General features: G+C 39.8%; 3 protein-coding genes across 3 annotated transcripts; 2 read left to right on the top strand and 1 right to left on the bottom strand.

The window, feature by feature from the left end:
• Window positions 1–31,394: 31,394 nt before the first annotated feature.
• FSTL1 (follistatin like 1) lies at window positions 31,395–86,444 on the top strand. The gene is made up of 11 exons (XM_081301750.1): window positions 31,395–31,527; window positions 31,672–31,728; window positions 65,019–65,123; window positions 67,741–67,870; window positions 68,677–68,709; window positions 70,280–70,410; window positions 74,464–74,582; window positions 75,860–75,972; window positions 76,278–76,388; window positions 79,641–79,717; window positions 83,822–86,444. Exons 1-11 carry the CDS (start codon window positions 31,525–31,527, stop codon window positions 83,864–83,866), a joined length of 924 nt encoding a protein of 307 aa, XP_081157876.1. The 5' UTR covers window positions 31,395–31,524; the 3' UTR covers window positions 83,867–86,444.
• A 6,986-nt stretch (window positions 86,445–93,430) lies between these two features.
• LOC308653976 (V-set domain-containing T-cell activation inhibitor 1-like) lies at window positions 93,431–113,665 on the bottom strand. The gene is made up of 6 exons (XM_081302757.1): window positions 113,626–113,665; window positions 109,311–109,408; window positions 106,526–106,578; window positions 101,049–101,453; window positions 99,879–100,163; window positions 93,431–93,537 (listed from the first exon to the last, which is right to left on the bottom strand). Exons 3-6 carry the CDS (start codon window positions 106,575–106,577, stop codon window positions 93,503–93,505), a joined length of 777 nt encoding a protein of 258 aa, XP_081158883.1. The 5' UTR covers window position 106,578; window positions 109,311–109,408; window positions 113,626–113,665; the 3' UTR covers window positions 93,431–93,502.
• Window positions 113,666–116,549: 2,884 nt separating this feature from the next.
• On the top strand, window positions 116,550–135,805 carry LRRC58 (leucine rich repeat containing 58). The gene is made up of 4 exons (XM_081302804.1): window positions 116,550–117,520; window positions 130,391–130,519; window positions 131,194–131,471; window positions 134,445–135,805. The coding sequence occupies exons 1-4, from the start codon at window positions 117,021–117,023 to the stop codon at window positions 134,651–134,653; spliced, it is 1,116 nt and encodes a 371-aa protein (XP_081158930.1). The 5' UTR covers window positions 116,550–117,020; the 3' UTR covers window positions 134,654–135,805.
• Window positions 135,806–144,179: the final 8,374 nt, after the last annotated feature.

The raw sequence follows: 144,179 nt of genomic DNA, 5'->3' as shown, positions 1-144,179 counted from the left end.
ATGGTGCACAATTTTTTTGATGTGCCTTTGTATCTGATTCGCCAGAATTTTATTGAGGATTTTTGCATCTAGGTTCATCAGAGATATTGGTCTGTAGTTTTCTTTCTTTGAGGTGTCTTTGTCTGGTTTCAGAATCAGGGTGATGTTGGCCTCATAGAATGAATTTGGAAGGGCTCCCTCTTTTTCTATTTCCTGAAATAACTTGAAAAGTATTGGTATTAATTCTTCTTTAAAGGTTTTGTAAAACTCCGCTGTATACCCATCCGGTACTGGGCTTTTCTTGGTTGGTAGTCTTTTGATGGCTTCTTCAATTTCATCCATTGATATTGGTCTGTTCATATTGTGTGTATCCTCCTGACTCAGTCTGGGCAAATCATATGACTTAAGAAATTTATCGATGTCTTCACTATCTTCTATTTTATTGGAATATAGGTTTTCAAAATAATCTCTAATTGTCTTCTGTATTTCTGTAGTATCTGTTGTGATATTGCCTTTTTCATCCCGTATGTTAGTAATTTGAGTTCTCTCTCTTCTTCTCTTCGTTAGCATGGCTAAGGGTCTGTCGATCTTATTTATTTTTTCGAAGAACCAACTTTTAGTTTTGTTAATTTTTTCAATAGTTTCTTTTGTTTCAATTTCGTTGATTTCTGCTCTGATTTTAATTATTTCTTGCCTTCTGCTACATTTGCTGTTGTTTTGCTCTTCCTTTTCTAGGGCTTTGAGATGAAGTGTGAGCTCATTTATTTGTTGGTTTTTCCTTTTTTTGAGGAATGACCTCCAGGCGATGAATTTCCCTCTTAAAACTGCTTTCATTGTGTCCCATAGATTCCTATATGTTGTGTCTGTATTTTCATTTATCTCTAAGAATTTTTTGATTTCCTCCTTTATGTCTTCTGTAACCCATTGATCATTCAGTAACATATTGTTCATTTTCCATGTGGTGTAGGATTTTTCCTTCCTTCTTTTATCATTGATTTTCACTTTCATTCCATTATGATCAGATAAAATGCATGGTATTATCTCCACCCCTTTATATTTACTGAGGGTTGCCCTATGGCATAATATATGGTCTATTTTTGAGAAGGATCCATGTGCTGCTGAGAAAAAAGTATATCCACTTGATGATGGTTGATATATTCTATATATGTCAGTTAAGTCTAGGTTATTGATTGTGATATTGAGTTCTATAGTTTCTTTATTCAACTTTTGTTTGGAGGATCTGTCCAATGGTGAGAGAGGTGTGTTGAAGTCACCCATGATTATTGTGTTGTGATCTATTTGATTCTTGAACTCGAGGAGAATTTGTTTTATGAACATCGCAGCACCATTATTTGGTGCATAAATATTGATAATTGTTATGTCTTGTTGGTGAATGGTTCCTTTTAACAGTATATATTGTCCTTCCTTACCCCTTTTGATTAACTTAGTCTTGAAGTCGATTTTATTTGATATGAGGATGGCCACCCCTGCCTGCTTACAAGGACCATGTGCGTGGTATATTTTTTCCCAACCTTTCACCTTCAGCCTGTGTATGTCTTTTCCAATCAGATGTGTCTCCTGGAGGCAACATATTGTTGGATTTGTTTTTTTAATCCATGTTACCAGCCTATGTTGCTTTATTGGAGAGTTTAAGCCATTAACGTTTAGAGTTACTATTGATATATGGTTTGTACTTCCAGCCATGTTTGATTATTTATTTATTTATTTTTTAATTTAGTTTGTTTCTCCATGATTAGCTTTCCCCCCTGCCCTCTGTCATTACTGAGGCACTTCCCACTGATGGTTTTGGTTGTTGTTTTTCATTTCTTCCTCGTGTAGTGTTTTGCTGAAGATGCTTTGCAATGCTGGTTTTCTGGCTGCAAATTCTTTTAGCTTTTGTTTACCATGAAAGATTTTTATTTCATTGTCGTACCTGAAGCTTAATTTTGCTGGATACAGAATTCCTGGTTGGCATCCATTGTCTTTCAGTGTTTGAAATATGTTGTTCCAGGATCTTCTCGCTTTCAGTGTCTATGATGAAAAATCCATTGTTAACCTTATTGGTTTACCCCTGAATGTAATCTGCCTCCTTTCTCTTGTAGCTTTTAATATTTTCTCTTTGTTCTGTATATTGGCTATCTTCATAACAATGTGTCTTGGCATTGGTCTACTGTGATTTTGTGTACTCGGTGTCCTCTATGCATCTACAATTTGTATATCTGTTTTCTTTTTTATTTCTGGAAAGTTTTCTGTAATTATTTCATTCAGTAGGTTACTCATTCCCTTGGTTTGAATCTCTGTACCTTCCTCTATCCCGATGACTCGTAAGTTTGGTTTTTTTATGTTATCCCATATCTCTTGGATGTTTTTCTCGTGATTTTTTACCAGCCTTTCTGAGTTGGCTAGACTCTTTTCAAGATGATATATTTTGTCTTCATTATCTAACGTTCTGGTTTCTACTTGCTCCATTCTGTGCAACACCACTCCTTGGCCTGACTACAGCTGATGTTATACACTTAGTTCAACTCAAATTTTCCAAGCATGAAAGAGAAAAGTTGATGTGAGGAGCCTCAGAAGTAATGTCTTATGTGTGGCACCTGTGACAGCAACTTCCTCAGAACCTCCCCAGCCCCAGGCAGACCTGCTCTCTCTGAAGAGTCTCAGCTCATCTCCAGGTCCTAGAAGCTTAGAGTATTTATGTAGCCCCACAGAGAGCAGCTCCCACTCAGAAAGAAGGCATTCCTCTTGCATGGGAATAAGGCCAGGGAAAAAAGCCCTGCTTATAAGACTAAGAGAGTGTAAGATTTTTTTCTAAGCAGCATAGACATAATCATTGCTTCTGAAGAAGCCTCATTGCTACTTCCAACATCCAAGTGTGAATCTGAGATGGAGAAAGAAGATGGAAAGTAGGTGAGGTCATGAGGCAATGAGGAATAACCTGAAGTTGGACTCGGCGGAGCCCAGCGCATCTAACTTGTTGGTGTCCTTGTGCTGCCCTTCCAGTGCCTCTTGTCTCTGAGCCAGTGGTTCTCCACTGGGAGTGATCTTGGCTCCAGGAAACACAGGACAATATCTCAAGACAATTTTGGTTGTTACAACTCGGGAAGCACTATGGGCATCTAGTGATTAGAGTTCAGGCTATTAAGAGGCTTAAAAATGTGGCTGGGATTGTGGCTCAGTGATAGAGCGGTCGCCTCGTACGTGAGAGGCCCTGGGTTCGATCCTCAGCACCACATAAAAATGAATAAAGGTATTGTGTCCAACTACAACTAAAAAGTAAATATTTTTAAAAAATGCTTAAAAAGGAGAATCTAACTCAGGCCTGGGGTTAGGGAAGGCTTCCTGGAAGAAGTATCTCTAAGGTATGCGCTGAAATAACAGCGAATATGAATAAGATAAAGGCTGCAGTGGTTCATGGCTTCCCTGGAGACTTTCTCCTTTTTCTATAACATTGATTTCAGCCCAACACAAGTGTGAATTCTGCAAATTTCTCTGGATGACAAAAATGAGTTAGTAGCCACACTCTTCCTAAGTGATTCTAATATGCAGTTTTTTAAAATAATTTTATATTTCCCTTTACTAGTTCTTGATATTCTATAAAAACAGTAGTTATAGCACATATTACTGTCAAACAATTTATGTAAACAGTAATATAATAATTGTTTAATATTTTTTTAAAGAGAGAGCAATAGAGGGAGAGAGAGAGAGAGAGAGAATTTTTTAATATTTATTTTTTTAGTTATCGGCGGACACAACATGGCCGTTTGTATGTGGTGCTGAGGATCGAACCCGGGCCGCACACATGCCAGGTGAGCGTGCTACCGCTTGAGCCACATCCCCAGCCCAATAATTGTTTAATATTAAAAAAACATTAGGATATGTTTTGACATAATCCCAAAAGTGAGGAAGACAATTTGCTCCAATTTAGTTCCAAGCACTTCCTCCTTCTCTGTCCTTCCCTCTGCTCCCCTCCTCTCCTCTTTCTGTAATTATTTATAGTTGCTTTTTAAAATCAGCATCTTGTGGATACACTTGATGTTGGGATTTGCTGTGCTATATTCATGTATGTACACACAAAAATTCAGTCAAATCCATTCTACTATTCAATCCCTTTCATTTACTCCACTGATCTTTCCTCTATATTGATGAGATTACACTCTTTTATTTCCTATCTCTCTCCCCAACCTCCTTATTTTAAATTAGCTTCTGCATATGAGAGAAAAAATTAGCCTTTGATTTTTTTGAGTCTGGCTTATTTCACTTAACATGATAGTTTCCAATTCTATTCATCTACTCATGAATACCATAAAGTCATACTTCTTTATGGCTGAGTAATACTCAATTATGTATATATACCACATTTTCTTTATCTATCATTCATCTGTTGAAGGGCATATAGGTTTATATAGCATGGCTATTGTGAATTGTGCTACGATAAACATGGATGTGGCTGCATCACTACAGCATGTTGATTTTAAATCTTTTGGATAAATACCAAGTAGTGGAATAGCAGGGTCATATGGTGGTTCCATTCCTAGTTTTTGGAGGAATCTCCATACTGCTTTTACAGAATGGTTGCACTAACTTGCAGTCCCACAAGCAATTCTTGATAATTGCCATTCTGACTGGAATGAGATGAAATCTCAGTGTAGTTTTGATTTTGCATTTCCCTTATTGCTAGAGATGTTGAAAATTTTTTCAAATATTTGTTGACAATTTGTATTTCATTATTTGAGAAGTATTTGCCCATTTATTGATTGGGTTACTTGGGGATTTTTTTTTATATTAAGTTTTTTGAGCTCTTTGTACATTTTAGATATTAATGCCCTATCTGAGGAGCAGATGGTAAAGATCTTCTACTCTGTAGGCTCTCTCTTCATGTTCTTAATTGTCTCCTTTGCTGTGCAGAAGCTTTTTAGTTTAATGACATCCCACTTAGTGGTTTCTTATTTTATTTCTTATACTCCAGGAATCTTATTAAAGAAGTCAGTTCCTGTGCTGACACATTGGAGTGTTGGGCCTACATTTCCTTCTAGCAGTTGCAGGGTTTTTGATCTAATTCTTAAGTCTTTGGTCCACTTTGAGTTGATTTTTGTGCAGGGTGATAAATAGGGGTGAAATTTCATTCTTCTTCATATAGATTTCCAGTTTTCCCAGCACCATTTGTTTAAAAGGCTATCTCTTCTCCAATGTATGTTTTGGGTACATTTGTTTAATGTCAGATAACTATTTATATGGGTTTGTCTTTCTATCTTCTATTCTGTTCCATGGGTTTTCATGACTGTTTTGGTGGCAATGCCATGATGTTTTTGTTTCTATAGCCCTATAGTATAATTTGAAGTTCAATATTGTGATGCCTCCCACTTTGCTCTTCTCACTAAGAGTTGCTTTAGCTTAGTTTTCCAAATAAATTTCAGCACTACTTTTTGTAGTTCTGTGTCAGAATGTCTATGGAGAGTGGTGACAGAGAATGGGAGAGCAAAGCCTGGGGGTCTCTGATGATCCCATGGCTGTGGCATGCCTGGAGCCTGGGAAAGTTTTTGTGCAAGGGTATAGGATGCCTAGCTGCTATGGTAACACCCTGCCTGAGGAGGTTTTGTACAATAGTCTTATCAGTTTCCACCTTGATCTCAGGCTCATAGCTCCCAGGGACAAAGAAATTCTCATGCTAGACAACCACAATGTTTCACCAACTCTGCTACTTCTGATCCTGTTCCTTAACAGTAACTTTAAACAATGGATCTTCTTGAGTATTACAAAAAGCTTCTAACATTGCACACTGCAACTGTGGAATGCAATTGTGGACTGCAATTGCAGAAAAGCTGCATAGATGTCTCTAGTTCTGTAACTTTCTTGAATACATAGTTTTTAACCTGATAATGAGACACATATAAAATAGATTGCCAGCATAACTCTTTAGATCTGCTTCTTCATTAGAGAGCAGTACTCCACCTGATCCCAGCTCTTTAACTTCAAAATTTGCGTGTGTGAGTCTTTATTTTTCTAATTCCTCTACCACCCCTCATTGGAACCGTGAGTTTGGCCACACTGGTTGCGGCAAATGTTGTCAGTATTTTGATGAGGATTGCACTGAATTGCTTTTGGTAGTATGGCCATTTGGACAAAATTAACTCTACCTATCCAAGACATAAGACATCTTTCCATTTTCTAAGGTCTTCTTCAATTTCTTTCTTTAGTATTCTATAGTTTCTATTGTAGAGGTCATTCACTTCTTTTGTTAGATTGATTCCCAACTTTGTTTGTTTGAGGTTATTGGAAATGAGATAGTTTTCCTAAAAAAGAAAAACATTTCTTTTTTAGCAGATTCATTATTGGAGTATAGGAACATGATTGATATATGAGTGTTGATCTCATATTCTGCTACTTTGCTGAATTCATTTATCAGCTCTAGAAGTCTTCTGGAGAATTTCTGGATCTTCTAAATATAGGAACATGTTGTCAGCAAACAGATAATTTGAGCTCCTTTTTCTATTTATATCCCTTTAATTTCCTTCTCTTGTCTGATTGCTCTGGTTAGAGTTTCAAGGACTACATTAAATAGCAGTGGTGAAAGTGGACATCCTTGACATGTTCCTGTTTTTAGAGGAAATGCTTTCAGTTTTTCTCCTTATGGCATAATATTGGCCTGAGTTTGTCATACATAGCCTTTACAATGTTGAGATAAATTCCCTCTATCCCTATTTTTTTAGAGTTTTAAACATGAATGGCTACTGTATTTTGTCAATTTTTTTCTTCATCTACTGAGATGATTATGTGATTTCACATAACTCTATTAATGTGGTAAATTACACATAATTCTGTTTATTTCTGTATGTTAAACCAAACTTGCATCCCTGGGACGAGACCTACTTGATCATGGTGCACTATTTAATGTGTTTTTGTATGCAGTTCACCAGTATTTTATTACAAATTTTTTCATCTATGTTAATCAAGAATATTGGCCTGAAGTTTTTTTTTCCTTAATGTGTCTTTGTCTGGTTTTGGTATCAGAGTGATACTAGTTTTAAACTTGGCAGTGTTCCCTCCTTTTCTATTTCAAGGAAATAGTTTGAGGAGGATTAGGACTAGAATGTCCAGTCCAAGCATGATAGCCCCACAAGGCAGAAGCAGTGAGCTGATGCTACACAATATGCACTAATGCCTTCCTCCCTGACCTGTCAGGTGCCCACCTTGACCATCTGCTCCCACTTGTCCTGCCTTGACATTCACAGAATCATCCACCTTCATTACTCCTCATTGGAACAATGTTATTAGTTCTTTCTCTTAAATCAGAATCTATTCATGTTCCTTAACCACCTTCCCATCTACTCCATCCTACCCAAAAGGAACCTAGTTTCTGCTTCCCCCATAATAGAGGACTATTAATCTGCTTATGTTTTCCTGTCTGTGTTTATTGCAACTTATTACTACAAAATTATTGGCTTAAAAATGCACAAATTTATTATCTTAAAATTCTGAAGTTCAAAAATCTGAAATTGATTTTTTATTTCTTTCAGATCAATATATAAACATGGATGTTTTCCTGTTGAAGATTCTACTCAGATTCTACTCTCTGCCTTTTTTCAGCTTCAAGAACTGCCTGCATTCCTTGACTTGTGGCCCCTTCTGCCATCTCAACAGTCAACAGTATAGTGTTTTCTGTTCTGTCTCTCTCATCTCTCTCCCCCTATCCTTTCCAACCTCTGCTTTCAGTGTCACATCTTCTACACTAATTTGGACACTACTGCCTTCCTCTTATAAGGACCTCTTGATTACACTAGGCTGATTGAGTAAAAACAGAATAATTTCATTTCAAGGTCCTTAATTTAATTATATCTGAAAAATCCTTTTTTGCCATGTAACTTAACATACTCACAGGTGCTATAGTTTGAATATGGATAATGTCCCCCATAGGTCTGTCTATGTGTTAAGGGTTTGGTCAGGTAACACTGTTGGGATGTGCTGTGGACCTAGAAGGTGGATCCTTATAAAAGGTGTGGGCTATGCTCTTGAAGGGGATTGTGGGATCCTAGTCACTCTGCTTCCTTGTTATGATGTAAGCTATATAATCTGCCATCTTCTCCTATCAGGATGTGCCACCATTATCAGAGGCCCAAAGAATGGGCCACCCAGTGTATTAAGAATTGTAATGCAAAATAATAATAATGTTACCTTATATTAGGCAGTGGGAAGTGAAAGGAGAGGAAGGCAGGGGATGTGAGGATAAGAAAAATAGTAGAATGAAACAGACATTATTACTGTATGTATGTATGTGGCTGTATGACCAATGTAATTCTACAATATGTACACTCAGAAAAATGAGAAATTATATCCCATCTATGTATGATACATCAAAGTATATAAATGCATTCTATTGACATGTATAACTAATTAAAATAAATTAAAAAGAAAAAAATAAAAAGTGTAAAAAAAACAAGAATGGGCCACCCAATCTTGGACTGTAAACACAGAACTAGAGGTTAAAATAACCCTTTTATCTTTCTAAGTTAATTGTCCTGGGTATTTCATCATGCAAAGCAGACTAATACAACAGGTTTGGGGAGTTAGGACATGGACATCTTTGGCAGAATATTATTTAGTCTACCAACCCAACTTTGTCATCTATCAGTATTAAAATATCTAGAGGTTCTGAGATGCCTAGAAGATGGGGACATTGTAATACTGGACTTTCTGGACTTCCATTTCCAATAAAATGAGGTTGGTTTAGGCCACCACAGTAGGTAACAATGGTGATGATAGTGTGACTCTATATGACCACCCCTCCCCCAGTATATTTGACAATGTCTAGAGACATATTAGTTGTCCCAGGTGGTAGTAATGATAGAGTACTACTGGCACCAGTGGGCAGAGGCCAGCGATGCTATCAAATATCTGAAAATGCACAGAACAATCCCTTGCACACACACAACAAAGTATTATCTGGCCCAAAATGTCACTAGTACCTAGGCTGAGAAGCACTGAAGCAGACTGACAGGTGTTCAACAGACATGAGCAATAGGAATATGAGATTGGGGGGATAGTTACGTAGACTGGGCCTATTGTGATGCAATCCTGAAATCAGCCAAAAGTCAAGAGGAAGACTTGGGTGGGACTCTCTAGAAACTTCCTTTGGATCCCCAATAAAACGAGTGGACAGGTGGAGCATGCTCTCTAAGAGGACCTATTCTCTCTCTCTTTTTTGTGAGTGTTCCCTTTTTCCTTTTCTTATCCTTCCTAATAAACTCATGCCTAGTTATGTAGACTGGGCCTACTGTGTTGATCCCCACATGCTTTCTTTTGAAGGGCAATTTGCCTGAGGCTGCTCTAGCCATGCCTGACTTAAGTCAATAGGATATGCTACATTCCTCAGCAGAAGGAATCAGGCCCAAAAGGCTACTCCTTACTGATCAGAAGAGAATAAGTGACCCTAAAGAGGGGGACTTTATTAGCTTTACACAGACCAGATTCCAGTGCTCAGGGAGACAGGATAGAAGCAAAGTCTCCCAACCATAAAATCTGTTAAGGACAAGTTCCAATCAGAACTGGTCAGTGTGGGTCAAGGTGACTCAGAGTTGCCTTGAATCTTTAGCATGTAATTATAATAGTAAAATTTTCCTTCCATAAAATAAGACCACCACGTGCAGAGGGGTCTTGAAAGTCTGATGCAATCCTGAAATCAGTCAAAAGTCAAGAGGAAGACTTGGGTGGGACTCTCTAGAAACTTCCTTTGGATACCCAATAAAACAAGTGGACAGATGGAGCATGTTGTCCCTTTCCTCTCTGAGAGGACCTATTCTCTCTCTCTTTTTTTGTGAGTGTTCCCTTTTTCCTTTTCTTATCCTTCCTAATAAACTCATGCCTACTACTCTAAGCAACTTACTCGAAATCCTTTCAGTGTGATTGAAAAGAACTGGTGACTGAGTCACTTTGGTTCTGTGGATGGCCTTGCTCTGCAACAAGACCAACCCTACTCAAAGTGTGGCCCATCAAACAGCAGCCATGGCATGACCCAGAAGCAATTTACAGATTCAGAATCTCAGACTGCAGCCCAGAGCTACCGATAAGAGGATGCATTTTAACAAGATCCCCAGGCAATTCACATACATATTAATGTTTAAAATGAACCAGAGCAATGATTTTCAACCCAGGCCGCACCTTAGAATCACCTGGGGTGCTTTAAAAAAGACAGTAATGCCTGAGTTCTACCATAGACCAATTAAATCAGAACCTTGAGTGTTGGAAACTAGGCATTAACATCTGTTAAAAGCTTTCCAGATGATTCTATTATGCAGCCAGGATTGAGAATCTCTGCCCTGTGATCTCCAAAGCTTTTCTATTCGAAATGTGGTTGATGGACAGACATATCAGAATCACCTAAAGATTTTTTAGAACTGCAGAATCAATCTTAAGTCTCACCCAAAACCCCCTGAACCAGAATCTGCATTTAACAAGATCCCCAGGTGATTCTTATTTATATTAAAGTTCAAGAAGCACTGCAGCTGAAAGTTATATTCATGCTTTTAAAAAAAATCCCATTTCTTTTCAAAATATAAATGCAGGTTTTACTGAGGTCATTCACCATACCGTACATGGTGTAAACTATTCAAAACCTTTTCAAACAATGATCTTCTGTTCCTAAATACTGCATATTGCATGACTATATTTAGTAGTGGTTCTCATCGGTCAACCATTATACTCTAAGCCTCTCACAGCTTGTCAGATTCCAAGAACAAGGCTTTCTAAACAAAATAGTGTGGAAAATCACTCTCTCCTGAAAGGCAGGAGTATGGTTAGCAGTTAGAAATTCGTCCAAGACTTGCTTGGAGAAGTGGGTTCTGCCAAAGGGAAGGAGAAATAAGTTACTGAACAAAGAGGCACATCAGGAGGAAGCCTCAGTGGTACTATTTGAGGTAGGCTGTGTTAACCCACCCTGGTCTTGTACAGCCTGGATGGTCTAGCTTAACTTTTACCCTACCCTACCTTGCTTATCTTTGAGGAACTGATGCCTATAGGACAGGAGTGCTCTTCTGGTGGGCTGGTAGAAACTGGTTGTATCTAAGATGGTTTCCAGAATGACCAGACAACCTACCTCTAACTTCACTGTAATGATGAATACTTGAATATTCCTCCTGGTATTAGCCTATCCTTCCACCTTCCTTTTTTAACCCTATATCTAGAACCTCCTGACTCCCAGTGGGTGGTAAGTTAGTTGTGAGTTTATCTCCCACTTCTCCTATACTTGGCCAAGAATAAAAAGTTTCTGCTGCTCAATCTGTGCTGGGTCTTGTTATTGATTCCACAATTCTGCAGAACCAATAACCAGCTTTGGGGGTCAAACCCCCAGCATTGGGGAGTCAAAACTGGTAAAGGTTGCAGAAAGCTTGGAATGGAGGTATGGATTTCCAGTTGATCATCAATAAAACCCTTGTCAGTTAAGTCTCAGAGCATTGTAAGCAAACTCCATCCTTTAATCTAAAACAGAGTAAGGAAAATAGAATGAACCAGGGGAAAAGGAGGAAATCCTGGTTCTATCTTCTCCTAAGAAATTTTTTTAAAAAGAGAGAGAAACAGAGAATTGGGATTTCTATATATTATCTAATTTAATATATGAAGTAATTTAATTACTATCAGCATTTTGTAGTATGAGGCTAAAAATTGAGGTTTTGAGAGATAAGCTACTTACTCAAGGAAACAGAACTAGAAGTGGGTGACTAAAATTTAGTTTAATGTGTATTCATGATGGGTTGAATTATGTCCTACCACCACCAGTCCTCCCCCCCACACCACCACCACCACCAGGGTTTATGTTGAAGTCCTAAGCTCTTGCATCTCAGAATGTGACTTTATTTGGAGATAGGGTCTTTACAGAATCAATCAAGTTAAAGTGAGATTGTTAGGGTGAGTGCTGTCCTGTGATCTCCGGAAGATTTTCTATTCAAAATGTGGTTGATGGACAGACATATCAGAATCACCTAAAAATTTTTTAGAACTGCAGAATCAATCTTATGAAAAGGGGAAATTCGTAGAGAGACAGGTATAAAGGGAAGATAGCCTGAAGAGACGAAGGGAGAAGACAGCCATTTACAAGACCCTCCCTCACAGCCCTCAGAAGGAGCCAACCCTGTGGACACCTTCATTTCAGACTTCTGGCCTCCAGAAACACCAGACAACAAATGTCTGTCCAGGTAAAAGTGGAGGACTGAGGTAACACACCAAAGCAGCTGCCATCCCCAGAGCTAGGGAAGCCAAGAGAAGAGACCAGGCTTGTCAGTATCTGGGGGCTTAAAGGAGAGGCCCCTGCTGAGCAGGCACCCAGACTGGAGGGCTGCCTCTCTCCAAAGGGACACTCTGAGGTTGGCTCAGAGACGTGAAAAAAATGGAAACCAGAACCACTTGTCATCACCGGAAGCTTTACTGGATAACACTGAGAGGAACGGAATGCAAAACAGTCCCCAAATCTCCTGCAGCCTTCCTGTTTCCTTTTCACATCCCCCATGGTCACAGTATCGCAGGGAAGCAGCTGGCCAAGGAGAAATGAGGTTTGGTGCAATCCCTTTCTATAAAGGCCTAGGTGGTCTTCCTTTGAGAAGACCCTGTACAAAACTCCTTCAGCTCCACTGCCAGTAGCCCTAGCATCTGACAAAGCTTACTTGAACCATCAGGTGTATTATTATTTCTTAAAATCTCACCACATTACTCTTCTTCTGAAAACCTTTAGTAACTCACAGTTATCCACTTATCCCCATTTTCTCTCACCCTTGGCCAGGCCCTCAGCCCTGACCAGCCAGGATTCATGCCCTTCTCACTCTCCATGTTAGCAGCTCCACATACCTTTCTTAAGTCCTTTCTTCTGCCTGTCCCTTAATCTCAGCAGTTCAGATCATTTCCCCCAAGAAAACAGTCAGAATCCATCATCTCCTCTCCCCTCTTCTTCTAAATTTACCTCCATGACCCTAACTCTCTGCCTGCCCTGGGAAATAGTTTTCAGTCCTCTTGGTCAAGGCTAACTTCCCCCCGTGTGTGCCTCAAACCTTATCCCTCCTGCTTCTACTCAGGCCTTAGGAGAGCTACAGCCACAGCCTACAGGGTCGTCGGAGGATGGGAGAGGGTAGCAGATGTCAACTGAGCCACGCTAGATGCGGGGTTGGACGGTCCGGGATCAGGGGTGGCCGCTTGCACCTGTTGGAGGAGACCTCACCCCATCCCACAGCCAGAACAGAGCCATCGGATGAGCGAAGTCCAGAGGACGGTGGCCATTAGCGCTGGCCCAAAAGGGGCGGCTGGTCTTGTTCTACCAGAGAAACTATAGAGGAGCACCCATTGGGCCAGCCCGCGGTGCCCACCAACCTTTAGGAAGAAGGCCTGTGTATATGAGATGAAAAAGCTGCTCTCAACTTTTCCAACAACCTTTTAAAAGAAGATTTTTCTACATCTAGATATTCTAGATTACTGTAAAGAGAGAATCACACATCTGATAAATGCCCTTTAGTTTTAAAAATCAGGGAAGAAACATCTTCTGGAAATGACTTGTGAAGTGAAATGGAGCTGTTAGACCACCTCTAGAGGCCCACATTCATACTTGTCACCTGCCTATTATGTGTGCCAGGCCTATGCTAAGTACTTTACACATTTAACCTGACTGTAAATTTTTTTTTTTTTTTTTTTTGGCGGGGAGGATGTGTGCCAGGATGGAACTAGGTACCTCTGAGGCTTAGCTTAACCACTGAACTACACCCCCAGCCATTTTCTAGTTTTTATTTTAAGACAGGGTCTTACAAAGATGATTAGGCCTTTGCTAAGTTGCTTAGGCCCTGGCTTTGCTGAGGCTGGCTTTGAATTTGGGATCCTCCTGCCTCAGCCTCCTGAGTTGTGGGGATAGAGGCAAGTGCCACTGGGCCACTGAGATCGTGATTTTTAATTAGTCAAATGTAATGCCCCAAAAGACTCAAGGCAAAAAATCAGATCATACCATTATCATTATTAAGTCATAGTATTAAATTATTAGTCTCATATTTCCTAAATCGATTAGATTCCTCTAAATTCCCTATGAGCTCTAAGAAACTGTGATCATTGCCAGACCTGCATATAGGAACAAGTGAGAAATTTAAGCCACATTCTATGTATGCTAAAGTCTCTAAGCAGCATTGATGCTTTAAAAGTTTGTACTTGGGTTGGGGGCATAGCTCAGTTGGTAGAGTGCTTGCCTTGCATGCACAAGGCCCTGGGTTCAATCCCCAGCACCACAAAAACATAAAAATAAAAAGTAAATAAGTAAAAGTTTGCACTTGATTTTTGTTATATTTCTGATTCCTTCGTTGCAAGCATGTGATCAGCAGTTTTTCTTTTTGCAATATGCAGCCAGATTCTTTTGTCACTAACTCCACACTAAACCCAAAATTGAACATTGAGGTGTTTTGTAAATAAATACAAACAGGCTTTATTCGAAAACTCAAAGGGCTCGCCTATGAATGAACTTTTGGTGTATGGTCTTTGCCATATCTGTTTTAGTGGCTTGTAGATATCACTTGTTACCTCTTTTTGTACTTGGATTTTGAGATTGGTCCACCCAGTAGTTTCAAATAGATGAGATGTTACTATCCAGTAGTATCTTGGCAAGGGAAAACCTCCTACCTTTCCATGCCATGGGAAATTCTGGGATCTCTTTAAATCCCCCAATTAATGAACAACTCACTGACATATGTTGACCTCCATAGCTGTGGGTTCCACATACATGGATTCAACCAAAATTAGAACAAAAATCTAATTAGGGCTAAGCAGGAAGATCACATGTTCAAAGCCAGCCTGAGCAAATTAGTCCCAAAAATAAAGTAAAAAGAGCTGGGAATGTAGCTCAGTGGTAGAGTGCTTGCTTAGCACTGGTTCAATCCCCGGTACTACAAAAAAGAAAAAAAAATGTAATTAGGCCTGTGATGGCTGTGTCTGTCCTGAACATATACAAACACTTTATTATCATTATTTCCTAAATAATAAAGCACAACTATTTACCTGGCAGTTACATTGCATTAGATATTGCTAAGTCTTCTAGAATGTTTTAAAGTATACAGGAGGGCGTATGTAGGATATAATACAACTACTGTGCCTTTTTATCTAAAGGACTGGAGCAGCCACAGATTTTGGTGTCCGTGGGAGTCCTGGAACTGATCTCCTGAGGATATGGAGGAACAACCTTGGAGTGGGAAAATATCCTCCATTGTGTTCTCCCCCTGCCCACCCTCTAGAACCGTATTTCCTTTTACCATTCGATTAATCTCTGACCTAGACCTGAGGTTATCATTGCCTCAGGATAGTTCTTTTACAACAAAATGCAGATAAAAAAGAAGTTAGCTCTTTGCTTTTGGATTTCAAGATAAGCTTTGCAAGAAATAAAAGGATTTTGATACCCAAAAGCTGGCTTTGGATATCAAAGGCTAATAATCAAAAAAAGACTCAGGGCATAAAATCATGCTGTACTATACATTATTAAATTGTGAATCCTATGTTTCTAAAAAGGCCATATAGAAAGTCTCTTTTGTCGGGGTTTTTAGTCCTCTTCCCTCCCAACCTGCAGGAGAGATAGGGAGAACATGCCCGGGCCAGGACCAGCCAAGAAAGGAGAGGGCCGACTGACCGCCAGCACCCAGCCCTCCCTCACCCAGCCCTCCCTCACTGGAAGACAATCAGACATGTCAGGGAGACCAGTCAAGGCTGGAGCTCTTTATTGAGGAAGCACACACAGCTAATATAAGGCACAGGAGCCAATCAGGATAAAGGTCAGCAGGGTGAGGAGAGTTCATGTGCACACTCATTCTACAAGGCAGTAAGGGGAGACATGAGCTGTCCACGAGGGCGGAAGGGTTCTGAGCGTATCCTAGAGGTGGTCCGATTTTTCATCACAACCCACTCTAACGCCTTCTGGCTGATCGCCAGGCGCCATCTTAGCCATGTGTGGCCCCAAGACCAGGAAATGAGCATCTGCAAATTAGGTTTCCTTTTCTCCATCATAGGTTTCTATTTCTCTGATGTGACGTGCCCTACATCTTTGCTGGTTCTGGTTATTTTGTAATTTAAAAAAAAAAAGATGGGGCTGGGGTTGTGGCTCAGCAGTAGAGCACTTGCCTAGCACATTTGGGGCCCTGGGTTCGATCCTCAGCACCACATAAAAATAAAATAAAGGTATGTGTCCAACTACAACTAAAACAAAATATTTTTTTAAAAAAGATGCTATTTATGGGCAGGTACTCTAATAAGTTTAAAAAGCTGTTTTTAAAATAACTGCTACAAATAGTAATTGAAAATTCTAAAAGATCTGTGATTCTAGGGCTGTGCAGGAGGAAAAGAAAAAATAGTCACATGGGTCACTTGTGAAAGATCTTTGGCCCCTTTCTCCTCAAGCTGAGTTCAGCAAAGAGAGTGAATAGAAGCACTCTTAGAATTGTGTTGGGGAAATCTGAGCTCAGAGAGTGATAAGACTCCACTGCTATTGAATGACCTGGCCCAGAGGAGGTATGGGCAGGGAGGCCAGAGGCTGCCTCAGAACTTCCTGAATGCCTGCGCAGGTGGGCCAGGAGACGCTCATGTTGAGAGCGAGAAGGACCAAAATGTGAGAGAGACATCTCTGCAGAGTCTAAATATATTCACTGATGACTATCCAGGATTAGAGCTCATCCTCTCCATGGTCCCCACTGAACCTTACCTCCAAAGGCAGGAAAACACTGAAGCCAGCAAGCAAACCTGAATTCTGTTAGCAGAAGGAAAGAATGCTGTGCCCCCACCCAACCCTCACTCCTCACCCCCCACCCTGTCCTGAACACAAGTCTATGGCCTGAGGAATATGTTCCCATGCTCCTAAGGTTGACCCCTTGAAAGCTATAAAATAAATTAAAAGTGATTCTTTCAGTTCACCTGTACTTCGTGTTGCATACACACCAGTGATCAGTAGACGCCCACACTCTCTAGATAAGTCATTCATCCAATGTTATGGTTGGGCTCTAGAAGTGTTCCCTGAAAAGCTCATGTTTGGGGAGCATCATCCCTAATACAGCAAGATTCAGGGGTAAAGATTTTGGATAATAGTAAGAGCTGAAATGTCATCAGTGGATTAATCCATTTGAAGGATTACTAACTGCAGGTAGGTAGTTTGTGGCTGAAGGAAGTAGGTTACTGGGGGTGTACCCTTGCTCCTGGATCCTCGAAATTTCTGTTTCCTGGCTGCCATGGGCTGAACAACTTTCATCTGCCATTTTCTTCTGCTATGATGTTCTGCCTTACTCAGGCCCAGAGCAATTGAGTCCACCAATCATGAACCGAAGCTGTGAACCAAAATAATGTTGTTATTGTCAAGTATTTTGGTTACAGTGATGAAAAGCAGACTAATGCATCTACCACCCATACTTCAACTGAGGGGAAGGGTCCACTGTGTGCCTCAGTGCACGTGTAACAACAGGTTGGCAAGAGTGTCCTCAGAGCCCACTAGTTCCCAACGACCTGAACTTGAGTGCAAGCTATCTTACGCAAAAATAATAATAATTAAAGAATGCATTAGAAGGATATCAGGGTATCTGATGGAACTCAAAAGTAGAAAGATGATTAAGAATCAACCCTGCTCTTCTCCCCAGGGGTCTTCAGCTCCCTCTCCTCTGCTGGTCTCTGTAGGGCTGCTTCTCCTTTATGTGTATTTGGCTAGTCCCACCACAGATTCACATATGGTTTCTCAGCTCAAAGTTGAGATGACTAGTGGCTGTGGAGCAAATTTCTAACTCAAAACAAACAAACAAACAAACTATTTTTAAAAGGATATTTCATTTTCCATTAAAAACTTTTTTCCCAACTTTAAAGTGTGTAAGCCAAAGAAAAGCTAAAAACCAGTTCAATGGCTGGGAGTATTGACACACGCCTGTAATCCCAGTGTCTTGGGAGGATTGCAAGTTCATTGCCAGCCTCAGCAAAAGCGAGGCACTAAGCAACTCATCGAGACTCTGTCTCTAAATAAAATACAAAATAGGGCTGGGGATGTGGCTTAATGGCTGTGTGCTCCTGAGTTCAATCCCCTGTACTCCCTCCGCAACACACACACACACACACACACACACAAAAAAAAAAAAACAATACAATGAACATTTGTACATCCTTTAGTTAGATTTATCAGTTAACACTCTTACGTTTCCTTTGTCTCTCTCTCTCTAACCTCTCTCTCCTTCTCTATATACTATATGGAGAGACAGAGACATTTTTTCTAAACCATTTTAAAATAAAGTATAGATATTATGATACGTTATCTCCAATTTCTTCTTCCTATATCTCCTGAAAGCAAGAAAAATCCAGGAGAGAAAATTGGGCTGCCTCAAATACCAAAATGACTCTCTCTGGTTCAGGTATCTCTGGTCCAATGAGGGTGGTCAATCTCTCTGAGCAGAGGGCAGTTTTCAGAGAATAGCATGGCCTCCCAGGTTCTTGAAATGATGCTACTACTCCCTGAATATTTTTTATCCCTTTTAGATTAAAAAGATATATATTGTACCATGTCAGGGACACTTGAGGTTGTCTATGAATAACTAAAATTGCAAAATTGAAACCCACCAATGTCAAAAGCTTACTATATTTTTAAAATGACCCAAATCTATTTCTGCTGAACATTTATAAAGCTTTCTGCTCTTGACCACTTTGAGTGGTGGTGTTCTGATCTTGGAAAGTTCAGGAATAAAATAAGCACATGAATAATTCAATACCCTTAAACAACTAAAATAATTAAATAGATAGTAGTAATTGAGTATTCAGTCTATGCTGAGCACTATACTAATTATTTTCATACATTATCCAATTCTCACAAAAACTCCCGTGTGATATTATTATTCTTGTTGTTTACATTTTGCAGAAGAAACTAAGGAGCAAAGAGCTGAAGTTGATGACCTAAGCACTTAGCACATTGCAAGACTCTAGCAGTCTTAAGCAAGATCCAGTATTCAAAAGCATAAACATGCCCGGATACGTAAGGAAGGTTTGCTTTCCTTTGCGGCTACACTAGGGAAGAAAACCTGAGCTCAGAACAACAAAGGATGGAATACTATAACTGAATAGTCTTAGAAAACCCTTATCTCTTACCACAGGAAGCTTACTGGAGACTAATCATCACAGAGTAAGTACTCTTGTGCCATTGAGCACTATCTCTAAACAGTCCCAAGATACTGCAGGTTCAACTAAAAGGTCACAGGCCAGATTAAAAAAAAAAAAAAAAAAAAAAAAGCTCTCCTTTCCTGTGGGTGTCAGAGTCCAAGAGGGATGTTCTCACACACCCATTGTGTGTCCTGAGGGTCCTTTTACAGTGACACCCTGAGCTAAGCAGGACCCATCAAATACACTTTTAATTATCCTCACCCCTGCAGAATCACAGAATATTGGCTCTTGAGTTATATTTGATCTTTTACTCTATAAATTTATATATAGCCAAACTCAGATTTTGCTTTGTGTTCTCGCACAGAGACAGGATTTGAATCTTGGTTCCCAACGAGCCCTGCAGGATACTTCTGCTCAGTGCTTGAGTCCGCTTCAGAGCTTTTGGGATTCAAATTCTCAAAGGGTCTCTCAATTTCACAGTCCCTTCTGGCAGCTTCTTTAAGAGGAATCCTTGTTCCAGACCATGCTGGGTTCATCCCTCCTCAGGGTTGTATATGGAAAGGATGCGGGAGCCACATGGGAGGAGAGCATTACTCTTTTTTTCTGATATCCACTTCATAGGAAGGGAAATGGTTCCAACATATTGAGCTTTTCCCATTGCCACTCCTAACATCCAATCACACATCTGTGTGATTTTTAAGGCTTTTCTTATACCTGCTTATGTTTTCTATTTCTTATAGGAGAGAATGTGTTCCAAATTTTCTTTTTTCAGTGTAAGATGTCACTTCCTCTGATCCATCTCAACTATGTTCTTTCAAGTTGTCCTCTAGTACAACTATTCTCATTTTGGTTGCCAAGTCTCTTTGTGAAGGGAACATCTACCCCTATATTAGAAGGCTCTTTCAGGCTACTTGGAAAATACACTCCCATATTAGTGCAGGAAATGCATTCATTTCAAGGAATCCTGAAAATGTGAACCAGGTGGCATCATTTCTGTCTTAACCATAGCCTTCCAAGATTAAAGCTCACAATGGTTTTCACAGGGACAATGATGAAATACTGTTCTCATTCAGCCTATCTCTGGGCTTCAACTTTAATTTTATTATATTGCAGTTTATTCTTCCAAAACAGTGGAAGGGGTCAGCTTATCACCATCTTGTGGCACTCCCCTTATTGGTCTGACTTGGTGACTCTTGGTCTCCATCTCCTATACCTATCAGTTTTTGACTCAAGAAGAAATTCCTTGGTCCTCACCTATGGCAGGATAAGCACCCAGTATATGAATTCCACTCAGAAGACAGCTGGAGGCACAATAGACGTTTAAGTCTTCAGAGTCTATCTCCTAATTAATATGTTGTAAATTCTGTCCTAAAATTTCAGAGTTTCTGTTAAAAAGAATGCTATGGCCACTGGTAAATTGTGAAGATAAAAATTCGAAAAGTTCCACTGTCACAGTGTGCAGAAAAGAGTTGACATAGCAGGCTCAAGACTGCTATGCTTAGAAAGCCCTGATTGCATTGTTAGCTTATGGTTAGGCTCAGGAAAATTGGATTTCAAGAGGGTTCCCATAATCCCAAGAACTGTTTGTGCAAATGCTATAGTTATGCTAACACTTGCTTTGCCTTGGGGAGTCTGGAATTTCTGGTCCATGGTGAAGGTGCCTTGAGCCCTGAGTCTCTCACAAGCTTTTCAGATAGTTGACACTTCATACGTAGCCAACTTGTTGTTAGAGGAGTGAAGTTAGAGCCTGCAACAGGAGAAGAACCCAGAAGCTTGCATTTGGTTTCCTCTGGTCTTCCTCCCACTGCTTTTATCCCTCACAGATTTTGCTTTGTGTTCTTGCACTATAATAAGTTATAGCCAAGAGCACACCTATATTCTGAATCCTATGAATCCTGCTAGTGAACCACTTGTAGAAGTGGTCTGGGGGACCCCCAACACAGAGCCTATCAGATCCATAGATTTTTCATTCACATTAGGGTAGCATATTTCCTCAAATTAAAAAGCTATGGGTCTCTCTCCTGCAGAGATATTACCCCACCTTTTGCATACATTTTTTATAGCTATACATCTTTATAGCTATTTAAGTCAGTAAGGTGAAAGATCCAGCTTTCGTTGATAGTAGCTATAAGTGACTAAAAATGTAATGAGAACAAAGAAGAGACAGGGGAGAGGGCAGAGCCAGGGGGAGGAGGCTGCCCTCTGAAGGGCTTACTCTGAGTGGTGATTCAGCAGCTTAGTGGCAGGCTTTCTATATATCATGAAAAGCCAGTAAAAATGAGCCTTTTCTGCCACATCCACACATTTAATGAACCAAATCCTCCTACTGTATGACCTTTGTGTGCAGGTCAGTTCCTTGAAGCAGCTGCATTTATTCTCATCCATTTTTAGGTTTCACTGATGAATTAAAAATAATACCTGAGGATTTGAAAGAAGCCCTGTCATTGCTCAAAAGTGCCTGATTTACTCCCAGGGAGTTATCTCAGACCCCGAAAGAATCTCAGCCAGTGAGGATTTATGATAAATGTCAGCGATTATACTGATAATGGAGAGTTCCCCCGAAAGTAGGCAAGGGAAAGCATGTTCTTTTCAGTGGAGAAAAAGAGCATCAACTGCTTTCGACAAAGCCCAATGCTGTTGCATCAGCGTCCTGCTGCTTCTCTGCAGAGTAGGAGTCGGGCAAAAGAAGAAAGGTTTTGGAGGGAGGGAGACTACATGGGGGAAAGAGAGGGAAACAAAACTGCCAGAGAATGAGGCAAAGGCTCCCTTCAGCTGTGGGCCTCTGACCATGGAAACCCTGTCCCCAGGGGTCTTCTCAAGAGCCACGACCTAATGCTGCCAGTTATACTTCAGGGTGCCACTGAGGCCACCCTCTCAGCTGACCTGGGCCAAGCCCACTCCGGCAGGAACTTATAGAAGCTCCATCCTTGTGATCAAACAAGCAGCTTTTGCAACCCCCACATAAATTCCAAAGGCAGTTGTTTACTCTTACATCTGAGTCTAGAGGAGGCAATAGTCAATGTCCTGTGCTCAGGGACAAGTCTGTTATTCTTTTGCCCACAATCTTACATGTTCTCATGGTGTTCCAAATCTGGAAAAAAGCCCAAGACTCTGGCCTACTGCCTTGCTGTGGACATTGGTAGTGTCCGTCTGCCCAGTATCCCTTCTTGGAGAATTTCAAAACTACTGATGAGTATGCAGCCTGCTATGGGATGGTGTTATGACCCAAACACAGCTAACCACAGGACAATATGCTTTGTCCAAGGGTGGGCACACAACACAAGCAGGACCAATTAGAACCCTTCCCTGGAATGGATCCATGGGCCTCAGGAGAATAGAATCTCTCTTCTTGCTGGAGTTCCCAAGTCTAGAGGATGTAATTTGAGACTTGCACCAGTCATCTTCTCAGTCATATGGAGAAACAAAACAGCAGAATAAGCTTGAGAGTTGTGTGTGTGTGTGTGTGTGTGTCTGTGTGTGCACGCGCACGTGAAAGAGACACTGACAGACTGACAAACAGACAGACAGCATTACCCTGCATTAGTTTCCTAGGGTTGCCACGACCTTGAGGGCTTAAAACAACAGAAATTAATTTTCTCATTGTGCTGGAGGCCAGAAGCCAGATACCAAGGTTTCAGCAGGGCAGCACTCCCTCTGGAAGCTCCAGGGAGAATTCCTTCCTTGTCTGTTCCAGTTTCTGGTAGCTGCCCAAATTCCAGAGCTTTCCTTGGCTTGTGGCTGCGTCATCAAATCTCCAACTCCATCTTCACAGCCCCTTCTCCTCTGGGTGTCTCCTCTCCAGTTCTGTCTGCATATAACCCCACTCTGCCTCTATTGCTCTTAGGGCCCACCTGGATAATCCACGAGAAGGTCCTCCACTCAAGAATCTTTAATTTATTCACACCTTGGCTGTATTTACTCTTTTGCCATATAAGTTGATATTTATAAGCTCCAGGAAGTGAGTATATCTTGGTGGGCGGTTTGGGGGGTTTGTTTGTTTGTTGTTTGGTTTTGGTATCAGGGATTGAACTCATCCCTAGCCATATTTCTTTATATATTTTATTTAGAGACAGGGTCTCACTGGGTTGCTGAGGGCCTCACTAAGTTGTTGAGGCTGGCTTTGAACTTGCAGTCCTCCTCCTTAGCCTCCCAAGCCAGTGGATTACAGGTGTGTGCCACCATGCCTGGCTTGGTGGACATTTTTTTAAGTCTGCTCCTGCAGCTCCTCCTTCAGCCCCAGGAGCTGCCCCAGTCTTCTCACTAGTCAATAAATTTCCTCCTGGCATAGGCTAGCATACATTGATTCAGGGATGCATATTAAAGATGTCTTAAATATTACATGTTCCCGTGTCTGCGGCAGGCTGGGCAATGGAAGAAGGAACATGGACAGAACATCTGCTCTTCTGCAACTGTTTGAGAAAATCACTTCCCTTTTCCAGCTCTGCTTTTTCAGAACCTTTACAATATTTTTAAAATATGTATTTATTTATTTATTTTAGGTGTAGATGGACACAACACAATGCCTTTTATTTTTATGTGATGCTGAGGATCGAACCCGGGTCCCACCCGTGCTAGGCAAGTGCCCTACTGCTGAGCCACAATCCCAGCCCCACCTTTACAAATATTAAGCTTAAGGGATTAGTGCATTTGTTTATACTTCTTGTTTTAAACACTATATAACAATATTTATAGCCTGATGATCCATTGAGATTGTGTCAAAAAAAAAATACTAAGAGAACTAAAAAACTAGGGCTAGATCAGGTTCAGCATGAGTTGAGGCTCTAATAATAATCCTGGTCTCCATCTTCTGGTTCTGCCTCTTCCAGTGTGGCATAATTCAGTCCCTAGGAGGAGGCCCCTTGCAGCTTCAGATTTATGTCATCTAGCACCCAGTAGCAGAGAGGGTCAGCTTCCCTGATGGGTAGGACAAAAGTCTTGGAAGTGTATTTTATTAGCCCTTTTGGGCTGACTTCAATCAAATGCCTCCTCTGAACTAAGAATCACTGTGCCAAGGGATGAAATGCACTGATCGATTTGTCCCAAGTCACTTCTTTACCTCTAGAATAGGGTAGAATACATGGACAAAGAGTAGAAGAGGAATGGTATTCTCGAAGGAAACTAGTGTCATTACCTGAAATGCAGGAAAGAATGCTGGACGAAAAAGGAATCGGTGTACTGAATATCATGATATTAAAAAATGCTGTGAAGTCCGGGCTGGGAGTGTTATCAGTCAATGGCAAAGTGCATGCTTTGCATGTGCAAAGCCCTGGGTTCAATTCCAACACAAAAACAACAATAACAACAACAAACCTATAAAGTCCTTTTTCTATCAAGCACATGATAAGTAGAGAGAATAACATAAATCATAGTGTATGAATATAATGTGAAAATTTATACTATCAATTTACAGAATTTTCTAAAATTAACTTTTAGGAGATTGTGTGGGTCTAGGACCTTTAGCTAACAGAATAGGTTACATTAAGTTGCTCTAGCTACATCAATCAATTAATACATATTTAGTAAATACTTTATTTCCCCAAGTTGCTGATGAAAGCATCTTGCCACAGGTCTTCCCAATGATTAGTCACTATGTCATAATGAATGATTAATTAGCCATAATAAATATTGTAGACATCGTTTTCTTCTACAGTAATTTTCACAGTAACTTCCACTAAGAACAATAGACTAATATATCCATTACAAAACATACAAAAACATGAAATAAACAGGATGTGGTGCCTCATGCCTGTAATTCCAGTGACTATGAAGGCTGAGGCAGGAGGATCACAAGTTTAAGACTAGCCTGGACAACTTAGCAAGATCCTGCTCAAAATAAAAACTAAAAAGCACTGGGAATGTAACTCAGTGGTAGAATGCCTCCAGAGGCATTCAATCCCCAGGATGTAAAATTTTTAAAATTACAAAATTTTTAAAAAAGAAAATGAGGGCTGGGGTATGGCTCAGTTGGTAGAGTGCTTGCCTCACATGCACAAGGCCCTGGGATCAAGCCCCAGCACCCCTGCCCGCCCCCTACAAAAGATGAATTAAAGATAAAATAATCAATGTTTTTAAAATACTTCTTTATTTTACTTATTAATGGTCCAAAAACTTTTTTATCTCATAGGAAAGATAAGTTTAGTGAGTGTGATGGCATTACTTCATTTGGAAATTATTTGCTTAAAATTTGTGATAGAATATTGAGAGTCTGATTCTAGGTCCAGTTTATTTTGATATTTGGTTTTATATCTTTAAGAGCTTAATAAAAATAACTAATTGTTAGAGACTGCATTGCATGCCTCAAAAATTCGATCTTTGAAGCCCTAACTCCCAATGTGACTGTATTTGAGGACAGGAGGTAATTAAAGCTAAATTAAGTTGTAAGGATAGGGTCCTTATCAGGAAAGACCTGTGTTCTTATAAGAAGAGGAAGAGACAGTCAAGAAAAAGCCACATAATGACCCAGGAGAGAGTCATGTGAGCCGAGGAGAGAGGTCTCAAGAAACTTACTCTCTTACTGGCACCTTGGTCTCCAGAAATGTGAACTAATAAATATGTTGTTTAAACCACCAGTCTAGGGTATTCTGTTAAGGCATCTCTAGAAGATGAATGCACTCACAGGTCTTGCTGGAAGATGTGTGCTATGGGTTCACTCAGAAAATTATGACCTCATTTTTCAGTCTCATTTTTTGGTCCTAGAAACCAGTTTTGCAAAGGTTTTGTTGAAATCTGACTAGTAAATTTACATCTGCCTTGTAAATCACTTATTCATCAATTTAAAGTTGTTGCATTTTTATATTTTAAAAAATGAGTAAATAAACCATTAGAACCCTTAGTTGGAAGATTTTTAAACAGGTTAGAATATTGTGCTGTTTTTCAATGCACATAAATGAAAGGTTTATAGGTGCTACGTTTTTATTATTTTGAATAATAAAATCACTTAATGATAAAACAGTCCAAATTATCCAATTTCAAAATACTTTATCCACAACATTCTTGACTTAACGAGCAATTATTTTATTACTCCTTAGTTTCATCACATTTCATCTTGAAGTGACAGATTATGTGTGAATTTATTTTAATCTGATAGGAAACATTCTGCTTGTTGTCACATAAAAAAGATAACAAATTGGGAACAGCTGTCTTTAGGTCAAACAATGATGCATATTTTCAAGTTTAGCAACATTTAAGACCTCTGTCTCAAAATCATCTTTGAGTCTTAATGAAATATAAAATATTTTGATTGTCATGCCCACATCATTAAGTATTACAAATATTCTGCTATATTTTAATTTATAAAACTTATTAACCACATCAATGACTTTCTGTAACATTATGTGCCCTCTGATCCCAGTGATTTTGCTGCAGTAGTTCCTCCATGGATGGTGCAGGGAAGATTTCACATGTGAGCCTCACTGTGGAACCTTGCCCAAATCCTTCTACTCCTACGTGGCTTTACTTGCACCGTTCTTCCAGAAAATATTGTTTCATTAAAGATGCAATGTATTATTAAGAATGTTTCTCTCTCAGTATACCCTTCCTAGGTTGCACACACACATACACACAAAAAGCAATTCTTTGTGCATTTCATTATTGAAACAGAATTTAGCCAATATAATAATCTAAGGAACATTTGAGATATCTATATATTTATTCTCTATACAGAAATCTCCCACATGGTGTCATTTGCTCTGTTACTTGTTTTAATTTCATCTTCTGATAATCTACAGCAATATATATAGTCATCCCTTGAAATCCTCAGTGATCATTTCCAGGACACCCCTGAAGGTAACACAATCCAAGGATGCTCAACTCCCATGTGTAAAATAGTGCAATATTTGCATATAACCTATTGTTATTGTATTCCCCCCAAACACTTCAAATTATATCTAGATTACTTATAATACCCAATACAATGCAAATGCTATGTAAATAGTTGTTATGCTGTATTACTTAGGGAACAACGGCAAGGGGAAAAGTCTGTACATGCTTATAAAACACACAATTTTTTCCTGAATATTTTCTATTTGTGCTTAGCTGAATCCATGGATACAAAACACAAAATGTGTACCCACATTTTACCATCATATTGTTCTTCATGTACTATTTATACTATTCCCTATTAAGCAGGAAAACAAATATTTCCTCAACAGTATGTCTTTTGTCATTAAGAAACCTAAAATAAAGTCTCTAAACATTTAATATTAAACTAAGTGAAATTTTCTAAAGTACTAAAGTGAGTATTACATACACTCACCAAAAAAGAAAAAAAAAAAGCAGGATTTGTCTTTATGTTCAGATACCTGGTTTTTAAAGGTTGTGGTTTTAACCAGTATTTCAAGGCATACAAGGGATTAAGCCACAACAATGACTGTGAATCTATGTTTTAAATAGTCATAATGTTACTTTTGAATTTTTTAATTGACTATGGTTAGATTTAATTGTCAATTGCTTTTATAATGTTAATGGAGCAGATGGTAAACTCTTTTCTGAAGTAGGAAATGTGTTAGTTAGCCCTTTCCTTACTATTAGAAAAAAGCTTTATCCTCAATTATGGTTTTATATCTGAACTATTTTAAATCTAGTTTAAAATAGATAGTATCATGTGTAAATCCACTGAAATGGGCACACTACAGCACACCACACCACAGTCTGTTAAAAGGACTAGCTGCTGTCATTCACTTTGGAAGAATACCCACTCGCTCCTCATGGTGTTAGGTGAATGAGGTTTAACTCATGGCTGACATAGAAACCAAATATGAACACCGGAGTCAACTCATATTTGCAAAGCCAATTTCTATTTTTAGATAGGAAATAAGTAAAAATAGAAGTTCTAACTTTCTTTTCCCATGCCTTCTGGGGGCCCTTTACCCTTCTTTGGAGAAGAATGAATTCACAGTAGAGGTTGTAGTGGACATTGGCTTCTTTTAGCATCCATTCCCTGCTTCTCCTGACAACATCAGACTGAACTTCTTTTGGGTGTTCCAAGGGTGGGTCCTCATTGGCTTAAGCCAGCCAATTGCTCCACCACAGTGATCAGTTTGGAGATGTCAAGAAACTCAATTTGGCCTTTTAAAATGCATACCATGGCTAAGTGCACTGACTCATGCTTGGAATCCCAGGGACTCAGAGGTTGAAACAGGAGGATAGCTCGTTGGAGGCCAGTCTGGGCAATTTATTCAGACCCTGTTTCAAAATACAAAATAAAAAGGGTTAGGGATATAGCTCAATGGGGTTCAGTCCCCAATAGGGCAAAAGGAAAAAAAAGTATGTCTTATGACATTTGTAGCAGCTCCAGAAAAAGGCTCTTTCTCTCACCCAGATGAGACTAGTCTTGCTGTCAGTTACCACAATGAGAGAATAGACTTGGGATTGCAGGAACCACCCTGTAGAACTCAGGAATGCAATAACACTGCTGAAAGGTGGAAGCAAGAGATGGCAAGAAAGTGATCTCTGGTGACCTTACTTGAACTCCCAGATAAAGGCTTACCTAAATCCAGTCTTATCTCTGGACTGCTTAGCTGCATGGGTCAATAAATTCTATTTGATCTCAGAGCCATTTATTGAAATTGGCTTCTCTGTCTGTCACTTGCAACCAAAGCTTCCCACTGATAACCATACTCTGAATCAAGGACTATGTAAACAAGTGTTAAACATTGTACAACAGTATGCAATAAAAATGCCAAGCTGAAAAGCTGTATAACTAACTGTATAACCTTGCAAAAGTATCTAAATTTTTCTGAGCTTCAGTTCTCTTATTTGAAAATGGAACTAATAAAAAAACCTTTTAGTTTATTGTGACAAATAAAATAAGACATGTTGAATGATTCTCAAGTACCTGGCACATATACAAACTGCTATTTAGATGCAAAAGAACAATGAAAAAATAATGGTCATCATTTACAGAGGCCTGCTACCTGCCTGGCATTTTTTATAATGTGTCTATTTAAATTTCACAATCCCTGAAGGGCGTTATCACTGCCATTTGTCACATGCAGAAAGCTAGATTCTTTAGTAATTTGATGAAGGTCACCCAGCTAGCAAATGGCAGTGACAGGACTGAAAGGTAAGTTTGACTTCAAACCTTACATACTTTACACTTTGCCAAGTTTTGTCGAAAAAGTTGCTAGAGAGCAAAGAATTTGACTTGGGCTCTGAAAATAACAATAACAAAAGATAATTTTAATAGACAGAAGGAAGAATGCCAGTTTTTTTCTTAAATTTTTTAGTTATAGATGAACACAATACTTTTATTTTATTTTAATGTGGTACTGAGGATTGAATCCAGTGCCTCATACATTCTAGGCAAGTACTCTACCACTGAGCTACAACCCCAAACCAAGAATGCCAGTTTTGAGGGGGAACAGTGCTATATGAAGGGTACAAAGTATTGTGATTGATAGAGGACAGAAACAAGACTTTGTATACCATACTTCCCTCCTTTGATCCTAGCACAACGATTAGGACAGTATATCTAGTGGGGCTACATCTATTTCTTGCTCCTCTTATTTTCATGAGGAGTGAGCAGGAGGAAGTTTTCTGACTGGTGAAATCCAAAGTAGTCATGCATCCTCTATACTCTAAGTTTAGGAAGCAGGCCTGCCCCAGGAAGCAGTGTTTTCTGGGTTTTTTTTTTTTTTTTTTTTCATGCAGTGGGTTTAATACAAGTAGGCTTTCCAACTCTGCTTGTAACTCTGGGATGAAGTACTAGTAGGCCTGTTGTCCCTGAAGCTCTAAAGCCACCATTCCAGCTTTCACCAGGAACAAAGCTGATATTTTCTCTCCAGTCAGTGTGACTCCTATAGCCATTGATGGATTTTAAATTTGCACGAGGAATCTGGGCATTATTTTGAAGGCCCCTAAATCCTCAACAGTAGGTACTGGGTCAAGAATTTAAGTTCAGAGGACAATGTAAAGACTAGACTAATTTGAGAAGAGGGAACATGTTGAAGTAGATGAAGAGAGGGTTAGGGTATACCAGGTAATGGGGGGTTCACAAGGAAAGAAGAAGTTTGGATCTGATATAGGGTAAGAATGCTGTAGGTTCTTAGTAAAGGAAAAACATGAGAAAGAGAATTTAAGCCAAATAGTGAGAAACTATGGCAATGTGTTGCAGTGGAACTAGAAGAGTGGGTTGTTGGGGGGCAGCTGGAGCCAGAGGGTAACCAGAGGTGGTTTCTAGAATTTCTTAATGAGGGAAGATGAAGGTCTGGCATAGGAAAGTGGGCATGTGGAAACAGGGAGTGGAGGGATGCATATGCCATCTCAATGGGAAAACTGACAGGCTATGGTGACAACCAAGCTATGGAATAAGGAGATATGTTTAGAAGGCAACCACTGAAGGAGGTAGATGAGCAGGCTCCAGAGCTGGTGGGAAGGGGGATTCAGCCTTGGGCAAATTAAATCTGAGATGCCAAGTAGATTAGTTCTCCGCACTAGCCACTATGGCAGGAAAAGAAGCAGATTTAAGCGAGTGGGGAGCACCTTCAAAGAGTTAAGACACCTTTGCAGGCTGCTAGGAAGAAATTGGTGGATATCCAAGGCATGAGCAGGACAGTTACCTGTAATGATAGAAGGACAGGGACACAGGTGAGGCATGGGCTGAGAAGAGGAAGCAGACACAGCTCTTGGACCTGAGGGAAGGGCAGGAAAAGGCTACCAGTATATGCTGGACTCAGGATCTTCTCAGCAAAGCAGGGGACTGCACCCTCACCCTGTGATTGAACCCAGACCAGCCTTCCCTGCGCCTGCCGGTCTTTGGCCACTGCACCCACTTCCTGATGCTCTGGCTACAGCGGCACCCTAGTCCCTGGGCTGAGGGGGCTCATTTGTACACCAATCCTCTCCCTTTCAGCAGTAGGGAGACTCAGACTGCCTAGGCTGCAGGGCATCTTCTCGGGGGGTGGGGGGGGGGTGTCCAGTCCCGGCCTAGACCCGGGCCTCCAGCGGTACCGCCCACCTGGCCACCTCGGCAGCTCACGCCGCGGGCTGCAGCAGGCCAGCCGCCCCTCCCGGGGGAGGGGTTTTGGCTCTCCTCGCTCCCCCTCCACCCCGCACCCTCTTCCCCTCTCGGCCTTTATTGCAGCGTCCCTCGGGACAGCCCCCAGTGCCTTCGCTTCAGCGTCCTGGGGGTCGGAGGGATGCCCGGCGAAGGGCCGTGCGGTGAGAGGGGTTTAGGCTGAGCCAGGACGCACGAGGGCTCCCCGCAGCCGGGGACGAGGGAAGGGAGGGGAGCTGGAGCCGCGGGGCCCGCTGCTGCAGAAGTGGGAGGAGAATGGGAGGAGCTGGGGGGCAGGCAGTCGGGGAAGGAGGGGTCTTAAGGGGCGGCGAGCCCAGGTCGAATTTCCTCGGAGGCTGCTGATCCGCGAAGCTCCCACCTTCGCTTTGAGCTCGTTGCTGCCGTTCTGTCCCGCGCCCTCCGGAGCCCCGGACCGGACCATGGTGAGCACGGAGTGCGGTGGCTCGACCCCTCCGGGCGGCCTGGGGTGCCCGGGCGGAGGGGACGAGCCTGCGGGACCTGAAGAAGTTTCCCGGGTCGGCGCGGGGCCCGGCCCCTTCAGTCTCGCTCTCTTCTCTCTTCCTCAGATGTGGAAACACTGGCTTGCGCTCGCGTTCGTGGCCGTCGCCTGGGTCCACGCCGAGGTAGGTGAGGGGTCCAGGAGGTCGGAACGCGGGCCCCAGGCCACGGGGCTCTGCGCGCCTGGCGGCCGGCGTGCGTCCTGGGATGCTCGCGGGGTGGGACTGGGAGTTTCCACACTTGCGGTGGAGTGGGGTGGGGTGAGGCTCCGGGGGCGCTCGGAGCAGAAATGCTACTCGCCAAACTTCAGTCTTAAAATCAGGATAAGTTTGGGCCATAAGCGAGAACCCCACCGTGCCTAATATGGAGGGAGGGTGGGGTGGGGGAGAGAGCACGACTGGGCGGACTGGGACCTACACGGCGACAGCAGCAGTCGAGTTCAAAAAGGCGCCCTGAGTTCTTCCCTTCACTTTAGAGGAAATTAAGAATAGTTCAGGACTTTTCCTTTCCAAGTCTGTCTTCCCCGGGGGTGGGGGTCGGGGAATCAAAAGATTCCTCTTTGGGGGCAAAATAAATTTCTCTTTCTTCTTTATAAAGTGAGATTATAATTCCCTGAAAATTTATTATTTTCTTTTCAAAGTGCCCTGGGATTTTTTTGTTATTATCTAGGCCATATAAGGGCATTTAAAAAATCTGAATAATTCCTTAAACTCACATTGCGCAAGGGTGAGAGATCCATGGCTCTGCCCTTTGGGGGCTCTGCGTTTCCAGTTAAGGCATTTCAGCTTTTTTTTTTTTTTCCTGGTAATGTTTTCTTTTCAACTCCAGTGACCTTCCTGAGACACTACAAACAAACCAACAACCCTTCGCTCACAAGCCCCTCCATTAACTCAAAGGTTTATGGACAGAAAATAAACAATTCTAAATTCCTTGGGCTCTAGTCTCCAGAAAAGTGAGGTCAGAAACTAAACATTTGATAATTATGGCAGGAAATGTGGAAGGAATTAAAAAGCATGAGGGAGAAGAAATGGAATGCACATTACAAAAGAAATAGCTCCCTGGTGGGTGGTTTATACTCCCTTTTAGTTTTTTTTCTTCATATTACAGTTTAGCCCCACCCTTAGCATCACAGCCTGACTCTACCGCAGAATTCACAAATGCATACAAAGTCTTCACGATTTAAAAAAAATACACATTACACTGAAGTCTCACTTAATTCACTACATTATTGGTTGATGTAGAAATACAAGCTGTTTTTACTCCCAATGAAACAAGAATAGCTAATAATTATTAGATACCTACTATGAGCTGTAATAAAATTCCATTTTCATGGTATAGGAAGTGATTCAGGGAAGTTTACCTAATGCATCAGATGCCCTTGACTATTAATGCTAGCAATAGGATTTGAACCCAAGCTCCAGACCCACTTCCAAACATGAAGTCTTAGCATTTCCCAAGTATTTTGTATACCAGACATTGGCTGTGTGTATTACTGCATCATTTCTTTTAGTTCCCCAAACCCTGTAAGATAGGTTTTGTTATTCCCATTTTACAGAGGAGGGAACATATTTAAGGAGACTTGCCCAAGGTCATATAACTGAGTAGTAAAGAAGAAGGATCTGAACCCAGTTCCCTCTGCCTCTAGAGCCCACCTTCAACTCCTGGCCTGCTTCTCTTCCGTTTCATTTTCCAGAGTTTAAATTTGAGGAATTATCCCTCTTCACTGGTAGATTTAGTCCTGATTAAAAAACACTCCTCCATCCCTTGCTGTAGCCCTCAAAGGACAGCCATAGTTCCGTGATGGATGAGGTGAATCCTGGGTTAGTTTTCCAGCAGGCTTAAGAACTGCCAGCTAGTGTGTGAAATGGCTCTGTGAACTGGAATGCAAATACGAGATGTGAGGAAGCTCTGAGTTCAGTCACCACAAGGCTGTGAGGCCCAAGGTCTGGGATCTATTCTAGGCAGCCTGTACTGTACACCCGCCTCCCCACCCCTCTGCAATGCAGAGAAAAGCTTAGCCCTGGGAGGAAGTTCCCCCAGCAGCAATTTCCTGCTGGAAGTAGAAGAGCATCCAGTATTCTCAGAATTCCTGGGCAAAATCTACAGGGAAAGAGGCAAAAGGAGAAGTGCTGAGGCATGGAAATCGAAGGAGTTGGTACAGAAAGTTACAGTGAAGAATGAGGGGTTACATTTCATGACTCCAGTTTTTTAAGGATCATTACCTTTTAATCGAGTCAACCTTTGGTGTCTGGCCCTAAAAGCTATATACGGCAAATTTTTAATCCATGTGTTCATAATGTACCTTTAATTATTAATGAAAAGGTAAATTAACCCTCTCCATAGGAGACTTTTACCTCAAATATATTTTAAGAATTATGTCTTGTAGTGAATGTGCTTACAGTAGAATTTTTTTTCCCTTTAAGGACATTCAGCAAACACACTCAGGTATGGGATTTATAGACTTATTGGCAAGAATCCATTTTGGTAAACTTTAGATTAGTTAAAATTGGGCAAATGTTGTACAACTTTTTAAAAATGAAATTTAGAAAATAAAGTGAGGGTTCTCATTGCTTTTTGCACCAAGATTTAATGCAAAGATTTAATTCAGCCTTTGAAAAAATAATATATTTATCTACAAATAATGTTTCTATTTGAAGAAGCCAAAGTTGTTGGAGTAATCCTTCAAAATTGGAGGTGTTCAAAGCTTGGGGAAAGGTGACTGACATCGTTGTTAACATCTGGCTATGTAAATTCCATTTGGTTAGATTTGAGAAACTATTAACAAATCACATTAAGAGTTACATTCTTCCCTGTGTTTTCCATTGTCTTTTAAAAATTATTTATTTATTTATTTATTTATTTTAGTTGTAGTTGGACACAATACCTTTATTCCATTTATTATTTATTTTTATGTGGTACTGAGGATTGAACCCAGGGGTGTGCACGCTAGGCAAGCGCTCTACCACTGAGCCACAATTCCAGCCCCTTCCATCGTCTCTTACTTGGCATTTCAAGTTGCTTTTTGATTGCTTCCTTTCTTACCTACTCTATCGCCAGCATATTCCTTCAGCCAGCTGCCATCTGAATTCTGCCCCATTCACATGAGCAAACACCAATGTACTCTATAGAGTCCCTGCAAAAAAGACAGTGTTGAGTATGGCACATATCTCTAGATGTATATAATATTGCCATCTGGCCAGGGCAGGACATGGGGTGGAGGCCATGGCAGAGTGAGGGCTTCTATTAGCAACTACACAAAGCCTGTTCATTTTCTCTCTTCTATTTCCTTCCACTGGGTGTGACTACAGTTCCTTGAGAAGTGTTGGAGATGCAGGCATGGAGGGGAGAACCCGGATATTGGTTTGCCTGCTCCATGAGTTGATGATCTCTGTCACTCTAGCAAGGCAAGCTGAAGGAGACTCTGTGGCCCAACAAGACCATGAGGAGGACAGCCTTGGCAAGTGCCCAGGTGTTCCCCCACTTGCTGTTAGGGGTGGCCTCTGCTAGCATTGATTCCCAACATTTCAGGTCTAGAAATTCTTTATTGTGAACCATGCATCAAGGGAATAGATTTGCAAATCAGATTGCCAATTCCAGTGAGAGATCCACATTTGACCTGGGAACTGTGAGTATATTACCTAAGAGAACAGTAAGGAGATGCAATAACAATTCTACAGGCAGATTAACTTCACTTAGTTCTTGACTGACCCCACTACAATACCATCAGGGTTCTGTCCCTCAGAAGCCACACTTAACTTTCATTTATACCCTATTTGCATATAACTAACCACTAGGGTTTTTGTTGCTTGATGTGGGAGCTCCTCTACATTCTTAGACTCAGGTAGACCTAGAGTGTAACCTCCATCTACTGACTGCTACTTCTTGAAGCTTCAGCCAGTGTATTTGCTACTAAAATGATCTCTTATTTACCTTTGGCAAATAAAGTTGTTGTAATGCTGAAGACCATCATTGGAAATTGGAATGTTAAAAACAGAGAAGGTATACAACTAAAAAGCAAAAACAGAAGGGCAAGTGCCCAGCAAATCAAGGCCCTGGCTATTGAGAATGTCTTTAGAAGGTGGACATATTGCCAGGCATGGTGGCGCAGGTCTGTAATCCCAGTGACTCAAGAGCTGAGGCAGGATTGCAAGTTTGAGGCTAGCCTCAGCAATTTAGTGAAACCCTAGCTCAAATTTTTGAAAAAGGCTGGGGATGTAGCTCAATGGTAAAGCACCCCTGGGTTAAATCCCCAGTACCTCCACCCTCCAAAAGTGGACATGTTATAATTCCTGTAAACATTTCTGGATTTGGTAACAGAAAGCAGGCTCCAGTTCCCAGTCTCCCAGGAGCAAGTTGGGGAAGAATTGTAAGGGGGAGAAATTAGAGGGTATGGGCTGCGGTGGACATAATGACTCCAGAGGAAATGTCCCAAAGAAGTCTGTTAGGCAGAACAACACATACTTGCACAAGAACAAAAAGTAAAGGATGAATAACAGTGGTCACATATGAGAATGGTTTCTTTTTCTTAATCGTCTTCAAATAACTGGACATCCAACAGAACATTCCTAGCAGGCATAGTAACACTCCTGTACTCCCAGCTACTTAGGAGACTGAGGCGGGAGGATCATTTGAGCGATACCAACCTGGACAACACAATTAGCTTGTGTCTCAAACTAATACCAGATATTATAAGACTTAAAAAAATAAAATTAGGGGCTGGGGATGTGGCTCAAGCGGTAGCGCGCTCGCCTTGCATGCGTGCGGCCCGGGTTCGATCCTCAGCACCACATACCAACAAAGATGTTGTGTCCGCCGAGAACTAAAAAAAAATAAATATTAAAAATTCTCTCTCTCTCTCTCTCTCTCTCTCTCTCTCTCTCTCTCTCTCTCTCTCTCCCCTCTCTCACTCTCTAAAAAAATAAAAAATAAAAATAAATAAATAAAATTAATATAGCTCATTTTGTAAGCCAGATGATTATTGTCCTTGGAGGTCAAATACGTACTTTTTCCCAGTGTACATGTTTCTGACCCTGGCTTTGGGAACTGTGCCTTTTCCAAGAGTGAGCCATGAACAGCACCCGTCTTCCCTTCACTTTGCTCATCAGTTAGCGTTTACTGCCACAGGCTGAGAATGCTATACATACATGTTGCTTACAGTCTAGCAGTGGGCCAGGTTCTTTAAATGGTGGCAGCTACTGTGTCTGTTACAAGGATATGGTGAATAAATATCCTTGTAATTCTTGTTGTTACATTAATGTAGAACTTCCCTTGATATTGGAAATTCCTTTACAGATGTAAAATGGACACAAATCTTTAGGGTGTTGTTTGATGAACTTCTACATCTGCATATACCCAGGTGGTAGCCATCACCCAATCAAGACAGAGGTAGTATTATCTTTATCAGCCCAGTCTCTTGATGTCTCAACACTTAGTCACACTTGGCAAGTTTTTAATCCATGCTTTAGCAATAGTGATCCTTTAATAATTGATGAAAAGGTAACTTAACCCTCTCTATGTGACTTGCAATTTGCATTTTATTTTAAGCATTTAACTTGTAGTTAACCGTGCTTATAGTAGAAAATTGTTTTCTTTGTTAGGTACCAGGACAGACAGCAAATAGTTAAATGCAGTCTTCATTGATGCGAATTTGATTCAGTAAACCTTAGGTCAGCTCTGGGGGAGCTCACTTGACTGTTTTGTGAATGGATATGCTAGGGCTACTATAATCTACACTGAGAAACTAAGTTAAGGAAAGAAAGTCAAATCTTTCTATTTGACCGGTTTGCCCTGGTCATTATTACATTTAAGGAGACTGTACATAAGATACTAGTCATGTGATGTATGACAGCAAAAAACTTAGTACTGACTAAATATCCAGTGGGAGAGGGTGAAATAAATCATGGCATAGCCATGCGTGCCACTAAAAGTTGTGTTTACAAAATACTATCTGTAGGGTTGGGATTATTCTTTGCTCTCATCTTTTCTATGTTCTCTTTTTATGGGTATACTTTATTTTCATGTTTTATCAGAAAATAACAACTTTTTATTTAAATAAAAGATTAGAGGGATAAATTCCTCTTAAAAAGAAAGGGATTCACAGAAATTCCCGTATTGTCAAGACACTGAATGAAATATCCAAAGAATAAAACTTCTAAGGATCGTTTTAGGAGAAGGGAGGGAGTGAGGTTTCATAATTAGCCACTATTGGTTCATCCCCCTTCTAGAGAAATGGATCAAGTCCATCAACAGAAGTATTCAATGAACTTAATGGATACTGTAGAAAATAAAAATAAATATCTCCCAATTCTATGACATGGCATAAACATAGCATACACATCAACATTACCTCTCCCTTATCCATGACAGACAGTTCTAATCAATCATGAAGTTCTTTCCTACTGAACCTGGAACAGGTTTGAAAATCATACTCAGTAATGTTCGAGGTAGTTATAAGCAATCAATCAGAGTCTGTCTGTGAAATAAAAGTTTTTTTGCCATTCCTGCTGGAAAAAATCAATCCAGTTGGACAAACATTGACAAATGTTTAGCCAAAATTAGGATAATTAGAAGGCAGAATTCAGGTCTGTGTGAAACTGACAAAGACAACATGGGGTAATAGGTGATAGAATGCAGATTGGAAATGGATGAAAATCCCAGGAAAACTCTGCTTGCCAGTTTCTGGTCCAAGCTCCTGAGTTCTTTAGATGAATGTGAACACTTTGAATTAAGCCAAAACTTCTAATATTGGCCATCAACAAAAATAGGATAATGAGAATTTTCTTGGCCGTTCCAGTGAAGGTTTGAACAGTAGCTGTTGCTAAGGCTGTAAGAGCTGCTGCTGTCATAGATAACAGCTCTGCATTAGCAGAGTCTGGCAATAACTTGCTAATAGGATGCTTTTTGGGTTAGTTGGAATACAAAATATATCCCATAAATTTGTATTATTTTGCTGTGGTTGAAGGATTTTCATGTAATTTCTAATAGACTTTCTATATCCTCATTTGGAAGTCATCACCATTAAGCTATTCCCAGGATTATGTCTAAATTTATGACCCCTAATGTGTCCCCTGAATAATCCCAGACACTATTTGTGACCAGTCAAGCTGTTGCCAGACAAGTCATAGATACATGAAAGAAGCTGTGGTCTGTTTCAGGCCCAGATGTGTGTGTGTGTTTTCACGGGTTATTGGCTTGAGTTGATGTAGGGAGAGAGTCTGTCTTTCTCTACTCCTTGTTGTTTTCCAGATTTAAATCCTGTGTCTGAAGCAATATCTGTCTTTTCCCCAGTCTTTTATTCTACCCACAACAGTCGTTATTAAGTATAATTTATTAATCTCCTACAGAAGCATCTGACGTTATGCAAGTCACTTTTCACGTGTCCTACCACTGGAATATTATGGGGTTAAAGGGCAATAACTTATGGTCCCTGTACTGCAGGAGCTACCACCACTATAGCTACTGTACAGCTCAAATGGTTCCAGCCATTAAGGAACCAAATCTATGGCTTTGGTAGAAATTACTACTCCATTTTCCTCCTCTGTCTACTGGTTCAGGAAATCCTGAAATGCAGAGGTGGGATGGGTGATCCCTGACTTCTCAAAATTTCTGAGGCTCCACTTGGGCAGCTGGGGCCATTTTCAACCTCCACTTTGTTCACCCCATCAGTATATCCAGTAGGTGGCAGCTTTTTGCATGGGACTTTACCTGAAATTTTATCTGTCCCTAGGCTCTGGTATTTTTCCCTTACTTCCCATTTTCATGACACGCAAACCTTCCTCTGAGTTCCTTTCTTCATTATCTCGTTCTCACATCTGGATGTCTCAAAAAAAAAAATTTTTTTTCTGTGCCAGTGTTTGAACCCAGGGTTTTGCACATGCTAGACAAGTACTCTACCACTGAGCTAAATCCCAGCCCCAAGTCTGTCTTTTATATGAACTCTGTTACTGAACATTTTTATTATTAACTGCAATTAATTGTAAAGAATGAAAAAGTTCTTGACTTAGAAGTTCTGCTCTTACCCTTTCTGATGTCACCATTTTAAAATCGCCTGACGTCTCAGACTTGTCCAGACGTGAGACCTTGTGCAAAGTGACTTATCTTCCATGAGCTCACATTCCTCATCTATAAAATGGGAATGATGCTGTTCTCTGCCTGTCTGTTCAGTTGGGTAATGGAAAGGGCTCCTTGACTGATGGTACATAAATCAACACCAAAAACAAAGTCCTGCTAGAGAGATAAAGTGCCTATTGCCATTCCCTACAAGGCATCAAGGAAGAGTGTTTTTTGGCTCTATAATGTCAACAAGAAAATTCTTACTTTACACAGAAATACCCATGAGTCATGGCCTCTTATTGTACAGAGTATGCACTGGCTCAGGTTATTACTCCATTTACCTACTTATCCTTGAGAAGATGTAACATGTAATGGTTCAGCACTCTGACCTTGAAGCTAGAGAATCCTTGGGTTTAAATCCTAGTGCTGCCCGCACTGTCCATGCAGTCTTGGGGAAGTTACTTAAAATCTCTGGCCTGTTTCACAATCTATAAAATGGGATTAATACAAAGTATATACCCCACAGATTAGTCATGAGAATCAAATAAGCTGCTTCATGTAAAGCAGTTAAAAGTGAGTTTGGCCCATAGCCTGTTAGCTACTCCCATTCTGTAGCATCTCTACTAATAAGAACTCCAAAAGCCATTGGATGTGGGTGTATGAGAGAGCGAGCCATAGTATATGGAATTCTCCTGCCTCTTTGATTTGCTCTCTCCAGGAGTTTAAGTATCTGTCTCCTTCTTTGTTAATCAAAGTTTTCAACTCTCCAGATATAATTATGTCAAACTTACCATAAGTGGCATATTTGTTGCTCAGTTTAAGTTTTGTAGGTTTTCCACATCTGGAACAATGGGACAAAATGGGTTAAAAAGAAAACTGGCATGGTGGCACATAACTGTAATCCCAGCAACTCACAAATTTAAGGCAGGAGGATCACAAGTTCAAAGCTAGCCCAGGTAATTTAGTAGCCCCTGTCTCAAAATAAGATTTAAAAATACTGATCTTGTTGTTCATGGTAGAGTGCTTGCTTAGCATGGTCCAGGCCCTGGGTGTGATCCCTAGCACCACAAAAAATAAATAAATAGAAAATGGGATATTTATCTCAGGGGACATTTTGATGTTCAATATTTATATAAGAAATGTTTCTTCAACTGAGCCAGTCTTTTACTGAAACTTCTATGTAGTGTTTCCTCTGTAAGACCACAACTCTGTCCTTCCTCTAGGGAGAGGATTTCACCTCCATTGAGCATCTCCTATAGACCATGGGACAAAAGCCAGCATAGGTTCTCCCTGAGGCAGTAAATGAAGGGAAGAAACCAGAATGAAAAGAGGGAGAAAGACAAAAGGAGAGGCATAAAACTTCTCTGGGGTTTTTCCACATAGAATTCTCTCTCCTGGGTTTCTCCTTACGTGTGGAGGTGACCACCAGATGTGATAGATGGCCATTTTCATATAGTCTTGCTGTAATCCCCACAGCCTGTTAGCTGGTAATACGTCTTCAATTTTGATTTTGGAAAATAAAGAAACAGGGCCCCTTGTTTTAACTGTCTCAAAATAAATACCAGCTACTCTTAAAGACAGAGTAGAAAGTATTCTGGAGCAGGCGGGGATATGTCCCTTCAAGAACCAAGACTATACCTTCTAGTGCTTTGTATACAAACCTGGAGTCTTAATGGAAAGGCCCTGCCAGGGTGCAGCCAGTCCTGCCTCCAGCCTCCGGTGCCCACACCTCTCATCCCCAGGCCCTGGGTGATTCTCTTTGTTCTCCTCTTCATCTTTCTCCTCTTCCTTGGCTGCCCTTTTCTTTCTCATCTTCCTCTTCCTGCCTTTATAGAGAGGTCATCCTGCAGTGTCTGGGCTGCATTAGGAGCTGCCAAAATACCTGTGAACCACCATGTTCACATTTATATAGAGATAGAATTGCACAAAACCTTGACACTCTAGTTTGCATTAATCATCTGGGACAAAGTATATTTTCTCGAGATCCGCTCAGAAGAGCAAAGTGGAAGGTCTCACAGATCTGTTCTCGATCACTGAATTTATGCCAGTGATTAAGTCCTGAGCCTGTCCCCAAGGAGCTTTCAATTCAGTAGGATGCCAGATAGGGACACAGGCTCAGAGTGGTCTAAGTGAACAGTGTGTGAGCACAGAGCTGAGCATAGGAAGTCCTCCCAGAGGAATTGGCTGTCAAACTGAGCTCTGAAAAATGACTAGTACTTAGCCAGACAGCAGGTAGAGAGAAAAAGCCATATCTTATTTAATTCTTACAACCCGTTAAGTAGTTATTGCAATCTTAATTTTATCCATGAGGAAATAAATCGTGGCTCAGAGAATTCAATTAGTTACCCCAAATCAACTGCCTAGTAAGTGGCCTACTTAAAATTCCAAGATAAAAGCTCAGTGATTTAGGGCCACTGTACCTTATTTCTGAAAGTGACTTTGAAAATAAACCAAAAACTCTTGCTAGTAACATGGACTCAGGACTGTACTGGCCTTCAGGTTACATCAGTTGTTAAATGGCTTGAGTGCCGTGATTGAGAGTCAGGCCTGGTCATTCTGGCCGCATGGATGTTGGTCCTCTCCATTTGGACTCACCTTTAGCTACTTCTCTAATGTATACTGGAGAGTAGTTGTTATGTCAGAGCATTTGCAACTAATGGTCAGTGACTCAGTGGATGTTTTAAGGCAGTTTCTTTGTTCTTCAGATGTATCCACAACTGTTTCACATTAAATAAGGCCAAATTGCAAAATGGCTCTAAAACTCCAGCCTAATTATTGAAAGTGTGATTGTAGACATTGTTTACTGCACATGTGTACAGTCAGCCCCACTCACCAGTGGAGGGGGTGAGTGGGGCTGACTCTGTCCTGCACTGGGCTCAGCAAGCCACATGCCCGAGTACAGGGCTTATCTGTCCAATCAGAGGAAAGGAGCCCCTTTTTCGAACCGATGTGCATAGCTCCTCAAACATTGAGTCATGTGATGCTTGCTGGACTCTAATGACCCTTTCTACAACTGTGTATTTTATAAACTGATATCATTCATAGTGTTGGGGCTTCCATCAAAAGTCTGTTCTTGGGGCTTGGGTTGTGGCTCAGTGGTAGAGCGCTTGCCTAGCCTGTGTGAGGCGCTAGGTTCGATTCTCAGCACCACATATAAATAAATAAGATAAATCCATTGATAACTAAAAAATATTTTTAAAAAAAAGAAAGAAAAAAGAAAAAGCCTGCTCTTGGTATTTGTGACTCTTCTTTGTGGATAAGCCAAGATGATACAAATGGAAATTTTAAAATTGTGTTCTTTTGGCCCCACAGTGTGCTACTCTTGGCTGTTGCTCAGCTCAGTCTAGTTTGAGAACTGTGATTCCCCAGGAATGAAGAAAAGAGTTTCCAGCTCCCCTCTGATTTCTGGATTAGCAGAACTTCCCTTAGCACATAACTGAATTCCAGCCCCTGGGAAGAAATGTCTTAGACAGAGTGAACCCCCAGCCTGGAGCCTGCCGGAGGTTGTGTCATGTGTTTGCATTAGTTGAACAAAAAGTGAGCAAGCTTTCCGGCCTGGCCTCCCCTCCTCCCTGCTAGCCTTTCTGCTGGGAGAGGCCGGTTAACGTCTAGACAGTGTCTACTTGGCACTGTGCCTTTCTAGCACAATCTGCACAGAGCTGCTGCTCTGACTTTGCCTCTGCTGCTCTGACTTTGATTGCTTCTCCTCACTCATTTTCCTAGTTTTCTTGGTCAACCTTCAACTGTCTCAGAGGACTGGCATGAGGAAGTAGGAGAGGGAATTGATGAGCCTGCCAGGATTCAGCTGCCTTGAGATGTTCAGAGTCAAGAAGCAAGAGCAGTGTTGGCTGATGCCAGGGCTGAGATTAGATCCCTGATGGGAGCTGGCTTAAAACCGTTACTACTTATTGGCCAGAGAAGGACTGGGGCAAATAGCCCAGGGCAGGAGCAGCACCCCCAGCTACAAGCCTCATGTCATGCCGACTTGGGCAAGTCACCTGATCCCCTGTCTCAAAATAAAGGGTTAGAGTGGGTCTGAAACACAGCTTAGAAATCCTGCCCATCTGAAAGAAGGCAGACATTCTAGGCTATTTTGTCAGAATATATTACTTAATGGAATTAGGATATTTGATTAGCTCTTGTTTTAAATTACAGCCTAGGATGTAATAGTTGGAAAGAGAGGCTGGCCCAGGAATGAGAAAACAGAATGAATGAAAGCAGGTGGCCCTTGGGGTCCCTTACTTCCTCTGCGTGTACTGAGTGCAGTATAAACAGTACAGCATGTGGCACCTGAACACCAGGAATCCCAAATGCTGTTTACACTACAGAAGGAATCACTTGATTTTCCACTTCAAAAGCCAGCTGCACAACACTGGGCAAGACGTGAGGGATGCTGGGTCCCCCTGGGTTGAGTGAAGAGTCTTTAAAAAATAAAAAAGACAACCCAAAATCCAAAGTGTGCAATTCAAGATTTATTGAGCTTATTCAAAAAACAAAAGTTCCTTCCAACTTCAAATGTTCATGTTTTGTTTTAAAAATAATGATGCATTATTGCAAACACCTTACAAAAATAGCTGTCTGAAAGTACTGGGTGAACTGTAATTTTGTTTTCTGGAATCCTCCTGGCTTCTTACCATGTTGCCTGACCAGGGTCTCCTACATGGTCTTCTGAACAGGTATTAATAAAGTTCCTGTCTTGGTCCTCCCCTGGCCCTGATTTCCAAATCAGTTATAAGCTCTAATTACTATGCATGAGAACTGGTCTTGGCTTCTGATATCCACAGTTTAAATCAAGTAACTTGCTGGGGTGAACTCAGTAAGGAAGCAGAAACCAATACAGATGTTTTAGTCTTGTTGAACTGTTTGGTAGTTGCCTATGCTCCTGTTCCCAAATTCCACTAGATAATCCCAGGGTGCTAAATTGTGCCAACCATTGTTCCTGAATGGGAGTGGGGGGAACCCAGTGTTGCATTTGTCTTTCCTAATAAGGGTATTTGTACAGATTAGAATTGATTCAAATTGGCTGTGTCCCAGAGTAGACTCTACCTGTGTGTGCATGTGTACAAGAGAACGTACACACGCACTCACCCACACTGACTTAATCTTCACTGCTTGGAGAACTGGGCCATCTACCTATCTCTTCTCTAGTGGGATGTCCTTCAAGACAAATTCCTAAGGACACTAGTGAGGAGAAGCACATGTATTATTAAATTTCTTTTAACTGTTCTATTTTAATTTAGTTTTGTTTATGTGTGATTTCTGTTAGACTTCCTGGATATCTTCCTAAGTGTAGACACACAGACCAGTACTTATTTTTATGATTTTTAAGTTTGACTGTTAGTGAACTTAAAATGTATATTATTCATTTATTTATTTCTACCTCATTTTAAAAATAAAAACTATGTTTTCCCTCTTAAATCCCATGGTCAGACTCTCTTATTAGTCCTGTAAGGATCAGGCTAATTAAGTATATTTTCAGGAAGAAGGACCAAAGTTTGTGGCATAACATTTGTGACAGAGAAAAAGGAAATGGATGGGGAACTCCAAGACAGTCCTAAGGAATTCCTGATTGCTCTCACAGGGTACTTGGCTCATTGAAACTTTAGTGTGAAATTGGTACATATGGAACTTCTATAGGAGCAGAAATAATCTAATCTAATCTAATCTAATAAAACAGAAATACAGATAGATGCCCCTCAGAGCACAGCACAGACTCAGACATACCCAAGTGCACTTTACTGCCAGAGTCCCAGTCTGCAGGGCCTAGGGTAGCTTCCTGTGGCTTCTTGGTAGCTCAGCCCAATTCACAAAAGCTACTTTGAGATAGAGGCAAGTGTATGAATACCATTCATTCACAAATGGTCAGAATACTGGCTCTCTTCTCTGAGGGCATCTTCACCCTGAATCTTTGCTATATGCTATAATTATGATATTCTAATTGGTGGGATGTTGGCTGCAAACAGAAGCAGAAAATTTGCCTGGTTCTAAGAACCTTTCAGGAATGTGTCCATTTGTGCTTGCTCCTCTCTCCTCTAGTCTTTCCCCCTTGGTGTTTTCTGTTTTCTTTCCTTTTTTATCCTGTGTGGCCACGGCCTTGACCTTGCCCACAGCTGCATACAGAAAAGCAGATTTCCTGGTTTAGGTATTTAAGGGTAAAGCCTTCATTTTGTGCATTACTTGGTGTCTGCAAGAAGAGTAATTTTCTGAGTATTAAACAGAAGAGTAATTTTCTACTTGGCATCAAAAACTGGATAATGATCAAAGAAAACCCGAGCATGAGGAACACTCCAGGTGTGAGCTCGCTTTGGGTTTCTCAGTTTCCTTTCTTGGAGGATAGGCCTAGGAGAGGAGTGAGACTGGGAAGTGTTGAATAGAGGCCAGTCAAGCCTTTGCTAAAGGTTGAGTATAATACATCCAGTAGTCACTGCAGACTTGTTTCTTAATAAAATTCCCTAAACTACTCATGGGCCATGTTGTTTAAAGGACAGTAACAAAGTTAGCAGCTTTCTCAGAACAGAACAATTGAAAAAGTTTTCATGTTCATTTTCTACCAAGGGATGTGTATAACTTAATCTGGATAAGATATACAAAAGTTGAATTACCATACCACCTATAGGCTCTTGGGTATCAAACTCAAGTATCCAAAGTTGAGGGTTGTTGTTCTGTTTATGCCCCATTTTAGGTGCTTTTCCCCCATTATCTCAATTACATTTTCCCCCCATTTTTGCTGGTACATTATAGTTGTACATACTGACAGGATTTGTTGTTCCATACTTGTACATCTACACGATACATAACATAACTTTATAATTTGGTTTTGGTAATTTTTTAAAATACAAAAATAAAGAAACCATGATGTGATATAAAATCCTCTAGGAACAACCAATGCTTAAGGTTCTTAACCCTACTGTGTTGGTCATTTTACAGCTTAGAACATCTCATTTTCCCTTGAAATTCCCCTTAGACATTTGATCAAACAGAAAGCTCTTTATTTCCTGCCTACTGAATTACAGTGTGGCTTAGAGAGAAGCCAGCTTCCTCCCCAGTGGCTGTGTCAGTTGGCTGATTGGGTTATTTTTCCAGGTAACGCTATCATTTTGCCCAGTATACATGACATTGTCATTGACCATAATTACTCATGTTACACTGTCCAAGGATGTAAAGACCTTCTCATTCCCTGGTGACTTGTTTAACCCCAGGAAAAAGTCTTCTCTCTGCCTGTGCTAGTAAGAGTGGTGAAATGAGTGTGTCTGTGCCTCTGTGTGTATGTGCATGTGTGTTTGGCTGTTAGCTAGCTGAGTGCTGTTTTAGGCTCTAGACGGCCAGTCTATGGGTTCAGATGCGAAAGTAGCCACATTCAGAACATCATGCTGTTCTCTTTAAAGGAAAAGCATAAATTAGGGATTTCTAAGGCTGAGAGTATTCAAAACATGAGTGATCACAAAGTGGTTCTTGCCCTAGAAATGGGTGAAATTAATAGGAGGCAGGAAAATAGCACTGATGAGGACTGGTAGGAGGGAGGCCCTAATGCAGGTAGGAAACTCACTGTTAATTGTAGCAAGTTAAGCAAATGCAGATGAGATGGTAAAGTTAAGAACGATTGATCTTTATCTTAAATGCTTCTTGAGAAAATACTCGAGTGAACACTGCTGAAGGGTATGAGCTGAAAAGATATATAACTGTTTGCAAAGTGAATACTATATGATTTATAAGTAAACTCACAAGAGAAATGATAATGTAAAGGCTGTAAATTAGAATAGCACCAATATATAGTCTGTCACCAGGAAGATGATGTATACAAAGAGCTCAGTTAATGGTAGTTACCATTCTTCTTGTTATTGCTTGAGTTCCAGGCAACAGTAGAACTACAGGAGAGAATAAAGAACCTGGACTGGTGTTGTGTATTGAGTGGTATTCATGTACATGCTGGGTTAAATGTTTTTTTCTGCAGGACTTTTCAGAGCCTTATAATATTCATGTGCATTATTTTTGACTCTCTGGGAGGAAAGTTCAGTAAGCAATGTTTCCCAACCATTTCACCATGGAACACGTTTAAAAATATAAATATTTCAATTCTGATCTTCTGTGTACCAGTAAGGACAGATTCCATAAGCAGAGTCTATTTACATCTGATCCTAGGCCTTGCTGAGCTCACTTCCTGAACTAATCCCATTTCATCATTTCATCAGGCATGTGGTTCATCCAGAGCCCAAGGCCATCCTGAGAGGAGAGACTTCTGGGCCTGACTTCAGTTTAGGCCATCAGCATGACTCTGTCCATACCTGCCTACAGACTGTTGGGTATCAAACTCAAGTATCCAGGATTTCTTCTTTGACATTTCACTTTCCCTTCCCATACCCCAGTCCCTCAGCAAGTCTTGTGGGCATTAGTCTTAGCTATGTCATCTCTCCATTGACTGCTGTCTGTCTCCATTACCAATACTCTAGTCCAAGCCACCATCGTGTCAGGCTGTTGCAGTAGCACCCTAGCTGTGTTTCCTTTTTCCCTCTTGTCTGTCTGCTGTCTGTTTCTCTACACAATGGCCTGGGTAGTCTTGTAAAACACATCTGTTCCCTGGGTAAAACCCTCCCATGTTCCCTGTTGCACTAAGGATGAAGTACCACCTTCTCGGTACCTATGAGGCCCTGCATGCTCTGGTCCTTGTCAGCTTCTCCCAGCTAACCCCACACGTCTCTCCCCAGCAGACCTCAAGCCACAGCCACACTGGTGTTTTCTCTTTTCTTGGAACATAACAAATTCTACCCTGCTTCGGAATCTTTGCACTTTTCTTCTCTCTGTGACTGCTGTCATGCTTCGGGGTTCAGCTCAAGAGCATTCCCTGACTACTCAACCTATAAAGATGCCTTGCTCCAAGATTTCTTCCATTTGTACTGTTTCCCTCCAAACTTTGCATAGTTTGCAGTGAACTTGGTTTTTTGTTTGTTTTTCACTGTTTTCTCTCTAGAATATATACTCCTTCAAAACAAAGGCCTTGTCTGTCTTCTTCACCCATAGGTCCCCAGCACCCAGAACCTAGAACTGTGCGTAGTAAATATCTGTTGAATCAATTCACAGGCTAAATGGATTAATAATGAAGTCAGATGTCTCATATGAGAAGATGTGTAGTGTCCTATGCTTGCAGTCCATGTATCCTAGTCATCAATCTGTATGCCGGATTCTGCAGTTATAATGTATACTTGGGAAGATGGGTGACAACACTAGACTGTCAACATTTTGTTTAACCTTGGATATGGTAGTAATGCTGGGCTTACTTAATCAGATACCTGAATCTTAATTCTTTCAGGTCTAGGTGAAATTGAATTTAAGATGGGGTTAATGGAGCCAGGCACAATGGTGCATGCTTGTAATCCCAGTGACTTGGGAAGCTGGAGGATAGCAAGTTCAAGGCCAGCCTCAGCAACTTAACAAGGCCCTCAGCAATTTAGTGAGACTTGCCTCAAAATAAAAAGGACTGGGGTTATAGTTCAGTGGTAAAACACTCCTGGGTCATATCCCCCATACAGAGAGAGAGAGAGAGAGAGACAGACAGACAGACAGAAAAGGCAAGTTGAATGGTAAATATTTTTATTCTTCCCTTCCATGATCAGCAATTCTGATAAAACTGGGCACCATTCCCAGAGGGAAAATGTCCTAAGGAATACAAAGTAAAGCATTAAATTTTGTCGATGGTGATTCTTTGCCCAGAGCCACAACTCACTTTGTCTAATGACCTTTCCATTTGCTGAGAACTTTATTTTTTTGAATCCTTTCTGTTCTTGCTGTCTTTCCCGTGTCATTTTAATAGCAACTATGGTGTCTCCAATGTGGGTAAGGAAAAAAAAAAAGACATTTAATGTTGCTGAATTCATTCAATCAAATCTCAGAGAAATAACTTATTCCTGGGTAAGTTCCACAGTATAAAACAGTGATCAGTTTGGGGTAGAGTCCCTGGGAGCATACCACCCCACTCACCTGCCACATTAACTCTCCAAACTTTCTCACACTTCACCCATAGACCAAGTTCCCTGATTTACTTACTACAGCACATTGCTCCACTTTTCAGTGGAGTTGGGGGTCTCCATGGATAACCAAAAGTAATTAAATATGTGGCATTTCTCCAGTATTTAGTTAGTTTAAAAAAAAGGATAGCAGTTTGAGAACTCTGTCACATAGTACTTGGGAGTAATTTTTCCACAAATGATAATCTGTTCATAGCAATTAAACTAGTAGATTTGGGTATAGAGTTTTCTGTTGCCCTTTTGAACAGAAAAGGAGGCCTTTGTGCATTGTTGGTACAGCTTGAGGGTCTCATGTGATTTTAATCTCTTCAAAAATAGGGGGTTTTGCTGCAGTGGAACAGAATACTTGGCAGTTGCTTATTGGTGGGCTTCCTGTCAGCTAAAGCCTGATTGGCCTGTACAACTAGGTCTTGTAGCTTCTTCCCCAACACCCCCGCCCCCAGCTATAACATAACATCCCAAGGGCTCCAAGCAAAGAATGCATGGCAGGAATGTCTCAGGAAGAATAGAATGTGCATGTTTTCATTGACTTGAATCTCAAGGCACTAAATGTGAATGTGTAATGTTGAAAGCTGGCAGCAAGAGAGTTAAAGCAGCCGAACCAAGAAAATGGGGGGAAAAAAACCAAGTTTTTGAGAAAATACAGCCACCTCATTGCCAAATTAATCCATGGATATTTCTGCCAATAAATAAATAAATAAATAAAGTTAAGAGGTAGCTCAAATATGTTCGGTTTAATTAACCCTTTGTCCTAGTTTCTAAGTTAACCCATGAAAAGTCGTAAAGGCAGGAAATGGAAAACACTTTTATCTTATAGAGACCAGAAGGTTGAAGTGTCTTGTCTGTATAGTTTCTGATAATGCCTGTTCCTTCAGTTATGTACACCACTTCTATGTCATTCCAAGTGAAAGAAAGTCTTACTCTTTCTACGCAAACTCTCCTTCTCTGATTCAGATCAGAACAGGACTCACTGTTTAGAGCTGTTGAGCAGTCCAATTAAGATGTGCCCTAAGTGTAATTGGATTCCAAAGACTAGGTATGAAAAAATGTATAAACTCTATCAATAATACTGATTGCATGTTGAATAGTAATATTTTGGACATATTTGCTTAAATTATTAAAATTAACCTATTTATTTTTATTTTTAAAAACGTGGCTACTAGGAAATTTTAACTTCTTTATGAGACTGACATTCTGTTCCTGATGGATTGAGCAGTGCTAGACTGTTGTCATTTAACCATGCATTGCTGTTAGCCACACTTTGTCTTGCATTGTCTCTGTTAGATCATGGTGTTCTGTTACTTGAAAATTCATGTCTTTACATCCCCATCTCCTCACCTAAACTATAAGCTGTTAGAGACACAGACAGGGTTTTATTTGTCCTTGAGCCCCCAGCTTATGGCATGTTTGGTATTTTATTGTTTGATTGTTCTGTCTATTGCTTACTTGTTCAAAAGTGAGTTTAAGTGATAAGGAAATGTAGATTAATCTCTGTTTGGAGTGTTGCTTTTTTCCAAAGGAACTGATTTTGTTTAGTTCCTAATTTGTTCCGGAAGATTACTGTTTCTCTAATTGGGCTATTAACATCCAGGGGGCTTGCAGAGGGTGCCAGAACTTCCTGACAACCAGCAAAGAGCCCAGCAAAGAGCACAGGTCTTAAAATTGATGCCTACAGATCTCAAGGAACTTCTTTCTGTTCCCCTAGAAAGCTTGGGGAAGTTCCAAATTCAGTGAAAATTTGCACCCCCCTTTCCAGGACCCATGTGGATATAGGTGAGGTAAATAAGTCATGTTGCTCAGTGGCTTCCAACCGTAAACCAAGGCACAGAAGCGGCCACCACCAGCCATGGCTGCCAGTAGTAACTGTCAGGAACTCCCACTTGATGACTGGATTCCCGAAGTCTCCAAGAAAACACTAGAAGATGCACCCTGGGTGGGCCTGGCCCTTTAAACATCCTACAATTTTGTGGCTGAACCGTATGCTCATAATATCTAGGCTGGCTCTATTATGCCTAAAATACAGTCATTTCTGCTGGTCTCCTGGGAGTGTCTGACCTTCCTCTGCCTTTCCTGACCACAGGATCCCTGATCCACTGGTTTTGGTTCCTTTGTTAAGGAATGTGCAAAAATGGCACCTCTGTATTCAGAGGCAGATTTATTAAGTGTCACTGCTCAGAATGAGCTCACTCCACTGACCACTTTACCACCATAAATGACTCACAGAGAACCATGTCCCTTTGGTGACAATGTGTGAAATGAATGTTTTTCTCTTTAGAGGAATAATCAAAAGGATTTATGATGATCAAAATCTAGATGCAAAGGTGCTCCCGTGTGCCCAGATTCCCTAGCTTCCCAGCAGCAGATGCCCTGAAAATTCTCATGTGACTGTTGAATCAAAAGAGATTAAGGTTATAGGAGGTAGCCCATGCTGCATTGGGTTTCTAATTTCTAGCATTTTGGTTTGGGGTTTTGGTTTGTGGGTATCTAAACATGTATTTCCCACTGAAAAATCAGTCCCAAAATCTATGGCTGGGTTTCTGGGAACCCATATTCATTAGGTTAGAATTCTACTCTATAAAATAAAAATAACAAAATAACAATTATTCCTAATTAATAAGGTGACCAGGTGTCCGTTTATGCCTTTTTTCCAAGTGTATCTATTTAAAAGTTTCCCTTTTACTTCCAAATGCCCAAGTTTGGATGATAAAATATATGGCTGAAGGCAACAATCACACATCTCTACCTCCTCTGTAGTACCATCCTTGCAGAAGAGCTGGGCTCCATGGTGATACAGAAATAATGCTTGCAGCCTCCCAAACCTTCAGACTCAGATTCAGAAAGCCCCTGGAAGCAGGAATTGCCCAGATAATGAGATCATCTGCACAAACTCTCCTCCCAAGAGTTCCTGAATTCCTTCCTCTGGATGCTGCAGAAGGGAGCCCTTGATTTGCATTTGGAATTGCTCCAGGTGTAGAATGCGGAATGAGGAGGAACTAGACAGAGAGGGTCCGGGAGAGCCTGGAAATGGGCAATCTGGAGGAACCAGCCATGAAGCCTGAGTGTGAGGGGTACCACCTGCCGCTGGCGTTTCCTTGGAGGACTGTTCCTGGGGCTGCAGGTTTCCTCCCCTCTTTTCTCCTGGCCAGCTGTTGCCATGGCAACACAGTGTCTGAGAACTTCTAATTACATCTGTCTGCTTCTCCTAGAACCCTACGGAGCCACACATATGGAGACTTCATTTAGCCTGTAGTTTCTTGCTGAATTTTAACCCCTTCTGCATCCTTGGGCTAGAGAATAATTGCCGGGATTCTGGAAACTTGACAGCTGCTTTGCAGCCATATTGCCCCCAAAGATTCGAACTTTGGAGAGTCGCTCTGCTCTACTGGGTCTCCCAGCTCCATTTTGTTCCAGTAATCCTGACTACACCCCCACACCCCCTGCTAAGCTCCTGACATTCTGTCAGAGGGCCTCAATCCTGTTTGGGCATCACAGTTCCTTGAATGTGCGGATCCCTGGGGAAATACCTTACCTAGGCACAGCTAAGGCCTTGCCTTGCCCTCACAATCCACTTTTCAGTGTATTCCAGCTCCTCGAAAGGTCAGCCTAATGGATAGGGAAGGGCTTGGCCCAGAAGGTTCTGGGAGTGGAGGTGGGTGGAGCAAGGCAAGAAGCTTCTTTTCTGGTCGGAGGAGACTGACCAACCTGCCACCCTCAATCTCATAGGACAATGTAGGCTCTGAGTCCGGAGTAGAGTTCACAGAAAATAGCTGCCTTGGATAATAACCCCATTTTCACTGTTTCTCTTGCCCTTTTCTCACTTCTCTTCATCTCTGCTTTCCCCATGTGTAGGTCACCAAGGAGTCAGGCTGCTCTTTGGCTTTCCAGCCCTATACCCTAAAAGTCCCACCCAGTTTTTGTCTTATTCTGAGTTACCTCACATCCCACATTACCCTATCTTTTTCACTTTCTTTCCTTCCATCGAATTCACATTCTTTCAACATGTCTCAGCTAGGTTATATATTAACTGGACAAAGAAAATGCTTGAAAGCCATTTCAGTCCCCTATTGGCCCCTGTTCACCTCATCAACATCCCCCCCCACACACCCCCAATATATCTTTCTGTGGGTCTAAGACAGTCTCAAATTAGTGAATTCCAGGCTGAATAGTTATGATCTGGCAGGGAAGGGTGGGGTCCTTAAGTTCTTCAGAAAGGCCCGTACTGGGAGGGAGCAGCCTTAGGAGAAAAGCAGACAGGGGCATCTTGCCTTCCTGTCCCCACCCCAATTCCCAGGGAAGTGTGGCTCAGTTGGCTCTTTTGTGCTTTCAACAAAGGCTGATTGAGTGGCACAGGATGCTGTACTAGGACCTACAGAAGGACTCTTAAAATAATAGTCTTTGTCCTTATAGGTTAGCTGGAAAGACAGAATGTGACAATCAATTCAATTTTTTAAGTGATCAAAATGAGTTCATATAAAGAAAATCAAAGGTCAGAAAACAAAGGAGGAGTTCATACCAACCTAAAAAAAATAGCCAGGATGGAATGGTGTAACTATAACCTTGAAGGACAGGGAGAATTCAGGCAAGCCAGACTATAAATCAGACTTCCCAGATGGTAACATTAGTTTTTTTTATTTGATCTTGTGGGACATTCTCTGCCCATGTGAAGGTTAAAGAAGCATCTAACAATACCTCATAGTGGTGACATTTTCAAAGGGTAATGAGTTCTCATTTCCAGATCTAGAAACTCAGGAGCCCTATACCCTTTACTTATTTTCTGCTTGCAACTTAAGTCTGCAGTGGCTACCTGCTCAGCTTGCAGACACCTCCCACAGTTCTCCATAGCCAGAGGCCCTGAGAAGTAGAGAGTTTTTGAAGATGAGGCCAAGGACTTTGAGGTCACATAAACAATGAAGTCACCCAGGAGAGAGGCAAAAGACTCAAGGAGCCATATGTTGAACAACTTGTTGAATGCACCCAAGGAGATGCTGGTAGATAACAGTGTCAGGAAGCCAACTCAGTGCTAGGTCAATGGAGGACAGTAGCTTTGCTTTCAAGGTAGGAGCCATGTGCAAATTGCAGTAATGGAAAGGAGCCACAGATGTGGTGGAGGGGAAGCTGCCTAAGTTCTCTGAAACAGTGGACTCCTTTCCTAGCAGGGCAAAATGGATGGAACAGAGAACTAGATTCCTCTGAGATCTGTCCATTTCTCATCTGCCTTCCACCACATAAAGGCCCTAATTCCTGCATTCCACTCAGAATTCTAAAGAATGAATCCTAATTGTTTCTCGGCATGGGAAGCACGGGGAGGTGGAGGGTTGACTTGCATGGGATGGAGTGCTTGGAACATGCAGGGATGTTGGTCCAGATGTGTCAGGCTGCAGGGGGCACTTCTAAAACTGGCTGTCTGGAATTCTCCCATAGCTGCCCTAGAGCCTTCTCCCCCTCTGAGTTGAGAGTATTGGGATGTAGGTGTTGGGATTTTTTTTTTTTAACTTTTGATCAGCCATTTTCCTTGAACTACATGTGGAAATAATTAGAGCATGAATGCTGAGTAAATGTGAGCTCTGGCAGCCCCAGACATACTTCAGTGACAGGTTCTTGGCAGGAATGGAGACTTGTGAATCTCCTGTGAATTTCCTTTAGGGATTCTCTCCTTTCTTTTCTTCCCTTTTTTCATGCAAGGCAAACACAAGTCAAATAAAACTTTAGCTCACCACGAGTGAAATCAGACCACTCAATTGGGGTCCAGTTACTGCTTCCCTGATTTCCTCTGCCGGAATCCAGGAGGGAATAAAAAGGCATTGTTTATGAATGTCCGTGGACTATAAGAACCAACTTTAATTCCCCCAGCAAAGCCCTTGAAACACCATCAAGAGCTCTGTAGGTAACCAGTCTTTGTTTTTGCAGCGCTGGGGATTGAACACAAGAGTCTCGCTTATGCTAGGCAAGCAACTATCACTGAACTACATCTCCTGCCCCATGAATTCAAAGCAGTGTGAGGAACTTAGTTAACATCTACAAACTCTGCATTTTAGAGATGGGAAAACTGAGGCTCCAGCTTTCCATAAGTCACACTTCAGTGGAGGTTTAAGAGCTTTCTTTCTTTCTTTCTTTTTTTCTAACTATCTTTTTTTTTTTTTGGCTGTTTCATCCCAATGTTCACCAGTTTATTTCTCATGCAGTAGTGCAATGGTATTCATCATCCAGTCATTCATTCCTTGGAGCTCTCTAGACTAACTAGTCTTCTAGGTTTCTGAGTGTTCCTCCTCTTCTTTCTTGGCTTCTGTGCCTTGAGCCCTCATTCAGTTGTACAAGCTGTTAACTGCCCAAGGAGGTAAGTGCCTGAAATCCAACCGGCACTCTGCTTACCAAACCTTCTAACTTCGCCTGGTGCCCCATTTTTTTCTGGTTTGTACGGAGAACCCCTGTGAACTACAGGCAGTCTGTTCTCCTGCGCACACACACACACACACACACACACACACACACACACATACACATTCATTCTCTCTCTCTCTCTATTTGGGGGGGGGGGTATTTTTAACTTGGAATTGAACCCAGTGGTGCTCTATCACTGAGCTACATCCCCAGCCCTTTTTATTTTTTATTTTGGGACAGGATCTTATTAAGTTGCTGAGTCTCACTAAATTGACCAGGCTGACCTTGAACTTGTGATCCTCCTACCACAGCCTCCTAAGTTGCTGGGTATACAGGGGTAAATGCCCAATTCCTGCTCTCTCTGTGCTGTCTGCTCATCCTTTCCCTTCCTCTGCCCAGCTGCCCTCAGCCTTCTATCCACCATTTGCTTCTAAGCTCATTTGTTCCTTCGTCCCCATTTCTCATTCCTATACAGATGATATCTGGATGTGCATCTTTGGCCTTTATTTTCAACTGTCGTTGGGATGTGTCCCCATAGACTCATTCATACCTGACTCATTCCCGCCTGCCCCTCCCTCACTTGACCCTTTCCAAGACTCCATCTCTTACAGACACTCCTCTAAACCTCTAGGGAAGGAGTCAAAGATCTTGAGCCAATTTGGATTTTTCAGTCTGAAAAGGCAAACACAGAGTCCATGTGACAGATTCTGTAAAATAAGAAGATAGTTAAGGTAAACAGCATTGTCCCTTTTGAAATTTGAACACAGCAATCTGTAGTAGGCACATAGTACATTATCATATAATGAGTAGATAATGTCAGGAGCATGTCGTATCCCATAAGATGTGATAGAGCTGGACCTGGAAATTAATACAAAGGAGAATTTTTATAAATTTTCTTTTGAGACAGGGCCTTGTTAAGTTGTGCAGACTGTCCCCAAATTTGCCATCCTCCTGCCTCAGCCTCCTAAATTGCTGGGATTACAGAGACATGCACCATTACACGAAGCAGACTTAAATAATTCTTAGTTGGCAAGTCCACAATGGGTGATTTGTACCTCAAAGTTAATCCTTCTGGTGTGATGCATCCCTTATTTTGATGTTGTGGAGCCTAGCCATGCTTTCCCAGAAGCACCATGAGTGTTGCTGTCACTGGCCACTGACAGACTAACTTGAATGGACCCCAAGTGACATTTTTAATTTTTAAATGTTTTCGCTTAGGTTAACTTCAGTTACTTTACATAAACAAACAAGAGTCCAAATTTATATGGCTAAGTTGCCAAATCAAGAACCCTGTGCATGCCAGGCTAAAATGACACTTTAATGTGTGGAGACCACCGGAAGCTGCTGAAATATTTTAAGCCAGTGTGTGACCTCACAGAATCAGCAAGGAGGACAAACGGAGGAAGGCAAAACTGATGCAAAGAGTCTGGTTTTAAAATGCTTTTTAAATATCCAATTGAGAGAAAGATTTAGGCAAGCTTCTTCATGTTTTTCTCTGTACTTGCTGATTAGGTCAGATCTGCCCGAGTTTTGATCTATTCATTCATTTATACAAAGAAGAAAGAAAGGCATAGCTGATTCCTGCAGGGGCTACAGACTCATGCCACTACCCTTACTTCTCTGCCATGCATTCTATTCAAAATTGTAACTGCTGCCATTAACTCCCCAACACTCCAGACCATCCTCTCCTGTTTTATTGTTCTCCATATCACATATCACCACCTCGCATAGCTGTTTCTCTCACTAAAATTGAAGTTTTTCGAGGATGGGTATGTCTGTCTGTTTTATTTACTGCTGTCTCCTCTGGGTTCAAGTAGCACCTGGCAGTCAGAGAATCCTTAAGAAATACACAGGGCTGCTGGGTTTGATGAATACCTCTGTTATCCCAGAGATTTAGGAGACTGAGGCAGGAGGATTACAAGTTCAAGGCTAGCCTGGGTAACTTAGTGACAGGTAACTTCACTTGTCTCAAAACTAACTAACTAAATAAATACGAGCCATGGCTGTGGCTCATTGTTAGAGGAGATTGCTTAGCATGCAAGAGGCCTTGAGTTCGATCCCCAACACTACAAAACAAAACTCTTCACTGGCTTACTAGTACTTCACTTCTGTCAACAAGTACAGATTCTTAGCATGTTATTCCAGGTGAGCCCTTTACAACAGTCTTTGTCCCACCCTTTCCCCAATGTTCTTCAAATCTGAGCCATCCTTGGCTCCTTGAGCAAGACCTGGGCTTTCCTGGTTCTGGGCCTCTGCATCCACATTACCGCACTCTGGCCCTGCTCCTGCGGCTCCATCTGGTAAACCGCTCAGCCTGTAGAGGCTTCCTTCCCACAGCACCAGCACCTCATCACTCAACTCTGTGGTGCCACAGATTATTTGGGCTTGTGCCTGCAGTGTCCCAGTGAGCTACAAACCTGACTGACCGTCAGAACCACCCCACAGTTTGTTTTCTTGCTAGAATCCAGGGCCCCACCCTAGACCTACAAAATCAGTCTCTGGAGGAGGAACCAGGGAATCTGTATTTTATAAAATTACTGGAGTAGATCAGACAGGGTTTAGGGGTGGGAATGAGGTCTTTGGCAGCTCAAAGACCACATCTTTCTGAAGCCTTCCAAGCCAGCCTCTAGTTTCTTTTTATTTTTAGACAGATTTATTAAAAATATCGTTATCAATGAAATTTTAATACATTGAAAATATACAACTTGATGTTTTGGTATTTGTGTCCATTGTGAAACTATCACTCTAATCGAACTAATTGACACAATTTATTACCTCTACATACTTACCATTGTATGTGTAGAAGATGTAACTATTCTCTTAGCAGATTAGAAGTACCCATGTTAACTGTACTATCATAGATACTTCTGGTTTGCTAAGAAAATAGAATTTCTTATTTTGCATAATTGAAACTTTGTATCCCCAAATGACATTTAATGTAAAAACTGTTAATTGAGCATTTTCTCAGACAGGACCCATAGTGGGTCTGTGGGAAAGCCAAGGATGGAAGGCCTTTAGAATCTACTTAAGGTAAACTATCTGTGCATAAAATATTCAATAAGGCTGAAACACACTGAAGGCCCAAAAGCCATTGTTAGAAAGATATTGTTTATGAATAAAATAATAGGGCAAGTGGAGACTTGGATTTACCATGAAGCTAATTAAGCATCAGTTTTAGTTCTTTTACTTGCAAGGCCTCTTGCAGGGCCTTGTGCCCAATTTTGCATTCAAAGTTATGTGCTTTTTTTTTTTTCCTTACAGAGGGCCCCCAAATTGTTTAAGCTTCAGGCCTCACAAAACCTGGACCTTGAGTTGAGGGATTGGTTGTGAATACATTTAAGGGAGGGGCCCTTATGGTAGGGTTGGCACAAATGCAGTGTCTACTGCCAAGTGCATCAGAACTACTGCTAAAATCATTACACCTCTTTCCGCCTCTTTCCCTAGCTTATGCAGGATGCACGAACACATTCCTTTTTCAAGAAAAAGAGAGAAATTGAGCAAGTCACGTGGCGCTCCAGCTAGATTCCCAGGGTCTGAAGCAATTTTACTCTTTCTTCTTGGCTTTCTCTGGCTTTATTACAGAGTTCCACTCCAGACCAGCTCTCTGGAAGCAGCCAGCATCCCACCCTAAGCACCACACCCCAGGGCCCCTGCCCCCACTCTCTCCAGTTCTGTGAATTCCTTTGTCCCCAGCTCCATAGTACTCTGTGTTTCTGAGGGGCCCTGATGTTCCTGTGAAGTTTCCATGACGAATTCTGGCAAAGCAAGGGGAGCTTTTCTCACGGCAACAAAGCCGCTCTGTCACAGTATAGTGGCAAGTGGAGCCAGAATTCCACCATTCCACCTTGGCAAAGTCAGGGCCTCTTTTTTTTTTTTCCTTTTAAATAAAGTGGAAAGGAGGAAGAGGTTGGAGGGGGCAGAGCCGACCCAGTTCATGTTAGTGAAATGACGGTATATTAAACTGACAGTTTTATGGCTTTGCTTTTATAAGCTTCCTCTCCTGCCAAAACATACTGTTCTTCTAGAAATTGTTTGACTTCAGAATACTTTCTTTTGAACATTCAAAGTATATTTTATGCTCAGACCTAATGCTGGTTGGTCCAGAGACTCAGACACATGATCACCTCCACTGGTGATTTTGAAAATAATTTGCTTTTCCATTTGCTTGCAAAAATAATTACCTTTTTGTAAGACTTTGGATTCAAGATGATACCTTTCCTGGTTTTGAATCAAGAGCAGTTTAGTGGAAAGAAACTGGTGTTAAAGTCTGGAGGCCTAGGACTAGGACCTGGCTCTGCACTCTGCAGCTGTGAGATCTTGGACCAGTCACTTATGACTGTGAACCTCAGCTTTGTTTACATCACAGGATCTTAAATCTGGAAGAGCCTCCTGCCTGCCTATATTAAAAGGGCTTGAGAGTCAAAAATGGTAGTAACAAACACATATTCATCAAAATTGCTGAATAATTATAAAGTATTATTATTTCCATGTAATAGCTGACAGTTGCTCAGAGAGAGTATTTTTCTGGTAAAAGAAATATTCCTGATCAATCTTTTACCAAAGGGAATCTGCAATGTGAAATTAACCTTAACCAAATCCTCAGAGCCCTGTTTTAACACATACCATGAAAACAACAGGGATGCAAGTCAGAAATGAAAGCATAAAGCTAGAACAACCTGAGAGTTCTCTGTTTGGGAGGCAAATATTTTGTTGATTTTTATCACTATATCTGGGTGCCCACACTTACAGAATATAACCCCTGCCCCCATGTAACCCATTGAATTCATGGATAAATTCAGACTTAGGTGCCTGTTAATGCTGTTATATAAATGGATCTGCCTGTAGCCTCATGCCCTAGAGAACATGCATGTGCCCAAGTGATTATCTATACATAGGTGATATTCTTCTCCAGTATTGGGACCCAATTCCAAAAATTATTATGGCGGTAAACCAAATAGTTCTGTTTCATTCATAAGAAGTGCATTGCACCCTGTGCCAGCCTTTGTAGCTGTCCCCTCCCCCCATGGTTCCCTGCCTCAACCATACTTCATACAGGAACTTCGAGGTTTAGGTCAGGTCAACCTGTGTTCTGTTTCTGATCTCTTTCACTAGTTATGTGGCCTCCATATGTCACAGATTTTCTGCATCTGTTACATGGGATTAAGGTGGTAAGGACAGAATACCGCTCAGTTGTAGGTGCTGTGGTTAACATCAGGTGGGGTCTTATGAGTTTGTCATTCCTGACTAGACTGCTGCCTTAGACCTACCAGGTTGCTCTGATTCTCTCCATCCAGGCTGCCTTGCCCTTTAAACTAGAATTTCAGAATCGGAAAGACTCGATACAAATTCACATTCCAAAACGTCACATTCATCATGTCATCTACTAGACCCAAACCTTCTGAAGGCCATTGCATGGGATCCACAGAAAGATCCTCAGATCAGCTGTTGAAACCCACACCACTCACCACCTCCCCTGCTGCCCCGCTTCATCATTGCTGTCTTCCTCACTTCTTTTCTGTCTCTCTCACCGTGACACTCCTCACCATGCAGCCATCACTGCCCATGAGCCTTTTCATTCAGTTTTTTTCCCAACTCAGGGTGTTTTTCTCTCTGACTCAGAATTGGTCACTCAACAGATTAGTAAGGCCACCTTCCACCTTAAGAAACATTCTGGGAGCCTTAGGGATGCACCTGACACTTTTGCTCCCATAGAAGATGGTGCTTGCAGAAGGGTTTTCAGTGGCACAAAGATGTGACCACTCTGGAGAAAAATTTCTTCGTTCTTGATTTTTTTTTTTTCTGCATTGAAGCCTGCCTGTGAACTGTGGAGGGCTTTGAGGGCTGCAGGGAAGACATTCCTTCCTAAATTGGCAGATTCTCCTGCCTACTCTTGTAGGGTGTCTATCCTGTTTCCTCATCTCCTGCACCACTTTTCACTGGGAAAACAGCTGGGCAGAGCTGCAGGAGCCAAGACTACTTCTGCATTGCGGCTCTGGGCTGTGGAAGACAAAGAGAGAGATTGCCACCTATTGACAGACGTGTCACCTGCAAAGAGGAATGGTTGTATAACTGGTGGCCTCCCTCATTGCTGCAAACAGGACTCCGGGGTTGTTAGGCCCATTGCTTTTTTCCATTCCATCAGCCCTCCTTCTTTCAGTATTACTATTCCACTGTAAGCAAGGACAAGTAAGAATGGGGTCATGACAGCTGAAGGTGACAATGACAGCATCTCAGTGGGAAAACTGAAAATAAATTACCCATTGTAGTAGAAGCCATTTTCTGTTGTGCAGCAGACACTCTGCAGCATGCAATATGTCTTATTCAGTCCTCACAACAACCCTCTAAGAATCTGTATTTCCATTTTATACATGAGGAAACTGAGGTTTAAAGAGAGTACCTTGCCCATGACCATGGCAAGAAAGGAACAGAGGTGGGATGTCGAGCTCCTCGACACTTTCTCCTTATGCCTATTAATTACACAGTTTATATGCCCATTTAGTTTCCTTAACCTTAAGTCATCTGGACATGAAATAAGTCTAATATATACTAAATCATTTAGCAGGTATTTTATAAAGAGAAGGTATGTATAAATAGAAGCTTGGTTATCTATTATCTGGAGATCTGGTTTGAATCCTAGCTCCTCTCATTTCTAACTTTGGGACTTTGGGCAAGTTATTTGACCATTCTGATCTTCAATGTCCTCATGTATAAAATGGATAATAATAATATACATGTTCTTGCAGGGTTGTCCACACAGTAAGATGAAGTTTTATAAAAAAAATTCTTTGTAAATTTTAACTGTACTATTCAAGGGTGAGTCAAAGATATTGTCTCCGAATGGATTTTTGAAACTATTTTTGAAAAATGACTTGTACTGAATTCAATTTATAAGGATAAACTTTTGTTTTTAATCCTCACTAAAAACAACATATGATAAAAGGAGGCCCTGTAAGGGTCATCTGCTATTCTGCAGTCCTCTGTAAGATATTCCCATTAATCACACTTTGCATGGGCAGCTAGCTTTACTGTGATGCACTTCCAAATATATTATCTCATTTCATCTTCATAGTATTTACTCCTATTTTACACATGAAGCTCAAAAAATTAAAGTGGCTAGTTAGGGATGTGCAACAAGCCAGAAGAGGTTTGTGGGTGTTTGCTTGTGGAACTATGTGCAGGTGTGTCCTTGAGTGCAGGCAATGTGTCTGAGCATGCTTTTTGTGTGTCTGAAGCACATGGGACACACCCACAGGGATTGGTACATCTAATGAAAGGGAGGGGGTGGGGAGAAGGGTATCCTGAGATTGTTTTTTTGTTGATGGTGGTTTTTTAACACTGATCAACAATAGCTTTTTCCTATTCCTTTTCAATATTGCATTACATTCCCAGGCAGAGTTCTCAGAAGAGGGCCCTGTCTGGAGAATAGGCTTGATTTTATCAGCATTCCATGTTTAGAAACAACAGCTCCCTGGTCCACCTACTCCTCTGGGAATTACTTCCTCTTTTCTTCCTTGCTTGCCAGCTTTATTGGATTTGCCTTAGCAACATCCAAAAAAGAATTGGTTTAGCAACAGCATGTGAACCAATGAAATGTGAGCATGCAAATTACTTCTAGACCAATAGGAGACCTCTCCAAGACTGTCAAGCCCCCAAGGTGGGGGGGGTGCTGGGGGGGGGGCGCGGAGAACAACCAGGAGTTTGCAGAGCAGCCTCAGGGTGGCAGCAAACCAACTGGATTGGCCATGGGTCCCCAGCTTTCAAGCCTCTACTTTGTTTTCTTGCTTTTTTTTAATTCATAAATATAACATATTTACCAGCTATAAAAGCCTTACTGTGGCCTGCAATATGGACTCTTGCCTTTACCACAGCTAGCCCTGTGACCCCAGCATGCCACCTGCCATCTTTATTGTCACAATCAGTGCCAACCCATTGGCCTTTGGTGACTGCCAGCCTAGCCAGTCAGGAAGAAGGGCTGAAGAAATTTCATTCTCTTTAGTTTAATCACCTCTACTGCTGAGCTGAGTAGTGAGTGAGGTGGAGTTGGCTTTCTGCCACCAATGAATGGGAGGGAAGGAATGTGCCACCAACAGATTAGCTCCTGTCAGTACCCATATTTCCAGGTGGCATAGACTGAGGCTGTTCCCTGCTTTGTCAGTTCTACCATATACATCTGATTGGGACTCCTGACCAGCAAGGGGCTTGAGGGGAGTTCTCTCTTTTGGGTGATTTGGCCCTCATATTCCTGAAGCCAAAGCAGACACTTATAGGGGACAAATATCAAATAACTCCATATTTCCATGGTTTAGCCATCTTTCTTTGTCTTTGAGATGATGTTGTATTTGACACCACCTGATGAGGTTTTAGACTATGAGATGTTCATATTTCTTTCCAGTGTTCCTATCACTACCTGGCATAGTCTTTTCATCCTTTAAGAATCACTTGAGATGTCAAATCTTCAGAAAGTCCTATTTGATTCTTGCATTCCTCTGCTACCCTCCAGCTCCATGGGACCCCTATTATTGTACTTTCATTAATATATATATATGAATATATATATATATATATATATATATATATATATATATTCATTTCTAAATGTCTCTCCATGAGAGTCATAGAGCTTCTTGAGAAAAAGGATTGTCCTTTGTATCTCCAGCCCTAAATGTAGTGTTGACATATAATAGGTGCTGGATAATCATTTTCTAAAGAAAGAAAGCATGAAAGAAAGTAATTCTTACTCTTGGAGAAATAATCTTAGGGACTCAGAGATACCTGAGCCTAGGCCCAAGCAGTGCCAGGGAGTATGGTGCTGACTGTGGAGGATCAACTTTTGGCTGATCAAAACCCTTTAGCACCATGAGTTGCAATAACAGACCAAAGTCCGAGCTTGAAAGATAATCACCACCATTGGCTGATCCTGTGATAGGCTTATCTCAGTAACATGGTTTCCTTTATTTGTCTTCTAGGAAGAACTAAGAAGCAAATCCAAAATCTGTGCCAATGTGTTCTGTGGAGCCGGCAGGGAATGTGCCGTCACAGAGAAGGGAGAGCCCACATGCCTCTGCATTGAGGTAGGTGCTTATGTCAGGAGCAGAATGACGGTGGCCAAGACCCGTGTGGCTGCCTTGCTGGAGCTGCCAATAAGCAGAGCAGTGCCAACAATTTCATTATCTTTATAAAAGTACACCTTGTCTACGTAAAAGGCATGTAGTATTTTTCCCCAGGGTTGAAAATCTGATGCATAGTTTTTAATATAGAAGTTTTTCTTATAAAAATATGTTTAGTTACATAAGAGCTTTTTAATTAAAAAATTGGCAATTGCTGGGTCCAATGGCACATACCTGTAATCCCAGCAGCTGGGGAAGCTGAGGCAGGAGTCTTGCAAGTTCAAAGCCAGCCTCAGTAACTTAGCCAATCCCTGAGCAACTTAGGGAGACCCTGTCTCAAAACAAACAATAAAGAAAACAAGCTAGGAATGTGTCTTAGGGCTTAGTGGTTAAGCAACTCTGGGTTCAACCCTGGAAACAAACAAACAAAAAGCAATTATTTTATTTAAGCCAAATAGTATAAACATTTATTCAGACATAAAATTAATAATCTTTCCTCAAAACTGTCCAATCCCATTAGTCTGAGATAACTGCTATTATCAGTTTTGTATTTATTGTTCCAGGGGTTTTTTTTTTGTGTGTGTGCTAATATAAACCTGTGTTTCCCCCTATTTTATGCAAAAATGAAATTACAATCCTTATAGATAAAAAGATATGTAATTTATATCTTGCACTCATCAATATATCATGGACAGCATTTCAGAACAGAACATTTTTAACTCCTTTTAAAACTGATGCATAATATTTATTAATATAAAAGAACTAGGTTTATTAAATTATTTTTTCACAGATGGCCACGTAAGTGGTTCTTTGAGTTGCTTATCACCACAAACAAAAACATTCCTGTACAAATTTCCTTTCATGCTTCTCCCTTTGTTTCTGTAGGATCAAGCCACCAAGGCTCTAGGTCAAAAGATGTGCCAAGGTTTTTAAAATAGTGAACAGAAATGCGGGTTTTGCAATTTTGTTTTTAGATGACATCTAAAAAGCAAAGTGAGCCTTTGAAAGATAGTCAAGATTCTAGTAAATTCTCACTTCCAAGGTAGACATAAATACCTTGGATATGTGCTTTTTTTTCCTTCCTCTGTCAAACCAACCTAAAACCTGGCAACACAAATAACTATATCAAATAACTATATCAACTTAGTCCCCAGATTCAGGACCCTGATCCATTGCTGCAGAAAAACAAGTTTCCCAACTTGGAAACCTAAAAACCTGATCCTACTGAGGATCCTTTTGCTGTGAGAGGTCATCAATAGAAGTATACTGACTACAAAGTGATGGCATAAGCCCTGACTTAGGATCTGGAAGCCTCACATCTAGTCTCAGCTCAGCCACATATAGTTGTGTGGTTTTGAGTGAGTGAACTAATTCCCACCGGATGCCATAAAGATAGTTTATATGTTTGTTTTCATCGACTCTTTCTTGTTATGGTCCCTTTATCAGGTCTAGGCTGAATTTGCTTTCCCCTTCTTCCTTTCTCCCTTCAAGAAACACAAAAGTCTGAAGAAACCAAGCTTGACTGTGGTCTTGGCAAACCTTGATGGTGATCTTTGTCAGCTGGCAAAGCTGAACCTCGTTGCCAGATGAACCTTATTCCATATTCCTGTCCATAAGGATTTACTGTAGTCCCAACCCCAGCCTCACAACAGAGGTTGTGAAACTAGGAGGAAAACAAAGTGGTCCCCAAATACTAACAAAACAAGAGATCCCTATGATTAGTCTCTAAAAGAACTGAAATGTATGTGTGTGTGTGTGTGTGTGTGTGTGTGTGTGTGTGTGTGTGTTTCCCTACCCATCAATCTCCATATTCCCAGCTCTGGCTGTTTTGGGTCATAAATTTTTGGAATTTTGAAAGATCTTAGATCTTCCAAAGATATTGAATGACTTTTTCCAAAGTAACAAAAAAATCCAGATTCCTGACTCCCAATAAAATGTCCTTTCTGTTAATTCATTAATTAATCTGAGACTGGGTAATTTATAAATAATAGGAATTTAATTCTCACAGTTCTTGAGGCTGTGAAGTCCAGGATCAAATCATAAGTTGGTTTGAAGTCAGTGAGGACCTGGTCTCTACTTCCAAGGTGGCACTTTGAACATCCTCATCTTGAACATCCTCACCTAGCAAAAGGCAGAAGGGCAAAAGGGCCTAATGCTGTGTGAAATCTCTTTTTATTAGGGCTTTAATCTCATTCATGAGGAAAGACCCATGACCTAATCACCTCCTGAAGGCCTTGCCTTTAATACTGTGGTTGCATTGGGGATTATGTTTCAACATGAATTTTGGAGAGGACACAAATATTTGAGCCATAGCAGCACATCCATTTCTTCACTGAATAGAAGAGATGACTCTGGATCAGGATGGACACAGAGGGTCATGAGGGACTGAGCATTGGAGTGCCTCCAGCATCAAGTGGGGTAGGGTCACTGATGGCCATGCCTGAGGCTCTCTGTCCTATGGCGGCATCGAGGTTCCATCTATGCTGGTGGGGAGTTCCCTCACAAGATGACTTTGTGTGTGTGTGTAAGTGCATGTTAGTGCCCATAACCACACAAGCATCCTCCCGCGGGTCTATTTCAGCAATGCAAACCTCACAAGAGGCCTGTGTGTGGCAGTAACGGCAAGACCTACCTCAACCACTGTGAGCTGCATCGCGATGCCTGCCTCACTGGATCCAAAATCCAGGTTGATTATGATGGACACTGCAAAGGTAAGCATGCTATCACCACTGCATGGTAACTCTACCTGTGGAGAGATAGGGAAGGGTGGTGTATGGCCTGGCTGGCCATATGACCTTTCTACCAAGGTCACTGCCACCCAAAGCTGAGAAGACCATCCAATTGGTTGGAGATGCACCCTCCTGACATTCAGGAGCCTGCTGGATTTTATGGATTAGGCCCCAGGGGCCTTCCAGCACCTACCTGCAGCTAGAGAGTAGTTAAGGTGATCACATAAATATAATAATAAGAAGAAAGTCCTTAAAGGAATTCCACAACTTTTCAGAATGTATAAATTAAATTTAGGCACTTCCCAGCCCTGGTACTATTATGTTTCTTCTTTTTTGCACTCAAACCATTACCATTAGAGTAAAAGGGAAGGCATCCTGTGGTTGTTGCTAATTAGACACCAGCCCCCTGCCAAGCTATCGCCCTGCCCAGCCCTCCCAGTCTTGACCTCCCCTGGAGTAACAAGAAACTGTTTCTCAGGTGTTAAGTCCCCAATGTAGTCCCTGACCAGAATGTTTCTCCACGTGAATTCTCAAAATCCCAGGAAGCCTTCAACCCAACAGGAGGAGGTGTGAGATCAGGAGGGCAATCCAGTGGACACAAAATGTCAAACAAAGCAGAAAAGAAAAGATCCCATCCTTGGACCCTGGAAGAAGAAAAAGATAATAATTTAAGACAAACTGATGGAAAGGCTACAAACAGCCCTCCTTGAGTGGGGCAGTTTTAATCCTAGAAATATGCAGAAATTTTCTTCACTTTATGTTAATATATTTTTCCCTTTGTCTTGCAGAGAAGAAATCTGTAAGTCCATCTGCCAGCCCAGGTGAGTGCCTGCTTTTTTCCTGCCGTGTGCAGGCATCTCTGAGGAAATCTTGTGTTGCCTGATCCTGCTGAGCACACAAGCTCTTCTATTTTTCAGAACCTGTGACCCAGAACACAGCTCACAAAAGCTGCAAAACACTGCATTTTTAGGGGGTGCTTGCCGATTAAAGCAGCTGTTGGAGGTGGGGGGTGTTAGCTGTTTTCCATTTTCACTGCATAGTGACACTGCGTGGACAGGAAGGCCACTAAGTCCTCTTTCCAACACTCTGTAAGCATGCTCATGTCACAGTCCTTTTGAGGGACAACCCCTTCGAAAGTTGATAACTGAAAATGCCAGTAAGACTTCTGTGGTTTTTTCTGTCTATACAGATTAAAATCTTATCTTGAATTGTAGTTCCAGACCGCTTTAGCCCGTGCTTTATCCAGGTCCTCATAATGTCCTTGAGAGGTAGATCTTACTGTAATGACCTCACAAAAGAAGAAATTGAGGCTGAGAGATTGAGTTTCTGCATATCACACAGAATATGAAGGGCATAGGAAGGGCAGGGTGAAGAAGAATGCCCACTTGTTCACATCCTTGGCTCCATGCCCCCTTCACATCCCAACATATGTTGTCTTCCAGGAATTTCCTTCTGCCAAGGCTTTCTGTACTTTGTTTCCTCATCTACCCAACTCTGGATCCCACCTGTTGCTTCCACATGGCTTACAACAGCTGTCCAGAGCAGAGTTTTGACATGGCCCTTCCTTGGCCCTAGTTTTCTGTTGTTCATAAAAGAGGATGATACAGATGGTGTGGTGTGTGCCTGTGTGTGTGCCTCTGTGTGTGTGTGTGTGTGTGTGAGTGTGTGTGTGTGTGTGTGTGTGTGTGTGTTACTGGGAATTGAACCCAGGACCTAGAGCTTGGCACATGCTTGCCACATGGTAGCCACATGCTAGGCAAGCACTCTACCTCTGAGCTAATCCCCTGCCCTTTTTATTTTGAGATAAGGTTAGCTCAGGCTAACCTTGAATTTACGATCCTCCTGACTCAGCTTCCTGAGTCACTGGGATTACAGGTTATGTACCACTGCACTCAGCAAGGTGGTGTAAAATTTTAAATGGGAGAAAGTTTTGATAGACCTGGTTGATAAAAACAGAGAAAAACCAGAAAAAAAAAGGAAAAGAAAATCAGAAAACTTGTAGCATAACAAATGATAATGCTTTCATGTATTCTGTGTTACTTTAGCTTATCTTGAGCCAAAAGAGCTGCTCTGCTCATTGATTTTCCCCCTTTTTCTTCCTAAAGTTAATGAAAATGTTCTGTATTTTTCTGCTCTATTTTTCCTCACTTAAGCAGCTCTGTTTCAGCATTTTCAATCTCAATCTTAATAAATGTTTTAGTGAGATTAGCTTGACTCCTGGTTAGACACTTTCTGGTTGTGAACCCTTGTGTGATAATCCTGTCCCACCAGGTGCTGTGGGGATTGGATGGGATGACTCAGCCTGGGCATTGTGCTCCCCAGGGAGTGGGTGCCAGATGACCCTGGGGTCCTCCCTCACCACCTGGCTTATCTCTCTCCTCTTTCCTGCAGTCGTTTGCTATCAGGCCAATCGAGATGAGCTTCGGCGTCGCATTATCCAGTGGCTGGAAGCTGAGATCATTCCAGACGGCTGGTTCTCTAAAGGCAGCAACTACAGTGAAATCCTAGACAAGTACTTTAAGGTAATCAGTGTTGTAGTCAAGACTGTTCAGGCCCAGAGAAGGGGAAGCTTCCTTCTCTCAGTGCCTGCAGGAGGAAATATGCAGCTGCTTAGAGTTCCTGGGTGTTTTCATGTTGTTGACCATCCCACAAAGCCGTGGAGTTGCCCTGTGACCCCCTGGATAAATGGGAGTCCAGCAGTCAACCTTCAGGATCAAGCACTCACGTGCCGCCCTCTTGGGCAGTTAAACCAAAGTTCTTAGAGAGGCTGTCAATGAGAAATATGCCCAAGCTCTGTCCCCTACCCTGCAAGACACCCACAGAGCTAGCTGCTGATACATGGTACCTTCTGATCTTGCCCAGACCTGAACCACTTCAACCTTTTACCTGCCCAAATTAACATTTCTCTGTCACTGACTTCATCATCCATAGTCCTGAGTTTCCTCATCTAAGAAGAGTTAATGGACTGGCATCTCCTGGGTCAGAGATTCCTCATGAACCTCGGAAGTAACATTGCCCATCAGATTTACCTGAAGCAACTGAATTCTAATTAGGGTTGGGAAAGATGCTGGTTTCAAAGGGGAAAATGAAGGAGGAAATAGTATTTGGCAACATGTTGGACTACCTGAGCTCTCTCAGAGAGCCTGAAGGTTGATAGAAAGCAGTAAAGGGCACTCTTCCAGGTGATTGACAGGAACACAGACACACATAAGAGCATCACACTTAGAAGCACAGACACATACACACATGTGCAACAATAGGCCAGGTACACATACCACCCACAGAAATACACACATCACAGTGACAGGTACACACAGACACACACATTCCAGTACCCACATTCTCACAGAAGCACCAAGGCCCCCTTCACTTTATGACACAGATCTCTAGGTGGGTGCTTCACTTGCTTCCCAAGCCTGCTGTTCCTGAAGCTAATAAGCCATGACTTAGGAGAAGATTCAGATGCTCTGAGGGCACCCAGCACGCTCAACACCAGTCTAGTCTATGGATTCTTATTTTTTAACTATTATTTTGGAGCCTATAGATGGAGAAATTTTGAGTTGAGTTAAAAGAGGTGTTTGATCATTTAAGACTTCTCTTGTGTTACTGTTTTTAGATAGAAGCTTCTCTATGGCAGAGATTAAATCTCTCTGGATTCCAGGTTTTGGAGATCACACCAAGATGAAAAAGCTTAGCTCTTCTCACTTTGTCCTCTCTCTCAGCTACTCCCACAGGACAGAACCCTTGGCAGGCGTGTTTCCCCTCCCATAGACAAACATGTCACATTGCTGAGCAGGAGAGTTGGACAGGAGCAAAAAGTAACTAAAAGAAAATGCTTTTTCCAAAGCCGAGGGAGTGGTTCCTGCAGGGCCTGTTGTGTATAGTGTCTTTGCCCTGTGATTGCAGCTGGAGCTGTGGGGCCCAGCAAGCTCCTTCCAGGGGGCCTCCTGGGACCTTGTAACTGTTTGTAGTTGCCCTTTTGTGGCACCCTGCCTCAGGCATCTCTGACATCTGCTATTCGATTTGATTCCCAAGAATCCAGGCCACACTGCCCCTTGACACATCTCCACCTCCTCCCATCCCCAGCAGTAATACTCTTGCAGGCTCCCAGCTGAAAACCGCAGGGCCCCTTGAGAAAGCAGCTTTTCTCTAGGGTGTTCTCCCAACCGAGTTTGACTGCTGCTGCCAAACACAACTTTCCTCTTCCCAGACACACTGGCAGAGTTGGGTTGTTGTTGTTTTTTAATGATTATCAGAGGCCTATGTGGTCTCTTCTCAGGGAGACTCCCTCCTTTACTAGGTCAACAGCTGCTTGCTGGGACAGATCTGACACCTCCCAGAGACTGAATTGCTCTCAAGTCTCACTGGTATCCCTTACATCAGAATAGTGGAAAAGCAAATATAATTAGAACTTGAATAAGGCTAATATCTGCCTTTCACCTCAACCAGTGGTTCACTCATTGTTTCTTAGGTGAAAGACTTACAGAATGGAGAAGGGAAGACCAGCGGGAAGTATCTTTCTTGCCCATGTCACCCATACCCTGTGACTCCAGATTGACTCCTGGAGGCCAAGGCTGAAACTAGAGCCAGGCTTCTTGTGTACCTTACCCTGGGTTCATGTACCCCATTCGCCCCAGCTGCTGTGAGTGAGTCAACATCTGCCTCAACCCATCTGCTCTGAATAGTCTCCAAACTTAAAACTATGAGCCCCAATCATGAGTCTCCAAACATTCATCTTCCTGCCTTTCTACAATCCAGCAGTCCCACAGAGGGAAAGTGTTGTTGTCTCGAATATAGAGCCATGAAGTACAGGCATACAGAGGGTCTGTGTCTTTGTAACTGGTTGACTGAACAGAGGCCAAGTGAATTATGTTGGATTGTGGTTCCAGATCAAGACCCCACAGGCCTTTCATGCTATTTCTGGGGCAGATACTAGACCTGTGTTCCTATGGACTCCACATACTGAACTGGCCTGTGGAGGCCCATTAGGGCCCTTATTAAGACTACAGACAGAATGGAATGTCCTCTCAGTCTCAAGCCTGCCTCCTGATCCCAGTGATACTGAAATGTGTGTATACAGCACTGCCTTTTGAGAGCCTCTGGCCTACAGTTGCCAGGTTCAAGGTGTCCACTGGGTCCCTCTGATAGTGAGTGTGCAGCCAGTGTGGGATTTTTCCCCTCCTACACATATTCTCTGACTACCAGAAAGTCCTTTGCTCTTAAGAATATTCCTGGCCAAGCTTATTCAATTATGCTCCCTTAGTTAATCAAGACCTCACAGGTGAACTGCAGGGAAATTTCCTCAGGGAGACCATATAGTGAATAAGAGTATCTGAGATCTGCTCCTGGAAATCAGGACAAGAGTGATAACGAGGTCTAAGCAAGGGCCTCATAGTTGTTTTATATACACCTGTCATCACACATGCCATGGATAGATTTATAACTTTAGAGTGGTGCACATGTGGCACATGGCATTCATACAGACAGCCAGTAGCTACATTTGTCCCTTCTGCCTGGAAACCTGGACAAACTTTCCTTCCAGAATTCCTTGCACCATCTGAGGAGCCACCTTGAAAGTAACATGGGATGCTGATTATTTCCCAGGGTAGCAGTATGAGGCAGCCCAGGGAAAGAATTTGAGAGTTAGGAAGGGAATGACATTGGAACTAGTTAGAAGAGCAGCAGCATCCATTGTGGAATTTGATCAGAACCTTGAAATAGACTCCTTCATGCAGCTATGGCCTGGGCCTCTTGAATGGTCCCAGATGTCTGAGGTCTCAGTTTAGCATTTTAACATGAAGGGACAATGCCTGAGCTCACTACACCCTCCCCTTGCACTCATGGGATGTCATCTGGGTGGTTTGGACAGCCTGCGTGGAGTAGTCTCTGGACCTGTGCATACATCTGCAATGGGCCCTCAGGGATTGGGGTCTTTGCACCACCCCTGCCTGCAGCTTACTGATTTGCCTTGACTTATCACTGCTGTGGTCAGTTATAGGTCTGAATGTGAAAGTTAGACCCTGAGATCATGGCAGGGAGGCTAGAATCATACAGCAAGACAGAGTTGTGTGATTCTCAAGGGAACTTGGAGGGTTACTTGCATTGCTGCTCCAGAGCAGTGAGTTAAAAGCACTGAGGTGTCACAGCTGCTGATTCATCACATGCGACTTCACACCCTGCTGTTTTGTGTGCATCCAGGTTTGAGAATGTGGTGTGGTGGCTGGTCTGTCCCCAAGTTGAGAATGTCTGCAGGATAGGTAGTGTTAGGGCTGGCACAGAGCACACTCAGGCACCCCAGGCTTTGGGGGCAGCTCAGGACTTCTGTCCAGTCTGCCTTCCTGAGGAGGGTCTGGAGTGAAAGGCCTCCTGGTAGCTTTTATCCAGGTCTGTCACTTGCTTCCTTCTCTGGGTATACAGTGATCCAGCCTTTATTGCCATAGCTCTTCGTGACCAGGCCAGGACAGGACTGAAAGATGTCAAGAATGACATGAACCTGAGATGAGTCAGTCCTGGAGAGGCAACGATGGGATTGGGGCTCTACAATCCTTCCTGAAAATCTCTTCATACCCTTCTAGAATTTTGATAATGGTGACTCTCGCCTGGACTCCAGTGAGTTCCTGAAATTTGTGGAACAGAATGAAACTGCCATTAACATCACCACCTATGCAGACCAGGAGAACAACAAGCTGCTCAGGTGAGATGAAGCAACGCTGCCTACAAGAGGGGACTCGAGCCCCTTCCTACCTGGAAAGAGCCACCCATGCCAACATGAAGAAAAAATAGGAACTCTCTCCTGTTCTACTCTGTGAACTTTATGAACTAATATATTAAGAACTAATATACTGATCAGATATGTTGATATTTGATCAAATAGTTAGTTTTAGGCCAGAACTTACAAGGAAAAAAGACTGGAATTTTAAATTATCAAGGTCTCATCAGAGCACAGTTGTTTCTGAATGATTTAGGTGATACTATATTGGTTAATTTTCTGAAGGAATTACATTGATTCAGTCTAAAATAGCTTCACTGCTGATTAGACAGTCAGTGCTGTTTCACATGATTGCTCTAATTGTTATAAATGTATATCCCTCTCATTTTCTGGTATTATCCTAAAATAAATATTAAGAAAAATCAACCTCCACGAAACTTCTAATGTGGTTCCAGTACATCAGTAAGAATTAAAAATAGTAAAAGCTCCTCTCTTGTGTTCAAAAGAAGTGCAAAGCCCATCTTCTAAAAGGATTCTTCCTAAAAGTAGTCTATGACCTTAAGGTATAGAATCTGCAAATCCTTCATATTTTGGTAACCTGAAGTCAGATAAGGTTTTATAGTTTCAATGTCTGAAACTTAAAACATCCCAGCAAGAGAGTTGTCTTTCCTTTTTAGGTGAGAAACCAGGTTCAGAAATGTTGAATAGCTAGCTCTAGACCATTTGGGTAGTAAATTAAGTCAGTGCTCAAATCCAAGCCAGGGGTGGTGTGAATGAACTGCAGTTCTATAAAACTCTTCTGAAAGATCTATTTCTAGAATAGTGATAGTGTGATTCTTGCTTGAATGCCATATTCTTTCAAATCCCATATTCTTCTCATGTCATCTGTCATCTCTTCTGTTTTGATTTTTTTGGTCCAATTGACTTGACAGTTATACCAGTGGGAAGGCAGTTGCTGGTGGAGGGTGTGCAGGTAGGGAAAACACCAATCAAAGTAGACAAAACCATTCACAAAACTTGAGTCATCTTGGGAGAACATTAGAACAAGTTTGAGTGATCCGGCATCCAGTTTAATAAACTGAAGGTTAGGTGCTTATAGGAGTCAGGCTGGGTGGTGCTTGAGACAGGTCAGTGTAGAAAATCAATGAACACTCCTCTCCCTGGCCTCCTGGAGGCCCCAGTTGTGTGTGAGCCTGGTTCTTCACTGTCTTGGGTGTGAGGCTGAAGCCTTGCTGATGTGTTTCTCCTGTGTTTTGTTGCAGAGGACTCTGTGTCGATGCGCTCATTGAACTGTCTGATGAAAATGCCGACTGGAAACTCAGCTTCCAAGAGTTCCTCAAATGCCTCAACCCGTCTTTCAACCCTCCTGAGAAGAGTATGCCTAACATAGAAATTGAGAGCTACTAGGCATGGAGGCATTTGGTGGGAGCTAAGATAGAGAGGGTCGGTGGAATTCTCTAGAGTTGGCTGAGAAAATCCCTTTCCACAGTTCTAGTCTGGGCCCCAGCCCATCATCTCCATGGTACTGTAAAGGTCCAAAAGGGTCTCTGTTGAGTGAGGGTGTCTGCTCAGCCATGGTGCCTCCGAGGGACAGGCAGGCCTTGTCAGGGAAAAGGGCAAGGTGCAGACTACCGCAAGAACCTTCACAACCAAACTATTGTCTTATTTCTGGTCCAACAGAGTGCGCCCTGGAGGATGAAAGGTATGCAGATGGAGCCGAGACCGAGGTGGATTGTAACCGCTGTGTCTGTGCCTGTGGGAACTGGGTCTGCACAGCCATGACCTGTGATGGTGAGCTGTGCCCCTGGCAGAAATAAGGAGCAGCTGGGGGCATGGGAAAGAGGACAGTGACTGGGAACAAGGAGCCCAAGCAGCGAGTAACAGACCCAAACTTGTAATGTCGGGGCTCCCAGGGGCAGCACTATAGGTGAAGTACTTGGCCCAGATGCATTAAGTCTGAAAATCACAGCTGAGCCTACAAACAAGAGATGACTGAGACCAAAACCACGTGTGAATGTTGATATGAGCTGGAATGATCATAATGAAAGCAAATGCCAATTTAGGACTATGTGCCAGGCATTCTTCTAAGCACTTAATCCTTGTGACACTTTAGGGAATACTATATATGAAAGACTGAGGTGATTGGAAGTCAAAATAACTCCTCATTTTAACTCCTAGTATTGCAAATACCTAGCAGGGGGGAAAAAAAGGAAAATATCTGTAGACCCTCATTGAACTATAGAATTAGGTAATCTAAAAAAAATTTTTTGAAATAATGTTGAAGTAGTTGAGACATGGGCAGGGAGGGATGGGGAGATAAAGATGTCAGAAAAAATTAGGGGGACAGAGCAGAGAGTAAAGGATGTGTTAGAACCAGTAGGGTCCCATCACAGTCCTGGGCTACAGTGATGGCAGAAATCAAGCCCTAGCAAAGAACCTAGCAAAGACTATTCAGTTTGGAGGCAAGGCAGAGAAGGGTGTTGAAGCCAGGTCTGGAATGGAATTGAATCACCTTAAGTTTGAGTAGAAAGATCAGTTGGAACCAGACCCAAAAGTTACACCGGAGGAGGTGAACCTAAAATTATATTTTAAAAAGTTAGCTGAGGCAAGAAGAAATGGACTGGTGCCTAAAATTGTATCAGGAAGATTAGGTAAAATGGTGACTGGGAGGAGGAGCCCAAGGAGCTAGGAAGAGCTTCTCCTGGACGAGGAGCTGAGGAGCACCAACAGTATAATAAACAGAGGCTCATGCTGTCCATGGGATCACTAGCCTACCACTGCCCAGGACCAAGTCCATTTTCACTGTGGGCAGGAGACCAGCCTAATTCTAGATAGGATCAGAGAGCAGGGAGAATACAGATATTAGCAATTTCTAGAAGTTGCTGGAAGTCAAGACCAAGCTGCAATAGCCAGAATACACACACAGTAGCTACTAAAGCCAGCAGAGAACATCTTAAAACAGCAGCTGGGCCTGCCTCAACCAGAAAGCACCCTTTGCTTGTCTTCCCCCAACACCTTCAGTACATAACTGCTTTCATTCTGGATTTTGAAAGTTAGTCTTCCATTTCTAAGATGCAGGAGTCAGCATGCAGCTGGTTTATAGAACCCTAAGCATCATTGTCTGGATAAGCCCCATCACGTGTATAAGATAAAATTCAAATCATCCCCTCCATCATTTGCTTATTTCCATAGGCACACAGCTCTAGACTGCTTGTTCTCCTTCCATAGGCACACAGCTCTAGACTGCTTGTTCTCCTTCCCAGGAAGGCCCAATTCAGATCTCTGTTTGGGTATAAAAATACAATTCAGGGATTGGGAGTGTAATTCCATGGTAGGGCTTTTGCCTAGCATGTTTGAGGCCCAGCACATGTTCACTCCCCAGCACCACAGAAACTAAAGAGCAATCCCAATGGTGGTACCGCAGGGATCTTAGCATGTCTTGATATGGAGGCCTGGGATCTAAGAGGAAATTATAGAGGCAGTGTTCAGAGGCATTTCTGGGGTAGTGCCTGTAAGTTAGCAAACTGGTATTAGGTCACAAATCCCAAAGGGAAAGCAAGCAGGGACATCAAGATGTTGTAGACCCATGAAGCTAGGGCCAAGTGAAACTGCTGGGAGGGTCAGGTCAATGCCACTGCCTGGTGTTTCCTGATGGTAAACATTGTGATTGATACCCAGAAATTCCTGAGTCCCATCCCAAATGTACTGAATTAGAATCTGCAAAAAGAAGAGCTTGGGAACCTATGTAGTTTTTTGTTTGTTTGTTTTTTGTTTGTTCCTACACAAAATTGGGAAACATTACTAAATGTAGTGTTTATAACCCTGTCTGCACACCACAAGAGCCTCTTTAAAAAAATACTGGTGCAAAGGTCCAACCTTACATAAATTAAATTTGAATCTCTGAAGATGAAAGCTAGGCTTTTTTTTTTTCCTTTTGTGGTGCTAGGGATCAAAAGCAAATGTGGGTCCTTGCTCGTACTAGGTAAGTGCTCTACCAATGAGCTCTCCCTCACCCAGCAATGATATATGTAAGTGTTCATCGGGGCATTTTGAGGATATATAAGTGATTAAGAATCACTGCCCCAGAGGAATTTCCTGAGCCAGGACCCAGGTTCTCGACATAGCTTTTCTGCTAGGCCAGCTCCTGGCATGATGTGCCATCAGTTGAAAGACGCTGGGAACAGAGGCCAGAGAATAGTTGGTAGATTTCTTGTTGGTAGTGTGTTACCTTGGAGATGTCAGTTGTATGAGACCCTGCATGGCTTCATACTCAAGAAAAAGAACGAATAAAAAAAGTGGGGAAAAAAATAAATAAATAAATAAAAATTTACATCTGTAATAGAGTGCACATCACCAGTTTTAAAATGCAAAATCTTGTCAGGCACACTTGTAATCCCAGCAGCTCAGGAGTCTGAGGCAAAAGAATTCCAAGTTCAAAGCCAGCCTCAGCAACTTTGTAAACCTTTAAACAACTCAGCTGGACCCTGTCTCAAAATAACATTTTTTTTAAAGGGCTGGAGTTGTAGCTCAGTGAACCCTGCCTGGATTCAATCCCTAGTACAAAAAAAAAAAAAAAAAAAATCTAAAATGTTTCAAAATCTGAAACTTGTTGAGCAGTACTCTGACATCTCAAATTAAAAATGTCAAAGCTGAATTCAAGTGAATTGAAACACAGGCACATTAAAACTTATATATTACCTTCAGACTATGCATATAAATTATAATATGAAACACAAAATGAATTTTGTTTAGACTTAGCTCCCATCCCAAGATTGTTCATTATATGTACACAAATATTCCAAAATACTTTTGGTCCAAGCATTTCAGATAAGGGACACTCTATATTTAGTAAGAAAAAATATAGAGGTCCTATAATTAGATAATGGTATTCAGTACACACACACACACAAAAAAAAAGAAATGTGAGCAATCTACTCTCCCTCCATAGGTTAAATGGTGGATGAGTTGAGAACCCATAAGGTTAGTGAATTCCTCACAGGCTTACCACAGCTGCCAATGTCTGAGCTTTGGTTCTTTTTGCAGGAAAGAATCAGAAGGGGACCCAGACCCAGACAGAGGAGGAGGTGACTAGATATGTCCAGGAGTTCCAAAAGCACCAGGTGAGTGGTGGCCACTGTGTTGGTTCAGGTATTGCTGCTGCCTCCAGGCCCTTCTCTCAGTCACTGCCCACTGCTCCCAGGAGACCAAGGAGACACACTTTGTTCAATACAGTAGATCCTGCATGATATCATTTCACATGCATTATCAAACTGGGATACAGTTTTTGATGAAGTCCTCTAAGAGCCCAGCAAGATCCAATAGATGTAAGTTACAACTTGGTGAGTGACTGTGTAAGTAAGAATTGGCAAGGTGGCTATTAGCAAGTGAGCATGGTCTGAAGCAGTATTAGTGTTTCCTATCATGGCGTGCCCAGACCCAGTTTGAAAACTGCTTTTGGAGAGCAGGCTCCATAACTTGCTCATCGTTGTGCCCTTACATCTGTCACTGGGCCTGGTATGCAGTAGACACTCAGTGAGAAATGAGTGGATTCATACCTCAATAGAAAGGATCTAAGTTCAATACCATATGGTCAGAGAAGAACCTGTGATTGACAAAAATTCTCCTTCCTGGAGATTCAAAAGGTAGTAAATCAGAGTTCTGTTCAGAGTATATGTCAGTGTGTTGAAAGCCTCTTTAAGGAAAGCGCTCTTAGCAGAGTAGAGGTCCACTGAGGCACTGTGGGAATATTGGGTCCTGGGCCTGTCCTTCTACCACTCTGCTGTGTAGTCTTAACAGGATACTGCTCCTTGCATTATCTATCTGTTGACGAGATCTAATAATAGAAGCCTTCTCCTTGATGTTTGAGTTTTTAAGGAATATCACAGTCACAAAAGCTGCTAAACCACTGAGATGAAATATTTAACATGAGTTAAAAAAATTACTATTGATAGTAATTGTTCATATTTATTGATCATACTTTTTAAAATATTTTTTCAAATATACATGGACACAATATCTTTATTTTGCTTATTTATTTTTATGTGGTGCTGAAGATCAAACCCAGGGTCTCTCACATGCGAGGCAAGCGCTCTACCACTGAGCCACAACCCCAGCCCCTTATTGATCATTCTTTACGTGCATTTTGACATTATTATCACCGATTGTGTCAAAATCTCTTGTCCTTTGTTTAAGCAGAAGCTTCTAGTCTTGCTTTTCCTAATTTCACAAGTCTTGAGTGAGTACGTGAGTTCAACCAATTAAAAGGGAAGGAAAAACTTCACAGGAATTCCTTTCATCTAGTGTGGAGAAGTTACAGTGGAGTAACAGATGGTGGGGAGTGAATTACAGTAGCTAACATTTTTAATTTTCTCTGTCTTATGGGAATTTCTTCAGAAGCAGACACTGAGACAAGGACTCAAGTAGAGCATTTATGTGGGAGGCAATCCCATAAAACAGCAGAAGATGTGTAGGGAAATGCACTCAGGAAGGAAGCAATAAAGAGTGTATTCAGATCAGGCATGAAGACGCTCACCTATAATCCCTGCTACTTGGCAGGAGGACTGCAAGTTTGAGGCCAGCCTGAACAACTTAGGGAGACCAAAATAATAATAATAAAAAGAAGAATATCCAGGCAAGGCACTACAGGGGCACTCGGAACTTAATCCTATTGGGGAACTCTGGGAACTGAGTTACTGTGCCTGAGATGGGAGGAACTGGAGTATTTCTACAAAACTAACATCAGCCATTGGCTGAGGGCTACCTGGGTTCATTAATTCCCTGGCATTTCTGGCTACAGCACATGCAGGCAGTATAGGCTTCCAAAGCTAGAGAAAGCCTCAGGCAGAGGTGCTGGTGTGCCAGTAAGAAGCCATACCAGTTTCCACCAAAACAATTGAAGCAAGGGGCTGGGGATGGAAACTGACTGTGGCCAGTCACTGTGGCCAATGGTTTTTTCCTAATTTTTTTTTTAAATTGAGGTATAATTCACATGTCATAAAATTCAGTGCTAAAAAATATGCAATTTAGTGGGTTTTAGTCTATTCAATTCTCACCACTAATTCTAGGAAGTTTTCAGTATCCAAAAAGAAATCCTATAACTATTAGAAGTCATTCCACATTCTCTTCTCCCTCTGCCCTTGGCAACCACGAATCTACTTTCTGACTCTATAGATTTGATTTGCCTATTCTAGATATTTCATAAAAATAAAATCATACACTACATGGTCTTTTACTTATTTATTTTGTGGGGGGTCTAATTCTTTAATTTGGGATAGTGTTTTCAAAGTTCATCCTTACAACATGAATCAGTCCTTCATTCCTCTTTGTGGCTGAATACCATTGCACATATACCACATTTTGTATATCCATTCATCAGTTGATGGACGTTTAAGTCATTTTAATTTTGAGCCCTGATGAATGATGTTGCTGTGAATATTAATTGTACAAGCTTTTGTGTCGGTATGTTTTCAAATTTTTTTATGAACATGTATGTTTTAGTCCGTTTTTTCACTTCTATGATCTGATCAGAACAACTATAGAAGAGGAAAAGTTTATTTGAGGGCTCATAGTTTCAGAGGTCATACTCTCTAAAAGGCTGGTTCCATTTCTTGGGATGTGTGGCAGAGGGAAGCAGCTCACATCATGGTGATCAAGAAGCAGAGAGAGAGACTCCACTTTTCAGATACAAATATATACACCAAAGCCACGCCCTAATTTCCACTGCCTCCAGCCACACCCCACCACTCAGTGAATCCCTATCAGGGGATTAATTCACTGATTGGGTTAAGACTCTCACAACCCAATCATCTTTCTTCTGAACTGTCTTGCATTGTCTCACATGTGAGGTTTTTTTCCTTGGCTGCTGCTTTTGGAGACTTCCCCAATCAAATAAATGAAGGCATTTGCCATCATCAGGATACCCAACAACTCACATCCAAACCATAATAATATTTTTTAATTCTCTTATATACCTGAAAGTGCAATTGTTGAGTCATATGGTAACTCCATATTCAGGACTATTTTCCAAAGTGGCCACACCTCTGTACATTCTCATCAACAGTGTCCTCACATCCTTGTCAGTATTTTCTGAGTTTTTTTTTCTTGTTTGTTTAATTTGGTTGTTTTTTGTGGAGTTTTTTTGTTTGTTTGTTTTGTTTTGTTTTATTGTTACTAGGGATCAAACCCAAGCCCTTGGACACACTAAACAAGTTCTCTACCACTAAGCTATATCCCCAGTCTTTTTCTTTTATTTTGAGACAGGGTCTTACTAAATTGTCCAGGCTGGTCTCACACTTGTACTCCTCCTGTCTCAGCCTCCTGAGCCGCTGTGGATAGAGATGTGCACCACCACACATAGCTGTTATTGTTTTTATTTTAGCTTCGCTAGTGGAAGTGAAGTGGTATCTCATTGTGATTCTGATTTGTATTTCCCTAATGACTAGTGATGTTGGACATCTTCTTAAGTCCTCATTAACTATGTGTATCTTCTTTGAGAAAAATGCCAGGCAGTGTTGTAAAAGCCAGTACTTTCTTATTCTCATTTTACTGTTGGAAGACATTGAGATACAGGTTTCACAGTATGCCCAAGGTCACCAAGAAAGTAGCACAGTTGAATTCAAGTTCAAACTGTCTACTTCCAGAAACTGTTGTTGCTCTTAACACGTCTCTGGGACTTGTGGGATTCAGAATATCAGTATCCTTTTATTTATCCTTAAAATGGAAATAATAAGGTCTGATCTTGTTTCGTAGGAATGCAGATGGAGTCAACTCTGAATGCAGTAAAGAACTCCTACTTACCAGAATTCAGATTCAGCATAAGAATGTATCTGTTGGGGGCTAAGGTTGTGGCTCAGTGGTAGCGTGCTTGCTTAGCCTGTGTGAGGCACTGGGTTCGATTCTCAGAACCACATATAAATAAATAAAGTAAAGGTCCACTGACAATTAAAAACATTTTAAAAAAAGAATGTATCTGTTGGGCTGGGGTTGTGGCTCAGTGGTAGAGTGCTTGCCTCACATGCATGGGGCACTGGGTTCAATCCTCAGGACTACATAAATAAATAAAATAAAGGTATTGTGTCCACCTACAATTAAAAATTTAGAAAAAAATTTTTTTTAAAAAAAAGAATGCATCTGTCAATGACAGCTGTATAAAGTCTTGAGACCCAGATAAATGCCAGTTATTTTTTAATATTTCCCTGATGATTATTTTCTCTTACATCTCAAAGGAAACAGCTGAAAAGACCAAGAAGGTGAGCACTAAAGAGATCTAAGAAGAGGCACTTAGACACAGTGTCTGGAACCCAGCACCTTCTCTTCCACTCCAGCGCTGAGTCCAGTATACGCAAGTGTCTGCTACAATCGCCAAATCACCAGTATTTGCTTATATAGCAATGAATTTTATTTTGTTTATTTGTTTTGCAATAAAGGAAGTGGGGGTGGCTGGCTAGTAGGGGAAGGGCCATAGCCTTCATTTCTAGGAGTACTTCCAGAGAAACTGTGCTCTGGGGCTAGAGGCAAGTAAAGAAACTGCATCAGGGTGGGGAGGGAGCAGACCCAGATCTGAAGCCTTTCTGAGTCCACCACAGCTGTGTGCAGACTGCAGGGAGAGACACGCAGTGCCAGAGAAGACTGAGCAGGCCGTCCCTGCAGGAGGACAGTGGAGAGGAACTCATTCTGCTTTCAGCCCATGCTGTTGCTACTGTCAGCATGACAGACCTCCAGCATCTCTGCTTCTCCACTGCCTTTAGATACACAACCACCCTGTTAGTTACCTGTGTCCCGCAGGCTTGGATGGAGTTTCTGGGAGGGTATGCCCAAATGATGCAGATACTTGTGTACTTCAAGCCCCATAGAGACTTAACCAAATTTTTTAAATACTTTTTACCAAAGGTGCTATATCTCTGTCAAACACTTTTTTTTTGGCAAGTTGACTTCATTCTTCAATTATTATCATTATATTATTGTTGTTGTTTTATAATATTTTATTTTCTTGACTAGATATTAAGCTTTTGTAATTATTTTCCAGTACTACCATTTCAGAGGTGGAAGGAGTTTGGGATTCTTCCTGGTACAGGAACTTTTGTAACCCAGAACCCCCCACCCCACCACATACTAGAGTAGATATACCCTACAATGTCAGCACCTCTGGCTTCTAGAAGATCAGCTGTGTACCACAAGGGGCAGAAGTTTCCTCAGACAGAAGCCAGGGGATGAAGCGTCTTCATATAAAGCTTTCAAAATCCAAAAAGTTAATTTGTTTTCATTTATTCTGAGAAGTTTAGGCAAATCACTGTTTGAAAGGCTAGAGGCTTACAGTGCCTCCAACATGCTCATTGATCTACCATTAGCTAGCACAGTGATATGGCCCCTATCTCCTGTTACTGGGCCTCAGTTTCCTCAGTGAGCTGATAAGAATGCATTAACCTTTTGATCTGACAGATTTTGTGGTTCTGGTAATTAGTCCGGAGCCAGGTAGGTTCCTGTGATTTTCCTTCTTGTGATAAACCTTATCAACAAGAAGAGTCAGATAGCCAAAAATAAGATGTCCAAGTTTGACCTCAGCCTGAATGACCCTTGCCAGCCCTCCATGGGAAAGTGTGCCCAGGAGGAGAGTGCAAGAGAGAGAACCACCCCTCTTCTCTGCATGGCATGGGCAATCTCTTGTTGGAGTCAGAAAGAGCTTTCCCTTTAGAGAAGAGAACAAAAGAAAGTTTGACATTTTAGGGGGTGAGAAACAGAGACAGAATTTTCAAACTGAACCTTGGGGAGAAGTCAGTTGTTCACAGTCAGTCCTGTGTCTGTGGCCTTGGATTATTATACCCGCTCATTACCCTGTTTTAGATGTGTTTGTCATAACAAGGGTCAAACATTTGAAGAATTCATTTGCAAAAATTAAATTACATATTATGTAGTTTGTATGCATAGGCAATTGTGAGAAAGTCTGCCAGAATTCCTTCTAAGTAGTTTTCCTTGTTCTATTTGAAAGGGGAAAATTCCACTTCACTTCTAATTCTGCAAAAAAATTCTTTCATGTACCATCCCATTTAAAAAATACTTTGAACCTCCCCACCCCCTTGTGTAGTCTGAAATGCAGCTCCCTGTCCAAGTGCCTTGGAGAACTCACAGCAGCATGCCTTAATTAAAAGAAGTTTTGCCAGTTCTTGGACACAATGAGAGAGGGCAGGAGTCCTAGTTGGTTTAAAGCAAGAAGCCACAGTGTCTGTTCACTGGTCACATTTAGAACAATGATTACTATCCAAGACTCTACCCAACCCTGCAACATTGAATTCCCAAGAGCAAATCCACATTCCTCTTGAGTTCTGCTGCTTCTGTGTAAATAGGGCAGCTGTTGTCTGCACCATGAGATCACATGATCTGAGGACCATTCATGGAAAAGCTGCTAAATAGCCTAGTTTGGGGAGTCTCACATAGAGCTTTGCATGGAACGAACATGCAGGATCAAATCAGGTTCAGTTCTTTCAGCCCTCTGAAAGCATGTAAGGCATAGCTGCAAGCTTTTTGGGCTTTCTGTGTGTGTGTGGTTTTATAAGTAGTGTCTGCTAAGATCCAGTGTCCATGGAAACCTTCCCACATGCCGTGACTCTGGACTATCACTGTTTTGGGAAAGCAGGGCTCTTCCACCAGCTAATAAGCCCATGTGAACCAGTCTGAATGTCTTTCCTTTAGCCTATGATTTAAATAGTCAAACTTCAGGAAACAATTAACAGGTTTGTTGCCTGTGTGTTTGTGAAAATGTACTTGTATTTAGTATGCTTCCATATTGCATTTAACTTGTTTTTGTAACTCCTGATTTTTTTTTTGGTTACTATTGATAAATAAAAAATAAAATAATAGTTTTATTGGTTTCCTTCCCTTCAGTCAAGGCCAAATAAAATTGTGCAAACAAACAATAACCACTTTCCTCAAAAAAGTAAACTTGAGTTTCAGGAACCTTTTTTAAAAAAGGTACTAAAGAGTCTGTCCTAAAGGCATCTTGGGTGTTTAGTGAAATAAGCCATACTCGAAAATCAAGGGTCAAATATTTTCTATTATTCAGAAGCTAGAGAGAAAAAAGGAATTAAAAGGCGGATCTCAGAAAAAGAGGGGGGAAATCAGTAGAATAGAAGCGTAGGACCAAGGGTAAGGACAAAGGGGGAAGAAAGAGGAAAAATTGGGGAATTAAGTTGACCAAATTATGCTGTGTGCATGTATGAATATATCACAATTTATTCCAATTTTATATATAACTATGATGTGCCAATTAAATAAATAAATTGAGAAAAGACATTTTGGGAATGCAGCTGGGAGGGAAAGTTTACTTGGGGTAGTAGGATGGTGGATGTGGATAGAGTGATGAGAAGTCAGGGAGTGACTTGGTCCATTCAGACTGCTATAACAAAATAGCTTAGACTGGGTAATATGTAAACAATTCATTGTTCAGTCTGGAGGCTGATAAGTCTAAAGGCACAGCAGTTTAGGTGTCTGATGATAGCTTGTTCTCTGCTTTAGACGGGACCTTCTTGTTGCACATGGCAGAAGAGGTGAGCAAGCTCTTTTGAGCAAACTATTCAGCCCCTTTTTATAAGGGCATTAATCCCATTCCTGATGGTGGAGCTCCTATGACCTAATCAGTTCCCAAAGATCCCGTCTCCTAATGCTATTGTATTGGGCATTAGTTTGCCACCTGTGAAAGTTGGTGGTGGGGACACAAACATTCAGAACATGGCAGGAAACATTCCTATATTGGGAAGAGGTTAAACTAAAATGACTCTTAAAGGCCCTAGTGAGTCTTCTGAGACTGGATGGCATCTAATGAGTCTGACTACAGATAAAACTGTATGAGAAACCAAGAAAACTTGGGAAGGTGAAACAAGGAATTATTGCTGGAAACGGGTTGCAATACTTTAATGACTTCCTTTATGCATACTCCCTTTGGGATCAATATTTCCAAGTGGACCAAATGCTGGTTGGTTAAATCATAAGCGATTAAGACTTCTTTCTGCTCCTCCTTCAAGATACATGAGCAATACTTGCTTTCCAACTTCCCATTTTCATAACTATGATGCACTCCCCAGAACCACTAATTCTATCTTTCTAAAAGAACACATTTGATAAGTTTTAAAGTTTCTTAGTATCACTTATATCTGTATAAATCTTGCTTCCCTAAAATTATAGCCAGGTAACCTTGATTGGATTTTGGAATTGTTCAAATGAGTGGGTGCCACCATGCCTGGTCATAATCATGTTAAATCCTGGCTGTCTTCGCCCAACCTCCCATCAGGATCTGGAACATTTTTCCTACTGTTACAGCATATGTAGGTTGAGAAAGTAAAAAGTTATTAAAGTAGAACAACATACTTCAGAAGATAAGTTTCCTATAATTAAAATTTAATATTATGAATTAGACAAGCATAAATAATATATAAGCATAAATTAGTTTGATAAGCGTTAGTTTTTTGAGTAGCTGTATCAAGTTCTATAAGTCCTCCGATTATTTCTAAAATGAGGGGGAGGGGAGAGAAAAATAGAATATGAATGAGTGGATAAGATGTAAGCAGATGCTCTCAGTCCTGAAGCACATCTAACATGGATGTAGGATATGAAGACATTCATGGGCTACTGCTGCTGGGCTGGGGATTGTTTAATGGCATGGGATAGGAAGAAAATGAGGCCGTGTAGTCTTCCTGTCAATTAGAAGGAATTTTTTTCTAATTATTTAATATTTTATACTTGAAAAAGTAATATGCACACCTAGAAATAAAAAATCCCAAGTTGTATTGAAGAAAATATAACAAAATCATCTTCTTAGGGGACATATACATTCATAAATATACTTATAATTGCCAGTTGTCCTTCAAAGAGGTTGTATCAATAGACAGTTCCACCAAAAGGACATACATTAAGTGTTTCTATTTCCCTACATTTTTTGCAAACTTTTTTTTGGCTACTAATAGAAGAAAAATGAAATTCCTCATTGCTTTATTTTTAATTGGTTGATTATATTATTTATTTTGTAAGACTGAGCATCCTTCCATTAATTATTTCATTTCCTTTGCTCTGTTTGTTGTTGGCCTTTATTTTATTGATTTATGATTCATGTCAGTAGCCTTTTGTTATAAATGTGGCAATTATTTTCCCCCTTTTGAGTTTATTTATAGTATTCTTTGTCTTGTTGAAAGCTTCACTATTTATATAAACTAATTCATCCATCTTTTCCTCTCTATTTTTAAGACAAAAGAACTTTAAACTCTGTGCCATTATTGAAGCCTAAGGACAGAAAACAGCCAGAGCAGAACTTTGAAGTCCTCAAAAAGAACAGAAAATGTCCACTTACGGGGATAAGAGTGGCATGATGTAGTCATTGCCAGCGTTAGGGAGTGTATAAACTAAATCTACCATTACAACCCAGGGAATATTCCAGAACAGAGTATTCCAACTGGAATAAGCACAGTACAGAGGTGGATCCAAACTGAACTACAATTATTCTATTATCTATTAAGGGTGATTTCTATTTCTACGGTAAAGGCAAAATGGAGACTGAAATCAACACCATTTATGTTCATTTAGCAAATTATTTTGTGTCTCTACTATTTTCCAGGCATTTTATTTCATTTTAAATTTTTTTTTAGTTGTAGATAGACACAATACCTTTATTTTATAATTTATTTATTTTTATGTGGTGCTGAGGATCAAACCCAGTGCCTCACATGTGCTAGGCAAGCTCTGTACTACTGAGCCACAACCCCAGCCCTGTTCCAAGTATTTTCTAAGAGTTTATTGTGAGTGCTTGGACTCATCAGTGACCAGTGAAAAGAGATGATGATTTCTGCCTTGTGGAGTTTATGTGCTAGCAGGGACAGATAGATAATAGACATAATAAGTAGGTAAAATTTATGGTGGTATGTTAGAAGGTGATAAGGAGCACATTCAGCAGATAAGGGAGATTGAGAGAGTGCAGATGAGAAAGTGCCTCAGTTTGCAATTTTAAAAAGGGTGGTCAGGGGCTGGGGTTGTGGCTCAGCGGTAGAGCGCTCACCTAGCATATTCGAGGCCCTGGGTTCAATCCTCAGCACCACCTAAAAATAAATAAATAAATGTATTGTGTCCAATACAACTAAAAAATATTTTTTCAAAAATGGTGGTCAGGACAGGCCCCATTGAAAAGGTCAACAGAGACTTTAAGCAGAAGGAATTAGCTAGGTGATGTGGTGCCGGAATGTCACTTGGGGGCTGAAGTGAAGATGGTGAGAGGTAGAAATAAGGACAAAGAAGTGGAGGACAAAGGACAAAGTTGGAGCATGGTTAAGGATTTCGAGGAGAGGTCCTAAAAGGCTATGTAGGGACTCTGGCTTTTACTGAGTGAAATAAAAGACTTTATGGGTTATTATATGAGAATAAGTGGGGTAAACCATCGGTGGTTCTATTCTGCATGTGTGCCTAAACATTCTCAAACACTGATACCTTATGAAAACCTGATTATACCATTTCTTGTGTGATAGCTCACTTAGCTACCTACCAGGTGGATCCTATCAAGATTCTGATTCATAATGAGCAAAACCAAGCATTATTTAATTTATATTGTAGAGAGCTTTGGGTATGTAAATAACTTCTCTATTTTGTCAAGTAATTTTATATCTGTTAAAAAGAAATATGGATGCATACACTGTTAACAGGTGAAACTTGGGAAGCCTAAATAGATGAAGGGAACATGTAGGATTGAACAGATTTGTATGTGTGTGTGTTCTATGTGCCAGGCCCTGGGAAGGGGACTAGGATTACAACTGTAGTCAAACTCAATATCTTCTCTTAGGGAAATAGGTCAGTAGTCTATGTGGGAGCTTGTAATCATATTATAAGAACAAAGCACATATTATGAGAAAAGACCAGTACTCTGGAATCAGAAACCATGGGAGAAATTTCTAACCTGAAATCTGAACAAGTAGAATTTCCCTAAAGTCTATTTAGTAGGAGCAGCAAATGCAGCGATCCAAAGATGCAGAAAAGTAAATAAGAGCTTGAGATCCAGACCTCGGTCTGAATCCCACTCTGTTATTTACGGTTGTACCACTTTGGGAAAATTAGATTCTCTGTGATTGTTTCCTCATTTATAAAAATGGAGATGATAGTAATTTGGAACCAGGTACTGCAGCACATGCCTGTTGTCCCAGCTACTTGAGAGACTGAGAGGAAGATTACTTGAGCCTAGGGGTTCAAGGCCAGCCTAGGCAACATAGACAAACCCCCATCTCAAAACACAGAAAGTATTTCAGAAGGCTATTATGAGAATTAAATGAAATAAATATATAAATTGGATTAAATAAAGTATTTCAAAAGTTTTCAAAGTGCCTGATAGGCTAAGCACTAAGCCTTTGTTTTTGTTGCTATCCTTTTCTACAAACTGAAGATAACAATAATGCATCATGACGCTGCCATACATGTTAAATAAAATGAATATGTAATGGCCCTAGCTGCTGATGAAAGCTTCATTATTTATATAAACTAACATATCCAGTGATTTCTCAAGTAATTTTTATATCTTTATATATTCTTTGTCTTTCATAAATGCCAGTCATTCTGAATTTCATGTTTCAACATCTTCATAATGGATCTACATTAGAACATAGTTCTAATTGTGATTGTTACTTCACTGAGGGGCAATATAATGTAGTACTTAACAACCTGGCTTCCTGGGCTTAAACCCTGGCTCTTCTCTTACCTTTTATGTTTCTCCAAGTAATTTAGCCTCCCTATGCTTCAGTTTCTTCTTCAAAATGGCATAATAGTAACTACCTCATTTGTTTCTTTTTCTGAGGATGAAATAAGCTAATGTGTGTTAATTTTTAAGTAGTTTCTGACACATGGAAAATACTACGTAAGTGTCAAATATCATTATGTTTACCAATTGTTTTCACTGATTATGTATTCTATGAATTCTCACAATGACCCTGTGAAAAGATACTTTACAGATAAGGAACATGCAGTCCATAAAGTTTAGGAACTTGTCCAAGGCTTCACAACTAGCAAAGAACAAAGGTTTCAATTCCAAGTATGCCCATTCTACCTTATCACAATATTTTCCTTTAAAGATTGACACATTAACATGAACTCTTAATTTCTAATCACTGTTCTTCATAATGTAATTGCTTAGCATATATAATTAATTTACACATTTCTTCATGTAGTTCTAACAACTGCCCCTCCTCTCACTTTGGTTTAAGCAGATATGTGAGTGGAACTCAGGCCAGGACTCTGAAGTCCCCTACAAAGGGATCCCCAACTCAACTTGGTCTCCCCAGTGATGCTGTATGTGGGAGTCATACCAGCTGGTGTGGATTCCCCTGTGATCTTTGGTGCATACCTCAAAGGTTTCTCGTTGTGAAAATTTACCTTCAGAATGTAGACATCAGATATGTACAGCTACACAGATCTCTCTGGTGTGCCTCCTTCCTGTGGCATCCTATGTGAAGGTTTTAGAAGCAGACGTATGCTTTGCCCTGGTGAAATTATTTCATCACTGAATCCAAAGTTTCAAAAATCTTGAGTTTTAAGCCAATTAAAACTTCTGGTTCTGGGGCTGAGGTTGTGGCTCAGTGGTAGAGTGCTCACCTAGTATGCCCGAGGCATTGGGTTCAATCCTCAGCACCACATAATGTAAAACAAAAATATTGTGTCCACCTAAAACTAAAAAATAATTAAAAAACAAAACTTCTGGTTCCTAGATAGTTTTCATTTCCCTTATTATCCCATGACCTTTTTCTCCTCTTTTCCATAACCCAAGCTCGATTCCTACATGCCAAACCATTGGAAAGACATCCCAACCCCTTACCCCAAAAAATGAACAAAGCAGGATGCCCTAGCCTGTTTGTGCTGCTGTAATAAAATGCCATAGACTAGGTGGCTTATAAATAGCAGAAATGTATTGCTTACAGTTCTGGAGGACAGAAAGTCCAGGATTAAGATGCTGATGAACTTGGTATCTGGTAAGAGCCCCACTTCTGGTTTATAGATGCATCTTCTCATTGCATCTTCACATAGTGGAAGGGAAGAGGGATCTTCCTTGAGCCTCTTTTATGAGAGTATTAATTTCATTCACAAGAACTCTAACCTAATGACCTAATCACCTCCCAAAGCTCCACCTCCTAATACCATCAATGTGAAGGATAGGATTTCAACAAATGAATTTGGAGGGACACAAAATAGGTGGATACAAGGCATAGAGATAGGAACAATGTGGAAGATGAGATATAAGAATAATATAGACTCTAAAGTCAACTGGACAAATCAGAAAATTCCAAAGGCTACTTTCATCTTCCTGAATTTCCAAGATTTCTATGTTCTTTCTCCAATAATGCCCAAATATTTAACAAATATAATAATCTTTATCCATAGTAATTTTTAGGAAGATGCCTCTTTCTCAGGTTCCCCTTTGTGTCAGCAAAGTGCCCATGTAACATCATCAGCAAAAACAAAACAAAATCTGGCTTAGAGAAAACACAGAGCAGATTTTCTCTGCTCTGCACTCCCCAGTAAGTCATCTGTCACTGAAGCACACACCATGAAATATACACAAAGTAGACAGTTCATCAAGCTTTTAATCCTCTTCATTTTGCACTTAAGATGTTTAATTTTACTCATGTGTTAACACATGACAGACATGCGATCAAATAAAAGTAAATCTTAACAAAACAGAGAAATTGAGATAAAGAAACAAGATTTCAACATACAGACATAAGAGAGGTAAAATATGGGAGCTCCTATAGGTTTAATCAATATGCAACCTCTGGACTTGCTACCTTCTTATTTTTTTCTATTTACAATAGGTAGGTATCTGAGACAAAAAGAATATCATAGGTGTCTCAGTGGCTAAAAGGCAAGATGAATACGTGGGCAGATGTTGTTCAAATCTCTTAATAGAAGTCATATCCTTGAGGATATTTTCGCTCTGCAAAGAAAAAAAGAAGATATAAAGGAAACATTAAAGATAGGAGTTTTGTGTTAAAGGCAACTCTGTAGTCAGCTGTAAATGTATTTCTTAAAGTCACACAAGAAAGATAGTTGTAAACAATGAGTTCTTTGTTCTCCCTAAGAATGGTAGCTCTCTAAGGCTAAGAACCCTCTAAGGGTAGTTTCCTTAGGAGGAACTTACTCATCAATGTACGATTCTTCTTCATTTGTATAAGGAAATTCTGATTTATTCATTCTACAAATTTTGTTTGGAGAACAATTAAAGAATAGAAAAGGAAAGGAACTGACAAACTTAAATAGAGGAAAGGAAAACAGAAGCAATATAGGTCTAGGATCTTAGCATATGTCTATTAGGCCCTAGGGGCTGGGCCACTCAAAAGAGGAGCTGACTTCAGGTAAGCAAATCCTTTCAATGTGGGAAGAAAATCATCTCCAGCAGGGAAAGACCACCGAGTCTACTTGTTAGCTTGTGAGCCCAGTAGGGTGGAAGTTAGGAGAATATTTCTGATGTTCCTTAAGAAAAGAAATCAAGAGATTGGACATTTCCATATCAAGGTTCTAAGTCATGTTGTATCTCTGGGTCCATGATGATAAGACTCAGGAGTTAAGAATTAACACCTATTCCAGGAGCCATAAAAGAGAAATAGGAAAACTTAGTTCTTGGTAGTGAGAGAGTCACAGTTTTGTGACAAGATGAATAATGAATTATAGCAGTGCAACAAATTTGAAGATGTGTTCAAGGTGTTATGAAGAGTGTGTTTTTCCAGGGTAGTCACATTGCTCTCCTCCAGGATGCCAGTCTTATGCGAGCTACATGAATAGAGCACCCCTGAATTGTAATACAATCTGAGCTGCTCTATTTGGCTGACCTGCTTCTTAATTCTCCAGTTTCCATTTCATACCCACAAGAATCAAAAGGGAGTCCCAGAGACCTCTTAGTACAGATAATTCCACTTCACCCTGACCTCTATCACCAAAAAGTGAAGAGGAACCTTAGAACTCTGTGTGACTCTATTCATAGTCTCATCTCTTTCCCCTACAACGTTGACAGCTTTGCCATCACGGTCTGTCTCCAAACATCCACGTCTTCTATTGCATCCTTTTCCTTATACACATTTAACCACAAACAGCCCTAAGCCCTCTTGTTTACTCTTTATCTCATGGACCCTGAGTCACATATGACTCTGAATTTTCCTTTTCTGACCCCAACCTGAAATATTCCTAACTTCTGAAACCCTTCTATTGCACCAGCTGGAATCTGCCTCACAAATCACCAGTAAATCCCTTCTATTCTACCTTTAATTAACATTTTCCTTACCTTCTTGCTCTAACTGAAACCTGGATCTCTTGTAAGGATACTTCTTTCTCTGTAATCTTTTCAAATGTGCTGGTTTTCTTTCCAACATCCTTCATACACTGGGGATAGGTGAAACTTTGTTTCTCATTATGGCTTCCAGCTCATTCTCCCTCCTTCCTCTGTACAAAACCTCTACCTTAAAACTGAATGTCATTAGAATCTACCATTCCATGTTGCAGTCTTCTGTTGTCCCTCTTCCCTCTCTCACCATTCCATGATTTTAGCTACTGGCTCTGGCAGGATCTCTATCACTAGTTCTTAATTCTTGGTGTCATTATCTAATATATGATCCACCCCTTGATCTCCTTTGGTCCTTGATCTCTTTTCCAGGGACGTTTTTCTATATCATAGCCACCTTCCCCATGGTTAGAACTTACGTTTTATCATTAGCAATAATCACAACCTCTCCCTTATCTCAACTGTAAGCAACTTGCTTTGTAACCACTGCCCTCCCCTTCTGTCTTTCTAACTCACTCTTCTAGTACCCCCACTCTAACATTTTTTTTACTGTAATCAACACCTAAAATCCAATGACCCTACACCATCCCCCACCCCCATACTGGAGACTGAACTCAGTGCCTCACAAATGCTAAGCAAATGCTCCACCACTGAACTACACCCCCCAGCCCTCCTACCATGTTTCATTGTCCTTCATCCACTTTGCATCCTTCATCTTCCCTAACCCAGCTTAGATTCCAGGGCTGATCATAATAATCACTATTTAACACTCATCTGTCTCCCTTTGTCATGCATTCTTGGCAAAATTCCAACATCTGCTTAACCCAACTTACTTCCCATTATGTGTCCACACTCAAGCAGCTAAGTGAGGCTGCAGAAAACCACACCAACCATGTGTGTGTTTAATTTCATGACCATGGACCTCAAAAGTGCCTTTAATACTACCTAAGAAGCCTGTTACAGTTTTTAATTACTCTCTTAGAGGCATATGTCATTCTTTCTCCTCAACATTGCCATCCCTAGTCTCAGGCTTAGCTGATGACTTGCACCCTATTTCACTAAGAAAATTGAAGCAACATAAGAGAATTTTTACATCCTCACACTACCGTACTACCCACCTATCTGCATCGGGTCCCACATACTGTCTTATCTCCTTTTAAATAATCTTATCTAACACAAACCTTTCTACCTATAGATTCGACTCCATCCCTCTACCTAACATAAGACATTACTTAGTCATTTCCCTCTTTTTTCTGCATCATCAGTTTACCCTTTCCATCTATTCATTATCAACATTCAGACATCTAAAAGAAAATTAAAAGTGAGACTCTAGAGCTTTTCCAGTAAGTACACATTTCTTCCCTGCTGTTCTGTGAAGCAAACTGTCCTCCATATTAGCACTCCAGTGATCTATTCTTGGCTTCAAAATTTATTCATACTTCTTCTCTCAATGATCTATTCTCAGTCCTCATCTTACTTACTACTCATCAGTAGCTTTCAACACCATTGAACACTCCTTCCTCCCTGAAACTCTTTCTACAGTTTCCAAGTGATGACGGTCTCCTAGTTTCCTGTCTACTTTACTGTCTCCTTCTTTTTATTCTCCTTTGCTGGTTTCACTTCATCTCTCTGACCTATGAATGTTGAGAGGGCCAAGGGCTCAGTTCCTGGACCTCTTCTTCTCTATCTATGTCTACTCCCTTGAAGAGTCCATCTGAGCCTCATAATATGAAATATCATCCATAGGTTGACAACTCCAAGGTTTATGTTTCAACTCTAGACCTCTCTCCTAAATTCTAATTTCATTTCAAACCACCTATTCAGCATTTCCCTTTTAATATCTCAAATGGACATCTCCATATTTAAGATGTTCCAAAACAAACTCCGGGATTTCTTAATCACAATAAGTGGTGATTCTACTCTTTCATTTGCTCAGGGCAAAAGGCTTAGTCATCATTGAGTCCTCTTCCCTTCACACCCATCATTAATCTTTCAGCGAATCCAATTTGTTCTATCTTCATAATTATATACATAGGGGCTGGAGTTGTGGCTCAGCAGTAGAGCTCTCGCCTAGCAGCTGCAAGGCCCTGGGTTCAATCCTCAGCACCACATAAAAAATTTAAAATAAAGGTATTGTGTCCAACTACAACTAAAAACAAAATACTGTTTGGAGAGAGAGAGAGAGAGAGAGAGAGAGAGAGAGAGAGAGAGAGCGAGCGCACGCTGGGGTTGTAGCTCAGTAGTAGAGCACTTGCCTAGCACATGTGAGGCACTAGGTTTGATCATCAGCAGGACACAAAAATAAATAAATAAATAAATAAAGGTATTTATTTTATTTACATCTACAACATATATATATATATATATGCATATATACGTATATGCATATGTATTTGTATGTATGTATATACATAACCCAATCTCTTCTCACCATTTCTACTATTAACACCTTGGATTAAACCACCATCTTTTTATTACCAGAATTATCATAATAATCTCCTAGCTGGTTACCCTGTCCCCACCCTTGCCTTTCTTGAGTCCATTCTCAGGAGTAGCTAGAAAAAAAATCTCTCTAAAACTTAGTCAGATCATTTCACTCCTGATCCAATAGCCTTGCATCTCTTCCCATACTAATAACAAAAACCAAAACCCTTACAATGGCCTATAAGGCACCGCACAATCTAGCCTCCTGGTTGTTTTGTTGTTGTTTTTGTTGTTGTTTAACAATCCAACTCTGGAACAGTTTTATTTTGTTTATTTATTTATTTTTATATAGTGCTGAGGATTGAATCCAGTGCCTCACACATGTGAGGCAAGTGCTCAATCACTGAGCTACAACCCCAGTCCCTCCTGTTATCTTTTGATCTTAACTCGTATACTCTCAGGAACTCTATTCCAATCATTGGTCTTCTTGCTTTTCCTCCAATCCACCAGCCCTAGCCTTCTATGGGCCTGGTTCCCTCATTTCCTTCAAGTCTTTGTTAAATTTAACATCTCAATGAGACTTTCTCTGGATAGCCTATTTTACAACTCTCCCCTCGCCCCTCTTTTTAATCTGATTTCTCTCCTTAGTTTTTCTCTATATGACTATTCTCCATCTGAGACACTATATAAATGTTTTACTTTATAATGAAATATAATACAGATACATAAAAGTGCATGCCAGTGTCCAGACCAATTAATTTTCAAAAACTGAGTACAATCATATAGCCAGCACCCAGACCAAGAAACAGAATGTTACCAATACTCCAGGGTTACAATTAATTTTTCTTTTTTCCTTTTTTTATTTCATGTAAATGGACTCATACAGTGACATACTTTATATTTTAATCTGTTTATTTACTTTCTACTTATCCTCACAACTAGTATATAAGTTTCACAAGGGCAGAGATTTGTTTTTTCCATGCTGCATCTTTAATGCAGTTGAAGCCTAACAAATATCTGACCCATGAATGAATAAAATATTGAATAAATTGAAATAAGAGTAAGAATTAATAAGAGTTTAAAGTCTGAGCCAAATTTTGAAGGCAGGAGAAACTCATGAGGCAGACCAAGAAAACAAAGGCTTTGTAAGAACATGGAGTCTGTACAAAGGCAATATGAAAAACGCATCCTAACCTAGAAACCACAGGCATCAGCAAGCTCAGAGCAATGAGCAATGGCAGCCTGCTGAGAAACAGTTGCTACGTGGCTAGAAAAACAAGCAGATGCCAGATCTCAAAGGCCTTATATAAATAAGTACATGAAAAGAGGTGAAGAAAAATAAAATACAGGGGCCTTTTAAGTATTTCTGGGACTTTTTTTTTCAAGGTGTTGAAATTTAAGATGATAAAAAACAGGATTTCTTTGAAATCAATTCATTAATAACATATTCTAGTGTTCTCAGGAGATTCTGAGGCCCACTGTAATGTTCAAAGACCTCTAACAACTCCTGAGTATGTGGGAAAGCCTTAAAAGTCTCGGGGAATACGTAAGCCCCTCTTTGAAGGAAAGGCAACTGAAGTGTGAAATTTAAATGTATGAGTCTGCCTGATTATTCTTGTTTTACTGGACTAGGGCACGAGCAGGGAACTCTGTATTCCTCACCTGCTGGACATGGTCAGAAGAGATGGCACCCCAGTCCTACATGAAGGGATAGGACAGAAATGCTCTGGGTGTCTTCACCTAGGGCTCATGTCCTACATCAGTGGTTCTCAAACTTGATTATGTGTCACAATGAGGCCTTGTTAAAACAAACTTCGAGGCATAATCTGGAGTTTCTTATTCAGTAGGTTTTGGGTGGAACCTGAGCTGGTCTGGGGACAATATGTCGAGAACCACTCTCCTGCACAATGGTAGCCTCCTAACCAGGCAAGAAGTTTTTCAGTTTTTTCTTTCTGTTCTTCCAGAGAGGTTTAAATGCTCCTGAGCTTCACCTCCCCCAGGGTTGTCAGATAAAAATTAGAACAACCAGTTAAATGTGAATTTCTGGTAAGTAACAATTATTTAGCATACATATGATATAACTTATTGCTTATCTAAAATTCAAATTGTGTACTTCTTAGCTATGTTCTTAATTAAATCATTTACCTTCTATAGAAGGGATACAGTGATAACAATTACCTTGCAGGGTTGAGCAAAGGACTTAAAATGTTGTGTAAAGTAATAGGCACATGGTCAGAGGCTGATAAATGGCTGCTATGAGTACTCAGCCTGTCACATCATAAAACTGATGCTCTTAGCAGAGGAACAGAAGCCTTATAAATGGTAACAGCCACATCTATCAGGGTAAAAGCTGTCAGTCCCTGAAGGGTGGTCTTTTTTTTTTTTTTTTGAACCTAGAGAGACTTCTCTGCACTACCCTCTTTTGCTCGAGGCTACCAGCTTATGTTCCTGATTCTCCTTTAAATCCCCAAGGTGCCAGGAGTGTCTGATACATTTGTTATTCAGAAAGTATTAGTGAATTATGATTTTTTTTACGGTGAAACGCAGTCTACTTTCCCTCTTCTTAAATTTGCACTTACTTGGGTACTTGCGGATGACTCTAAAGGGCTGGTTGTTCACATCTGTCTCTGTTATTTGGCAGACATATTTCTCATTTAATTTGACTGGGTATCTCAGGACAGAGAACACCCTATAGAAGCCATTTATCTGCTCCTCCAGGACCTCCACAGTACTATGGTTGCTCAAGTCCCGCTCTGCTCTGTCCATCCAAGTCACATTGGGTGTGAGGTACCACCCCTTAGAGACACAGGTGGCCACGTCCTCATCATCAATCTTGTCAAACCGCACCTGGGGCATTTCAGAACCTAGTTGGAAAAAAATAACAAGACAATTAGTTTCTTGTTATTTCAGCCCCAAGAGGCTCGAAGTGACAGAAATCTTACACTCAGTTTTTACATTAACCCCCTATGAAGGCAACACATCTTAAGGTTTACTGTAACTAAAATTTTACCTCAAGCATAAGAAGAGAAGAACAAGACACATGTATGCTCTTGCCTTCCAGATCTCGCCTACCACTGCTGCCTTTAATTTTGGAATCTTCCCTTCTTATGTGAAGATAACAAATCACCACCACCACTTTCCCATCTCTTCAGACTTTTATCCGGGAAGAATTCTGCCATGCAGAATTCTCAATCCCCATGAGGTCTCTGGTAAGCAAAAGACAGCTGTCCATGTAATCTGGCAAAGGGTACCGACCTGGGGCACAATGGAGATCCATTGATTCAGTCCAATTTACATTAATAGCAAGAGAAGTAAAGCCCAGAGAAGCTAAGGAAGCTGCTCAAACTAGAGTTGACCAAGTTCCAGAACTTGGGCCTTCTGCCTCCCAATACAGACCTATTCTCACTAAATCACATATCAGATCTCAGGGTCTTCTCATATAGGACTATTATATCCTATCAAATTTGGGGGTTTTAGTGTCACAAATTTAGAAAATTTGGGATTAGACCAGTGTTGTTGTTACTGTTGCTGTTTTGTTTGTACTGATGAATGAATGATGCACTTTTTGTTCAGAGCAATATTTTTAGCTTTGATAAATTGACATTCCAAGCCCCTAGATCCTGTGATAGGAATAAAATGAACCCGAAGTGGTTTGAGTAGAAGAGGGAAAGGGAGAATATCAGAAGAGAAAACTTACAGATGAACAGAGACAGAGCTTGAAATCAAATTCATCTGTTAAATTCCTTTACCTTCTACTATTAGCTTAATTGTACTTTCGCCTCTTCCATCTGGCGTGATGGCTAAGCACTTGTAGATAGCTTCATCCATGAAATCCACGTTTCTTAGTAGAAGTGATAGAGACCCCTCAGAAATTTCAGTCCGATCTACAGAGACTCTTCCCTCATACAAAGAGTTTTGATCTTCTAGTTGCTCTGTGTTATTGTGAAACTGGTAAACCAACTTGGAGTAAATTGCAAAGAAATCATAGTGTCTGAAAAAGCGGTAATATTCCTCGTCATTCTCTACCTCGTATTCCTCTGTGATATCTTCTCTTTCCCAAGAAAACTCAAGATTTTCTGTGCCTTCCACAAAGGAGAAATGGCAGGAGAGGGTCACATCAGTGAATGGGTGGGCCCGCAACTCTTCTGGGGACACTGAGAATGTCAAAGAAGAAATGGGGTTAGTAAAGACTGATGACCACAGCATCAGGTAAGGCTCCAAAGCAGATCAAAGAAACCTCTTCTGCTATTTCAAGCAGAAAAGGATTTAGTACAGGGAACTAGATGGTTACAAAATAACTGGAAGGCTGGAGGAAAGAGACTAAAAGGGGCATGGATGTTGAGACCTGCAATGTGTTTGTTCTGTCCTCCCTGGCGTCATTCTAGGCTCAGAATGACACAGCACAGTTGGTCTGCCAGAGTTGCAGCTGCCTCTGCCTTATCAGGAAGCTAGTGAGTGAGAAAGATGTCTCTGCAGGTGGTGGCTTCAGAGCCAAATTGCACCTACCAGACTCACATTGGCAAAAGAAAGGATGCCTCATGCACTATAACCTTTCTCCCCACTTCGATCAGTTGTGAGTTTAATCCTTGCGCAAATGCAGCTGATTGGCAGAGCCTGTGTCACTCCCAAAACTCTGCCATAAAGCAATCTTGGAAATGTTGCTTTTTTCCCCCTCTAGCTTTAGTAATCCAAAAAGTCACTGGAAAGGCAGAAACAGAGATTCAGTAAATAAATCTAAAGGTTGTGGGGATTGCTGCCATACACTATGTACACTCATAGAATCACAACATGGATTAGAATCCTGGTATGTTATAGCTGGAAAAAAGTTTAGAGGCCACCTACTTCAATGTTCTCAAACTGTTTTCCCCAGAACTCACCTCAGAATTTGCCACCAATGGCCAGATAAAAACTAAATCAGTGGTATTTCCAATCCCTTACTTCTTCAACCAGAACAATACCTATCTAATTTAGTTATAAATTTGGGCTCTCAAATCAGAATTCTTTCAAATATCTCTGCTACTAAAAGACAAAATTGATTCCAGGAAGCAAAGTCGGTCAAGGTCACATATTAAGATATCAGTAGCAGGGCTCTGGTTGTAGCTCAGTGATAGAGCACTCGCATAGCACATGTGGGGCACTGGGCTGATCCTCAGCACCACGTAAATAAATAAATAAATACATAAAACAAGGGCTGGGGCTGTGGTTCAGTGGTGGAGCACTTGCCTTACATATGTGGGGTACTGAAGCACTGGGTTCGAGCATTAGCACCATACAAAAATAAATAAATAAATAAAATAAAGATATCGTGTCCATCCAAAACTAAAAGTATTTAAATAAATAAATAAAACAAAGATATTGTGTCCATCTATGACTAACAAAAATTAGTTGTCCATCTATAACTAAAAGAAAAAAAATATCAGTAGCACTGAAGAAAAAAATAAGGTCTCTCAGAGTTTAAAAATGTTCTTTAGGGGGCTGGGGCTGTAGCTCAGTGACAGAGCACTTGCCTAGCACTTGTGAGGCACAGGTTCGATCCTTGCACCATAAGAATAAGTAAATAAAATAAAAGCATTGTGTCCATCTAAAAAAATAATTAAATGACCTTTAGGGCACATGCCTGTAATCCCAGCAGCTTGGGAGGCAGGAGGATAGCAAGTTCAAGGCCAGCACGCAGCAACTTAGTGAGACCCTATGCAACTTAACAAAAGACTCTGTCTCAAAATAAAAATAAAAAGGGGATGGAGATGTGGCTTAGTGGTTAAGCACCTTTGGGTTCAATTCCTGGTGAAAGAGAGAGAGAGAGAGAGAGAGAGAGAGAGAGAGAGAGAGAGAGGGAGGGAGGGAGGGAGGGAGGGGGAGGGAAAGACCTTTAGAGTTATGGCTACCAGGCTTTTTTTTAAAGAGTGCTGAAGATCAAACCCAGATCCTCACAAATGTTAGTCAAGTGTTTACACTGAGCTATATCTCCAGCCCATTACCAAACTTTTAAGCCTATATGACTAATTAAATTACCAACTTGAGTAAGAGAATAATGAGGCTTAAGCATTATGAAAGTAGGCACTCCAGTAAGAAAGGTATTTTTTTTTCCTTCTAGAGATACTGTGCAGGTGACAAACAGTAGAAAGGAGAAAGAATCAGTCAATGTGAGCCTAAGGATGTTGTTTAATACAATAAGGTGAAAGAAATAGAATTAAAAATAAGTGAAGTACTAACAGCAAATACAAATGATCAAAGTTACTAGGCAAGGAAGCATCCAAAACATCAGCCTATCAAAGAGTAGGGGGCCAGACAGACAGCAAAGGATATTCCAGCTGAATAACAGTCTACAAGTTCCTTAGCAGTAGCCACAGGGCTGTTGCTGGGATTACCCACATAATTAGTGAAATATCATTCTGGGTGTGTCTGTGAATGTTTGGGGATCACAATAACATTGTATGGATAGACTGAGTAAAGTGGTTGTCCTTCCTCTGTGAGTGGCCCTCATCCAATCCAATTCCGGAAGAGAACCAAAAAAAAAAAAAACCTGACCTTCCTATAAGAGGGAAGCCTTCCCACCTGAATGCCTGAGAGATCCTTTGCTGCCTTCAGGCTTGAAGTGAAACTTAAGCTCTTCTTGGGTCTCCAGACATTGGACTCAGACTAGAATTGTACCACTGGCTTTCCTGGGCCTCTAGCTGATGGCAGAACTGGGACTTTTCAGCTTCCACAAGCCAGTTCCTTACAATCCCGCCCCACACACCCGCAACACACACACACACACACACACACACACACACCTCTCTTTCATCCTGACTACATTCTACATTGGGTATTTTTGGTTGTTGTTGTTGGTGGTGGTTTTTTATGTTGTTGTTTTTTTTAGGGTTTACAATGTGTTAAACATATGCTAAGAGCTTTTCTGGCCTTAATTCATTTAATCAGTATACTACATTGAGGTAGGTACTATTATCATCCCCAATTTACTACTGAGAAAACCAAGGTATACTGAGGTGAAATAAATTGCTTAAAGGCATAAGACTTATGAAAAATAGACTGTGAGTGAAACTCTAGAGTCTGACTCCAAAGTTTTCCATCTGAAACATGCTTTTTCATCTCCTAAAATAGGCACTCAAAAAGTTTGATGAACAAATTAATGACTAATAAATGTATATAAAGAAAGGCAGGATGGAAAAAAAGGAGGCAGAGAGAAACAGTTGTATGTTCCTTTATAAGGATAAATTTGAAAATTAAAAAACCAGGTGATTTCTTACTCAAATTATTATTTTTTTCTGGCTGTGGTCATAATTTTTTTAATGGTGTTTTAAAAATTCTGGTCTAGCTGGGCATCATGGCATATACCTGTAATCTCACTGACTTTGGAGGCTGAAGCAGGAGGATTGCAAGTTTGAGACCACCCTCAGTAATTTAGCAAGACCCTGTCTTCTTAAAAAAGTAAAAAAGGATAGGGATGTAGCTCTGTGGTAGTACCCCCAAGTACCAGCCCCAGTATTAAAAAACTTAAATATAATTTTATTCAATTTTATTTTAACTTTAATTAAAATCCTGGTCTGAAGAATTACAAATTCAAGTTCTAGTTCCAAGTAACCACTTACTAATCATTTGGCATCAGGCAAGTTACTTAATCTCTCTGGGTTAGTTTCCTCATATGAAATTAGAATAACAGAACCTGCCTCTGGGTTGTCATGAAATACCTTGGGATCTTAGGGACTGTTTTTATATGACAGGGTTCAATCAATTTCCCAGAGGAACAGAAGGGAGAGAGCAGATGGGTGGATACTTAGTATTCAATCTCTCACAAGAATATATAGTTTATTCATGAGAGGTCCTCCATTATAGCTTCTCAGGTCTACCCAGAAGGTCTTTTGCTACAGCTGTACCCTTTCTGGTCCCAGGGGAAAGAGTCTCAGATGCAGGAATCTAAAGATGCTAGCCAATGAATCAGGAAATGTGATCTATGGAGGCTGTAACAGGCAATACAAAAGCCAGCTTCTGAAGGCTGTGGCTGCAGGTGGGCCTATTGAATCTAAATATCACCTTTGTTAATTTCATTCTGTTATTTCTAGATCATTGTATCCTTAGCTTCCCAAGGCCTAAGAGTTGGAGGCAAAAGCTCAACAAAATCTAATAATGCAGGAAAACACTTTGAAAATTGTAGAAAGAAAACTGTTGGTGTCTGAAACACCTGCTATAATACCAAGTACATATTGTTAGGTTGACAATATTGCTATAAAATATAAGATGCTATTAGAACTAATAAACACACCTTTGTCATTCTCACCTACATATACACTCATTCCTTTTATTTGTTCTTCCTGATGATGAATGATTGCCAACTCACCTTGCCTGACTGCCCCCTTACACACACACACACACACACACACACACACACACACACACACAAAAATTAAGCAAAAGAAGAAAAGCAAGTAAATGTAGCCTGGTGGCCAGGCCTTGCACTAACTCCTGAATTATCTCAAACCTGAGGATGTCTTCGAGCTGCTGCCACCTGTAAAGACTGGCAGAACTGCTGAAGGTCCCTGAAAGAAGGCCCATGCCTGAAGCCTATAAATATGTTTGATCACTGTGTAGAGTAGTTATATTGTAAGGTTTGAATACCTAGTAACAGTTAAGAAATTTTTGCTTATAGACTTTTGGCTAGTGGAATTAAATTAACATTTCTAACATTTCTATCTTGTTCCATTACCAACATTTTTGAAGAATTAAGTACAAAGTGTTACATAAACCCAGTGCTGACTGTTCATTCAGATTTTTCAGATCAGACCTGATTTCAAACACTCTGGATACTATAGTATTAATTGGCACTTGTCAGAGTCACTTGAAATGTTGGGAGTTTCTCAGTATAGGTGTGAATAAGGATAGTCATGCAGATATGGCCTCAAATGGACAGATTAAATTGGGGTGGGGGTTGGCAATTGTTTAAAAAAAAAAAGTAGACTGGGTATGTAGCTCAGGGGTTCAATCCCCAATACTACAAAAAAAGGCGGAGGAAGAAGGAAGAACCAACAATAATGCCCTACAATATGTGCCTGTTACTCTCCCATCTGCTCTTTACCATTTCCTGCATAGCAAGTTATTTGCATTTCACAAAGTCGGAGGTTTGAAGTGATTAAGTCATTTGTCTGACTTTAATTTTTAAACCACTGTTTCCTCGTTGTCATCAAGGCTATTTAAATATACCCACAACATTTTTTGAAAAAAGACTTACCTGTACCATAAAGAAGCAGAAGTAGGTTGACAGACACCAAAAAGAAACACATTCTGTGAGAAAAAAAGAGAGAGGCAGAACATTTGTTTCACCTAAGAGTGTGGACTATCATTACCAGAGTCACATGCTGCTGGGTGGGATGAAGGGCCTCATGGGCACTACCTTCAGTCCCCATGACCACCAGGGCACACCTGGCAAACAGACACTTCCAGCACCTCAGTATTTCATGTGGGAATGTCATCTACGCTCACTCCACTGATCCTGGGCAGGTTTATTTTGCCATATGAACTTGGAACTTTATTTCTATAATAAGTAAATCTGTCTCTATAGATGTGCCACAGTTAAATTATTTGCATCCAAGGTCAGCCCTGAAGAGGATATTTGAGGGAACACTGACAGCATCCCAAGCAACGTTCACTGGCCTCTCTGGATGTTTCTGGGGCAAGTGGAGGTGGAGGAGTGATAACTATAGATACAGGTGTATCTGGGAAGTTAAGGACCAATGTTTCCCAAACAGAAAAAAACAAAACAAAACATGACAACACTAAACAAGACTGCCCAGCCAAAGCTGCACTTTAATGGGAATGATTTTTAAGGGGCCTAGGACAGCTCTGGAATGGGGTGGGAGAAAGGACAGGGAACACTCACCTCCTTTGAGAAGCTCTAACCCAAATGCACAGCTACATGGAGGTAAAGCCACTGACACTTGTAAGCTGAAGCCAGCCTCCCTCTATGGCCTCATCTCCCATACTATACACTCCTCCAGTACCATTCCAATGTCACAGTGCTCTCCAAACCCAGGCATATCCTGCATCAGCATCACTACTACTCACTTATTCAAAAACTCTGCCCAAGTAGTCCTCTCGAAGCCCTTCCAATCCTATATCCTGTTAATCATTCCTTCTTTACCTTGAACATACTTTTATTATTGCGTGAATCACATTGTACACCAACGATTTTTTTGCATGTTCTTTTGTCCATTGTTATTTCAAAGAAAGAAAGGTGAGATAATCTTACCTTCTCAGCATATTTTCTTGCCTCTTCTTCTTCCTGTTATCTATTATGGACAGGGGGAAACCCCACCACAATCTTCCAAGTCTAGTCATAATAATAGCAACTGTTTGTCAAATGCTTACTAAAGCCAAGTTTAATCTTCAAAATAAGACTATAAAAGGTACTATTATTATCTACATTTTATATTTGAGGAAACTAAGGCAAAGAGGACATAACAGTTTCACCCAGGGGCACACAGAGTTAAAACTCCCACACTTTAGCTGAAGCATGTACATTCTCCCTAAGCTCTGTCCCAACAACCTCTGCACTTCATGCACACACTCCAGGGAGCCCCATCTCCCAGGGTGACCATCAAAAGAACAGGAAGTTCATGGGCTGATTTAGCAGATGATTTTGTGGAATATTACAATAAGTTTCTTTCCTACGGGCCTGTTAGACCCTGGAAAATATGTGATCTGTGGGTTGAATATTAACAAATACAGCAGTCTCAGAACAGGAGATAAAGGAGCAGTGCTTGCCAGCCAATGACCAAAGAAAGCATTTCTAGGGTCAGTGGTAGAAGTGGAAAGATTCTTTGGCAAATCTACATACACTAACAAGGAATATGAATAGTGTTTGATTTCATCCATTTATTTAGAGAATACCTCTCCATGGCAGGTATACTAAATTATTTTAAAGACATATCTAAACTAATACAAATTAAAAGGTAATATGGCAGCTAGCAGCTACTAGAGTTATAGAAACTTAATTGAGAGAAGGACTACAGTCAAAGTAAAAAAAAAAAAAAGGTGTAGGAATATGCCTTTCAACTCAATAAAATCTCATTATCTTTTTCCAAGATATAAAAGTTTTTCATCATTATGAAAAACAAAAATCCAAAGGCCTTTCAGATTCCCCCATCCCAGTCAGATATGATCTTTGCTCCTTTGCATTTCTACTTCATTTTTTACTGCTATGTAATATTCTCACTCATTTAATAAAGTTTACATGTAATGATCCTAATAGTAACACAGGTTTATTATAAATTCTTTTAGAAAATGGAAAAAATAAAGAAGAATATTAAACCCACTTTTAATTCATCATTCAGAAGATCACTATTACCATTTTCGATTATACTTTCAGGCTTTTTGATGGGTATCTTTTTTAAAAAATCAATTTGTATATACAGTTTAGTGTTCAGATTAATTTTCCTCTTGACAGTATTTTGTGAATATTTCTCCATAGTAAATATTGTTATAATATGATCTACTTTGTCTTATGGTTATTTATTTGTACATCTCATCACCCCTATGAGGCTACAAGTTTCCTAAGGCAGAGCTAGGTCCTCCTCGCCTTTCATGTATCCGTCATGGTGTTCCATACATTGTAGGTCCAATAAGTGTTTCTTGAATTAACTAAATTATATTGAATCTTGCATAAGATTATTAAAAAGTTTCACTATATAACAGGAAAAATTAAAACAACAAAAGCCAAAAACATAAAGACATTCATATGCTATTCAAGACAAGTATAAATTATGCAAACACAGAAAATTCCTACCCTGTACCTGGGTCATGCCTTTAGGGCTTAAACCCTTTTCATCTCTGGCTTTCAGAAAAACAATGAACAGTCTATATACTAGCTCTAATGTGGTGACATAAGCATAAAGAACCAGGTACACAATTAGATACCTCAACATTTTTGTCACACTGTCATTCATCTGACTCTCCTGTTCACAATCATGGCTAATAATATCTCCCAAATAAATATTCCCTTTATGGAAAGAGCTTACCTGTATCACAGCTTGTCCCTCTGATTCAGTCAGGTGAGAAGCAAGTGAGGTGGAGTCAGGAGTCAATATGTCTTTGAAGGGATAGTTGTGTGACAGTCCTTAGGGAAAGGGTTTAGAGATAATGTTATTACCATTGCCTCAAACCCTTAGCAAAGAGCTCCATGAGACATACGTCTAAAGCTATATTTGTAGGTGAAAAAAGGTATTACAATTTCAGAAGATAGGAACTAAACAAACAACATAATATTCAATGCTGGGAAATTATTCTGCAACCATTTTTTTAAAAATTACATTCTTGAGGCATAATTAAATAACATGGAAAAATGCTTGCTACACAATTTTGAAAAAAATTGAAATATAAAATTTAATACACATATATACATATGTATGATTTCAACTTTGTGGAAAAAAATATGTGCATAGGAAAGGAAGAAAATACACCAAAATGTTAATAGTTTTTATTTCTGAAAAGTGAGATTGTGTATGATTTTAGTGTTCTTATTACATATCTCTAAATTCTGCACAGTAATTTTTTGTATTTAATTATAATAAATAATTTACAATTGTATAAATGAACGAATGGAAAATACAGATCTAATATACCTAATGGTACAGGGAGCAAGGGTACAGGAAGGAGTATGCAAACAAGATTTATTCTTTATTCTCTTCTTATTATTGATAAGCATGGTTTGTGTCTCCTGTTGGAAGTCCTGTTAACCTTTAGTTCAGTATGAGCAGTTCTACATTAGGGTTTCTTTCCATCTCCCATTCCCACAGCACATAGATTACTATCTGGATCTTAACTTGGTTGACATAATTCTGATACTTAACATAGACCAGGTGAACTGTAGATGAGGGTTTAAGGGAATACTTCTTTTGGTAAATCAACTTATTAGAATAGGGTGAATAAAATGCAGACAAGAATAATAGGCCCCCTGATGGGAATTGGCATCAGGATGTATTGTTTTGTTTATCCCCTAGAGCATCTAGTACATTTTCTACCAAAATAATTGCAGAATGGAATGGAATGAAATAATTGTAATCAATTCATGTCACTTCTCAAACTCATGCTACAGGGCTTGAAGCTTGATGTACATTTGACTTTTACCCTGAGGCAAAAGAGGAACATACTGATTCAAACTCAGTATTGAGAAACTGTGAAGAGTACTTAGTACTTAAATATAAGTTTAATTCTATAGGTGCCACATTCTTCAGACTACCCCAAATCTTTACATGAGCTAATAAGGAGATGGGATTTGGTGCTCCTAGGAAAAGAATTGGAGGTGATCCCTCACCTGGTACACATACCTTTCTCCATGGCCTAGACAAACCGATTGCCTCAAAGTTTACTGTTCCTCTTCTATACCACATCATACCAGTATACTTAAGATTTGGGGACAAAGTTACAATTTTAAATATTTTTTTTCATTCTCCCAAGAATGACAAAACTTAGTGATTGTAACTACAAGCACTAAGCGTGGCTGCCAATCCAGACTACTAACTCTTTCTCAGACATATAATTTTCTCCTTGTTTTGGCCACTCTTTCTCAAGAAATGCCTTTCCTGCATAGCCTTTCTCTCATTGGTTAGGGGATTGGGAAAAATAGACTGGGCAAGCCCTTGCTGTAGTGCTGGCCCGCCATCGCCATCGCTGCTGCTGGAGTTGACCCTTGCACTGCTGCTGCAGTACAAATGTGACTTCCAACATTTTTATTTATCTTTCCCTTTTCTTTTCAAAGATATAACTACAGATCAGATACTAAGGACCTTTGTCACAAGCTGTGTATGGTCTGTAGGTGTGAACTATTATGCATAGTAGCCACTTGAGGGGATAGGCCTGGCATTTCGAGCTCCCTGTCAGGGAGTGATTGCATGATGCACGTGCCCTCCTCCTCAACTCTGCCTAAGATCCCACACAGCACCTGAGATGGGTGTTACTTGCCAAGATGTCAATCAATCTGCTGACCACAGGACATCACGAAGGGCTCTTTTAAACCCAGTTGTCTCCTCTGCGTGAGTCATGGGCGAGAAACCTTCACTGATGTAGTTTTTGGAGGAAAATGGGTGGAGTGAAGCGTTGGGCGGTGTGTGTGGGCGCACGCGTGTTTTGGGAGAAAATTTTCACTAATTACAGCAGGCCAAATGATCCTTTTTCTCTGAATTTTGATAGTATTTGACTCTGTATGACAGTTACAAGTGCTACTTTATATTTTAGTTACTTTGGGTTAATTTTTAAAATGACAATTAATATACTAGACAATTTACCTAAAGTGTACAATTAAGTGGGTTTTAGTATAGTGATACAACCGCCATCAAAATGTATAAGAACAATGTCACTACCCCCCCCCCCCAAAAAAAAAAACCCTGTACCTCCTAGCACTCAATCCCCTTTTCCCTTCATTCTAGCCCTTGGCTGCCACTAATCTACTTTCTGTCTCCACAGATTTGCCTGTTTTGGATATTTCATATCAATAAAATCACACAATGAGTTCTTTAATGACCGGTTCCTTTCACCTATATGTTAGCATAATGTATTCAAGATTCACCCAAGTTGTATCAGTACTTTATTTTTATTGCTGAATAATGTCCCATTGTATGAACACATTACTTCTTGTTCATCCTTTATCAGGTGATGGATATTTGGGTTAATTCTATTTTTTTGCTATGGAAAAACTGATGCTATAAACATTCATGTACAAATTTTAATGACGACAATTTTCATTTTTCTTGAGTCTGTATCTTGGAATGGAACTGCTGAGTTATATGGTAACTCCATTTTTAAAACCTTTTTTAAAAAACAATGAGCCAGATTGTTTAAAAACAATGAGCCAGATTGTTTTCCAAAGTGACTATATCACTTTTCATCTCACCATCAGTCCATGAGGGTTGTGATTTCTTCACATCTGCACAAGCATTCATTATCAATTTTATTTTAGCACTCTTAGTGGGTATGAATGGTACCATACTGGCATTTTTATTTGCATTTTCTTGATGGTTAATGATGCTGATTATATTTTTATGTGCTCATTGATGATTTGTATTATCTTCTTTTGAAAAAAGTCCATTCAGATCCTTTTCCTTTTTATTTTTTTTTCTCAATGGTTTCATGTTTGCTCTGTTCTTACACAGTGAATCTCTTGAAGGAAGCGATTTTATCTGTATAAAACCATGAACACTGTTATAGTATGTTGGTATCCAACTCCATCATAACTATATGACTTGGCCAATTAATTTTTCCATACCTTTGTTTTCTTGTCTGTAAAATGGGGATGATAAAACCTACTTTATAAAATGAATGTGAGGATTAGATAAAATAATGACTCTAAGGCCCCTAGCACAGTATTTAGCACTTAGAAAATATCTAGTAGTAGATGTTATCTATTACTTTCTGTAATAGTTATACTTTCTAATAGAATAGTTCAGTTTCTTAAACAACAGGTATTTAGTGAGAATTTAGTATTTTCTATTTATGTTATAATTATAATCAAAATAATATTATAATTCATAATATAAATATATTTAGTATTTAGGTATTTAGGGTGAACAAAGTTGGAGACTAAATTATTTAGTAGTTTATTGCTAAAGTTATGACTAGCTTTCTAGGAAACTTCAAACACCCTAATTATGGAACATAGACTGAGCAAGTGGATAAAATTAAGATACTTCTTGTTCATCCTTTATCAGGTGATGGATATTTGGGTTAATTCTATATTTTTGCTCAAACTCCCAAAACAAGACTTTTCTACGGTCTTCTAAGTCTTCTAAGTCCCTAAATGGAAGGAACTCAATGGGAGTAGTCACGAGGATGGTTTCACAGCTCTAACATATGCTTAGACAAAGATACCCAGATCCAAAAATATCATCGTTATTTGAGTCTTTTATAAAATAAAGAGAGCCCAAACTTCAAAAGAAGCCTGGTTTGGGTAAAAATATTCAGGAAGCCATCTTAATCTATCAATTCTTGAGGAGCAAACTGCAGCAAAGGAAGTAACTGCTGATAACCAAACTGGTAGATCTTAACTGGTAGTCTGAAAACTTAATTTAGGCGTCTATAAACACAAAAGATGACTGACTCCTCATGATGGATTGGAAGCCTAGAGCTCCCTTTGCCTTCAATATTGTCTTAACAGATAATTATTGTCTTCGATTTTGTTTTGTTTTTGAGATTTGAAATAAAAAAATCAATATTCTTTTTCCTACTATGGTAAGAACACAGAATTTTAAACCATCCTTGGGCAATATGGATAAGCCAGAGTGAGAGGGATTCAGCAGTAGAAATAATTCAAAATGTTGTGTGACAGGCTAAACAACTGACCTTCATCTGATAAGCAGTGAAGAGATATGGGGTCAAAGCAGAAAGGAAAGATATGAACTGAAAAAAAAAAAGCAGCAGTGCTTTAGGAAGCTAATCAGAATCAGAAGGTATAACTATTACAGAAAGTAATAGATAACATCTATTAGTTATTTTCTAAGTGCTAATTCCTAGAAGGGAGGTAGGAATCTAGACTTGGAGGCATGTGGTCTTCATATAACTTGGAGATAGATAGGACAATAAGCATAAGTCTGGGGCAAGGAGAGTTTGGACCAACCTCTCAAATCCTTAACCCTTAAGCATGGAATAGTAAGGAGAAGAGAGCTATGGTTTATTTAGGAAATTGCCCAATCATACGTAAAGATTATTTCAACTTTCTCTTTACCCTGATCATGATCTAACATGTAGCAAAGAGTAACTGTTTTAGCACTGACTACTATTATTATTACAGCTAATAATAATAATAATAATTGTCACTACTTATGGGGTACTTTGCACTAGGTGGTAAGTTAAGCACTTTAGATTTAAGCCTTAAAATGATCCTATAAAACATAATATACTGAATAATGAGATGGTGAAATAAAGGGTTAAAGAGATTGACAAGATCAAGATTAAGAGAAATAGGATTTGCAGTGATGGGTGTTAAACTTAACCCTAGATAATGCATTGTTATCCCATTAGTCCTTCACACTCTCCAATCCTTCCTCTGCCCTCCTTCATATTTCCTTCAGCTAGCCACACACCTAACACTGTGAGGGCCCAAAGCAACCAAAGTTCCTTCACCTCCCTGAAGAGTTTTTATTACTCTCTAGGCTGACTGGATGGTTTCAAAGTCCACTGTAAGGATGCAGATTCTGCTTAATGTAGACCTATCTGGCTGAAGAGAGAAACAAACATGGTGGCTCAGATAGAGAGGGTTATTACAATTAGGAGATTATCACATTAATCCAGATCTTAACAGAGCTGGCCTCAATGAAGCTGCACCTCAGGGTCATTCTGGACATAAGATGGTTCTGCTAAGGTCCATCTTAAGTACTGTATTTTATGAATCTTTGTATTTATGTTTCACAATTGACAAAAATTAGCCAAGTTACACATGTCTGTTTCTTCCTGGTCTGCTAATAACTGCAATTTCCCTATGAGTTCCTTGAATTACATTCTTGGAAAGAATGAGAAACACACACACCATTGCTCCTCTTCATTTGGATACTGCCTTACAAGTAGTAAGCCACCAGAAAGTCTGTTGATGGGCTCACCTTTATCAGATGCCCACCAGGGTCATGTGGTGCAAGCATGACATCCCAAATTTTGTTTGTTCAAGTGCCTTTCAACTAAGTGATTCTACCTCAGTTCTGTTCTGAATCTGTTCTGAATTCCACAAAATCCCTAATCCCCTAAACAAGTGCCCTATGATTCTAACAATTACAATATTCTCAAGTATCATAAATGGATAAATGCCATTTGTAATACTGACTACACACTTTTGTAAGATCTTATTATTGCTTTGAATAAAGAATAAACTAGATTCAAGACAGCAGTGTGGTATAATGGAAAAATCATGAACTTTGGAGTCACATAGAACTAAGGCTGAATTTCTATTTTGCCTGTCACTTTCTGTGTGATACAAGACATCAAAATTTTTAAGCTTGAGTTCCCTTACTTTTTACCAAGTAGCCTCATTCACTATTATTGAGGTTATCTTGGCACCATTAGTTTTATTGATTTGCAATCTTAACTCTTATTTCTATATTCAAATTATTTTCTTAGTTTATGGTACATTCCTGTCATTTTACTTTTTTTATTACAAAGACATTTTTAAGAACAAAACTGTATTATTTGAAATACTTTCAATTTCACATATTAGAATCAGTACTAAAATGTGGTTCTGACCCCAATAAGGTACATTCTTTAAAGAACACTTTTTAAAAAGATACTTGTAGGTCACTTGTTGGTTTTTAAAAATATTCTATGCATGGAGTGTTAAATTGACAAAGTATAATTTCCCATGACCACAACTCAATTGGAAATTAAAAGTTTGGCTATAAAGTAGGAGGATTTAATACAAATGACTGTCAAGAATAAGAGCTACTTTCGCCAGGCATGGTATTACACACCAGCAATCCCAGCAACACGGTAGGTTGAGGCAGGAGAACTGCAAGTTGGAGGCCAGCCTCAGCAACTTGGTGAGGACCTAAGCAACTGAGGGAGACCCTGTTTCAAAAAAAGAACTGGGAATGTGGCTTAGTGATTCAGCACCCCTGAGTTCAATCTCTGGAAAAAAAAAAAGAGGGTATGTGTTACTTTATTAAGAGGAAGGCAGCTTACTGGCATTGATTATGGATAATTATTAACTTTCATTTGCATAAGGCTTGTAAAAAAAAAGCTATTTTTTTCTCATTTCTGTAAATTACAAAATTTAATTTCAGAAAAACATTTAATTTGGGACAAGGATGAAAATATGTTAGTTGGAATTACTAAGTTAATGCCAGAGTCAGGATTTTCCCAGTTAAACTGTAGTTTCAACTTGCAGTAAAATCTTAATACTTTTTGAATTCTCGACTAATTATTTTGAGTTATCTCAAATCAAGAAACTTCCTCTATTGACTTCCTAAATGCATTTCTATTCACCATAACTTAGACTAAAAACCACAGATGTGCTTCTCCAATTACGATGGGCCAAAGTCCTTACTTGCTGCACGATATTTTTGTTATACCTTTTTCAAAAAACACAAAACACCACCACAAACAACAAAATACTGAAGAGCAAGCAAGTATTCCATACTTGAAGGACGGGAAAACTGAAATCAAATAAAATTCCTGTCCAAGGATGAAAACTGAGTAAGGATTCAGAGGTTCTAATTCCAATCCAGCTGCCTCCACCCTTTGAAGGGGCTTTACTGTTCTCCAGACTTTAAATTCCCGGGGTTTGCGGTCAAGGCCGTATTCTCACAGAATACCAGACTAGGTGCCCTACTTCTAAACCCACAAATGAGTGGGTGTCGCACCGTGACGCGCGAACCTTCAAGCCCAGATACGAAGTTCTTGGGCTGTTTACGGAGGCGGTCCTGGATAGGTCATTGGACTCAAGGGGTTATAAACCCCGGCTGCCGAAACCCGCCAGGCTCAGAGAACACCCAGGTGGCCCAAGGCCTCCCGCAGCTGGACGTAGACCGTCCACGCCGCGCGCCACGTGAGGCTTAGCCCGCCCCCGAGCAGCGCGCGCACCCGACGCCTCGCGTCGCGTGACTCCTCCGGGGCGCGCAGGGTTAGCGCCTGCCGCGCCACTTCCGACTCAGCGCTGGGTTCAGGTTCCGGGGCGCCGCCGAGCTCTTGGCCTGTGGGTCGCGAGCGGCGCTCTGCGGAAGCCGGCGCCAGCCAGGCGCTGTCCGGCGGCCCGGATGGAGGAGGCCGGAGCGGTGGTGGCCACTGCCGGAGAAGCGGAACTGAACTGGTCCCGCCTCAGTGTGTCCGCCGAGACGCTGGAGTCGGAGTTGGAGGCGCGCGGCGAGGAGCGGCGCGGCTCTCGAGAGGCGTTGCTGCGGCTGCTGCTGCCCCATAACCGTCTGGTGTCACTGCCACGGGCTCTGGGCAGTGGCTTCCAGCACCTCCAGCTGCTGGACGTGAGCGGTAACGCGTTGACCGCGCTGGGATCAGAACTGCTTGCGCTGACCGGCCTGCGCACGCTGCTGGCTAGAAACAACAGGCTTGGCGGGTCAGGCGCGCTACCCAAGGGCTTGGCCGAGTCGCCACTCCGCCACAGCCTCCAAGTGCTCAATCTCAGCGGCAACTGCTTCCAGGAGGTGCCCGCCTCGCTGCTGGAGCTGCGTGCGCTGCAGACCCTCAGCCTGGGCGGCAACCAGTTGCAGAGCATCCCGGCCGAAATCGAGAACTTGCAGAGGTGAGCGGGCCCCAGTCGGAGGATGGGAGGCCTGGGGCGGGGTCTGGGAGCCTGTGGCGCCAGGCCTGAGCGCCAGGCATTTGTGGAAAAACCGTCTTGCAGGCTCTCTTAACAGTTGGATAGTGAGTACTGCTTAGCCATCTCCGCGACTTGTGAGGATCTAGTAAGATTAGAGTCACAAGAGTTTGGTTTGGCCCGTGCAGATTTTGGAGGCAGTTTTGCTGATGTTTTCCTTGGGTCTAGGGAGTGATCTCAACTGTGTGGGTACTCATAAACAAATATAACTCTGAGGTTACCACTTCCTTGCTCAAAAGTCTTCCATGGCTTTCCATGCTTGAAGATCAGAGTACGTGACTTAGCGTGGCATACAAAGTTCTCCAATCTAACCCTTCTTGTCACTATATTTCCAGCTCTTTTTTATTTATTTATTTTCTTTTGTAAACCCTTAACAATATGATTTTGTAGAGTTCAGTAAATCATGCACTTTGAGTATGTAGGGAAGGTTGCTTGCAGGTTCCGACACTGGTAGGCGCACACTAAATATGTGCTAATGGATGCAGAACCTCTCTACATGTGCTGTTCCTTTTGTCTGGAATGTTTTCTTCAGTTGGAAAAGTCCTATTTGGTTTCAGAACTTATCTCAAGGATCCCTTCTGTGATACCTTTCTTTACTACTCCCTGAAAAGAGTAATTATTGATAAATTGTACTTTCTCTGTAGATCATCCATCTCACCATTGTATTGACCTTATTAAATGTAATTCCTTGTTTACAGAAATTATCCGTCTTGCCTGCTAGATTAGTTAATAAATGTATGTTGAATTTAATGGGAGGAGAGAAACGATAATATAAGTGCCCTGAAGGTGCCCTGGACAGAAGCAGAAAATAGAGCAATGAACTATCTTTCATCTGTAAAATGTTTTCACCTCCTTTATTGGATTTTCAGAGAACAGAATGCTAGAGCCGGAAGGAACCTCAGAGTTAAGTGTGGTGAGAAGAACATTTGCCTGGCAGTAAGAACTCTTGGTTCTTAAGCCTTAGGCAAAAGTCACTCGACATACACTAATCATAGCTTCCTAATCTGCAAAATGTGACATTTGGATAAGATAACCCTTCATTTACTCCTCAGCTAATATTTATTGAGTACTTGCATGTGTCAGGCACTATCCCAGGCTGTGAATTACAGTGAAGAACATGATCCTGCCCTTATGGAACTAACATGCATACTAATGGAAGAGACAGACATTAAACAACCAACTATAAACCTCAGTATTTAACTACAGTAGTTATGAGTTTTATGAAGATGTACAGAGTGCCTTGAGACAACATAACAGACGGACCTGGCTTATTTTAGTCCTTGGGCAAGTGATATTTTAATTGAGCTTTGAAATGAAGAGTTAAGAATTAACTAGGGGGCAAGGGTGGTGGGATCACAGTGCATGTGAAAGTCCAGAGGCAATAAGGAGGGTGACTACTAAATATGAAAAATAAGCAAGAGAGAAAGTGGCAAATATAAATTTAGGTCTCTCAAGCCATTTTTTATCTTGAAGGCCATGTTAAGTTTGGATTTTATTCTGAGTGCACATGTGTCTTGTTGCTGTGTAAGAGTGGAGTAGAGAGAGGCTGAAAAGGTAAGAGGAGATTTAGAGGGCTGGTTAGGAAATCATTGTAGTAGGATGAGAAGTAACCTATACCAGGGTTTGCTAAGAGAGAAGGTAAGAAATAGAAGGGAAGGAAAAATAATTAAAGGTTAAAATTTATAGGATGTGGTTTCTTTTAATTTTCGTGTTGTGTAATTCCAACTTTCTCATTTGAATTTTCTCAGTATACTATGAGGAACCCAGGGCAAGCATTATTTCCATCACAGAGTAAAAGAAATAGGCAAAAAATCCCTGTCATAAATGCTTTAAATATACGTTTTTAATTCTTACAATGATTCTATGAGATGACATACTCCCCCTATAAAGAAACTGAGGAAGAAACTGAATCCCAGAAAAATTAAGACTCAGGGTCAGTAAGTGGTAGAACTGTATTTGACCTCTGGGTCCTCTGACTCTAAACTTGCAGTGGCGAAGTAGGACTAGAAACTCAATCTTTGGACTTCTGTTCTGTTACATCTGTACTAAGGAGAATTGGTCCAAGTTGTTCTCCTGGTTGACCTGATTTTCTGGGCTGACAACTGTGTCATGCGTGGCTCTAGGTCATTGTGTCTTTGGCTCAAATGTGTGGAATTTTTTATGTCAGTGTTTTTATTTTTAAGATGTTTGCTCTATTTCTCTTTATTGACAAAAATCAGCAAAAGTTTAGGCCGTGTTCTAAATGTGAACTCTGGATGAATATAGGCTAAAAGAGCCATGTAGAATTATATACTGTAGAGGTAGAAACAGCCTTGACAGTGATCTGATTCACTTCTTCCTTTTTACAGATGAGGAAACTGAGATTTCACAGTAGTTAACTTGTTTTTTTCTTAATTCTTTTTAGTTACACCAGTAGAATATATTTTGACATAGCATACATACATGGAGTTCCCATTCTTGTGGTTGTACATGATGTGGAGTTACACTGGTCATGTATTCATATATAAACATAGGAAAGTTATGTCTGATTTATTCTGCTGTCTTTCCCATCCTTCCTTTCTCTCATTCCCCCTGTTCAATCTGATGAACCTCCACTCCCTACCTCCCCAACTCTTCACCCCCACCTATTATGAGTCAGCATCTGCATATCAGAACATTAGGCCTTTGATTTTGGGGGGATTGCTTATTTCACTTAGCATGATAGCCTCAAGTTCCATCCATTAACTGGCAAATGCCATAATTTTATTCTTCTTTCTGGCTGAGTAATATTTTATTATGTATATGTACCACATTTTCTCTATCCATTCATCTATTGAAGGGCACCTAGATTGGTTCCATAGCTTAGCTGATGTGAATAGAGCTGCTTTGAGCATTGATGTGGCTGTGTCACTATAGTGTCCTAATTTTAAGTCCTTTGAGTATATGCTGAGGAGTGGGATAACTGGGTCAAATGGTGGTTCTATTCCAAGTTTTCTGAGGAATCTCCATACTGCTTTCCAGAGTGGTTGTACTAATTTGCATTCCCACCAGCAATGTATAAGTGTACCTTTTCCCCACATCCTCACCAACATTTATCATTACTTGTATTTTTTTTTTAATATCTTCATTTTTATTTGGTGCTAAGGATCAAACCTGCTGCCTCACACATGTTAGGCAAGTGGTCTACCACTGAGCCACAACCCCAGCCCTCATTACTTGTATTTTGGATAATTGTCATTCTGACTGAAGTGAGGTGAAATCTCAGTGTAGTTTTAATTTGCATTTCTCTAATTGCTAAGATGTTGAACATTTTTTCATATATCTGTTGACCTAGCAGATCATAGTTCTTCTATGAAGTGTCTGTTCAGTTCCTTTGCCCACTTATTGATTGGGGGTTATTTATTTTTTTGGTGTTAAGTTTTTTGAGTTCTTTATATGTCTTGGAGATGAATGTTCTATTTGAGGTGCAGTGGCAAAGAGTTTCTCCCATTCTCATGTTCTTGATTGTTTCCTTTGCTGTGAAGAAGCTTTTTAGTTTGATACCATCCCATTGATTTTTTTATTTTACTTCTTGCACTTTTGGAGACTTGTTGAGGACTTCGGTTCCTAAGCCCACATGATGGAGATTTGGGTCAGCTTTTTCTTCTAGTAGGCGCACAGTCTGTGGTCTAATGCCTAGGTCCTTGATCTACTTTTTCTAAACCCCTTCTCTGACATTTTTTCCACTGTGGTATCAATGGATTCTGTTATTGGAGTATCTTGGTTTGTTTGGGACGATTTGTTCCCTTGCTTTTTCATGTAATTTGTGTGTCTACACATCTAACAGCATGGATCTGAGGCAGTAGTATATACCCTGTGGACTTACAATGTCCCCAAAGGTTTTTAGTACTTCACTGTTTAGGTGAAGACAAATAACAACAACAACCAATGCAAACAATAAACAGCACAAAATCAAGTAGTTCCTATTATGACATCTACAATGTTAATTATCACAATAAATAAATGATATGATCAGTTATTGCCTGCAATAAAACAGCAAGTTTGTAAAAGGATTTAGTTTCAAATGGTGGACAGGGAGAAATCAGAAGTGATAGATGTGGTGATTATGAGGAAGGAGGACAGAAGTAGAAGTAAAAAAAATTGAAGGAAGAGTACAAGAGAATAGAGATTGGCTATTAGCAGAAGAGAAAGAATCGGGAAACAGGTAAGAGAAAAATAAGTAAAAATATTAAAAAATTTAAAATAACACAAAACAATTAAAACATGCAAATCAAACATCCTAGTCCTCAAAAAACTCATCCATGAAAAATAGCTGGCTTCAAAACTGCTAGAAATGTTGGGAAAAAAACCAAATATGAGTATGCATAAATATCCATGCATCAATAAGGTCACAATTAAGCAGAGAAAAGAAAGAAGAAAGAAAAAAAAGTGGAAAAAATATCTCCATGAAAAGTTAAAGAATTTCTGGTGGAGTTCAAAAGATTCTGTTTCTCTTCTCAGCATTTTTAGGTGGGGTCCTGTGTAGTGTGAAGCTCCATACTCTGGATTGCTGGAGTGAGAGAGGTAGTGGTCCTACAAGCAGGGTTTAAGCTTAGGTGGGCTCCAGGCTCTTTGCTGACCACGTGTGTAGTGGAGGAGCCAATTCTTATCCCCTACGTGTTATCTGTGGGCCCCACATTTCCTGGGTCTTGGGTTCTTTCTCCAAATTCAGTCTCTCCCACTCTTCCAAAAACCCCCACTAGAGAAGTCTTTGCCAGCAGGTCCTGCAAGCAGCCGGATTGGAGGGGGAGGGGTAGAGCCGGGTGGGTTTCCAGGAGCAGTTGTCCCCTGTGTAAACCTCTCTCCATGTTTCATTTTCTCCTGGTCACATTAGCATACTCTGTTTCATGCACTGTGTGTTTATTGGGCCTGCATTTCCAGTCAGACGTGGATTTGCCAGCAATCAGCTCCCTCAACTGCAGGACCCCTCGTGGCAGCTACAAAATGGTTCCTTTCTTTGTCCTCTGCACACCGCCTGGAGAGATGGTGGCTTCTTTCCCACACAAGGAAGGATGTTGTGCAGTGTGCCTTTCAGTTTAGTTCATCAGTGTTTTTGATCTCTAAATGCTCTGTACCCCGACAGCCTCAGGCCCTCTAAAAATGCTTGTTTCTCTAATTCCTTTATCCCTCCTGTTTAGCTCCCAGAAGGACCACTCTGGCTGGTGCTCGTGGCTGAGGTTGCAGTAGCAGCTGTAGTGCTGAGGATTTCTTCTTTATTTTATTATATCCAACCTCCAGAGTCCCCAATCTGCTTTGAATGCCCAGTTTTAAATTCCAGTAATGCCGGCCCCTACTTCTTGTTGTTGTTGTTCACCCACTTTGCTGAGAAGGTGTCTGCTTTCTTGGTTTCACACCACAGAGTATCCAGGAAAGCAATTTCCTCTATTCAGCCATCTTGAAAACCCCCATTAGTGACTTGTTTGAAGCCAGATAGTGACAGTGAAAGTTCATGATTCAACCCTCAAAGACTAACTACCACTATTAAAATAATGAATTAAAGCTTCAGAAATATAGAGGTACAGGTTCAGTCACTTAGTGGTTATCCAGGAACACCATCTTCTTTCAGAATATATATGGATTCTCTAGGCCTCATTGGTAACCCTGATTATTGTATACTATGCCATGCTGCTTGCATGTTTTTGTGTGTTGCAGAGGTAGAACTCAGACCCTCACACATGCTAGTCATGAGCTATGCCATGCTGCCTTTGAGTATTTTGGCATATTAAGAAGATTCTGTCCTAAGAACAGTTTAAAAGTTATGGAACTATAAAATCCTTCAAAACTTTACCTTTCCCCACCCTTAATTATTCCACGAAGGAGTAACAAATATTATTGGTTTAGCTGGTGTCATTGACCTCTTTAGAGGTATGTATTTTTATACCTTGATGATCGTTTTCCCAAGTGGCAAAATTTTAGGGGGAAAAAAGATTTCTCAAAGATCACTTTCAAAGTATAACATAAGTAGGTATTAAAAATCTTATTTATTTTTATGATTAACTTCATTTTCCTGGAATAAATTTGGCTATCAGTGTGAACTATAAGGTTATAGATACAGATTCTATCAAAATGTAGATTCAGCAAATAAGTATAACTTGTTTGCTTTTATGTGGGCAAACTTTTTTGTTTTATAATGTTGACAAAATAGTTATAATTTGTGTTTTAATCTATTTCTTCTTCTGAACTCTTACCTTTTATTCCTTTCAGCTTAGGCATTGACTGAGGAAAGGCTTAATAATTTATCACTCACTGGGCAATAGACTTCATTAAAGTAAATGAAAGCTTCGTGGCTTTTGGCATCCAGGATGCTAGATATTTGGAGAGAAGGTTTGAGCCAAGTGAGTTTCATTGGAACTTTCCCTTAGTCTTTTCTTAAGTAATATATTTTTCTGTTTGTGACCCTTCTTTCACCATTTGTTTGATGTGGTTTTAGAAGATAATTGTGACAAAACAAAAGCTAGAAATTAATGCCATGGAATGTTTTGAAGCTAGTGTACAACAGGCACATGTCTTAGAAAAGAGACAAGAGACTTGATTAGATGATAAATAGAACCTGGTAAAGTTTAGTCTCACATATTGAATTTGTGACTTTGTTTCCCTCTGACTTCTTTCTTAGTTTGGAGCAAGCACTAAGAAATGATACCTCTATCCCTGTGTCTACTTTTGAATGTACAATGAACTTTAAAATCCTGTGGGAAGTGATCGTATTTGAAAATTAACTATTTAATATAGGGATGCTATTTCAAGAAAAGTATTTAAGAAATTGTATGATTCTTACCTTTCTGTACTTCTGTTACTTGTCTTTTGCCTCTTGGTATATCCCTGTCTCAGCTTCCTTTAACCAACTGTGGAACTAATGTATATTTTTATTGTACTTAACGTCATTTTTTGAGGGGTGGAGAAGCAAAAAGCATTTCCTTCTTATACTTGTGGTTAAAGTTGATTGGTGCAGTGGGGCCTATTTTCAGTGGGTCATTGGTCCTTGATAAGAGAAAAGGCACCCGTTTCTAAGGATTGGAAAGGTAATAAACTTAAGATTGATTTGTTAATGCTAAACAGAAAGGAAAAGAAGAATTCATTTCATAAATTTAGTGAATAATTTTTTCCTATTTTCTGTCAGACAATAAACGAATAAATTTATGCTAACTTTAATTAACCAGAGGCACAGTGTTACAAACATAACACTATAATTTTGCTTTAAATTCAGTAATAATTTACTTTCTAACTATGAAAAGGTATATTAGGGAAACATGCTTTAGAAATTTAGTTCCCATAAATTATTGAAAGATTTCAAGTCCATAGAACTTTGGAAATTATTTGAATTTGAAAGTGAGAAGCCCATAAGTTTACTATACTGGTTGTTAATCTGATTAATGATACCCATGAATTGCAAAAGAGAATTTACAGTACATCATTTCAAAATCATGGGTTTGGTTATATTTTAGAACTTCAGATCTTTCCCTGCCAAAAGTCACAGTAACTACTAGTGTTTGGCATCCATTCTGAGTATATGCCCTGCCCACTCCCAGTGAGACATGTCTTCTCTCAATGAATATCTCCCATTGAGAGAAGACATTGAGTAGTTACTGACCACTAAAGACTAATTTCTCTTAGTTATTGACTATTTTAGTAACTTCAGGCTGCTATAATAAAATACCATAAACAGAGCGACTTATAAATAACAGAAATTTATTTCTCACAGTTTTGGAGGCTAGGAAGTCCAGTATAGAGCTGGTGGCAGATTGTCTGTTCAAGGCCTTCTTGCCTGGTTCATAAATGTCAGATTTCTTGCTGTGTCTTCATAAGACAGAGAAAGGAAGCATGTTCTCTAAGAACTCTTATGTGGGCATTAGTCCAATTCATGAGGGCTGTACCTTAATGACTTCATCTAATTCTAATTACCTCCAGAAAAACATCACTTTCAAATAACATTGCATTAAGGGTTAGGGTTTGTTTCATTGTGAATTATGAGAGGATGCAGGCATTCTGTACATAACACTAAGCTAAGCAAATAGGACAGTGTTTATACTTGCCCTCGGACTCACACTTCTCTTTCTTCACTTTTTTCCCCCTACAAAAGATCAAGTTTGCCAAACTTTTCCCCCAGTAGTCCTCTCATTAAAATAGTTTCTTTTCCAGGGTAGTTTCATTTATTTGAATTCCAATTATTCTATTCTACTTAAGTAGTTCTCCTCATTGAAAAATAGGGATTTCTGAGTATTTGAATATTAACTTATACCATATGGGACAGGATCAAAATACTCTGCCCAAGATCCTCCCCCCCCCACCACCAGTATTTAGGACTTATATGAGGTAAAATCCAGTCTTGTAACCAGATAGTTGATTTTTGCTACAAGGTAATCTTTTTTTTTAATATTATTTTTAGTTTTCGGTGGACACAACATCTTTTATTTATTTATTTATTTTATGTGGTGCTGAGGATCGAACCCAGTGCCCCGCGCATGCCAGGTGAGCGTGCTACTGCTTGAGCCACATCCCTAGCCCCCCAAGGTAATCTTTGAAACAGAAAAAAAGTAGCATATCAAAATTACTTGTCTGCTTACTTTTTTTTAGTATTATGAGTCTAGAGAGGAATATAGTCTTGAAAAGTTTCACATTATCAGAAATTGAGGGCGGGGGATGATCCATTTATTTAAGAAAAAAAAAAACTTCAGATTCAAGTTGGTTGTCTGAATCTCCACACATCACAGAAGGCTGAGATTATGAAAGACAGAAAAGAAATTCAATGAATGGAAGAAATTATACCTGACAAAGTATCTAATAAGGCTGTCAGTAAAGGATTTAAAAATAGTTTTCTAAGTTTAGAGAGATCAAGGAAAATAACTTCATCAATGAAACAAAAGAAGACGAAGTTTTAAAACTGACAATTACAAAAGCTGCAGTTCCTAGAAATGAAAAAATATATATAATACCCCCCCTGCCCCATTTGTGATTTTGCTTTCCTGGTTAACTGCAGTCAAAACATTAAATGGGAAATTCCAGAAATAAACAGTTTTAAATTGTACTGCATTCTGAGTAGCATGATGAAATCTTGTAGAGTCCTACCCTATATGTGACTTATCCCTTTGTCACACTTATATACTCTATACCCTGCCTCTTAGGCACATAGTAACTGCCTTGGATATCAGATCAATTATCTAAGTAGCACATGCTTATGTTCAATGGCCCTTATTTAATAATGGCCACAAAGTACAAGAATAATGATGCAGGAAATTCAAATATGTTATAGAAAATCCATAAAGTGCTTTCTTTAAATTAAAAGGTTTAAGTTCTTTACTTAGAAGAGAAAAACATTGTATGCTTCAGTTGCTAAAATCTGTGGTAAGAACAAATCTAGCTGTGCAGTTATAAAGAAGGAAAAAAATTTGTGGTAGTTTTGTGTCAAATATCAAACCACAGAGCACTGTAAGTGCTTAGTTAAGAAGGAAAAGGCAAGAAATTATAGGGTTCAGTACTATCCCTGGTTTCAGGCATCCACTGAGAGTCTTGGAATATATTCCTCAAGGATAAAGGGGACTTGACTATGTATGAACTTACTAAATGGGCTACATGGCGTGAACTCCACCAAAGAATGAGTCCAAAAGCCAAGAGCTTGCTAAGGCATTCTTCTGAAATGCAGCACAGTAAGATAAAAAATGAAAGGCTTAAACGAAACAGGATGAAGGATAGATCCTGAAGTTCATACTACCAAGAACAATTCTAGGGGGTAGAAAAAAAAGAATGAAAAACAATGAGGGTCGAAATAGTGACTGAAGTTTCCCACAATTAAATAAAGCTAACCCTCTAAACTGATATTTTGACACCTTATAATAAAACTTAAGATAGTGAAAAAGACAGTGAAAAAATACTCAGAGCACTGAGGGAGGGGTGAAGCAGACCCCCTACAAAGGAACAGTAGTGATATTGACTGTAATTAGATAGTGGAGCAGTATCTTCCAAATGCTAAGAAGTAACTGCTAACCTAGAATTTTATGTCCAACTAACTTATTACTCAAGAGTGAAGGGCAGAATAAAGACATTAGAGTCAGGAGCAATGGCACATGCCTGTAATCCCAGAAGCTCAGGAGGCTGAGGCAGGAGGATCTCAAGTTCAAAGCCAGCTTCAACAACTTAGCAAGGCCCTAAGCAACTTAGTGAGACACTATTTCAAAATAAAAAGGGCTTGGGATGTACCTTTGTTTTTAAGTGTCCCTGGGTTTAATTCCTGATACCAAAAATAAATAAATCAGAATATTCAAAGACTAAACCATGAGTCTTTGCTGAAGGAACTTCCAAAGGAAAATTGAATTTTAAAAGATGTACCAAAAGTAATGATGAACAAAGAAATTGGTAAAAGATGTTGATAAATCTGTATATTGATTCATAATAAGTTTATTTAAAAATCAGTAAAACGGTAGAAAATCAAGGTAAAACTAAGTCTAGAAAATGATACAAAGAGAAGGTCAGAGAATGGCGCAAGGATGTGTTTAGGAATGAGAGCATGCAAAGGAAATTGAAGGGGTAACAAAATTGGGGGTATTAAAATAGAAATAGCACCTACTGCAGGGTAAAACAGCAGGGAGCAGTGAACAAAGGAAATGATGTCCACAGCAAAGGGCAGAGTGAAGGGGGAAAAAAACGCATAGAACAATCAAATCCCCTGTTTTTAAGAATTACATTTAAAATACAGATTCACCAGTCAGTTCAAAGGATAGAAAAAGATTCCAGGCAATGTAGCTTCTCCAAACTGCTGCATCAGACTCCAGTCACACCTCTGCTTCCATTCCTGCCCCACAGTGCTCCTCCCGAACCACTTCTAGTGAATTTAAAGGAACAAAGAGAAATGTTTCATGTGAATAAAAGAACTTCAACAGAAGTTTTGGAAGGCAGGAACTTGAATGTATCTGCAATATAACTTCTATATTGAAGGAAAAGAGCACAAATTGACAATTCTGAAGGAAAGAAGAAAAACCATAGTTATGGTAGGAGAGAAAACCATTAAGAAGGCAAAGTAGTAAGAGAAACTAAAAGAAATTTGAGTTTCTCAGTGTATAAGATTGGCACACATTCTTTTAGTACATATAAAACAAGAATAAAAATAGACCATGCTATAGACCATAAAGGAACAAAGTTGCATAGAACATATATTTGACAACAACAAAGCTCCCAACAAATTAATGAGTGAAAGTCATCTAACCCATGAGAAAAATGGGAAAATGAGATGAACAGGAAATTCTCCAAAGAATCACATTTGGCCCAAAACATAAAAAAGATACTAAACTTCACTAATAATTAGGGAATGGCAGATCTGCAAATTAAAAGCACAGAATGATGTCATTTTCCACACTGTCAGATATCTGTTTTAAAAATTAAAGTCAGTGATGATCCTAAGTGTTGGCAAAGTAATGGGTTAAGTAAGGAGTACTCTCAGATGCTGATTGTAGATACATAGAGAACGATAGCTCTAGAGAGCAAGTTGGCTTTATCTGTTAAAATTATACCTTATATTCTAAAACCTACCCTTTTTCAGGCCCCTCCCCTAGAACTCAAATTTAGTGCATCTGGATGGGGCCAGGATTTTGTAGCTTTGAAAGTATTCCAGTAATTCTTTTTTTTTAATATTTATTTTTTAGTTTTAGGTAGACACAGGATCTTTATTTTACGTTTATGTGGTGCTGAGGATCGAACCCAGTGCCTCATGCATGCTAGGCGAGCACTCTACCACTGAGCCACAATCCCAGCCCCTCCAGGTAATTCTTAACATAGAAGTTTGAGTAATTGCTAAGCTGGCTATTTTCTCCCATTTTAAAGATATTTTGAAAGAATGTTAGCTCTTCTGAGTTAGCAGATTTAACAGAAGACAAAAGTAACAGTAATAGAAAAGATGTGTATATGTGTGTATATGTTTGTTTATTTCCATATATATTTTAAGAACTAATTCTGCCACCTCCTGCAGAAAATCTTTTAGATTTTGCAGGCTTTCTATAGTCATTAGAGAATAGTATTGTATTGTGGTGCAATACATGCTATGTTCAAAATATTAATTTATTTTCTAGTAAATAGGATAATTATATTGAACTTTAACTTCATGGTAATGGTCAGCTTTACATATAATTTAGTCAGCCTCTGATAATGTACTTGTTATAATAAGAGCAAGAAATATAGAGGCTTCAGATATATTTTTGTACTTAAAAAAAAAAAAAAAGGCTAATGGTTTTCCTCTTGCTTGCTAAGCAACTACATTAACCCAAACATACTACCATGGGATCAATCTCTTGTCTGTGGATTTCTCAAGATTTTTCCTCTTCCCTAAAACAGTGTACTCATTGAACTTTAAAAGTTCTCTTCTTCACCTTGAAGCTTCCTCTTTCTTCCCATCTAAATGGACTAAATTCATAGCCGTCCCGCATTATAGTACTTTTGGGAAGTTTTTTTAATTAGTACTATTGTGGTTTTATTTTATTCTTCCTCTTTTCAGCTCCTCTCTAATTTGTGAGTTGTTCTCCTTATTTTGATATTTTAATTGTGTGATCCCTATTTTTGGACCTGTTTTGTGTTTGATAATACTATTGTCTAACATTGGTGTGTCATGTCTCCTTAGTTACGATCTAAGCTCCCTGAAGCTTGCATTATTTCTCTAGAGTATGGGTTGCATGTAACAAATCCTTAGTAAAACATTTGCTGAACAGATCAAATGAGCTCATTGTAGTAGAGACAATGGAGTGCTTCGTCTAAGTTATATTTATTTACTTTTTTGTTTTTGTTCATTTTCTTTTGCAGTTTAGAGTGTTTATATCTTGGAGGAAACTTCATCAAAGAAATCCCACCAGAATTAGCAAATTTGCCTTCTCTGACTTACTTGGTATTATGTGACAACAAAATCCAAAGTGTGCCTCCTCAGCTTTCACAGTGAGTAATTTCAAGCAATTTATATATATACACATACATCCATGCATAGAAATTGTTGTCTTGCATTAACTCACATGTTTTACAGACAGATAAGGATTAAATATTCTCAAAGCACCTGATATGATAATTATGGCTCTGGGATTTACTGTGAGTTGGGTTATTTTTACTTTTACTTTTAAATGCTCTAGTTTATTCCTCACAGTATTTGTTCAGCTTGTTTTATGTAATCAAAAAATAGTATATTAATTTGACATAGGTTTCCCTAGGTTTTATGGGATTTTTAGTGAATTTATATTTGATATGAAACATTCTTATCCTACACTTCTTATGAGGCTTTATAATGTAGGGGATCTTCATTTTTATTGCATCTGAAATCTTTCCTTTTTTAGGTATTGGAATCTTTAAAAATAATATTACACATAAAATACTCTTAAGTATTCTAAGCTAAGATTCCAGGGGCAAAAGTCTATCATGACATTTACAAGGCTGTACTCCATCTAGTTTCAGCATCGTTTAATTTTATTTCCATTAATCTGAGTTGCTCATTTTTTTCGGGAAGTCAGGCATATATATACATAAATACATATATACATGCATGCACATATAATCACACACATATATAAACTCAGCTTATGTTACCCACTGCCATTGATTTTGTACTGCATTCATTCTAGGCTGCATTCACTTCGTTCCCTCAGTCTCCACAATAACTTGCTGACATACCTGCCTCGAGAGATCCTCAACCTTATTCATTTGGAAGAGTTGAGTTTACGAGGAAATCCATTGGTTGTTCGTTTTGTCAGAGATTTAACATATGACCCTCCAACTCTCCTGGAATTAGCTGCACGGACCATTAAGATCCGGAACATTGCCTACACTCCTTATGATCTTCCGGGGAATCTTCTTAGATACTTAAGTTTAGCCAGCAATTGCCCAAACCCAAAGTGTGGAGGTAAGTAAAATAGTGTTAGTTACAGTGTTAGTGTTTCCTACTCATTTAGCTATTTTTAAAATTTGATCTAAATGTTGTTTTAATTAGCTAAGACTTTTTTCAGAGAAAGATAGTTTTTTTTCTTTCATCCTTTTAAAGTTAAGACATTTCACCTTCTGAGGATTTCTCTCTCTCTTTCTTTCTCTTTCTCTCTCCTCCCACCCCCTTTTTTTCTTTTTCTTATTTTGGTATTGGGCATTAAACCCAGGGCATGTTACCACTGAGTCCTAGTCCTTTTTATTTTTTTATTTTAAAACAGGATCTCACCAATTTGTTTAGGCTGGCCTTGAACTTGTACTCCCTCCCAAATCTCTGGGACTACAGGCATGTGCCACTATGTCCAGCTCTTTCTTTTCTCTATTCTTTCCATAATATTTTTGGATTCACCATAAGTAAAATACCCAGGCAGTCTCAGTCTTATGAGGCTTTATTATCATAAGATAATAAAAAGTAAGATGATAAAAGGAAAGGAAACACAAAGGAAGTGTTAATAGTCCTTATTGCTTAAAAAGTGTTTCTAAAATGTTTGTACATCATTTATGTTATTTGAAGGACACTTTCTTAGGCTTACCATTCTTTGTATCAGATAACCTTAAAAAGAGTGTGATTCAGGATGTATGAGAATGGGCCAAATGCATGTCAGTTTCAAGATAGTACCATAGAACTTTATATTATGAATTTTAATTCTTTAAAATTTATTCTTTCAAATTCATAGAGGATTTGGAGGGAATTAAACAAATGATAAAATGCAGAGCAGTCTAAGGTATCTCAAAGAATTCAGAGTGCCATTAGGAATTAAAGGAGGGGGAGTGTATTTGATTAGATCTGGGAATGAGAAGATAATTCCTGACAGTAGTTAGATTTTAATAGGGTAAGATTGAGGATAGGAAATTTTCATATGGAGAAAGTGAAGTGGAGACAGAACAGTATGGGGCAGAGTGTTAGATGAATGGCAGTTGGCTCACATGTTCAGTTAGGGCAGTAATGAGAAACAAGAATGAAAAGATTCATTAAGACCAGGTTGAAAAAGACCTGAAATGCCAGACTGTGTGGGTAGAAATTGGTGACTGATAGTGGATCATTTTATTTTGGCTTCCTTATAAAAGTTCCTTTTTTAAAAAATCCTTTTTAATAGGGTCATAGAAATATTTGTAGTGTAAATATAAGTACTGGAGAAATGTTGCATAACAATTGTCAAAAATCAGGTGAGAGTTTCCCTGAAAGTCTCCTCTTGTCTTGAAACTGTTATAATATTTAAAAAAATGAGAAAATTATTAAGTTACTCAAAGATTGCTATAAAAGAAAAGAGAAAAAAAGACACATTGGGTTTATAAAAGACAAGACAGACCACATGTTAAGCCATTTCTGGCCATTCACTCTTAGAAGTAGAGGTTGCAGTTCTGTGTCTTATGAAAAGTGCATAAACCTCTCTGGCTTCTCTTTCATGAATTGGCTTTACAATGGCTGAGGACACAGGACAGAATTCACAAAAGGCCTCCATGCCTCATGGTCTAAATCTAGTCTGCTTTGAATCTTCCTTTTCTGGAAATGAACTTCTTTTCTCTCTTAAATGGTTTCTGTTAACTTTTTTAGTACACTGAAGTGCTATTTATTTTAGGAATGCTTTAAAAATTACCATTTTAAAATTTGAGATAATATGTAAAGTGAACTATTAGATATTTCCCCCCTCAGATTTGTTATTGAATTATGAATTTAAAATAATTTTATATTTTTATATTCTGTGAGAGATTTTCCTTTTGTATGTGACTGACAAATAACAAAATATTGTATTGTTTTAGCTTATAGTAACTCCATAATGCTTTATTTTATTCTATTATTGTTGGATTGCAAACACATTTTTAGGGATTTATTATTAGTTTACTGACTAACCAGTTATTGAATGTTTCTATTTTTCTAAATCATTTCTAAATACCACTCTGCTAACCTATGCAAGGTATTTAGAAATCATTGTTGTTTCTTGGATACATGTTTTTATTTTGATCTCTTCTGTGACAAACACACAGTAGCTGGGAAACTTAAGTTAGAGTGTAAAAGCTGAAATTCCTCTCCAGAAAGGCAGTGAACCCAAATTTCTAGATATTCCGGTTTTACTGCAATTGTAGGACAGCCTTGGTATGTCAGAGATGTGCAGTATCTTTTTAAGGATCAACTAAAACCCAGAGGCATGTAAACCTTTTTCCTTCTGCACTGGCTGCATTTCTGCCTATTGAAGAACTATAGTTCAGGAGCACTAAATTAGGAACCAAAAGAGCTGCCTGCTAGTAATTGTGTGAGAATCAAGTGAAATCATCAGTGAATCAGCTTTGCAGCCTATAGATTTAGAGCCCACGTAAATATAAGATGGTATTTTGTTTCTTTTGCTTTCACTTTTTCAGATTGTAAGAATAGGAGTACGAAACACCATCTCCTTACTGCATATTTTGTGCATATCTAATTCTTAAGAGAATTATAAAAGGGGACTTTTGTTTTGCTTTAGTCTTCTGCCTGTGGGATAAAGCCAAAGGGGTGGCTTGGGGGATGGAAAAAGGGCACTTAAGATATCCTGTAATCTCCATCAGCCACTGACACCAAGTCACTCACAGAAAAGATGCTAAGTGTCCTTAATGACCCACTTCCTGAAGGTAAATTTCCTGGCCTCTTGCAGCCAAATTTCCACCCCTAAGACCCTCCAGTATTTCTATATGTAGTGCTATAAAAGTGACTACTAATTCTGTTTAAGATTCATAAGAAAGGCCTGGGGTTGTAGCTCAGTGGTACAGTACTTGCCTAGCATGTGTGAGGCACTAGGTTCAATCCTCACCACCAGTTCATAAAAGAGAAAAGTATGTGACAGTTCATCAGAATTCTGGGAAAAAAAATATCAAACTGTGGCTCTTTGCTTTGTAATGATTACTGTGTATTCCTTTTCTCTAGGAGTCTACTTTGACTGCTGTGTCAGACAAATTAAATTTGTGGATTTCTGTGGGAAGTATCGCCTCCCACTGATGCACTACTTATGTTCGCCAGAATGCTCTTCACCCTGCAGTTCTGCCTCTCACAGCTCCACTTCCCAGAGTGAATCTGACTCAGAAGACGAAGCTAGTGTTGCTGCACACAGAATGCAGAAAGTTCTTCTTGGCTGAACAGAAATACAGGATGTTGTGAAATACTTTAAAAAAAAAATGAGCAAAGATGATTAGAAAAGAAAATAGAGCTAGAAGTTGACTAGAAACCTTATTATCTTCATCTTGAATGTCCATGAAAGAATCTGAGATGATGTGAAAGATTTTATGTTCATCTACCCATTCAGCAGGAATAAGTTCAATACCATGTTTGGAATCTTTGAATATAATTTGAATATAATCCGAATGGCAGATTCAAATTTGGCTGATTGTTGTGCAATTTCACAAGTTTTGCATGAATCACATAGCAGAATGGTATATTTTGAAGAGCAGTGGTATAATAAGGCCATGAATAGTGAAACTTGTGGCAGGTGAGATGAAAAAAAGTAAGAAATTATCAAAGCTATAATTATTACCAGGGTTATCCTTAGGTTTAGGCTGAACACCATACAACAAACAAGGTTAGCTCTTTGCTTATTTTATCTGTCTGTGTAGATTGCAGACCTATTCATATAAGCTCACAGATGGTTACATAGGACCTAAACTTTTCTGACCAACTAACTGTAAAGTAAGGGGTATAACTTGTAAGTGGGATAACTTTTCATTTCTTCTTCTTTGTTTTGTAAGATTGTTATTAACTTTATATAGTTCAGCAATGACTTGTTATAGTGCCTTAATCCTAGCAAGAATATGGAAACTTACTCAAGAAATAATGCCAGAGCAGCCTATAACCTAATGTACTATGCAAGACACTTTAAAATATGCTTTAACAGAACTATGTAAAAACTGTATAACTAACAGCTGAGCTCATGGCCACCTTAATTTTTTTTTAATTATTTATAATTTTTTTCAGTGTGCAGTGGTCCCTTGTAAGCAAATCACTTTTTATAGTTAATGGGAAGCTACCATCTTGATCAGTTTATTCCTTATCAGACAGAATAATACTTTTAATAAAAACCTGGAAAAGATGTAAGCCAAGAAAGCTTCTTTGTATCTTGAATGAATAGGGGGGAAATTTTAACAGTCAAATGTGACTCCTTTGTGTAGTGTACTAAAGCTGCAACTTTCTCTGCATTTTAAAGAAAAATGAATAAAACTAGAAAAACATGGCAATAAGGCAAATAAAGTTAGGAGCAGGAGTCGTGTTCATACACAATAGAATACCAAAACTAGTTATCCATGGAATAATTTTTTGAAAATAAAGTACTGATAGAACAGAGGGGGGGAAAAACAGAATATGAGATACAGGGAGTTGATGATACATTTAAAATGTATCCTTGAAGTATAGGAGAAAAATAGTTTCAAAAATTACCAAATTTTTATTAACTAAGTGCTTATAAACTAATATTATAAATCGATATTACAGAATACACAACACTTTCATCATAATTAGCTAACCAATCTATGATAAAATGATGGCTAGTTGGCAAACGTTAAGTATACAGTGATACACAGGCAGATTACATTAGAGTCTCCTGATCTCTTTTCTGACTTCTAGCATTCATGACTGGGCACATCATTTCTTAAAAGCTGATTATTGTATATATATATGTATGTTAGATTTTTTCCATATGTATTATTTTTTACTTTAGAAGAAAGTATAGTATAGGATAATTCAGGGTTTGTGTGTTTATTTGTGTGTTTATTCATGAAACGTCATGAAAGTTTCATGACTGCAGTTGTGAAACGCTGCTATAGAGATCCCTTTACCTTTACCCTGTTAAAATGTAGTAAGATTCTTATTTTCTTTTTAACTCTGAATTTTTTTATATGTATAGAAGTGATTTAATATGTTTCTACTGTCTATTGAAGGTAGTATGTGAATAATTATAAAATATAAAGTCTTTGCTTACTTCTAAAATGAGCCACAGCGAGCTGCAGACAGCAAGATTATGAAAAGTAAAAATGACTTAGGCTGTGCCTAAATGACAAACCTAAAATGTTTTGTAACTAACTGATTTAGATTGGTAGGACCAAATTTTTCTGGCTTAAATGCCTCTGTTTACTTCTTAATTGACTATTAGCTTTGACATAAGTTAACAGCTTAGTTGATCTTCTAAGAATTAAATACGCATGTAAATATAGCATTTAACCTTCCCAGGCTTCCTAGAATAAAGGTACATTGCTTGATCTTTTACAGATATAAACTACTCCAACCAGAGACAGTTTCTAGCCTGTGCCATATAATGGAGATGAATACCAGTGTTCTTTCAACAAAATCTTTGTTAGGGTTCTTTACATGTACAGTTGAAAAATCTATGATCGGTGTGCTACTGTCTTTGGTAACTTTTAAGTAAATCTACATTTTAGCATTAGTTTTTCTTTTGTTGTTTTTTTTTTTCTCCCAAATCTTTGACCTTAGCCTTTATAAGAGCTGCTGATAGTTTCTAAGATTTTCTTCTTTTTCACTATTTTTCCTTTCCTTTTTAAATAACTGGTGATTATAGAAATTAACCAGAAAATGAGATACAGGGAGTTGATCATCTAAAACAATATAAACAGCTCCCAAGTCATGTAGCAGACTTTGTATTTAAAATGGTAGTCTTACTTGTTAGTTGCTAAGTTCCATGTTTCTGTTTAACTACTGTTAATGAATTTGAGGATTTTTTTTAAATGATGTGAAAAAACAACAAAGTAGTTTTCATAATCAAATTAGGTTTAGATATTGCTCCACTTGGATGATTTTAGTGAACAAAACTACTTAAGCAGAACATTAATATATGTTGAGTGGAATTCTTCAGTGCTAATATTCAAAATTGGAATTGGGTACATTATACATTCTCAACTTATTCCTAGAATCCAGTGTATCAGCCTCACCAAACTGAGGCAGAATAGGACTTTAGGAAATAGGAAGATTCACTAATATGATATTGATTCCATGTTGCAAGGGATTGACTGACATAAGGACCTGTGGTCAGAATTCTCAGTATTCCCTGTATATGAGTAGTAGAGATAGATCTAGAGGTGACTGTTCATATTTTATTTCTAAATGTGTGCCGAAGGAATCTCTTGTCCTAAAATTCTTGATACTAAAATTTTAAGTTAAAAAAATTCTAAAGATTTGCATTGTAAATTGTACCTCAAATGTGAGAAAGTTTTGTGTTTATGTCAATAAGAGTAAAAGGCAGTTCATAATGGTGCAGCATAATACAGCAGACCAATTTTACCAGACGTTGTAAATACCAAGTTTATTGCTGGAGTGGTAAAGAAATCTTTAAAAGCAACAAAGTGTAGGGTCAGAGAAGTCACCAGACACCCAGGAATATCTCTGAGCCAAGAAAGCTCTTTAGAGTAATAGTGAATTGTTTTTAAATTAAGTCACTAAGTAGCTTATTGACTACCATCTAAAAGCCTTTATTACTAAATTTATTTAATGTCTTGGACTTGGGAGATTGTTCACATCCTGCCATAACTGAGGGCCCAAGTAATAGGATTTTCTTCCAGCCAACCTTGCTCTTCACAAAGAGAAGGTAGTACCTCATTAGCCTGAAATTTGTGGTATGGCAGGTAGCCCTGGTTGATATTTACTTTTTCACTATGTGTTTAAAAAAAAAAAACACTAAGTAAATAGTGCAAATAAAGTTTGATCTTCTAAAGCATTTTAGCAGCAGCTATTTATGTATTTAAACAGTGGTTATTATTTCTAAACCTCATATAACCCCTGTAGACAAAACTATATTAGTTAGAGTATGTATATAGAATGTTTAGCAGCATTTAGTTAGAAATACCTAATTTTAACCTAAATGAGCTCTTTCTCATCTAAAAGTAGATATGATTATGTCATGAATACCATTCCCCATGCGAGGCCCTAAGTTCAGTCTTCAGCCCTGAAAAAAATAAAATAAAAATATACATTTACATATATATCTGTATATCACTCTCCATTTAGTCCAAAATAGTGAGATTTTAAGTTGTATGGAATGTTTAATCCTGTGGTAAAGGCTGCTGTATAGGTTTTTAGGCAACGAGCCCTGTAATGCATAATTCTGATTCCTCATTATATCTCTGTACTAAGCACTAAACACAATATAATAATAATGAGTTTAGTAGCATGCTGTTTTGTATTTTCATTATAAACATCATAATTTTATAGGTAGCAGTGTCTTGATTTATGGTCAGAAAGCATGTGCCTTAAATCCTCCACTCTAGACCCAAAGTTTGGGAAACTAATCATTTAATAAGTTATGACAGCTTCATGATTATTTGTATTTCACTTGAGAGATAAGGACTGATCCTGAGAGATTTCTTCACCTAAAATAATGCCCAGGTATGAGTTCTAGGGCTTCTGGGGAGGGAACTGAAATCATGTATACTGTTATAGAGGTCAAAGCCATAAGCATCAGGGTTGTCTGAAATAAAATCAGTGAAAAAGTGTATTTTCTTACATATTATTTTAATTTAAAAATACATCTGGTACCACCAAAGGGTAACAGTGGTTTCTAACCAACTTCATATTTATAGCAATATATAAAAATATTGTTATTGTGAGGCCTAGCATATTTTGCCACTGTTTTGTTGTTATTGTTGTTATATAGGTTTAAAGGGGGTATGTTTTAATATTATGCATGTAAATACCTCCATTCGCTTTTTATTTTTTTATTTTTTGGTTCATATTTACTAAGAATTAATGTAAAAAATAACAATTCATTAACAACCATTACACATCATTGAACACTCACAGGGTAATACTGATTTGGGTGCTACTAGACTTTTAGCTAGCATTTGTCAATCTCAAGAATTCATGTAAAGGACAGTATTCAATTTAGTATATATTAAAATCCATTAGTTTAATGAAGGTTATTTATATACTGTCATACAGAAAGTCATGGCAGAAAGACCATCTGCATTTACCAGAACTTCTTTCTTCAGCTGTGAATAAATTGGTTAACATTTTTTTATTCAGAATTCCATCTAAGGGAAGAAACTGGGATATTGCTGGTATTGCAAACTGCTATTGCTGGTATTGCAAAAACATTACTAAATTGGTTGATTCTGCTTACTATTTATATTAAGAGAGTTCTTTCACTAATTGAAATGGTTAACATTGAGGTGGTGTTGAGGAAGAATATTAACCTTCAAAGTCACTTTACAACAATCATGCAGACTTGTGTTGAGGTTTGTTGCATTCTGAGCCCTCTTCATAATTTATGAAAAACAAAAACATAATGGGACAAAATTATAGAATAATCAGTATTTTTAACTTTTTATAAATAAAAAGTTTGGTCCTTCAAGTATCAATGGAGGATACTAAAATGTATTGACTTTTACTTTGGTCAAATTACTATTTTTGATCTGATTTTTAAATTTTCTGTAATTGAAATCTTGTGAATTAGGAATATCTTTATAGATATATGGATAATGAAAGCTTAATGGTAAAATAAGTGTAATTCAGCAATATGATAAGTTTTTTTCTCAATGTAAGCTATAGTTTACTTTATCAGATTTATATGTAACCTTATAATGGTAAATGCTCTAAAAAGAATATCTAATCTACTTCAACTCTATTACCTACTACCCCTTCCCCCCAGGACATATAAAAAAATGTATGTATTCGATCTTCTGTATGAATTTTGCCTTACTAAACATTGTGCCTTATTTTATTAAATTGTTTTGTTGGAATCCAGTTCTGTATTTTAAAAATGTAACAATTAACAAACATTTACCTGTTTAAAAAAATCTAAAATCCTAATAATGTTTATATTTGCCTGTTGTTATATCATTGCTTATCTGTTTTTTGAATTTATTCAATACATGAATTCATAAATTAAACATCTGTTAGCACTTATTCTTTATTCTACATGCAAGGGATAAAAGATGAATTAGACCAGGTCCTATCTACTAGAGTTCTGTTTGCCTTCACAATCTTAGTAGATAGGAATATATGCTTGAATATGAAATTGGCAAGATCATCTTGCTTACTAGGGTCAGTTACATCTTGCATTGGTCCGGAATCACACAATCTGCACACAAAGTAATACAGTAGTAACAATGATATTATAACAATTCATATTGGTGGTTCTTTAGTACCATTATTATTGTGACCTTAGAATATTTGACATTTTTCTAGAATATGGGAAAATATTGTGGTTGATTATGAGTTGGGGTGAACAGTGGATAGGAAGTACACATTCTTTACCAAATATTTTTCAAATTTGATGAGATGAAGAAAGCTCAGCCCATCCCTGGTTAGGGTATAGGAAGGCTTCTTGGCAAAAAACGATCCAGAAATTGGAGAGATGAGAATAAACACAGAATGAACTCTGATCTCTTAGCTTTCCTGAGCATAAAGCTATTATCTAACCCACCCAGTTCTTAGAACTAATATTAGAAGGAAATTTTATTCTTTAATGACTTCATATAACTTTCTAGATACCAAATAGAAATCAACACTTTTCAGGAAGTGTGTTTGACTTGGATGTATCCATCCATCCTACCACTTGCTTCTAGTTTCATGAGCAATACATCAGCATTTCCCGGATCAGAGCTAGAAGAAGACTTAGAAGTCTGAAATTAGTTGAGAGATGTGGCCAAGTCTCAATCCAAGCTTCTGGATTTCTACTTCAATACTTGCACTATAGAATGCTGCTTCTTTTATTTAATATGCCCTGACTGGAAATCAGAAACAGTATTAGTATTGCACTATAACTGGTCTGCCAGCATTGAAATGATGTTGTCAGCAGTGTACCTCCTTGGTGTAATCAGTTTTAGATCTGATGGGGGGCTTCAGATAAGAGTAAACGTCTGGGTAGTTATCTACATTTATGAAGCATATTTAATAATTTACATTATTTAATCCTGTGACACTGAGGTAGGAACAGATTTGGTGAAATTTGTTGGTGTGCTTAATCAAAGACTTCTCTCTTTTTCCCCTCACTCCCTGAATCTGAAATCAGATAAGAAATTAACATTGAGGTAGGGATCAAGGTATCCACTTATCAAATCAGAATTGAGCTCATATTCTTCCTCTTAAACTGAATGTAACCAAACTCACATGTTTCTGCACAGACTGAGCTAACCCATAGATCATATTCCCAAGACTGATTGGAACATACCACTTTAGATAGGCCAATCCAAAGGAAAACAGGTCACTACTTAAACCCCTTAGTGCTGCACAGTGGAGAAACCTTGGACCAGTTCACACTTTGGCTACCTAGACAGGTGGATTGATCTTTTCTCCCACAGGGAAGAAAACGATTTCCTCTGGACAGTTCTCAAACTTGATGCAATCAACTTGCTTAGAATTAACCAAGGAACTTTCAAAATATGCAGGTTCATGGGTCCTATCCCTGGACAAATTTAAACCTCATCTCTAATGGTGAATTCTTGGCATCCCTAGTTGAAGGCACTCTCCTGGGTGACTTAGTTGCCTAGAGAGGGTGATAATCAGTGCTTTAGTGAAATGCTCCTTAAACTTGAAGTTGGTGGACTAAGATACTTCTTATATATTCAGAAATGATGGAAGTGACTTGCTAAAATTTTCTTAGATTAATACTGACAGCTGGGGCTAGAATCCATTCATCTATCTTTTTTTTTTTTTAATTTAATGCCTACTTTAGACCAGGCACTTATTACTAATCCAATATCCTGGGATTCCCTGTTAGTCACTTTTTTTCTGAACAAAGTGTTTTGAAGGTGTAAGGTAGTACATTTCAAGTGGGTTGGCCATATTGAAGCCACAGCAACTAAGGCAAAGTGAAAAAACAAAAGTAGCAAACAGATCAGTCTGGCCAGAAACATTCATGAAAAGACATCTTGGACAAGTATTTCAGGATACAGCCACAAGCCAGGAAACTTGCCATGGATGAGGAAAATCTTGTCAAGTCATGCACTAGTAATTTTGACTGCAGGTGAGCACAGGCTAACATAAGCAAAAGTGACGAACACTGGGCTGGGGATGTGGCTCAAGCGGTAGCGTGCTCGCCTGGCATGCGTGCGGCCCAGGTTTGATCCTCAGCACCACATACAAACAAAGATGTTGTGTCCGCCGAGAACTAAAAAATAAATATTAAAAAAATTCTCTCTCTCTCTCTCTCTCTCTCTCTCTCTCTCTCTCTCTCTCTCTCTCCTCTCTCACTCTCTTAAAAAAAAAAAAAAAAGTGACGAACACTGACATTCCCAGGGGGGAAAAATAGATATCTGCTTTGAGGATGACAATTCCCATGAAAAGAGACAGCAAGAAAACTTCAACTGCAAATTTTTTAAAGTACTATGCCTAATTTCTACCTTAGTTTGTTGTTGTTGTTGTTGTTGTTGTTCTGTTTTGTTTTAGATCTAGCTATGTGTGTTAGTCAGCTTTCCATTGCTGTGAACAAAATACCTGATAAGAACAAAATAGAGGAGGAAGAGTTTAGTATGGACTCTTGGTTTCAGAGGTTTAGTCCATAGTACCAATTCCATTGTTCTGGGCCCAAGGTGAGATAAAACATCATGGAGGAAGGGCATAGTTGGGGAGCCCCACTCTGTTCATGGAAGCCAGGAAGTGGGGTAGGAAGGAGCTGCAGGACAGATAAACTCTTCCAGGGCAAACCCCAGTGACCTACCTGTTTCAGCCATACCCTGTCTCTCTACAGTTAACACTTAATTATTTCATCAAACTAGGATTTGTCCTGATTAGGTTACAACTACCAACCTAATCATTTCACTTTTGAAGATTCCTGCATTAACACAGGAGCTTTTGGGGATACCTCATATACAAACCATAGCATTCTGCCTTTGGCCCCCAAAAGCTCATGTCCATCTCACAATGAAAACTGCATTTAGTTCATTTCCAAGGGTCCCCATGGTATTAAGAGTTTCAGCATTGCCCCAAAGTCCAAGTTCAAAGTCTCCTTTGAGACTCAAGGCAAACTCTCATTTGTGAACCCATATACAAATCAAAAGCAAGTTACATGTATCCAATATACAATAGCACAGAATATAGAGAGTCCCATTCCAAAAGGAAGGAATAGGAACATAAAAAGGAGGGAATGGACCAAAACTCAGCTGGGCAAACAGGTCTGTAACTCCATGTTCAGTATCTGGGGCACAATGCAGCAAAATGTTCTTTTCAAGGGCCTTGGGGAGCCCCACCACTTTGGCCTTGTTGGTTGCAGTGCACACCTTGACAGTCCATGTTACTGGCATCTCTTAATTCCTGAGGTCTCCATTCCAGCTTTAGCTTCACCTTCATAGCTTTAAGCATTGCACTCTCAGGGGCAGCCTGAAGGAATTCCAACCCTGCTACCCTTTATTTAGCCCCCAGGCCTTCCTTTGGAATCTCAGTGGAAGCCTCCATGACCCTGTAACTCCAACATCCTGCATTCCTGCAGAATCAACACCATGTGGATGATGATTGTGTGTGTGTACACACACACACACACACACACACACACACACACACACACACACACATATATATATATATATATATATATATATATATATATATATATATATATGGTTGTATGCAGTCCCACCAACATTGTATGTACCTTTACCCCTCATCCTCACCAGCATTTATTATTTGCATTCTTGATTATTGCAATTCTAACTTGAATCAGGTGAAATC

Source organism: Spermophilus citellus, assembly GCF_964194105.1.
Source record: "Spermophilus citellus genome assembly, chromosome: 7".
In the NCBI taxonomy this organism is placed as follows: Eukaryota; Metazoa; Chordata; class Mammalia; order Rodentia; family Sciuridae; genus Spermophilus; species Spermophilus citellus.
Note: the sequence above shows the minus strand (reverse complement) of the source record. Positions and strands in the feature narration are given on the sequence as shown.

What these genes read in the sequence shown, in the direction of transcription:
- LOC308653976 (XM_081302757.1), bottom strand. Translation starts at nt 106,577, where the DNA reads ATGTGTTTCTTTTTGGTGTCTGTCAACCTACTTCTGCTTCTTTATGGT. An exon ending in TCTGCTTCTTTATGGTACAG is followed by an intron (nt 101,454 to 106,525) that starts GTAAGTCTTTTT and finishes TGACATTCTCAG; the next exon opens with TGTCCCCAGAAGAGTTGCGG. An exon ending in AATTAAGCTAATAGTAGAAG is followed by an intron (nt 100,164 to 101,048) that starts GTAAAGGAATTT and finishes TTTTCCAACTAG; the next exon opens with GTTCTGAAATGCCCCAGGTG.
- LRRC58 (XM_081302804.1), top strand. Translation starts at nt 117,021, where the DNA reads ATGGAGGAGGCCGGAGCGGTGGTGGCCACTGCCGGAGAAGCGGAACTG. An exon ending in GAAATCGAGAACTTGCAGAG is followed by an intron (nt 117,521 to 130,390) that starts GTGAGCGGGCCC and finishes TTTCTTTTGCAG; the next exon opens with TTTAGAGTGTTTATATCTTG. An exon ending in CCCAAACCCAAAGTGTGGAG is followed by an intron (nt 131,472 to 134,444) that starts GTAAGTAAAATA and finishes CCTTTTCTCTAG; the next exon opens with GAGTCTACTTTGACTGCTGT.
- FSTL1 (XM_081301750.1), top strand. An exon ending in TTATGATGGACACTGCAAAG is followed by an intron (nt 67,871 to 68,676) that starts GTAAGCATGCTA and finishes TTTGTCTTGCAG; the next exon opens with AGAAGAAATCTGTAAGTCCA. An exon ending in AAGTCCATCTGCCAGCCCAG is followed by an intron (nt 68,710 to 70,279) that starts GTGAGTGCCTGC and finishes TCTTTCCTGCAG; the next exon opens with TCGTTTGCTATCAGGCCAAT.